General features: G+C 43.0%; 2 protein-coding genes and 1 non-coding gene across 4 annotated transcripts; 1 reads left to right on the top strand and 2 right to left on the bottom strand.

Annotated features, from left to right (window-relative positions):
* On the bottom strand, positions 20,697-25,676 carry RAN (RAN, member RAS oncogene family). The gene is made up of 7 exons (XM_018061420.1): positions 25,552-25,676; positions 24,875-24,920; positions 24,347-24,431; positions 24,142-24,267; positions 22,795-22,982; positions 22,497-22,667; positions 20,697-22,407 (listed from the first exon to the last, which is right to left on the bottom strand). The coding sequence occupies exons 2-7, from the start codon at positions 24,908-24,910 to the stop codon at positions 22,363-22,365; spliced, it is 651 nt and encodes a 216-aa protein (XP_017916909.1). The 5' UTR covers positions 24,911-24,920; positions 25,552-25,676; the 3' UTR covers positions 20,697-22,362.
* On the bottom strand, positions 33,281-33,353 carry TRNAG-UCC. The gene has a single exon. It is a non-coding gene; the product is annotated as a tRNA-Gly (tRNA).
* STX2 (syntaxin 2) lies at positions 52,811-94,163 on the top strand. Of its 2 annotated transcripts, XM_018061418.1 has the most exons (11): positions 52,811-52,971; positions 64,408-64,482; positions 69,582-69,681; positions 79,385-79,459; positions 81,029-81,102; positions 81,787-81,895; positions 83,592-83,665; positions 83,784-83,921; positions 86,740-86,850; positions 88,722-88,845; positions 91,984-92,078. In XM_018061418.1, exons 1-10 carry the CDS (start codon positions 52,942-52,944, stop codon positions 88,800-88,802), a joined length of 867 nt encoding a protein of 288 aa, XP_017916907.1. In that variant the 5' UTR covers positions 52,811-52,941; the 3' UTR covers positions 88,803-88,845; positions 91,984-92,078. The 2 variants fall into 2 exon arrangements, with proteins under 2 accessions (XP_017916907.1, XP_017916908.1); XM_018061419.1 differs by lacking the exon at positions 88,722-88,845 and having other exon boundaries at positions 52,812-52,971; positions 91,984-94,163.

The following is a 144,179-nucleotide window of genomic DNA, read 5'->3' as shown; positions in this document are numbered from 1 at the left end:
AATGGGATGGAAAGAAGGGTATGCGCTGCATGGAACAGAGAATGATGATGTGCCTGGAGCAATGGGGACAGTCAGTGCCGATTAACTGAAGAACCAAGATAAGACTTCACATTTTATTCTCAGAGACATCAGACATCACCAGGAGTAACTAAGTCCCATGGTTTGCCCTCTTTCAAAAATAACTCTATGACCTGATTAAGTAAGACATTCCCTAACTAGGAAATTAACTCTGTATTCCTCATGCCCCTATTACATATGACCTGATATTTAAGGTTGGGTGAATATGAGACTTCGTTTCAGGAACAGAAATCTGCTCCCAAGTTAGAAAATAACTCTCTTAGTTTAAATAAAGCAGAGAGAAAGACCCTCCTTTTCCTAGAATATGTTGCTATTTAATGACCTATGAGACAGAGGCCAAACTTGACCATGGGCTCTTAAAAGATGAGAGTATGTGGACTTGCCTGGGGGCACAGTGGATAAGAATTCGCCTGCCAATGCAGGGGACATGGGTTTGATCCCTGATCCAGGAAGATTCCCCATGCCTCGGAGCAATTAAGCCCGTGGGCCACAACTACTGAGCCCGCGCTCTGGGAGCCCGCATGCCACGACTCCTGAAGCCCCTGTCCACAGCAAGAGAAGCCACCACAATGAGAAGCCCTCACACTGCCACCAAGAGTAGCCCCCACTCGTCACAACTAGAGAAAACCCAAGCAAAGCAGCAAAGACCCAGGGCAACCAAATATAAATAAATAAAAATTTTTTAAAAAAAGATGAGAGAGACAATGTGTGTGTGTCAAACATTCTAGCAGAGAAACAGAATTTCAGAGAGAGTGCAGTCATGCACTGAGCAGATAACACTGCTCCGTTTCTTCTTTCTGTTCATTTCTGAGAAGAGGAAGCTGCCTTATTGCACCACACTCCTAAACTGCAGTATTAAGGGGGGTTTTCTATCTGCATCAAAAAGATCAGGTACCACAAGGACCACCCTGATGGCTTGTCTTCTCTAAAAGCCATTCAGATCTTCCCACATCAGTGCCCTCAACATTTCAAGATCACTTGACATTTTGGGCCTTAAGTACAAGGTCAAAGTCAGTAGACAAAATTCTGGTATAATTCCAGGCTAGAGAAAATAGGAAAGAATTCTCATTTCATTTTAAGAAGACAGCACACACAGGGAGCTGTATTCAATATCCTGTGATAAACCATAATGAAAAAGAATATATATATATCACCAGCTCACTTTGCTATAGAACAGAAATTAATACAACACTGTAAATCAACTATACTTCAATAAAATAAAATTTTTAAATGGTAATTTTGGGAAGCAGTGGAGATGTTAACTAACTGCTCTGGTTATTGTTTTACCATACACACAAGGATCAAATCATCACGTTGCAACCTTAAAATTACACCATGCCATGTATCAATTATATTTCATTAAAGCTGGAAAAAAATGAAAACACTACCATCTGGGAACTGTTTAAAAATACCTCATAAATATTTAGAGTTAACACAAAATAAATTTGCACATTATATAGAAAGTGACAACTTTGAAACAAGAAGCAATGAAAACTAACGAAAGCATGAGACAAAAATATTTAGTCTAACACAGATGCAGAGAACAAATTTATGGGTACCAAGGTGGGGGAGGGGGGCCGAACTGGAAGGTTGGCAATGACATATATATACTATTATGTATAAAATAGATAGCTAATGAGAACCTACTGATTATCACAGGGAACTCTACTCAGTGCTCTAAGATGACCCAAATGGGAAGGAAATCTAAAAAAAAGAGGGGATATATGTATATATATAGCTGATTCATTTTGCTATGTAGCAGAAACTAACACAACATTGTACAGTGGTTATATTTCAGTAAAAATTACTTTAAATAAAAAATCATCTAACATAATTTTTAACTAATGAAAATTAATTTTTAAATGTCTAAGCTGAAGCTGAAGTTAAAGAAATTAGAAAAAGCTTTTAAAAATTCAAGGAAAGAAGAAAGGAATTAATAAAAAAGAAATAAAACTTTAAGAAACATACAAGTGTGAGAGCTATCCTAAAAATCCAACAACTTATGCCTTTTAAATAATCTAAGAAAAATAAAAAGCCTGCTCAAATGTAAAATAAAAAATGATAAAGGAGAATTAACTGCAGAGAAAAAAAATAAAAGAGAACTGGAGGGAATAATTTGTTTAAATCTATGCAAATAAGCTAGAAGAACTAAATGAAAAATTTATTGTTCAAAGAAAATGTAATCCAACAAAACTGCTTTCATAAGAATTGTTATTTTAGCTTAGAAAATGATGGGAAAATACCCTTAAACAACCTCCATTGAATATAGTTCCAGAGGATAAACCAATGCCACAGGGACTCTCTCATTCATTGCTGGTGGAATGCAAAATGGTATAGCACTGTAGAACACAGTCTGACTGTTTCTTACAAAATTAATCATCCTTTTATCATGAAATCCACCACTCACACTCCTTGGTATTTACCCAATTGTGTGTGTGCTCAATTGCTCAGTTGTGTCCAACTCTGCAGCCCCATGGACTATAGCAAGCTAGTTTTCTCTGTCTGTGGGATTATCTCAGGCAAGAATCCTGGAGTGGGTTGCCATTGGTTCAATCCCTGGTCAGGGAACTAAAATCCCACAAGCCAAGAGGCACGTCCAAAATATATTTTTGTTAATTAAAAATGATGTCCTATTTGCCTCCTTAGTACAGTAGGCTACACGTCAGTCTCATAAAAAAAAAGCTGTCCTCCAGTAGGTGGATGGATACTCTGTGGTCCATAGACAGTGGAGTGTTATTCATGGCAAAAAGCAACGAGTTACCCACTCATGAAAAGACACGGAGGAGCCTTAAATGCTTATTACTAACTGAAAAAGCCAATCTGAAAAGACTGCCTCACTGGTAGTAAGAAAACTGCAAATTAAATCCACAAGGAATCACCTTTTTTCACTGATAATGATGGCAAAATTACAAAAGTTGAATAACACACACAGTGTTACTGAAACTATAGGAGAACAAGGACTCAGTTTTGCCAGGGGGAATGTACCCTGGAAGAACCCCTAGAGAAGGCAGGTAAGGAATAGCTATCAGAGTTAATCTGTAACCACAATTCCACTCCTAGGAATTTACCCTGCAGACACATACGCACACACACAAAATAACAAACACACAAGGATATACTTACTGCAGTGTTTGTCATAGTAAAACATCATAAACAACCCAGATATCTTCAACGGGAGACTAGTTAAAGAAATTCTGAGGAGTCTATACAGCTGCAGTGGGATGCAACTATTTAAAGAGACAGAGAGAGAGATCTTGGGATTGCCCTAGATGTCCAGCAGTCAGCACTCCATGCTTCTCTTAAAGAAATTCTGAGGAGTCTATACAGCTGCAGTGGGATGCAACTATTTAAAGAGACAGAGAGAGAGATCTTGGGATTGCCCTAGATGTCCAGCAGTCAGCACTCCATGCTTCTCTTACGGGGGGCAAGCATTCAATCCTTGCTCAGGGGACTAAAATCCCACATGTCACACTATGTGGCCAAGAAAGAGAGGGTGAGAGAGAGATATCCATACACAATGTGAAGAGATCTCCTAGTCATATTTGTAGGCGGAAAAAGGGCAGACACATATTGTGTAAGTAACCGAACTTTTGTGTTTTTCAATAGTAGAAAGATAACAGTACATATTATGTGTTTATGCATAAACAAATTATGGGAGGTTAGATAAGACACCAAAGGGCATGGCAACCCACTCCAGTATTCCTGCCTGGAGAATCCCATGGACAGCAAGCCGGGCATGGAGCGTCAAAGAGTCAGACACGACTGATGTGACTTAGCACAAATCTGTTATCCCTTGGGGTGAGGCAGAAAAGGCCAGGATGGGGAGTTTTCACCAGGATGCCTTTTAATGTGGCTTGATTTTTGGACCAAATAAATGCATTATACTTGCCTTGTTCAAATCATTAAAAGTATTAACAGTTCATTAAGTTTGTATACACCCTGTACGGTATATGGAACATTATCCTACCAGTTTGTCACCATTGGTTTACTGGGTAGGAGGAGGTTGGAAGGAAAAAAATGGTCACCCTGTTTTAAATGCCAGAGAAAACGAACATGCAGTGACATGAACCATGAGGCCAGGAAAAGTGCTTCTCTCAGACCATGTGACTTCAGATGGCATATATGTATATGTACATATATACCGTCTTATTTTTATATAATTAACATCTACTATTGTGTAATCACTTTTCATTTTATAGAAAATGTTCAACAAGTCAAAAATATAATTTCTCAAAAAGAAAAACCAAACAAGATTTTACATCACAGAAAGAAATCTTTAGCCCTTCTTTACAAGAAAAATCTGCATATCAGAAATGCGGATGTTTTCTTTTAAAAAGAGAATTTTTGTTTTCTTATAGAAGACACCTAAACATATTCTAAGGTACAAATAACACACTCCAAATTCAGTTGTATTTATGTCTTATCCTGTACTTTTTTCAGTATCAGTTCAGTTGCTCTTTATGACCCCATGGACTGCAGCATACAAGGCCTCCTTCTCCATCACCAACTCCCGGAGTTCACTCAAACTCATGTCCATTGAGTCGGTGATGCCGTCCAACCATCTCATCCTCTGTTGTCCCCTTCTCCTCCCGCCTTCAATCTTTCCCAGCATCAGGGTCTTTTCAAATGAGTCAGTTCTTTGCATCCGGTGGCCAAAGTATTGGAGTTTCAGCTTCAATATCAATCCTTCCAATGAATAAACAGGACTGATTTCCTTTAGGATGGACTGGTTGGATCTCCTTGCAGTCCAAGGGACTCTCAAGAGTCTTCTCCAACACCACAGTTCAAAAGCATCAATTCTTCAGTGCTCAGCCTTCTTTATAGTCCAACTCTCACATCCATACATGACTACTGGTAAAACATCTAGCCTTGACTAGATGGACCTTTGTTGGCAAAGTAATGTCTCTGCTTTTCAATATGTTTTCTAGGTTGGTCATAAGTTTTCTTCCAAGGAGTAAGCGTCTTTTAATTTCATGGCTGCAGTCACCATCTGCAGTGATTTTAGAGCCCCCCAAAATAAAGTCTCTCACTGTTTCCACTGTTTCCTCATCTATTTCCCATGAAGGATGGGACCGGATGCCATGATCTTAGTTTTCTGAATGTTGAGCTTTAAGCCAACTTTTTCACTCTCCTCTTTCACTTTCATCAAGAGGCTCTTTAGCTTTTCTTCACTTTCTGCCATACGGGTGGTGTCATCTGCATATCTGATGAGTACTTTTTTACTCTCTTAAAAAGAAATCCTCAGGACTAGTATGCTTGACGTTGTTTCAAGGCTTCAGAAACATTACTGAGATAATTATGTGGTCATGAAATAATGTCTACTGTGAAACAATGGTTTATAAATGCACTCATTGATTCTTAAGACTAGATGATGCTTGATAGGGTTCATTAAATGATTTCCTTAACTTTTTTGTATGTTTGGAAATTTTTCCAAAATAGAAAAAGGTTAAAATTTTACAATATAAAATGAGATAGTAGATGTATGGGCTTCTAGGGTGGCTCAGCTGGTAAAGAATCTGCCTGCAATGCAGGAGAACCTAGTTCATGATTCCTGGGTTGGGAAGTTCCCCCGGAGAAGGGACAGGCTACCCTCTCCACTATTCTTGGGCTCCCCTGGTATTCTTGGGCTTCAGACAGTAAAGAACCCCCCTGCAATGCGAGAGACCTGGGTTCGATCCCTGGGTTGGGAAGATCCCCTGGAGGAGGGCATGGCAACCCACTCCAGTATTCTTGCCTGGAGAATCCCCATGGACAGAGGAGCCTGGCGGGCTACAGTCCATGGGGTCGCAAAGAGTCAGACATGACTGAGCAACTAAGAACTGCACAGCACAGTTGATGAAAATGATTCAGGAGTAAAATTGCTGAGATGTATTCCAGCTCTGTGTGATCTGAGAATCACAAGGAAAATTCACTGTGCTCTTCTTACCTCAGCAGTTCTCTTAAAAAGAAAGTAATTTCTCACAGTTTTCCCTGAAGTCTAAGAGACACAATACTTTTGCTCTCTTTCATAAGAATACAATTTTTAATGGATGACAAGTAAGTATATGTTGATTCTTGTCATTGTGGGAACTAAACTGCATTATGAAATGTTCAGGAAAACTCGTACAGTGTGAGGACATGGTGAATTGCAATCTTTCTCTTTGTCAGGCTGGCCGCTCCTACCCTTACCGTAACCATCGCAACCCAGATGATTGGTGAGAATGGAAGAAAGAAATCAATTCTACAGAGGAAAAAATTGGGGTCCACAGTCTTCTTGTGATCTGAGCCTACGTCTCTTTCACTCAAAAGTACTTTCTGTTTTCCACTTCCCCAAATCACTTTCTGTGCAAAATGACTTACAGTAAAGGCCTACGAAATCAGTCAATAATATAAATTGGCAAGGAACAGTGGCAAAGTTGAGAATGTTCATTGTGTATTATGACTCAAAATTAAGCAGACATTGCACAGCAAAGGAAATTGTCAACAAACTGAAAAGACAACCTACAGAATGGAAGAACATATTTGCTAACAATGCAACTGACAAAGGATTAATTTCCAAAATATACAAATAGCTCTAAAATTCATATATTAAAAACAATCTAATCAAAAATGGGCAGAAGACCTAAAAAGACATTTCTCCAAAGGAGAGCTACAGATGGCCAACAGGCATATGAGAAAATGCTCACCATCACTAATAATTAGAGAAATGCACATCGAAACTACAATGAGATATCACCTCACACTGACAGAATGGCCATCATCAAAAGTGTACAAATAGTAAATGTTGGAGAGGGTGTGGAGAAAAGGGAACTCTCCTACACTGTTGGTGGGAGTGTAAATTGGTGAAACCACCTTGGAGAACAGTATGAAGGTTCCTTTAAAAACTAAAACTAGAGTTACCATATGATCCAGCAATCCCACTCCAGGGCATACATCCAGAGAAAACTTCCATTTGAAAAAAGCACATGCACTGCACCCATACAGTGTTCACAGCGGCACCATTTACAATCGCCAAGACATGTAAGCAACCTAAGTGTCCATCCATAGATGAAAGGATAAAGAAAGGCTTCGCAGGTGGCCCAGTGGCAAAGAGTCTGCCTGCTAGTGCAGGAGGTACAAGAAACCTGGGCTCCATCCCTGGGCCGGGAAGATCCCCCAGAAGAGGAAATGGTCACCCACCCCAGTATTCTTGCCTGGAGAATCCCATGGACAGAAGGGGACGATCCCCCAGAAGAGGAAATGGTCACCCACCCCAGTATTCTTGCCTGGAGAATCCCATGGACAGAAGGGGAAGATCCCCCAGAAGAGGAAATGGTCACCCACCCCAGTATTCTTGCCTGGAGAATCCCATGGACAGAAGGGGAAGATCCCCCAGAAGAGGAAATGGTCACCCACCCCAGTATTCTTGCCTAGAGAATCCCATGGACAGAAGGGGACGATCCCCCAGAAGAGGAAATGGTCACCCACCCCAGTATTCTTGCCTGGAGAATCCCATGGACAGAAGGGGACGATCCCCCAGAAGAGGAAATGGTCACCCACCCCAGTATTCTTGCCTGGAGAATCCCATGGACAGAAGGGGACGATCCCCAGAAGAGGAAATGGTCACCCACCCCAGTATTCTTGCCTGGAGAATCCCATGGACAGAAGGGGAAGATCCCCCAGAAGAGGAAATGGTCACCCACCCCAGTATTCTTGCCTGGAGAATCCCATGGACAGAAGGGGAAGATCCCCCAGAAGAGGAAATGGTCACCCACCCCAGTATTCTTGCCTGGAGAATCCCATGGACAGAAGGGGAAGATCCCCCAGAAGAGGAAATGGTCACCCACCCCAGTATTCTTGCCTGGAGAATCCCATGGACAGAAGGGGAAGATCCCCCAGAAGAGGAAATGGTCACCCACCCCAGTATTCTTGCCTGGAGAATCCCATGGACAGAAGGGGAAGATCCCCCAGAAGAGGAAATGGTCACCCACCCCAGTATTCTTGCCTGGAGAATCTCATGGACAGAGGAGCCTGGCGGGCTTACAGTCCACGGGTTCACAAAGATTTGGACACAACTGAACGACTGAGCACACACACACATCCCAGGTGGTTCTGTGGTTAAGAAGCCGCCTGTCAGTGCAGGAGACGCGGGTTCAATACCTGATCCGGGAGGATCCCACACACCAAGGAGCAACTAGGCCTGTGCGCTGTAACTACTGAGCCCACATGCAAAACTACTGAAGCCCGAGCACTCTGGAGCCCGTACTCTGCAGCAAGAGAAGCCACTGCAATGAGAAGCCCGTGCACCGCACCTAGAAAGGGGCTCGTACAGCAAGGAAGGCTCAGCACAGCCAAAAATAAATAAATATTTTTATAATTTAGATATAAAAAAAGAATCTGACAGAATTTGACCTGCTAAAATTACAGAAGAGAAATCAACAGGGGTGATAAGTGCTCCAGAAGGGAATGAAAGACTAATCAAGGTCTTGGATATTTTTACCAAAAAAAAAAATTATGACTATGCTGTGAAAATTAGTGTGAATTGAAGTATGGACTATAACTATCATATAGATTGTATTCCTCCTGAATTAACAATCCATTTTTGGAGAATTTGCACATAATTTCAATTACAAACTCAGTGACATTAAATAGAAAATCTGTCATAATTTTGAAGTTCATTTTTCAATATAAAGTCCTAATCATTTTTCACTCTTCACTCTGAAATGTTGATCCTTGTTTTAAATAGATTTATTTCAAGTGATTACTTTTAATACTTATTATCCTCAGACGATGAGGGCATAAATCAAAGAGCTTTATTAAATTAGAGTATTTTAAGAATTTGATATTACCAAATACTTGGTGACTTAATCATAAAAGGATCACTAACCAGCAAAATCTGCATCTTTCTCCACATCTCAGTGATAATATTGATAACCAAATCACCACTCCAAGTCTGTCCCCTTCAAACTCATATGATATCTCAGTTGTCTGACATAAAAAGCCAGATTTGATTTGGATTTCAAGGTCAGGCCAGGCCCCACGTGCTTAACCTACACAAATACCTTCTCCTCTGTGCTGGCTTCTTGTTAAAATAAAAGATGTAGGGACTTCCCTGGCAGTCTAGCGGTTAAGACTCTGCACTGCCAATGCAGGGGGACATGAGTTCAATCCCTGGGTGGGGAACTATGATCCCACATGCCACACAGTGCAGCCAAAAAGATTTTTAAAAATAAAAGAAAAAGTCCTAAAATAAAGTTGAGAGTCCCACTATTTCAAACTCGTCTCAGTTTCTATAAAATGAAAATAATAAGAAATTTAAAAACCTGAAGATCTACAGATTTCTATGTTGCATGAAGTGAAGTGAAGTGAAGTCACTCAGTCGTGTCCGACTCTTTGCGACCCCGTGGACTGTAGCCCGCCAGGCTTCTCTGTCCATGGGATCCTCCAAGCAAGAATACTGGAGTGGGATGCCATTTCCTTCTCCAGGGGATCTTCCCAACCCAGGGATCAAACCTGGGTCGCCTGCATTGCAGGCAGACACTTCATCCTCTGAGCCACCTATGTTGCATAAACACTGTATAAATTGAGTGAAAAAATACTGAGTCCTCTCCAAACACACATACACACACACTCATACACACAATCACACATACACACAACACACACATTCATATACACTCTCATATGGAAGTACTGCTAAAGCAGATACATTTCCTGTCTCATTCACAGGTAATGATGATTTAAAACCATGAAGTATGACTTACAATAAGAATTCACAAATGCAAACACCTACAAACCCACTCTGGGGCTAGGTGCAAACAAATACGCATAAATTTGTTGGCAGCAGGAGCTGTGACAACCTGCAGAACCCATCCCATCCATGTGGGAATGGGGTGGCTCCAGATCTTTTCAGATCTGAAAGTGAAAATCTAAATTTGCATGCAAAACTTCATAAGATGTATACCTTTTTAACAATGACTGTGGCCAAAACAGAATATATTGCCAGTAGGAACAAAAATGGATTAAGACCCCTAAAGAGAGAAATTTGGCAGTATTTAGCAGAATTGAATGTGCCTTTACCCTTTGACCCCCAAGCCCACTTCTAGTTCCCAGCTGCAAAAGTTCAAGAAATTATATCCTCGCAAGACTTTCTTTCAAAACACTGGAATAACCCTCATGTCCATCAAAAGGGTCTGTGAATGCATCTTGCATTACTATGTAACATAATATATACCTTGTTGTTGTTTAGTCACTAAGTCGTGCCCAGCTGTTTCGTGACCCCATGGACCGTAGCCCTCCAGGCTCCTCTGTCTGTGAGATTCTTGCCTCTTCCCAGGCAAGACTTCTGGAATGAGTTGCCTTTTCCTTCTCCGGGTTATCTTCCCAGATCAGGGCTCAAACTAGAGTCTCCTGCATTGGCAGGCACATTCTTTACCACTGAGCCATGTGGCAAGCCCAGTATATACCTATGCAGCATAAAAATGAATGTGAACATCTACTGCTGTGGAGTGTGTCCAGGATACATTACTTATTTGATTTGATTTTGGCTGCGCTGGGTCTTTGTCACCCCAAGGGCTCTTTGCGGCACATAGAGGCTCCTCTATTGCAGCACAAGGGCTCTAGAGCACATGGGCTCAGTAGTCGCGGTTTGAGGGCGTAGCTTCCCTGCAGCATGTGGGATCTTAGTTCCTGAACCAGGGATCGAACCAGAGTCCCCTGGATTGCAAAGCAGATTTTTAACCACTGGACCATGAGGAAAGTCCCCAGAATATATTACTTCAAGTTCAGAAAAGTATATATAGTATGAAAACTTTTGTGTAAGGAAGGTAAAATATAAATTACATAGAACACACTCAAATACACATACATGGGCTTAATTTATATATATATATATATATATATATATATATATATATATAAATGTGTATTTTTCTTTTCCAAAAGAGACAGTGGAAGGGTAAACCAAAAACAAATAAACTAATTACCTGTGAGGAGGGTGATCAGCAGAAATAAATCTTGACCTCTCCATGTAACTTGGTTGTTGGTTCTAGGTTTAGAACCATAAATGTTTCTTCCTCTTTAAAAAAAAACAAAAGCTTAAAAATCCTTTCCAAAACCTGAAATAAACAAACCTAACTCTGTACCAAGTTGATGGCATAACCAAGAAAAGAAGCATTATTTCAAGTGATTTTGAAACACTGTATTTTGACCCCATACTGTTAGTGGGAGAGAAAACACATACTCAGAAGGAACTTGTAAACTACATTCAGCGTGATTCTCATAAGTAGTGATACTGGCAGTGGTATAAAGGATTAATATAACATAGTTAGAAACCAAGATTTCAGCATAATAAGATGTAACTATAAAATCAAAGAAAAGTACATTCTAAATGTTTACTTGAAAATGAACTGATTTTTTTCCCTTTCAGAAAAGACTTATTTCCTATCTTTGTCAACTGAAAGGCTAGAAACAATGACAAATTAGTAACCACAAACAGTCCTAGCACCCAGATTCTGGGCTCCAAGAATCATCTCTCTAGGACTTCCTGGAGAAATCTCTAAGGTCTGAAGCAGGAAATGAATGGGAGAACCCTGAGATAGCTTGTTTCATCTCAAGCAAAACTGCTATTAAAAGAGAGAAGGGACTTCCCTCGTGGTCCAGTGGTTACGATTCCGCGCTCCCACTGCAGGGGGCAAGGGTTCGACCCCTGTCTGAGAACTAAGGTCCCACATGCCACACGGTGCAGCCACCCCCTCCAAAATAAATGTTTCTAATTCTTAAAAATTAAAATTTTAAAAAAGAGAGAAAAAGGTCCTATCAAAATGACACAGGGACTAACTTAAAATTTTAAAAGAGAGAGAAAAAGGTCCTATCAAAATGACACAGGGACTAACTTGATGGGGTCCCCACTGGACAAAGAGAGTACAGTTTGACCATCAAAAACGAAAATAAGGGGCACTTCCCTGGCAGTCCAGTGGTTAGGGTTCCACACTTTCACTGCAGGGGGCACAGGTTTGATCCCTGATCGGGGAACTAAGATCCTGCTTGCTCTGCAGTCTAAATAAATAAATAAATTGCAAATAAATAAATTCTTTATGGAACTTCTCTGTGGTCCAGTGGTTAAGACTTCTCCTTGCAAGGCAAGGAATGGATGTTCAATACCTGGTCAGGGAACTAAGGTTCCTCATGCCATTAGGTATGGCAAAAAAGAAAAAAGAAAGTTCTACAATCTACTGAAGCACACAATATATATTAAAATATATATGTAGCTAAAAATACTGCAAAGAAAAGAAAATCTCATTGGTTACTTATGTGGGTTGCTAGTGTCAGTCAAATCATTAGTTAGAAAATCGATAGAAGGCAGGACTCAGGTATTTATTCTGTTTGTCCAACATGGGCCATGTTTTAGGACAACCACACAGTAGATGGAGAAGGCAATGGCACCCCACTCCAGTATTCTTGCCTGGAAAATCCCATGGACAGAGGAGCCTGGTGGGCTGCAGTCCATGGGGTCGAGAAGAGTCAGACACGACTGAGCGACTTCCCTTTCACTTTTCACTTTCATGCATTGGAGAAGGAAATGGCAACCCACTCCAGTGTTCTTGCCTGGAGAATCCCAGGGACGGGGGAGCCTGGTGGGCTGCCGTCTATGGGGTTGCACAGAGTCGGACACGACTGAAGCGACTTAGCAGCAGCAGCAGCAGCAGCAGTAGCAGCAAACAGTAGGTGAAGAAAAGATATTCCTGATAAAGAGTCAGCCAACAGATGCAGAAGTGATAGAAAAATGGGAGACTGCCATTTTGCCATCCGAATGAACCAATGAATCCAGAACTCATCAACGACTGCTAAAGCCATCAGATGAGAGACTGAGGCAGAACCCTTATCAATTAGATTTTCATCACGGAAGTTTTCATACCTGTGCCAAGGCAGACTTCCAAAACCATATCACAGCAAAAAAAATTAACCATAATTCCTTCTATTCATCAAATATATAATCGATGATAGAATTTTTTGGATTGTCTACCAAATACATGTTTTTCTAAGAGTTTGTCAAAATCCAGATCCAAACACGGACGACAGATCACTTCCTATTCATGTTGATCTTGAGTGTCTATTAAGCTACAATTTCTCCCCTCTTTTTTTCTAGAAGGAAGTTGTTCTGTTCAGTTTTCCATATTCTGGATTTTGCAGACTTGTTCTGAATAGTGTGATTTTTAAATATTTAGTTAGTTAGTTATTTGGCTGTGCCAGGTCTTAGTTGCAGCATGCAGGATCTAGTTCCCTGACCATGGATCAAACCTGGGCCCCCTGCCTGAAGCATGGAGTTTTAGCCACTGGACCACCAGAGAAGTCCCTGAAGAGTCTGATTTGACATATTTCTCTGATTCCATATTTCTATAAATTGGTGGTTACACTTAAGAGCTTGATTTGACTCTTGAAGCTTATCTTTCGGGCAGCAATATTTCACAGGTGGGACTTTGGATAATAACATTGGCCATAATGGCATACTTTTACTCTGTCTCTCTGCATATAAAAACAGAGAAACTAGGGTAGCAAAACAAAAAATATTACACCATCTCAAAAAAACAAAGAAACAAGAAACCAAGTTGGGGACAAACCACTGGTGTCTGGATGACCCATTTAGTACCAGCACCTCTGACAGAAAAAGGAAAAGAAAAGGCAACAGTGGGACTTCCCTAGTGGTCCAGCGGCTAAGACTCCACACTCCCAGCAGAGGAGGCCAGGTGTGATCCCTGGTCAGGGAACCAGATCCTGCATGCTGCAACTAAAGATCCCACAAGCCACAACTAAGACCTAGAGCAACCAAATAAAGAAAAAAAAAAAAAAAAGGCAGCAGGGCCACTGCAGGGTCTGAAGCAGAATCCCAATGCAGTCAACAAGCTCTTCACCAAGGAGCAGAAAGCTGGCCAGTTTGAGAGCAGCAACTGAGAGGCGTCCTGCACGGTAGAAGGTGGTGCTTCAGGGGCCACCAGAAGCTCGAGCATCTTTATCTCGTGAATACAGGAAATTAACAAGCATCTAAGCTGGACATTCATGCCCTTCAAACTCCATGTGTTGCAACCTAACCCTCAGGGTGGCTGTATTTGGAGAGGGAGCCTACAGGAATGCTTCTGAAAATTCAGGACACTAAACTCCCAAAAAGAAGCGAGAGAAAGAGATTATGGTGGAAACTCATAAAAGACAGTTTCTGAAAGCGAAAGAAGATAAGTAAATAATGTACAATGAAATGATGCCAGAAAAATACCTCCTCTAGAAAAGATTAAAACTATAACCTTAATATTTCAAAATGAGAAAAAAATATGAAAATGTAAGATATTAAATAAATAAATCTAGCCCCCAAAGAGAAGTTTGACATTTCCTTTTTAAAAATTTTTATTTAAGTATGGCTGATTTACAATGTTGTGTTAATTTCTGCTGTACAGCAAAATGATTCAGTTACACACACACACACACACACACACACACATATTTGTTTTCAGATTCTTTTCCATTATGGCTTATCACAGGATATTGAATATAATAGTTCCCTGTGCTACACAGTATATGACCTTGTTGTTTATCAGTCCTGTATATAATAGTTTACATCTGCTAACCCCAAACTCCCAATTCATCCCTCCCTCACTGCCCTCCCCCTTGGTAATCAGTCTGTTGTCTGTTTCATAGATATGTTCATTTGCATCATATTTTAGATTCCATATATGTAATATCATATTTGTCTTTCTCTTTCTGGCTTACTTCACTTAGTACGATAATCCCTAGGTCTATCCAAGTTACTGCAAATGGGACAATGCCTTTTTAAGACACAGTGATTTTCATAAACTGCAACCAGATAACCCCCTGCCCATTTCTTAGGGAAAAAAAGGGTTCAAACCATATATATACAAAAATGTTCATGCAGTTATAAAAAAAAATGTGAATATGTTGGTTCTTAGCAATTATTTGAGAAGTACATAGTCATTTTTAATACAGTGTATGACAGGGTAAATGATCACCCCCAAAGCCATCCCGCACCTCTAACAGAACCCTAGATTTGTTCTGGATCTAAGTCAGTCCCATTTCTTTCCAAGCATCCTCTTTTGTATCTCCCACAGCAGAGCAAAAGGCTCTGAGGGATCCCACCTGTGTGCTCCAAACCCAGGCTCTGAATCAGCAGTGAGTCATAGGGACAGCGTTTCTAATGCCAGGGAGGGTGGGGACAGGAACATTGCTTCTGGAGTCAAGCATCAGGGGCAAAGGGTCTAGATGAAAGCCTAGAGGAAGTGATGGTCAGAGAAAGTGATGACTGAGGTGGGAAACAGAGAAGTTTTTTGGTTTTGTTCTGTTTTTAAGTTTTATTATTTATTTGCAGCTGCGCTTGGTCTTTGTTGCCACACGGGCTTTTCTCGTTTTAGCGAGTGGGCCTTACTCTCTAGTTGCTGTGTGTGGGCTTCTCATTTCAGTGTCTTCTTTTGCTCCTGAGCACAGGCTCTAGGCTCACAGGCTTCAGCAACTGCAGCACGAGCCCAGCAGTTGCAGCTCTAGAGCACAGGCCCGACAGTTGTGGCACACCAGCTTAGTTGCTCCAGCATGTGGGATCTTCCCAGGCGAAGGATCGAACTTGTGTCTCCTGCATGGGCAGGTGGCTTCTTTACCACTGAGCCACCAGCAAAGTCCTGTGTTTTTTTTTGCCGCACTACACAGTGTGTGGGATCTCACTTCCCTGACCAGGGATCGAACCTGTTCCTCCTGCAGTGGAAGCACAGTTTCAATCGTTGGACCACCAGGGAAGTCCCCGGAACTCGAGTTTTAAGTCACCATTTTATGAGTAGTTCTGTGTTATAACAAAATTTACCTGCTAACACGATCCCAGCAGTATAGGGGAAATCATGAAAACTCAGGGAACAAGACTCCTCAAATTTCCTAGCTACTCATTCTTCTTCAGTCTGCTCAGTGGAGAAAGGAACAGGCCACCTCAGCCCCACTATTTAATTACTGGCGATTATTAATAAAAGGTACAAATACACCTGTAATGGCAAAACTACTGGCAAAAGGAAACTAGTGAGCTCCCATCTTTTTTTTTTTTTGCAATTTAAGCTTTCAATTTCCTATCCTCATGGCAGTTTTCTTTGATTTGCTCTACTTTTCTCCTAGATCTTCTCCCTATAAATCCAATCCCATCACCAGTCAATATTTCCTGAGCTCTGATTGGAGCATAACACAATATGAATATTTAAAAAGGAGGTAAAAGAATACATTTCACTTTTGAGTATCTCTGGAATTCAAGTATCTCTAAAAACACAAAATATGAATTCACAGAACATGTGGCAGCAAGGAAACTATTTCATTAAATGTGTTTAATTCAGCAGGGACTATTATATGTGCATCTTGCATCACGTCAGACACTGGGGATACAAAGTTGAGGATAATATGGCAAAACAAATGCAAAATATTCTTAAAATAATTTTTGATTTTCCACCCATCTGCAAAACTTGAAATTTAGAGGGACTTCCCTGGTGGTCCAGTGACTAAGACTCTGCCTTCCCGATGCAGGGGGCCTGGGTTTGACCCCTTGTCAGGGAACTAGATCCCACATGCTTCAACCAAGAAGTTGTATGCCCAAACTAAAGATCCCACATACTACAACTAAGGCCCAGTGCAGACAAATAGACAACTTTTTAAGTTAAAATTTAGAAACACGGAAGTTTTAGTAGTACACAAAGATGAAGACATGTGAGTTCAGTGCATTTGCAAATAAGAGCCAGACTCATTCTGAAAACCACAAGATGAGCAAAGAAACATAATCTGACCAAATGGAATAATGTGTCTGACAATGGGATGGCCTGTCCATGCTGTGGGTTACTAGGTAATTATTTAAAGTGGCGTAAAACCACCTGATGTAGAAAAGCCCCTAGGAGAAAGTGCAAAATGGTCATGAAACATTATTATAGTATATTCCCACTCTTTGAGGAAACATTTGAAGTATCAACAAAATGTTGACAACAGTTACCTCTAAAGAGTAAGTGGAAAATATGGTGGCTGTGTATGTTTTAACTGTTTAAATCCCTAAACTTTTAATACAGAAAGTATGTGACATTTTTCCCTTTGGCGGAAATAAAAAAGCAAATGTTACTCACCCCCGGACTGCCCATCAGTTCACTTTACCAGTGTTGTCTAGAACACTCTTCCTAACAGTTTGGTTTTCCATTTTTCATGCCTGCTGCTGCTGCCGCTAAGTCACTTCAGTTGTGTCCGACTCTGTGTGACCCCATAGATGGCAGCCCACCAGGCTCCCCCGTCCCTGGGATTCTCCAGGCAAGAACACTGAAGTGGGTTGCCATTTCCTTCTCCAATGCATGAAAGTGAAAAGTGAAAGGGAAGTCGCTCAGTCGTGTCTGACTCTTCACGATCCCATGGACTGCAGCCTACCAGGCTCCTCTGTCCATGGGATTTTCCATGCAAGAGTACTGGAGTGGGTGCCATCGCCTTCTCCGTTTACAGCAATCTCTCCTAACCAATAGTTGTGTCTGTAAACTAACTGGCCTTGAATTCAGAACTTCAAATAGGTTCAAGTGTCACCCTTACTGCTTGGGGAAACACCTTAATTTCTCACCCCTTCCTCTTAAAAAGAAAACTTATTTACAAAAGATATGGAATTAACCTGTGTCCACTGACAGATGAATGGATAAGGAAAATGTAGTGTGTACACTATATATACATATATACAATGGAAAATTGTTTAGCCTTAAAAAAAAAAGATGGAAATCCTGTCATTTACAACATGAATGAGCTGCAAGGACATTATGCTCAGTGAAGTAAGCCAAAGACAAAAAGACAAGTAGTACAGGGCAATAGTCCTGTGTGGAAGATGAAAAAAGTTGAACTCAGAAGCGGAGTAGGAAGGTGGTTGCCAGAGTAAGGGAGTGGTGCAGGAGGGGGAGATGGAGAAGTGTTGGTCAAAGGGCACAACGTTTCAGTTATGCTGGATAAATGAGGTCTGGAGACCCAAGGTACAGTATGGTGACTGTACTTATTAATACTGTATTGTTAAGATTGAAATGTGCTAACAGAGTAATCCAAAATGTTCTCACTAGACATAAAAAAATAACTCTAAGGTGATGGACTTGTTGAATAGCTTGACTGTGGTAACCATTTCATATGGTGTATCAAAACATCACAGGGCACACCATAAACACAATTTGTGTCAATTATGTTTCAGTGAAGTTAGGGAAAGAAAATGGTTAACAAAAAATGATGCCTGGAATTCCTTGTGGATATTTATTGTTTTCGCTGAGATGCTTGCTGTTTATGAACATGTAACCATGCCATCATCCTCCATTTTCTGAAATAACTGCAGCAAAAAGTCAAGAGTGGACTTGAGTGGGGCGAGGCTGGATTGTCACTGGGCCTTGGGCACCCACTGCTGCTGCCAATGGAATTTCTAAAAGGCCACTCTGATCCTTCTCCAGTGGCTCTGTGTTGCGTTCTGAGTGTGGACTCTATGAAGGGGCTTGAAAACCCCTATGAGCCTCCAGCCACCCCGCATCCTGGGCCTCCACTGCCCACTCTAGCCACATCCTCTGCCCTGGAGTTTTGCTCCCTTTGCCTCAAGTACTTTTCTCTCAGGATACCTTCAGATCACAGGCCTCCCTTCCAGGTCTCGAAGAGATTCTTGTCATGCTTTCAAGGCATTGTCTAAGCTTCCATTTTAACCCTCACTACAGTCATGACATTTCTGCAGATGCCTGACTGCCCATTTCCCAAAATGAAAGCTGCAAGGCCAGCATTACACCCCAGGGCCTGGAGCCCAGAATCTAGGGAGTGAACTGCCCATGTTAGAAAGATACTGCTTATCTGGAATGGCATCTACTTTGCTTCTTAAAGGCAAGGAACTGAAAACTCAATGCAAGGATCTTCTTCCACCTAGGATCTAACAGACCTATCATCTAACAGAAATGTCCTAATCTAACGACTCATATCTGGCAGTTCCTGATGGACCACTTTCCCCTCCTTTAAGGAAACCACCTGGAATAAATGGATAAAAGGTAATGCAAACTACAAATCCCAAGAGGGAAATACTTCAATACCAGACTGTAATGGCATAAAATCCTCCCTGCCACTTCCCACCCCATTCCCAACAATCCCACCCCTCATCTCCAACCCCTGAATTCCTTTCCTCCTCAGGGATGAGATTTAAGACACACAAGTGAGCAAGATGGGGTTTCCCTAGTGGCTCAGATGGTAAAGAATCCACCTGCAATGCTGGAGACCGGGGTTCAATCCCTGAGTTGGAAAGATCCCCTGGAGGGCATGGCAACAACCCACAGTATTCCTGCCTGGAGAATTCCCATGGACGGAGTAACCTGGAGTGCTACAGTCCCTGGGGTTGCAGAGTTGAACACGACTGAGCAACTAAGCACAGCACAGCAAGAAGACATAATCCTTGCCCTCACAATTAGACTAGTAATGTCAAATGCAAATTTACTGTTCTGACCAGAGCTGAAGCAGCTCAGGGACACGGCCACAGCAGGGACCCTTCTTGCTGTTCACTTGAGTAGGGTCTGACTCTGCAACCCTATCAACTGCAGTACACCAGGCTTCTTTCACTATCACCCACTTTGCTCGAACTCACATCCATTAAGTCAGTGATGCTATCCAACCATCTCATCCTGTCATCCACTTCTCCTGCCCTCAACCTTTCCCAGCATTACAGTCTTTTCCAGTGAGTTGGCTCTTCACATCAGGCGGCCAAAGTGTTCAGTCCTTCCAAAGAATATTCAGGGTTGATTTCCTTTAGGATTGACTGGTTTGATCTTCTTGCAGTCCAAGGGACTCTTTTCAAGAGTCCTCCACAATTCAAATCTGTCAAGAGACACTTGAGCCAATTTAACACCCCATGAGTGAGCTATAAAGGAACTGCAGCACTAATCAAGTATATATACTAATCAAGTATACAAGCAGGTACAGGTTCTGGAAACAAACTAAAGCCTGGAATGACAGGGACCTAGCAGGCAAAGCTGCCAAGGCTAACTCAGAGCCCTAACTAGAGAAAAGATACAAACAGCCAGGGTCTTTTCATCCCCCAAACAACTTTTAAGTTTGCAGGTTAACACAAATAGCATTTTGTTAGCAGTGCTTGCCTGACACATGAGTCCCAAGTTGTTCTACCAAGAAGGATGCCTGCAGCCCCAACGCAAGTGAAGGCATCTTCAGAAGACATGGTCAGTTTCAGATGTACAACTAGCAAGTCATACCGATTTTAACCCACGTGCTCATTACTATTTCTTGAAGTCATTTTTTCTTTGCAAAATACAAATTCTCACTATGAGAATCTGATGCACAAGATCAGCCAGAAAATTGGTCTTTGCAAGTCTAACACATTTTTGGAAATCTCTGCCCTTTCCTAGATACTCTGAGATCAACAGGACCAAAAGGTTTTCTTAAAAATTGGCCAAGACACATCACAAAACTGCTTTCACAAACACTTCGTGTTTACTTTTGCCAGTTTTGTTTTAATAAGCTAGTACCAATTTGGCTTTTAATTGCAGGCTCCTCCCATTACACACCAGATTTGAAATTGAAGGGAAAATTTCCCCATTTGTGTGAACTAGACAGAGAAATGCATTCCCCACAAGGTAATTAACACCAGATGATCCAGAAAATCCAGGCAAAGTAGAAGCAATATATTTTGCAATTTTCTTCCAAGAATGACTCAAATTCTCTCCCACCTCCAAGTAGCTCCCAAAATTTTACTGTTACATTTAGGCTTCAGAGTATTAGTCATACTGGCATTCTACATACGGTTACAAATACATATCCCTCATGTATCTCAATGAAAGATTTCATCTGATCATGGAAACTTTGTATCTGTTAAAGTCTGGTTTTGAACTGAATATAGCATAGTATATACATCAATTCAAATCATAAGTCAATCTATTAATATTTATTCAATATTTTAACAAATTAAAATGTATCCAATTTTATCCTTTAGTCTATTTTTCCATATACTTAAAAGGGATTCTTCCCTACTTTTAGGTAGCAAAGTAATCATTTAAGGATAACTGGACATCTAAAGAACTTTGGTAAACTGAACTATAGTACAGTAGTACTTACAAGAGGAAAATAGCTCGTCTTGATTTCTAATTGCTACAGTATGGTGTCAGTGAGATCAAACTCAGGCAAGACAGACCCAATTCATGTTTACATGTGAAACCATACAACGTTAAGTGGTTAATCTACTCAAAGTCTGGCAGTCTGTTCACATCACTGAGAGGCTTTCCTAAGACCTACTTTTCTGCTGCATCATCCTGAGGTGTTCTTGCACCACCCAGAAAAATTCTTTGGGGAGAGAAAAATCATCAAAGCTGTGATATATCCATTGAAATCCTTAATCTTTGATAACCTTTAAAGCTTGGGAGTACCTAACAGCAGGTAAACATGGAACATCTTCTAGAATGCCAACTTTACATTAAAAATGTAATATCAAAAAACAAAAAAGTAAATGCACAATTACACTCATATTTAACAGATGAGATGTCCCTCAAGTTCCTGCAACCATCTGTACGATTTCACTGGACTTTGACAAGCTCTACATTAGAAAATGGTTACTTCTGCCATAAAATGCAAATATAATTAAAGTATCTGTTTGAAACATCTGAAACAGGTACCACCTTTGACAGGTCACATAAATCTCATCCCTAGGTGACACTACCTAAGCCCAAAGGCAGGTGGGGTAGGTGTTATTTTAGCCTAACTATTGATAGTATTTACACCTCTTATCAAATACAATACTGTTGACTTGTCATTACGTTTGTGAAATGATTCAAGTATACAGAAAATTAGAAGCATTTATCCTAACTGACTTGAAGTTAAGTGGTAATAGCAAAGGCAATTCAAATAGTAACATGGCACAACTTTCCCTGTTAGCGGTTTTAAAATGCTCATTTAAACAAGGGATGAGTTCACTTGCTTAGATATTTGAAATACAACTTTATTCTGATTCTAAACGAAAAGGAATGGGAATGACAGTAACAAACAAGATTCCACCTCTCAATATTGTCATGTGACTATAGCAGTCTTATATTTGAAACTCAAGGAGGAAACAACTGTGTTCCAAAACACCTAAATATGCAGGTCCAAAAAATGAAGGTATTTTTTTTTAAACTGCCACATTCACTCCAAAGCCCATCCATCTCCTTCAGCATCCAAAGATTAAGCACATGTTCTGCTTAGCTATATAATAAAGTGGCAAACACGCTGCACCACTGACATCACAGGACAGTTGCCTATAAAACTAGACTTCTGACGCTGGGCCCCAGCTTCACTTTCTCACAGGTCATCATCTTCATCCGGGAGAGCAGTTGTCTGAGCAACCTAGATAAAGAGATGGGAATGTTACAATGCTCCAGATGAAAAGCACCCGGAATCTAAAAGCACTCATCACTGAGACATAAACACCATACCTCTAAATCGTGCTCGTACTGTGCTGCCAAGGCTGGGTCCATGACCACCTCTGGCGGGGCAAGAGCAGGCATGGCGACAAACTCCAAGTTAGGGTCTCCAATCAGTTTTCTAGCAAGCCAGAGGAAGGGCTTTTCAAAGTTGTAGTTACTTTTGGCAGAAATGTCATAGTACTGTTTAAAAGAATGGTAAGTTAATTTTAAAAACGCACACATCAGAAACATCAACAAATCACTTTAATGGACTAACATCATAATTTTAACTAAAGGATTAAAATTCTATAAGCTATAGAAAACATACCTGAAGATTCTTCTTTCGGTGGAAGACAATTGACTTTGCCTTAACCTTTCTGTCCTTAATATCCACTTTGTTGCCACACAACACAATTGGGATGTTCTCACACACTCGTACCAGATCTCTATGCCAGTTAGGCACATTCTTGTAAGTAACTCTTGATGTTACGTCAAACATTATAATGGCACACTGAGCTGAAAGAAACATTTACAGTGATCAGTACATGCCTACAAATTTACTACATCAAGAAAAATGCTTACCATATTTATCTTTCCATCTGCAATACTTCATAAACTGTCTCAGCCTCAGAATGTATCTAAAATTGATCAATGATAAACCACCATTTCAGAATTCACCTCCCATATTCTCAGTATCTAGAAATCTATCCTTTGAAAAACACAGCCATGATAAAGCTGGTAAGCATAATATATTATGGATTTTTAACTAACGAATTTGAGGCTGGGGAAGGGGAGAAGACCGTTGCATAAATACGTACTCAAGTAAAAGCAAAAGACATGGAAAGATTTCCAACAATTTTCATCAAATGAGCAAGAGTGTTAGATGAGTATTCTGTGCAACTTTTTTGTTCGGTATAACAAGCATGTTTCCTTTGCCTTTTTAAATCTAAAATCAAGCATTTAAAAAGACATACAACTCTGCAAAACCTAGTACAATTAAAGAGAAATCAGCTGGTCTTATAACAGCATTTTACAAGATACAAAGCCTAGCTCCTCTGGCCCAGTATCAAATGGGTCGTTGTTGTCTTAGTCCCTAAGTGATGTCTGACTCTTTTGCAACCCCATGGACTAGCCCACCAGGATCCTCTGTCCATGGGAACTCCCAGGCAAGAAAACTGGACTGGTTTGCCATTTCCTTCCTGACCCAGGGATCGAACTTGTGTCTCCTGCATTGGCAGGAAGTTCTTTACCACTAAGCCACCAAGGGAATGGTTCACTATCTTTTTAATGGAGTGCACAAGAAATAATTATTGACAATCACCAAAACACATGCCCAAACATAAACTCTCAAATACTGAAGCTGTAGCAACAACTGTCTGTTGCTTATTGTCTTCAAGTTAAGAGCCTCAACTTGAACTATATAGTGTATTTCAAAACAGTGCCTATCATGACACAAGCACGCATCAATCAAATGCCACAAGACAACTTTCACAAAATTTTCTTCCCCTCAAATGGTCAACTCCCTGGAGTCAGTACATGCTTTGAATTGAACTGAATCACACATCCAAATCAGTCAGTGTTACCAACGTCTTTACTTGAGTAGATCTATTCCTAAGTAACCTTGGAGACTAAGGTACAAATCCTCTCAAAAACTTGTTACAAATCAGATACCTACCTTGTATATAATAACCATCTCTCAGTCCACCAAATTTCTCCTGACCAGCTGTATCCCATACATTGAACTTAATAGGTCCTCTGTTGGTATGGAACACAAGAGGATGGACCTCAACACCCAAGGTAGCTGGAACATAAGAACTGCAAGTTAGTCAAAGAACTCAAACATTTCACACACATGTCCACAAATGGTTCCCCCCACATACCTACATACTTCTTCTCAAATTCACCAGTCAGATGACGCTTCACGAATGTAGTTTTTCCAGTACCACCATCACCAACCAAAACAAGCTGTCGGAAACCAAATTTTTGAAATAAACACCAAAACATGTAACACTTCAGGACCCCAGGATTATGACGCTGTTAAGATTTTCTGGACAATTTAACTTACACAACAGAAGTTTATGTACTACCTAAGTACATTTACAACAAAGAATCTTAATCAAGCGGCCCTGTCCCATCTAACGAACGACTCGAATCAGCGAAACTTTCTGAGCCCTGCTTCCCTGTCCGCAGGGTGGGGCCAGCACCCCCATCTCGTTATCGGGGGACCGAAGGCACTGCCGCAGCACGAGCACGTTGGCTGACGAAGCAGGCCGTCCGCACGCACTTGCGGTCATAAAGGAGATACGGCAAGTAAGACCGTCTGGAATAGAGTGCCCCCCAAAGCTGCCTCTCCTTCAGAACCCTTCGTGTTCACTGCAGCACACCCCCAACTCACGAGCGTTACCTACTTTGAACTGAACTTGGGGTTCTCCTTGGGCAGCCATCGCGATGTTACTGCGAGGAAAGGAGAAAGAAATAAGGCCCGCTGCACGGCGGCGCGGGCCGGGGGCCGCATGGCCAGACCCGCCCCACGTGCCCAGGCCCACAAAGGCCTCCACCGAGGAGCCCGGCCGCCCGCACCCCACCTCCTACCCCCAGTACACACACATGCGGGTGGGCGGGGGCCGAGAGTGCGATGGCGATGGTGGCATCGCTCTCCGGCCGGACTCCGCGGCCGCCGGACCGTGGCGCGCACCCGCTCGAAGCGGAGACCGGGCGGAGCGGAGGCCCGCTCGGCGTGGAGGCAGACGCACGGAAAGCGCCTGGTCACCGCCAGCGGCCAGGCCGCGCCGTCCTGTCCGCCCCACGGCCCTCCCCACGGCCGCCCTTCGGCCCTCCGCCCGGCCGCATCTCCCTTCCTCCCAAGCGGCCGGTACGCCGGCCACCCCTCCGCACCGACAGTCCGCTCGACCCACCGCGGCTCGCGTCCCGGCGCCCTCACGGCCTCCGCGGCAGGGGAGAGAGGAGAACTCTCTGCCCAGAGGACTCGCTAAACCTCCTCCTCATGGCCGCCTTCCGCCGCTGCCTGGACCCCCCAACACCCGCCCCCGCCCCAGCCCCACGGCCCCCGCCCCGGCCCCGCTACCTTCCAGAAGCGTCTCCGCGCCCGTCTGACTGAGGGCTGGAAAGATGGCGGAAGCGCAATTCAAATGCCCGGAGACGCAGCCGACGCCGGCGCGCGCCGAGAGAGGGCGGGGCAACGGCGCCGCGCTGCTCCCACGTGGCCCGACGCGCGCGCGCACGCAGGCCGCCCAGGCTTCGGCGGCCTCACCCGTCGGCCTGGCGCGTAAGGGAGAGGCTCTCGGCGCACAGGGCGAGGGAGGCAACGCGGTCGCGCGCACGCAAGGCGGCCCACGAGGCCATGTGCGCCAGCCCGGGGGCGGGTTCGCGCGCGCGCATGCGCGGACTGCGACGCGGCGCGCCCTGCTGCCACCGCGGGAACAGAACTGGGAGGAGAGGCCGAGGCCCCCTTGGGCGGGAAACTCGTGGGGTGGCCCACACAAAGGCCCTGCCCCCGCGTACAAACACGGCACGCAGGCCCGGGGCGGGCGCCATGTTGGGGTGCGGGTCGCCCCATCCCCCTTCCCCTCCTGCTCCATCCCGGCGCCCCCGTATCAGGCTGGAACTTACCAGAAGTAGAAAGCCAGTCACCTTTTCTTTAGGACATCTAAGTGGTCAGCAGCTTTTGTGGCCTTAGTCTGCAAAAAGGATGATGAAATTTAGTGTGTCCAACCTTTCAGCTCTTTTCATCTTAGTGACAAACAGGGATGCAATCAATGACTAGGTTCCAGACGCTTACAGGGATAAGGCTATCAAGGGTCCAGACAACTGACCATGCATAAAACTTAACAATTTGCTGGGGCCACCTCTCATCTTCGTCAGAGATAGGAAGTGAGACTACCTCAAGTTCAACAAGTATGGGTTTATTAACATTCCTTTGCATTCAGCAAGATGGCTGAATGCAGTCCTCCAATCTCACAGCGTAAATATAAGGCCAGCTTTTGGCATTTGTCTGGACAGCCACAGATTCTTGTCTTTTTTTTAAAGGATGTGAGGCACAACCTGATGACTATAGTTAATGCTAGAGTTTATTTATTTATTTATTTCATGCTGTAGCCTTCAAAATAAATAACTCTTAGTTCCCACCCAGGGATTGAACCCCTACCGCCTGCATTTGAAGAGCAGAAGCTTAAGCACTGGACCAGCAGGGAAGTCCCAGGCACAGATACGTTTTTTTGAGATATAAAATTTTTTAATTCATTTAGTTTTTAATTGAAGGATAATTGCTTTACAATATTGTGTTGGTTTTTGCCATAATCATCATGAACCAACCATAGATATACATATATTCTGTCCCCCTTCAATCTCCCTCCCACCTCCCATCCCATCCCACCCCACCTTCTAGGTTGTCACGGAGCCAGGGTGTGAGTTCCCTGAGTCATACTGCAAATTCCCACTGGCTATCTGTTTTACATATGGTTGTATATATGTTTCCATGCTGCTCTCTCCATTCGTCCCTGGCTCTCTTCTTCCAACTCCCCCATCCCATGTGGATTAGTCTGTTCTCTATGCCATCTGCAGATTCTTTTTTTATTATTATTAATTTATTTTTTATTGAAGGATAATTGTTTTACAGATTTTTGTTGTTCCGTATCAAACCGGAACATGAATCAGCCGGATTCTTAAACTACCTTGTTGGTTCCCCACCCGCCCCCACCCCCGCTCGTCCCCAACCAAGCATCCATGGCTGACAGTAAGAGCAGGCAGCTAATGGCCCCATCAGGATAGTTAAGTTCCCCAGAAAAGATTCCCCCATGGGGACTCTTCCCAGAGCAAAGAGAACCCAAATGACCAAGGAGATAGCCACGTAGTACTGAGCACGTTTGCTAGCAGGTCTGCTGGGAATCTAAGTGACGCAAATTGGGCACAACACATTTGAGAACCTGCCTGCTGGGAACTCAAATCCAAGTGCCCCCAAGGACCCTCAGAACCTGCTGCTGGTGGGCATGTAGATTGGTTTGGCCACTTGGGAGGATACAAACTGGTAAAACACACATAAATGTCCATGGCTTTATTTCCATTTTTAGGGAGATGTCCTAGACTTCAGTTCCCCCATATGCCCAAAGAAACAAGTATCAGGAGGCTCACTGCAACGTTTTTTATCATTGTTGTTGTCTAGTTGCTCAATCGTGGCTGATTCTTTGAGACCCCATGCACTGCAGCACACCAGGCTTCCCTGTCCTTCACCATGTCCCTGAACTTGCTCATACTCACGTCCAATGAGTTGGTGATGCCATCCAACCATCTCATCCTCTGTCATCCTCTTCTCTTCCTGCCTTCGCTCTTTCCCAGCATCAGGGTCTTTTCCAACGAGTCAGCTTTTCGCATCAGGTGGCCACAGTATTGGAGCTTCAGCTTTAGCATCAGTCCCTCCAATGAATATCCAGGATTGATTTCCTTTAGGATTCACTGATTTGATCTCCTTGCAGTCTAAGGGACTCTCAAGAGTCTTTCTCTCTTATAATAACAAAAGGTGAAACTTAAGTACATGTCCATCAATAGGAAAATTTATAAATAAAATATATCTGTACTATGGGTTTACTGTACAGAAAGTCATTGAATCAACAGGGTTAGGTAGATCTCAAAAAGCTAATGCTAAGAAAAGCAAGTTGAAGGAAGATGTGATGATAGCTTTATAAAGTCTTTATTTAATTTTATAGAGGCTATACATATATATTATAACATTGTTTAGGTAAGTTTTTTACAAACACATAAAAAACCATTAGCTCTTGGACATATGTACATTAGTTTTTTATTTTATTTTTTTAATTGACTGCAAGGATATAGACCGAGTTGCGATGGCTATTGCTTCATAGTGGTAAAAAGGAATATGATGGAATTTGGCCAAAGAGGTCAAAGCAGATTTTAACTTTATTTACAGTGTTCTATTTTTTCTTTCTAAAAAGTGATTGAAACAAGTATAAAAGCCTATTAACCATTATATAATTCTGGGTGGTCAGAACATCATGTTTATACCTTTGGTTATTAAAAAAAAAAATTCTTCTGACAAAAAAGCTAAAGGGAAGTTTGCCAAACCAGGAGTATTAGCTCTTCTTGAACTTGCCACCTAGACAGAGTTCGCAGGTGATTTGCTTGTTTGCATTTTACAGAGGTACTTTCTTGTCTTGGTCACCCAGTGTGGATTGCAAGCCCATGCTTAACCTCCAGTTAATTGTTGTCAATACAAAATTGCTGTCAAATACAAAAAAAAGTTACAAAAACCATACAGGAAATTACAGCATCTATTACCTCTGGTTTCCCCAGATGTTAATATTGTTTAGTTGATCATTTGTCTTTATCATCCTAACCTTCTATCATGTGTATATATATGTACATATAATACATACATGATTTTTCTATAGATTATATATGTGTATATATATATATATATATATATATGATTTTTTTCCACTGCTATGTTTGAGAGTAAATAGCACACAGAACACCCCTCTATGTCTATTGTTTAGAACCTCAGGATGGGACTTCCCTGGTGGTCCAGGATACAACTCTGCACTCCTAATACAGGGGCCCAGGTTCAATTCCTGGTCACGGAACTATAGATTCTGCATGCTGCAGTTAAGACCCAATGCAGTGAAATAAATACATAAATAAATATAAGCAAATAGATAAATATGCCTGCTTTCTCCTCAGAAGGCAGGCTGTAGTTTAAAAAACAAAACTAAAGGACATTCTGTTATATAACAACTGTACACTTAGCAAAATTAGTAAATTCAGATTGTTACAATTCTATTATCTAATGTACAGGACTTAATTGGCACTTGTCTCCCTCCTGCCCTTATCTAGTACAGTACCCTTCAGGATCACACATTATGTTGACCTGTCCAATCTCTTTTTAACTGAAATATAGTTGATTTACAATATTGTGTTAATTTCTGATGTACAACAAAGTGATTCCATATATATATATATGAAAATATTCCTTTCCATTATGATTTATCATAGGATATGGACTATAGTTCTCTGTGCTTACAGTTGGACCTTGTCTTGCACGTGTGTATGTGTTTTGTTTTTGTTTTGGCCATGCCACACGGCTTGCAGGATCTTAGTTTCCTAATCAGGGATTGACGCTGGGCCTTCAGCAGTGAAAGCCCAGAGTCCTAATCACTAGACTGCCAGGGAATTCCCCAGATGGACCTTGTTGTTGATCCATTCCAACCTCCCACTCCATCCATCCCCCAGCCCCCTTCCCCTTGGCTGCCACCAGTCTGTTCTCTATGTGCGGGACTCTGTTTCTATTTCATGGATATGTTCATTTGTGTCCTATTTTAGATTCCACTTGTAAGTGATTTCACATGGTATTTGTCTCTCTTTCTGTCTAGTCTCTTTTAATCTAGGGCAGTACCTTCCTCTTTGTCTCTTGCTGCGTATTTAATAATCCAGTTACTTTGTAGACTCCCTGCATTTGGATGTGTCTCATATTCCCTCAGGACTAAGATTCAGGGTATGCAGTTTGGGTCAGGACACCCTAGCAGTGATGCTATGTTCTTCCCAGTGCATCCTATCAAGAGATACAGAACAATCTTCTGAAAACATCAGACTGTCCTTCTCCCTTCTTAATCTCTGTAACCCTTTCTTATCTGTTATACTCAGATACATGAAGTACATGGCCAGGCCCTATATGACCCAAGTTGTGCCTACCCCTCTAGCCCATCTCAAGCCTCTCATTGTAATCCCACGATAGCCACACAAACCTTTCAGAACCTTACCTTGGCCAAGTTCATTCCTACCACAGGGCCTTTGCACTTACTCATCCTCTGCCTAAAATGCTCTGTCTCCACATCTTTGCCTGACTGGTTCATTCTTACTCTTCAGGTCACAGCTCAAATGTCATCTCCAAGAGGCCCACTCTGATCACCCTTTCAAATGAGGTCCAACAACACCAGCCATTCCCCATCTCAAGCACTGTTCTATTTTCCCCAGAACACTTACCACTACTGAAAATGCTTTGCTTAGTTATTCACATGCTTGCTTTTCTAAAAATCTTCCTTTCCCTTGCTAGAATAAGCTAAGTTCCTCATTTGTCACCATAATCGAGGCATGTTACACAGTGACTGGCACTGAATGGGAACATAGTAAATATTTGTTGAATTATTGAGTGAATTGCTCTGCACTCTGTCTGAATACAGAAAGAGTCATCAGAAACAGCAGCATTATAATGTCATAAAAATAATAGTAACATAAATGTAAAACTTCAGTTCAGTCGCTCGGCTGTATCCGACTCTTTGCGACCCCATGAACTGCAGCATGCCAGGCCTCCCTGTCCATCACCAACTCCTGGAGTTTACCCAAACTCATGTCCATCGAGTCGGTGATGCCATCCAGCCATCTCATCCTCTGTCGTCCTTTTCTCCCGCCCCCAATCCCTTCCAGCATCAGAGTCTTTTCTAATGAGTCAACTCTTCGCATGAGATGGCCAGAGTATTGGAGTTTCAGCTTTAGCCTCATTCCTTCCAAAGAACACCCAGGACTGATCTCCTTTAGAATGGACTGGTTGAATCTCCTCGAAGTCCAAGGGACTCTCAAGAGTCTTCTCCAACACCACACTTCAAAAGCATCAATTCTTTGGCACTCAGCTTTCTTCACAGTCCAACTCTCACATCCATACATGACCACTGGAAAAACCATAGCCTTGACTAGACGGACCTTAGTTGGCAAAGTAATGTCTCTGCTTTTGAATATGCTATCTAGGTTGGTCATAAGTTTTCTTCCAAGGAGTAAGCGTCTTTTAGTTTAATGGCTGCAGTCACCATCTGCAGTGATTTTGGAGCTCCCAAAAATTAAGTCAGCCACTGTTTCCACTGTTTCCCCATCTATTTCCCATGAAGTGATGGGACCAGATGCCATGATCTTCATTTTCTGAATGTTGAGCTTTAAGCCAACTTTTTCACTCTCCTCTTTCACTTTCATCAAGAGGCTTTTGAGTTCTTCACTTTCTTCCATAAGGGTGGTGTCATCTGCATATCTGAGGTTATTGATATTTCTCCCAGCAATCTTGATTCCAGCTTGTGCTTCTTCCAGCCCAGCATTTCTCATGATGTACTCTGCATATAAGTTAAATAAGCAGTTAAATAAGACTCTTTCTGTATTCAGATAGAGTTCAGAGCAATTCACTCAATAATTCAACAAATATTTACCATGTTCCCATTCAGTGCCAGTCACTGTGTAACATGCCTCGAATATGGTGACAAATGAGGAACTTAGCTTATTCTAGTGACAATATACTGCCTTGACGTACTCCTTTTCCTATTTGGAACCAGTGTGTTGTCTCATGTCCAGTTCTAACTGTTGCTTCCTGATCTGCATATAGGTTTCTCAAGAGGCAGGTCAGGTGGTCTGGTATGCCCATTTCTTTCAGAATTTTCCACAGTTTATTGTGATCCACACAGTCAAAGGCTTTGGCATAGTCAATAAAGCAGAAATAGATGTTTTTCTGGAACTCTCTTCCCTTTTCCATGATCCAGCAGATGTTGGCAATTTGATCTCTGGTTCCTTTGCCTTTTCTAAAACCAGCTGGAACATCTGAGAGTTCACGGTTCATGTATTGCTGAAGCCTGGCTTGGAGATTCAGTCCCTGGTCAGGGAACTGAAATTCCAAAATCTGAGTGGTCAAAAAAAAAAAAAAAAAGTGATGGTTTTAAAATAAGTCCACAGTCCTTTGATACTCCTCCTTTCAAAAGCTTAAACTAATTCTCCTTTCCTGGAGTTTGGGCCCGGCTTAGTGACTCACTTCTAGCTGAACTTAGTGACTCACTTCTAAACAATGCAGGGTGTCACAATGGACAGTGTAAGCTGACTTAAGTCACTGAGGCTCTGTGGCTTCCACCTTGCTTTCTGGGGACACTCACTCTGGAGGAAGACAGTTGCCACATCTGGAGACACGCATGACCCTATGGGGGCTTCCCATAGGTGGCTTCTCATGGTGGCTCAGTGGTCAAGAGTCCACCTGCCAATACTGGAGGCACAGGATAGGTGGGTTTGATCCTTGGGTGAAGAAGATCCCCTAGAGAAGGAAATGGCAACCCACTCCAGTTTCTTGCTTTGGAAGTCCCATGAACAGCAGAGCCTGACGGGCTATAGTCCGTGGGGATCACAAAGAGTCAGACACGACTTCGTGACTAAACAATAGCGCTGTGGACAGATACATGTGACAAGGAGTTGAGCGTCCCTGCAAGAGCCAGTCGGAACTTGCTGGCCTGTAAGGGAGCCATCAGGGGAATGGATCTTTCAACCCCAGTCAGGGCTATATCTTACCTGCAATTTCTTGAGCCCTAGATCAGAACCCCTCAGTGAAACCACGCCTGAATTCCTGGAAACTGTGTGAGATAGTACTGTGCATTGTTGCTTCAAGCTATTAACTTCTGGGGTAATTTGCTCTGCCGTGGTAGATAACTAATACAAAATGTGAGGACTGTTCACATATAAATCCAGATAGCTGGTTTCTTTTGAACATCAAGATAGGAAGGCATTGGGCCTGATTTCCTGTATGGCCTCACCAATTGGAGGTAAATACCCCTGCTCTCCACGGATGCAGTGGACGTTGACATTTGTCTCGGATCCTGCCATTCCCCATCATGTCTCAGACTTGAGGCCTGGGGTCACTTGTCTTCTGACACCAAGCCTGCACTACTCACTGAATGATCTGCTTGTGTACCTTGGCATGTTTGAATTAAGAACCTCTCATTTATCACTTTTTTTTTTTTTTTTTTGCCACACTGAGGCATGCAGAATCTTAGTTCCCTGACCAGGGATGGAACCTGCAACCCCTGCAGTGGAAGTGCAGAATCTTAACCACTGGACCACCAGGGAAGTTCCCACAACCTCTCATTCAGTGAGTCTAAGACAGTGATAAGCAAATACCCAGATTCATTCATTCATTCAGCTGATATTTATTGAGCACCACGAGGGATCAGGCACTCCCTGAGGACTGGAGCAGTGAACAATACAGACCCAAATGATCTGGGGTTCATGGAGTTTTCATCCTAGAAGGTAGAAACAGGACATGTGAGAAACTATATGTCAAGTAGTGAGACATGTGATGTGATCATTGCTGGAGTGAAATATAATATCTATCTATTAATGTCTGTCTATCCATCCATCCATCCATTCATCTGTTTCTCTCTATATGTGTATATTATTACATATATATTTTTTTAAGGAAACACAAATTTTGCTTATTTATTTATTTTTGGCTGTGCTGAGTCTTTGTTGCTGTGCCAGTTGTTCTCTGGTTGTAGCAAGCTGTGGCTACTCTTCGTTGCAGGGCACCGGCTTCTCATTGCAGTGGCTTCTCTGGTTGCAGAGCATGGGTTCTACAGCATGAGGGCTTCAGTAGTTCCGGTGCACAGGCTCAGTTGCTCCTTGGCACACGGGATCTTCTTGGATCAGGGACAGAACCCGTGTTTCCTGCATTGACAAGCAGATTCTTTACCACTGAGCCACCAGGATTGCCCAATAGATAGATAGATAGAGAGAGAGAGAGAGAGAGAGAGAGAGAGAGAGACTTAGATCTCTCAGTATGTATATTTAGATCTCTAGGTATTTATATTTACCTCTAGATACATATGAGCAGTTAAAGAAGATATGGATGCCAGAAAAAGGGGGTAGCAGTGAGGCAGGGTGACTGACAGGCCTCCCGTAAGACAGCGACATTTGAGAGGAAGCCGAAGAAGGTAAGGGAAGGAACCACAGAGATGTTTGTGGGAAGAGAATTCCTGGGGAGGGCGTTGAAGGTGGAGGCGCTGAGGTGGAGGCCCACTTAGTGCTGTCAGGGCAGCCAGCAGACAAGAGGCTGGAGGAGACCAGCTCAGAGAGAACGGGAGGGGCTCACCCTTGATGGTATTTCTGTGTAAAGTCAGGGTCTCCACAGGACGGCAAAGGGGCCTCTTGTGCCAGGAATAACGGTGGTTTCTTTCTAGCAAGGAGAACTTTAAAAGCTGCCTTTTGGCAGTCCACAGTAGGACAGAGCCCTGTCTGTGAAGGAGGCTTTTATTTTGTGTCCCATGTCACTTTAGGAGGGTGTAGTCTGAGGAAGGAGGATAGAAAATGCTGAAAGAAAACAGAAGTATATAGAAGGACATAACAGAGCTTCTCAGGAGCTGAGACAGGCCTGGGACATTTTAGGCCTATCTATCTATCTGTCCATTTTATCTATCTGATCTATCTGTCCATCTATTTTATCCATCTATCCATCCATTCACATCCACCTATTTCTCTCTCTCTAGATCTCTAAGTATTTATACCTAGCTCTAGATATAGGCAGATATCTAGTATCTATTATATACAGTTGGCCGTGAACAACACGGGTTTGAGCTGCATAGATACGTCTATACACAATTTTTTTCAATAGTAAAAGCTGCAACCATGTGTTATCACTTATATGTGGAATCTAAAATATGACCCACATGAATTTATCTACGAAACAGAAACAGACTCAGACATAGGGAACAGACTTGGGGTTGCCAAGGGGGAGGGGGTGGGGGGAACAGCTTGGGAGTTTGGGAATTAGCAGATACAAACTATTACATGTAAAATAGATAAACAACAGGGTCCTACTGTATAGCCCTGGGAACTATATTCAATATCCTGTGATAAACCAGAATGGAAGAGAATATGAGAAGGTGTATGGGTATATGTATAACTGGACCACTTTGTTGTACAGCAAACATTAAGCAGTGCTTACATGAATCCACAGATACGGAGGAACCATGGAAATGGAGGATTATGTAAGTTACACTTAGGATTTTCTATTTCATAGAGGGTGGGTGACCCGAATCTCCACTTTGTTCAAGGGTCAATTGTATATATGCATACACACACACACACACATATAGTATTGTATCTATACAGTATCTATATCTATGCACGCGTGCATGCTAAGCTGCTTTAGTCGTGTTGACTCTTTGTGATCCTACAGACCATAGCCTGCCAGGCTCGCCTGTCCATGGGATTCCCCAAGCAGGAATACTGGAGTGGGGTACCATACCCTCCTGCAGGGTATCTTCCTGACCCAGGGATCAAACCTGCATTTCTTGTATCTCCTGCATTGGCAGGCAGGTTCTTTACCACTAGTGCCACCTGGGAAGCCCCATCTATATCTATACATTTACACATGTGGATATATAGGTATATAATTTTTAAAATGCATATGAAAAATTCCAGCATATATTTAACAGTATATATATTTAAAATTTCAGTACTTTTTTTTGGTTTTAAAAATTGTAGTACTTTTTAAAAGTTTTATTTATTTAGTTATTTTTGGCTGTGCTGAGTCTTTGTTGCAGCACGCAGGCTTTCTCTAGTTGCACAGAGCAGGGGCTACCCTTCATTGAGGTGGTCAGGTTTCCCCCTGTGATGACTTCTCTTGTTTTGGAGCGTGAGCTCAGCAGTTGTGGCGCACGGGCTTAGTTGCCCCACAGCATGTGGGATCTTTCTGGGTCAGCGATCGAACCTGTGTCCCCTGCACATTGGCAGGTGGATTCTTAACCACTGGACCACCAGGGAAGCCTGTGGTACATTTTGAGTACTTACTTTGAATAAACTAAGTCTTATAAACTAAATCTTATAAGACTGATTAAAAACTAAGTCTTATAAGACCGAGTAATCACTAATGTAGCATTCCTGTGCTATTTATAAGATAATTACAGAGTGTATGGATTTCCTGAAGCTGCTATAACAAAATATCAACTAGGTGCCTAAAATGAACAGAAATGTAGTTTCTCACGGTTCTGGAAGCCTGAAATCAAGGTGCTGACAGGACTGTGCTCTCTGGAGCTTCCAGGGGAGACTCCATTCCAGGCTCTTGTCTTGGCTACTGGTATTGCTGGCATCTTTGGGGTCCCTCCATTTGCAGATACAGCCCTGGCACCATGTGGCGTAGTCCCTGTGTCCCTGCCTCCCTGTGTGTCTGTGTCCTCATCTCCTCCTCTGATAAGGACCCACCCTAGGCCTCCTCTTGAATACATCTGCAAAATGTCTTGAATACATCTGCAAAAATCCTGTTTCCAAACAAGGTCATATTCGCAGGTACCGGGGTTAGGCATATCTTTCTTGGAGTGGGGCACAATTCAATCCTTAACATAGAGTTTATAAAACATTGTGAATGTGTAGTGTGCTTTGGGGAATAGATCAGTGCAGGGGTTAATAGCTACCTGTAAGTTTAGATTTATTTCCTTTTTTTTAATAGACTGTAATTTTATTTCTCATATCTTTTTTTATTATTAAAAACATAAACCTTATTTTCCTTAAGCAAACATGAACCATCTTGTATATTAGCATTTTATAGATTGGTGAACATAAATATCAGTTTTAATTTTTTTTAAACTTTTTTTTTATATAGGGAACATCTCAGGTGGCACCAAACATATTTATTAGTAGTCCAAAATCTCTAGTTTCTCTGTAAAAGGAAGTTAGTGTTCAGCAATTAATGTTTCAAAACCTTATTTTATTTGGAAATGACCTAGCTATTTAATAAACTTTTATCATCATTTAGTTTAGTACAACCCTAGAAATTTAAGTTACTCCAGTCTTCAGAGATTATTTTGGATAGACATTTCTAAACTATAATTATTTTTAATAGAGTTTATCTAAAAGTTTTCATCTCATTTATATATATTTATATATATAAACTGTTGCTTTCTTTGTTGAGAAATTTAGTTTACCTTAAACCTAGGCATGATAAAAGTATTACACAATGTTGATGACTTAAGACGTGTCTTAAGTAGATTAGCAAACAAACATGTGAAATGAAAAATATTCAAACATTAATGTAGATATTTAATATTTAATATTTTTCATTTCACATGAACCTGAATTTAAAGAGTTCATTTATAAATTAACCTCATATTATCCAAAAAACAAAGACACACACTGAGACACAGATAAATTTAGACAGAGAGAGAGCTCATAGTTTTCCACTTGAAATTTAAAATGTCACTTTGCCCCTTCTTTTTTGTTTCTTGGTTTGAGTTCTACCAATTTGTTCATGGCTGGAGGCCCAGATAGAGTGGGCTGTGTGTCCTAAGGACATGATAAGAGTTAACTTCAGGTTTTTTCCCAGGCCTGTTTTTGTTTCTCAAGCAGAATTGGAGCTCCAAAAAAGCATTTTAACGAGCCAACTTTTTCTTAATTGCGCGTGCAAGAACAGGTTTTGTAATTTCAAAAAAGATTTTATTTTAACTAGTTTTCTCCGGAGTCTAAAGAATATCATGGGCATTCAGTGTCAAAATGTCATCTCTCTTTTTTGTAGTCATAGTTTCATAGTTAAAAATTAAACTAGAGAATGTTCAAATTGGCTCTGATGACAGGGGTAGCCTGGCTGAGGAGATGTTGTCCCAGCAGGGATTGTCTCTCTGGGGAGGTGAGGTCTTCTTTTAAAATAAAGAAAGCCTGTCCTTTAACCTCTATTTTCTCCCAGGCTCTTGTGTAGTGTCACCTCACTTGTTCTGTAGCCTCATCTTCCATAAGGACTTGATCCTGAGTTCTCCCTCAATCTCCACTGTCTATCAGTTGATCTAAAGAAATGGAGATTTGCCTGGCTTGGTCATGAGCCACCATAATCAAATGGGAACCCTCAGGTCGTCCCTGCTCTATTCCCAAGGTAAAAGGAGAATTTACTCCACAATTCAAACAGCTTGCTTAAGTTCCTTTAGTGTTTTGAAGGGGATCTGTTTGTGTACAGCCTCATACACCCCATTAGGATTATTAGGATCTGTCCCAGGAGCTCTCCGTTCATGTATTGTCACTGGAAATGGCATAGTCATAGCCTCCAAGTCCAAGTCGAGTCTGACAAATACCTTTCTGAAGGGTTGACAGAACTGCTGGCTGTCTTAAGGAAGGAGAAGCCTGAGCCGCTCCAGCAGTTAAGACAGGAGAAGGAGGAAAAGGAAGCAGAGGAAATCGTCTTCCCTAAGCAAAGGCACAGAAGGAACTGCAACTTTTACAGCCTCCTGTGTTTTTTTCTACCCCCTCCACCTCTGCATATTCAGGCCCTCCCTTTGATGGGGTTTCAGGTTCATCCTTGTTCCTTTTGAGCTTTCTGGGGTCTGAAGAGGTTCTAAAATGGATTTTATCAGTGCCCAAGTTGACCAGATAGATACAGGCAAGGGCACTCCTTTGCAAAGGAGTTTCTCTGATTCACTATCTACCTTCTCCCATGTTCCTAAATCTAAGTACCAAGAGAAGGGAACCACGAGCAATGTTTCTCGATGGTTTGTAAAAGCTCCAATAGCCGGCCCTCATTTATTTTTGTTCCCCTCGCTTTTAGAACCTGCCTTAAGACCCATATATATGGCCAGTATTGTTCCGAGCTATCTGAATTTCCCATGCTTAACCCCAGTTTCAGTGCCTGAGAGAGTATTACTTACCGCAGAGGGGGATTTTTAGAGGCCTTACCCGACTCATCTTCAGAACCGTGCGCCAATATTTCAGCTTCAGTTTCCCTTGATATTTTAGCTTCCGTTTTGCTTGATATTTCAACCTCAGTTTAGCTCTTGGCGATCCTTCACTTTTGAGCCCCATGTTGGGCACCACTTGCTGTGGCCAGCAGAGCAGGTAGAGATTGAAAGTGGTCGATGCACAGTTTGGGGAAAAGAAACTAGAGACAGAATAAAAGTTTTAAAGATGGGACCGGGAGACTCAAGACTTCTTGGATCAAGAGCCCTGTTCCTCGGAGCCACATCACTTTTATTTAGTGTCTTGGCAAGCAGAAAGTATCTGTTGTGTTACGATGACATCAGCCTTCTGTGCCCTCAGTCACATCTCCCATTTTATTGATTACTTTAAACTATTTTTGTTATTTTCTTCTACAAGGGGTATCACCTAGCTGAAGGTCATAGACCTGCATATGCCTTGGAAAAACATCTTGGTGTGTGCACAAGCAGCGTTCTGAATTTGCACTGACCTGGCGTTCCAAGGTCCACACTATGTTTTTCCTTAGCTTAGCATGGCATGAAGATTGACTGATCAACCTGATATACTTTTATTTGGGTTATGCTGTATTTCTATATTTTGCTTTTATTCTTTTCCCATGGTGATTTTCTCGTGGCTTAGCCAGAGCAACAGGGGGCTATTAACCCCTGCAAATCAGCCTGGGGCACAAGCTCAGGGGTGTGTGATAAGTGTTTTCTTCTATTGATGCTGACAGTGTATGTCAAGACTGGCTGGCTGTATCCTCCTCACCCGGATGGAAGCTGGGGAAGGAGCAGGACTCTGTGTCTTCCTACATCACTCTCTGTCTTACACAATAGTCACGACACGGGTAAACCTCAGATTGTTCAAATCTTCCACTCCTAATAGTCACTTGTTTTTAAGCTTTTTCCCCACTGAAACAATGCTGCAGTTAATATCCTTAGACGTATCTCTTTACATCCTGGGGCTCTTGTTGTTATGGAACTTTTCATTTTATTAAAGATCAATTACTTTTGGTTGTGCTGGGTCTTCACTGCTATGTGGGCTTTTCTCTAGTTGTGGCGAGCGGGGGCTGCTCCCTAGTTGCTCTAATTCTCATTGCAGTGGTTTCTTTGGTCATGGAGTGCAGGTTCTAGGGGTGCACTTCCAGAAGTTGTGGTTCCCAGGCTCTAGGGTGTGGGCTCAGTAATGGTGGCGTGTGGGCTTAGCTGTCCTGCGGCATGTGGGGTCTGGGAGTGGAACCTGCATCCCCTGCACTGACGGGCAGATTCTTTACCACTGAGCTACTAGGGAAGCCCTGTTGTATTTTATGTATTTTGGTTGTGTTTGCAGCTTGCAGGATCTTAGTTCCCCAACCAGGGATTGAAATCAGGCGTTCGGGAGTGAAAGTGTGGAGTCCTAACTGGAGTCCTAGCTGTTGGGCCACCTGTTATAGAACTGGAGAGTCCTCAAGAGGAATTGCTAGGTCAAAGGAATGTGTATTTTCTATTTTCCCCAGAAGTTGGCAAAATAGTGTTGAACTGTAGTTTTCATTTGTTTTTCCTGATTATTAGTGATATGTGTATCTTTTTCACCCTCATGTGCCATTTTAGCCTCATAGTTCAAAGTGTGTCTCCTCAGGAGTAATCTGATCATAGGATTACAAGTTTTGTTTTTTGTTTTTTTTCTCGTGGATATCAATCTAAAATGTTCTGAGTCATGATCTGTGACGTATTTCATCCTATTTCCTTTCCATTCACATAAGCGAATATATTAAATAACTCTTTGAAGTATAAGCCAAGAGTATGCATAGTAGGCAGAATAATGGCCCCAGAGATATCCATGTGCTAATCCCAGGAACCTACTGTGATGATGTTATCTTCCACCACAGATGAAACTTTGCAGGTATGATTGATGATAGGGACCTTGAGATGGAGAGACCATCCAGATGGGCCTCCTCTGATCACAGGAGTCCAACAAAGTGGAGAACTGGCTGAGGTCAGAGTAAAACCTGTGATAGCAGAAGACAGGTCAGAGCGATGTGACATTGCTGGTTTTGAAGACAGAGGAAGGGGCTGTGAACCGAGGAGTGTGGGCGCCTCTAAGAACTGGAAAAAGATTCTCTCTTAGAATTTCCAGAAAACGCTGATTTTAGCCCAGTGAGATGCGTAGCCCCTGTGACCATAAAATAACAAGTCTGTGTTATTTTAAACCACTAATACTGTGGTAATTTGTTAGGGCAGCCGTAGGATTTGAAAACAATATGGGACATCATAAGCCTGTTTCCAGATACTGTATTCAGCTCCATTTTTAAAAGGGTAGCCTGTTTTTAAACTTTACATAATGATAAATTAAACGAGGCTGTTGCAATTCCAAATACCTTAAAAGATTCATCTTCATTTAAATGTACATCCTAAGGACCTCCCTGGTGGTCCAGTGGCTAAGACTCCACACTCCCAATGCAGGGGCACGGGTTTGATCCCTGGTCAGGGAACTAGATCTGGCATGCTGCAACTTAGAATTGGTGCAGCCAAATAGGTAAAAATACATATATAAAAACTGTACATTCTGTATCCAGGTTAGGAGAAGACTAAGTGAATTCTAGCCCAGTCTTTAACTCATAAGCAGATGGTCAAGTGACAGTGATTTTTGAGAGATCCGAACATGAATGGATTTTTTAAATGTCCCCTACTATTTCCTTGTTCTTGTTGTTCAATCGCTAAGTTATGTCTGACTCTTTGCAACCCCATGGATTGCAGCACACCAGGCTTCCCTGTCTCCCAGAGTTTGCTCAAACTCATGTCCATTGAGTCAGTGACGCCATCCAACCATCTCATCCTCTGTCATGCCCTTCTCCTCCTGCCCTCAGTCTTTCCCAGCATCAGGATCTTTTCCAATTTCCTTAAGTCAAATAAAAATAAGTTAACTTAGAATCACAGAATTTTAAAATAGGCAGGAGCCTCACTAAGGTAAAATTCAAACTCTGTTGCTGACCAGAAATTCACTAACCTATAATTTGCCATAAGTTGCCCACTGGAATAATAAAGTTGACTTTTGAATGAATACACGTATTAAGGAAATTTTGCAGCGTAAGTTTTTCGACCAATATTTATTACACACCTCCTATGTGCTGGGCCCTGCTCCAGGTGCTGGAAAGAATTACTGGGCAAAGTGGGCAAAAATCCCTGCCCTCAGTGGAGCAGACATTTTGGAGGAGAAAGACAGAAATAGAACACAAAATAAGTACATTGTATATGACATAGTTGGCCAGAGGGTTGCAGGTGTTAAGAAAGAAAAAAAACAAGGTAAGAGGGTTCAGAGTGAGAGGAAGAGGGTGGTAATTTTTAACAGGGAGAGATACTCCTGAAAAGTGTCACTGGACCAAAGTCTTCTATTATTATTATTATTATTATTTTACTTATTTATTTTTGGCTGCGGTTGGTCTTTGTTGCTGTATGGGCCTTTCTCTAGTTGTATTGAGCTGCGGCTACTCTCTAGTTGCTGTGCATGGGCTTCTCATTGCAGTGGCTTCTTTTGTCGCAGAGCACTGGCTCTAGGGCCCCCGGGGCTCAGTATTTGCGGCATTTGGGCTCAGCAGTTGCGGTTTCCGGGTTCTAGAGAGTAGCCTCAATAGTTGTGGAGCAGGAGCTTAGTTGCTTCTCAGCACGGGGGATCTTCCCAGATCAGGGATCGAGCCCATGTCTCCTGTATTGGCAGGTGCATTCTTTACCACTGAGCCGCTAGGGAAGTTCCCTGAGGTGGAACGTGTCTGGCCCAGGAGTCAGTGGAAGGAAGCATGGAGGGAAATAGGCTCTGGAGGTATTAGAGAATGATCAGTTAGGGCAGGACCTTGCAGGCCACTCTAAGAACTTTGGTTTATATTCCCAGTGAGTAAATAATTTATATAAATTATATTATATACATAATTTATATGTTATATTATATATATAATTTATATTATATATATAATTTATATATAATATATACATAATTTATATGTTATATTATATATACAATTTATATGTTATATATAATTTATATATATTATATTATATAATTTATATATTATATATAATTTATTATATATATTTATAATATAATATATTATATATATAATTTATATATAATATATATAATAAATTATCCCACAAAACTGCACATCATGTTACCAATGTGCTATAACCTCTGGAGTGTGGGCTTAAACTTCAGGATTAAAGAATCAAGGCTACTGCAAGCAACCATTTCTTTTCTTCCATTTAAAAAAAAAATTTATTTGTTTACTTTTGGCTGCACTGGGTCTTCACTGTGGCACATGAGCTTTGTTACTCCATGGCATGTGGGAGCTTACTTCCCCAGCCAGGAATCGAACCCATGTCTCCTGCATTGGAAGGTGGATTCTTAGCCACTGAACTGCCAGGGAAGTCTGAAGCAACCATTTCTGACTGATGTATCAGGTGTGAAAAGTAAAACCAATGGTCTAGATGAGAATCTAGGTTGCATAGGCTTCTATTGTTGACATAACAGAAAAAGATAGGAGGCAATGTGTTGGAGCCTTAACTGGGAGTCTCCAGCCTAAGAATTGCTACATGCTTCCTACAGTGACTTCAGGAGGCATTCAGTTCTGTATTAGCTCTGTATAGGCTCTTCTTAGACATCCTGGAGTGTGAAGTTAAATGAGCCTTACAGGACACATTGCTGCCAATAAAGCTAGTGGAGGTGATGGAATTCCAGCTAAGCTATTTAAAATCCTAAAAGATGATGCTGTTAACATGCTGCAGTCAGTATGTCAGCAAATTTGGAAAACCCAGCAGTGGCCACAGGACTGGAAAAGTCAGCCTTCATCCCAGTTTCAAAGAAGGGTAGTGCTGAAGAATGTTCAAACTACTGGACAACTGTGCTCACTTCCCATGCTAGTGACATTATATTCTAAATCCTTCAAGCTAGGGTTCAGCAGTATTGAATCAAGAACTTCCAGATGTACAAGCTGGATTTAGAAAAGGCAGAGGAACCAGAGATCAAATTGACAACATTTATTGGATAATAGAGAAAGCAAGGGAATTCTAGAAAAACATCTACTTCTGTTTTCTGGACTACGCTAAAGCCTTTGATTGTGTGGATCACAACAAACTATGGAAAATTCTTAAAGAGATAGGAATACCAGACCATCTTACCCGTCTCTCAAGAAATCTGTATGTGGGTCAAGAAGCAACAGTTAGAACCTTATATGGAACAACTGACTAGTTCAAAATTGGGAAAGGAGTATGACAAGGCTGTTGATTGTCACTCTGTTTATTTAACTTAAATGCAGAGTACACCTTGCAAAATGCCAGGCTGGATGAAGCACAAGCTGAAGTTGCCAGGAGAGGATTGCCAGGAGAAACGTTAACAACCTTAGATATTCTGATGATACCACCCTAATGGCAGAAAGTGAAGAGGAACTAAAGAACCTTCCGATGAAGGTTAAAGAGAAGAGTGAAAAAAACAGCTTAAAACTCAGTATTAAAAAAGTAAGATCATAGTATCTGGTCCCATCACTTCATGGCAAATAGAAGGTGAAAAAGTGGAAGCATGGCAGCTTTTCTCTTCTTGCACTCTAAAACCACTGCAGATGGTGACTGCAGCCATGAAATTAGGAGATACTTGATTACCGGAAGGAAGGCTATGACAAATATAGACAGCATATTAAAAAGCAAAGACATCACCTTGCTGACAAAGGTCCATATAGTCAAGGCAATGGTCTTTCCAGTAGTCAAGTATGGATGGAGAGTTGGACCATAAGGAAGGCAGAGCACCAAAGTATTGATGCCTATGGTGCTGGAGAATACTCTTGAGAGTCCCATGGACAACAAGGAGATCAAACCAGTCAGTCCTAAAGGAAATCAATCTTGTATACTCATTGGAAGGACTAATGCTAAAGTTCCAATCATTTGGTCTCTTGATGCAAAGAGTTAACTTATTGGGAAAGACCCTGATACTGAGAAAGACTGAAGGCAAAGGAGAAGAGGGTGACAGAGGATGAGATGGTTGGATGGTATCACTGAGTCAATGGACATGAACCTGGGCAAACTCTGGGAGATAATGAGGGACAGGGAAGCCTGGCATGCTACAGTCCATGAGACTGCAAAAAGTCGGACAAGACTTAGCAACTGAACAGCAATCACAACAGGCTTTTCTACTCTATGGTGACTAAATGTATGATTTATTTGTTCAGTATATGTCAACCCAAAACATAGGTATGTGAGTAGGGAAGACAAATACAAAGATCAATGTGTTATCATCCTTGCCTACTTATTCTTTCATTCATTTACTTGTAACAGTCCTTGAAAAGGGATATATGAAAAATATGCCCTGTCCTCCAGAAGCTAAATTTTTAATTTAATTTAATTTTAAATTAAAGAAAAAATTTAAAATATTTATTTATTTGTCTGTCCCAGTCTTAGTTCCCCCATCCATCCTGGGTGGTTAATACTAAGTAATCAGATTCTCTTTCCTGGGAATATAGGTCTCTTTCAATCTTGAGTAGTAGGTATTTTGAACCCACTACTGTGGCCTAACTGATATTTCAACCCCAGAAACATCCAACAGCATTTGTATGTACGTAATAGGGACAAAAGTGATGAATTATATATTAGTAGTCACACTTTCATTCCTTCCCTGGCAGGATAAGAAAGTCCTGGTTGACAATTCAACATTATCCAGCTGCTCTCTCCATATTATATGTTATGGAATAATCTGTTGTGGGAGGGGGAGGAAAAGGTAAGGTCAATACTTGTATGCATGCTAAGTTGCTTCAGTTGTGTTCGACTCTTTGCAGCCCTATGGACCATAGCCTACCAGACTCCTCTGTCCCTGGGATTCTCCAGTCAAGAATACTGGAGTGGGTTGCCAGGCCTTCCTCCAGTGAATCTTCCTGACTTTGGCCAGTACTTATTGGAGAGAAATTAACAACAATGGTAGATGGAAAGAAAGTGCCCTTGTGGGGAAGTTTAGGGTGTGATGAGCAAGAAAGATGATATTCTGGGAACTTTAAGGTATAAAGGGCTCCCCAGGTGGCTCAGTGGTAGAGAATACCCCTGCCAAAGCAGGAGACATCAGTTCAACCCCTGGGTTGGAAAGATCCACTGGAGGAGGAAATGGCAACCCTACTCCAGTATTCTTGCTTGGAAAATCTTGTGGACAGAGAAGCCTGGCAGGCTATAGTCCATGGGGTCACACAGAGCTGGATACAACGGAGCACACAAGCAGATGCAGGTAGGGTATAAAATATATGGAACACTAGGAAACTGTAGAAAGAGTTTAAAGAGAGATCTTGGGAGTTACAAATGAGACCTCATCTAATATTCTCAGAAATAACTGAATAAAGACTGGAATCGTTTTTAATTGCCTTGACTGTGGGACTCCATTTTTCCAAGTGAAATGCCACAGAGACTGGATGTTTAGATGCCACATTCAGAATCCAGGGAACAATTATGGATAAACATGTTTAATCAAAATTGTCCTGACATCAGTAAGTATTCATTTTAACAAAATGTCTTCCAGAGGGAACTGTGTTAGCGCAATTCAATGCCTCAATTAGTGTTCTACACAGTGCAACTGAAGGATCCCAATGTCTTCCCTTTTCACTTCTTGCTAATGAGTTTATCTTCACTGGAATCGAGTGGGATGGAGTGGATTATTCAGCCACCCAGAAACCTTCATCCTTCTACAGGATTGTTCATCAGACCTCCCTCTGCCAGGGATTTTGTGCCAGGCATTTCTGGTCTCGGGCGGGTCACATGACTGGGTTTGACCTGTCACAGCTGCAAAGTCACCTGACTTGTGATGGGTTGGGAGGTAGGCAAATAAACCCAGCTGAGTGAGAGTTGGACTATAAAGAAAGCTGAGCACTGAAGAATTGATGCTTTTGAACTGTGTTGTTGGAGGAGACTCTTGAGGGTCCCTTGGACTGCAAGGAGATCAAACCAGTCAATCCTAAAGGAAATCAGTCCTAAATATTCATTGCAAGGACTGATGCTGAAGCTGAAACTCCAATACTTTGGCCACCTGATGTGAAGAACTGACTCATTGGAAAAGACCCTGATGCTGGGAAAGATTGAGGGCAGGAGGAGAAGGGGAAGACAGATGATGAGATGGTTGGATAGCATCACTGATTCAATGGACACGAGTTTGAGTAAGCTCCAGGAGTTAGTGAGGCACAGGGAAGCCTGGTGTGCTGCAGTCCATGGGATCGCAAAGAGTCAGACACGACTGAGCTACTGAACTGAACTGATTCAATCAGAGTGAAGTTCTGGAATGAAGCTGCAACCCAGAAAAGGTGCTGTTTCTTTTCCCTGGGACTGAGTCTGGCTCCTGGCTCAGCCAGACACCAGTGCAGAGGAATCACCTGAGAGACGAAAAATGAGCTCTGATGGCTGAGTACCTGTGTCAGACCTGCCTGTCTGAGTCAATACTCCAACCTGACTAAGAAAGATCAGTTCTTTCCTTTGTACTTTTCACTGCCAAGATTTTATTCATTAATCAATAACTCTTTAGTTAGTATAAAACATTACTCTATTACAGCTATTGTCATTGGAAAGTATGGGTGTGTGTGCAGATCAGTTCAGTCAGTTCAGTCGTTCAGGCATGCCTGACTCTTTATGACTCCATGGACTGAAGCATGTCAGGCTTACCTGTCCATCACCAACTCCTGGAGCTTGCTCCAACTCATGTCCATTGAGTTGGTGATGTCATCCAACCAGCTCATCCTCTGTCACTCCCTTCTCCTCCTGCCTTCAATCTTTCCTAGCATCAGGGCCTTTTCTAAGGACTCAGTTCTTCACATCAGGTGGTCAAGTATTGGAGCTTCAGCTTCAGCATCTGTCCTTGCAGTGAATATTTAGGACTGATTTCCTTTCTGTCCAAGAGACTCTCAAGAGTCTTCTCCAATACCACAGTGCAAAAGCATCAATTATTCGGTGCTCAGCCTTCTTTATGGTCCAACTCTCACATCCATACATGACTACTGGAAAAACCATAGCTCTGACTATATGGACTTTTGTTGGCAAAGTAATGTCTCTGCTTTTAATATGCTGTCTAGGTTTGCATAGCTTTGCTTCCAAGGAGCAAGTGTCTTTTAATTTCATGGCTGCAGTCACCATCTGCAGTGATTTTGGAGCGCAAGAAAATAAAGTCTCTCACTGTTTTCATTGTTTCCCCATCTATTTCCCATGAAGTGATGGGACTGGATGCCAGTCTTAGTTTTTTGAATGTTGAGTTTTAAGCCAGCTTTTTCACTCTCCTCTTTTACTTTATTCAAGAGGCTCTTTTTAGTTCCTCTTTGCTTTCTGCTATAAGGGTGGTGTCATCTGCCTATCTGGGCTTCCCTGATAGCTCAGGTGGTAAAGAATCTGCCTGTAATGCAGGAGACCTGGGTTCTGTCCCAGGGTTGGGAAGATCCTCTGGAGAAGGGAAAGGCTACCCACTCCAGTATTCTGGCCTGGAGAATTCCATGGACTGTATAGTCCACGGGGTTGCAAAGAGTTGGACACGACTGAGTGAAAGGACACTTTCACTGTCATCTGTGTATCTGAGGTAACTGATACTTCTCCTGGAAATCTTGATCCCAGCTTGTGCTTCATCTAGCCCAGCATTTCGCATGATGTACTCTGCATAGAAGTTAAATATGCAGGGTGACAATATACAGCCTTATTGTACTCCTTTCCCAATTTGGAACCAGTCCATTGTTCCGTGTCCAGTTCTAAGTGTTGCTTCTTGACCTGTGTACAGATTTCTCAGGAGGCAGGTAAGGCGGTCTGGTATGTCCATCTCTTTAAGAATTTTCCACACTTTGTAGTGATCCACATAGTCAAAGGATTTGGCTTAGTCAATAAAGCAGAAATAGATGTTTTTCTGGAATTCTTTTGCTTTTTCTATGATCCAATGGATGTTAGCAATTTGATCTCTGGTTCCTCTGCCTTTTCTAAAGTGTGTGTAAATAATTTTTACTCGATGCAGTTTCTCCAGGCTGATTTTGCACATCTAAAGTCTGTTAAGATTTGATGCTTTCATCAGTTTTTGAAATAGAGCAAATTTTGCAGTATTCACTTTTAGGAAGTTAATTTTATGTTAATGAGTCTTTTTCCCCCAAACCTAAATTCCTGGGTAATTTTTTTTTTTAGCTGTTACTAACCAGATATAACTTTTCAGTTTTTAAAATTTGTAACAAATCTTACCATGTGTAGTTTAGATTTTTTATTACATGTTAATTATTTCTAAGAGTAATAAGCCTAAGTTGATCAAACACACATCATTCATACTTATTGTTTGCAATTAAGAGGGCCAATGAATAAGGCAAATCAGTTTCTCGAGGCCTAGTGGGGTCAAGATGAGAAAGTCACACACAGCCTTTCAACTTGAAAGCAGCCTTATCACCACTTTACAGGCAGGAAAACTGAGTCTTTGAGAGGTTAGTCTTTTTGTTCTGGAAACCTAAAACAATAAGACCGCCAGTTATTTTACCAGCAAAATGGGTTTATTCCCAAGCAGCAAAGAATTTCTACTTGCAACATGCAAATATGGCAAACTACAAACAAGTCTGGTAAAACAAAAGAAAGAAAATTCTTACAGGGAAGAAGGGGCACCTGGGAGGGGTTTTTGTGAACAAAAAGTCCATGGGAAGAAACTAAGAATTTGAAATACAGTGGCTTTCATTGACTGAAGTGTGCTGGTCTCTCATTGACTGAGTTGTTGCCAGGCCAAGAGAAAAAACTTTCTCTTGCTGGCAGTAGTAATGTCACTTCCCATGGGAGATGCAAGCAAGGTACCATCTCTTCCTTCTGGGATCTGTATTGACAGTGAGTGAGAGCTCCCCCTCTGGCCCCTTGACTCCATTTTAGTGAGGTCTCCCTTTATATATCTTCACAGTCCAAAGTCACACACAGTAAGTAGCAGAACTGGGATTCAAAGCCAGTTCTCGACATTTATTTTTACTATTATTTTACTGAGGTATAGTTTATTTACAATATTGTGTTAATTTCTAACACATAGAAAAGTGGTTCAGTTATACACACACACATTCTTTTTCATATTCTTTTCCATTGTCACAGGATATTGAATATAGTTCCCAGTGCCATACAGTAGATCCCTGTTGTTTATCCATTCTATAGATAATGGTTTGCATCTGCTAACTCCAAATTCCCAAGCCATCCCTCTCTCAACCCCTCCTCCCTTGGCAACCACAAGTTTGTTCTCTACGTGAGTCTGTTCCTGATTTGTAGATAAGTTCGCTTGTGTCACTTTAGATTCCACATATAAGCTATGTCATTTGGTATTTGTCTTTCTCTTTCTGACTTGCTTCACTTAGCATGATAGTCTCCAGGTCCATCCATGTTGCTGCAAATGGCATTATTTCATTCTTTTTTTATGACTGAATAGTATTCCATTGCATACATGTATCACGTCTTCTTTATCCATTCATCTGTTGTTGGACATTTAGGTGGTTTCCATGTCTTCACTACTGTAAATAGTACTGCTATGAACATTGAGGTACATGTGTCTTTTTGAATTATATTTTTTGGACATCTATTATTTTATTTTACAAATTATGTATTGAGTGCCTCCAACTTGCCAGAAATTTTGTAGGGATTGGAGCCACAAGACAATGGTGAATAAGAAAGACTAAAGCCCCTATTCCCTAAGACCTTGTATTTTAAAAGTAACCTAGCTCCTAGCCTGTAATCTATTTTAATTCTCTTAGCAATATATTAGGGCTTTTTTATTCTAAGTGAAGAAACTGAAAAAGATTTCATTGGCTCATGAAAGTTACTGCTTGACAGAAGAGCTCAAATGCTGTGTACAGGACCAAGTGTTTTTTGTCTAGCATCTCTCCGTTTTACTTCCTTTATATTAACCTCATTCTTAGAAAATCTCTGTACAATTGCCCACTCTTCCCCTGCCAACACCTTGTTTTAATTACTTAGTCAAAATGGAAAATTTTTGTTCAATCCATATCCATCAATTTACTGATTTTGATTATGAAAAACATATCAAAGTCATAAATTAAGAAGAGACAGGTTTGCCTCTAGTTCACCCAAGTTTGAAAAGTGAAGTTGCTCAGTCATGTCCAACTCTTTGTGACCCCATAGACTGTAGCCCTTCAGATGCCTCTGTCCATGGAATTTTTCAGGCAAGAATACTGGAGTGAGTTGCCATTTCCTACTCCTGGGATCACCCCACTTCATAAGTACCAGCTAATCTGGAGTCTTAGATCAACCAGGAGGGCAATTAATCAATCAATCAAGCTTGTGCAATGGAGCCCCAGTAAAAACTCAGAATTTGGTGGCCTGGGTGAACTTTCCTTGTTGGCAACTTCATGTATTCTGACACCTATCAGTGTTGTGAAAGTAATGTGTCTGGACTATCCAAGGAGAATACATCAGAAGCTTCACATTTGGTACAACCAGGATGTCCTCCCCTCTGCCCCCTCGCCCCACCACCAAGCATGTCTGCCCTTTGCTGACATTAATCTGTATCCATCCCCTGTGTTAAACCTCAACTGTGAGCATTGCAGTTTTCAGTGAATTCTGTGAGTCCCTCCAGTGAGTTACTGAACTTGTAGTTGGTGTCAGAAGTCAGAGTGGTCTTGGAGACTGTTCCCTCTAACTTTTTTTGGCCTAAACTCTGGTGCCTCCCATGACCACTATCTGATGTAGCCACCTCTCTCTCAGCCCTTCTCCAAGTCTATGCCCCATATTCTTATTTATTTGTCCACTTCTGTATTGTCTGTTTCTCACACTAGAACTGCATCCCAAGACCTGAGTCTCTGCATATTACCACTTCATGCCATTTTAAATTACATTCTTTAAGTTATATTAGTTAATCATTATGGGACTTCAGTTCAGTTCAGTCAGCTCAGTCATGTCCAAAACTCTGCGACCCCATGGACTGCAGCACACCAGGCTTCCCTGTCCATCACCAACTCCCAGAGCTTGCTCAAACTCATGTCCATGGAGTCAGTGATGTCATCCAACCATCTCATCATCTGTCTTCCCCTTCTCCTGCCTTCAGTCTTGCCCAGCATCAGGGTCTTTTCCAATGAGTCACTTCTTCACATCAGGTGGCCAAAGTATTGGAGCTTCAACTTCAGCATCAGTCCTTGGAATGAATATTCAGAACTGATTTCCTTTAGGATTGACTAGGCCTTAGTCACACAAAAAAGGATAAGAATCCATAAAAGTGTGTTAGTCACTCACTCCTGTCCGACTCTTTGCGACCTCATGGACTGTTGCTCCTCAGGCTCCTCTGTCCATGGAATTCCCCAGGCTAGAATACTGGAGTGGGTTGCCATTCCCTCCTCCAGGGGATCTTCCCGACCCAGGGATTGAATGCTCTCCAGCATGGCCGGCAGGGGCCACCAGGGAAGCCCCAAGAATCCTTGAAGAGATGGTCTTTGTTCGGAATATGCATCTGCAAAGCTGCACTTAACCCATCTCCATACACTTGCTAAATTCGTCACCAAATTTTCCACGAATTTTTAAAGTAAATCAAATGAATGTGAAAGCACAAAACCAAAAGCAAACCAAGAAGAGCAAAAGTCATACCTAACCGACCAGGATAAGAGACCGCCCCTTCGCGGCCAGCCCCGCCTCTCCCCAGCAGGCCCCGCCCCTCCCCTTTCAGTCAGGCTCCAATCCTTCCCCCACCAGATCGCGTCTGTTCCTCTGCCGCGCCTTTTGGGCGGGCCCCTCCCCTCCCGGATAGTCCCCGCTTACCCAAACCAGGCCCCGCCCCTCCCCGGCGGACCCCGCCCGTTGGGTCGCGGCATTCCCTCAGGAAGGCTCCCGCTGTCTGCGTGGGTCTGGGCGCGGCGCGGGCCGGGCATGCGCAGAGCAAGAGGGCGCGGTTGCCGTGGCAGCGCCGGAGGGGAGGGCGACAGGCGGGCTGAGGCGGCGGCGGGGACACCGAGAGCCCGCGGCCAGCCGGAGGCGGCGCCGGGCAGGTCTGAGCGGCGGGGCGCGGCGCCCGGCCCGTGGGGATGCGGGACCGGCTGCCGGACCTGACGGCGGTGAGCCGCGGGCGGGCGGGCGAGCTGGAGTGTAGCGGTTCGGGCCCGGAGCCCTGGGGGCGCGGAGATGGGCGGGGCGGGGAGGTGCGGGGCTGGGCTGGGGGCTCAGGGTGCGGGGTCACAGAGTGAGCGGGGAAGGCGAGTCCAGGTCCCGGGGCTCAGGCCGGGCGGGGCGGCCTCTGTGCGGGGTTGGAGGGGGCGCACGGCTTCCCCAGCCCGCAGCACCACCGTCCCACCATTTCCCCAACGCCCCGAAGGCACTCTTCTGCCCTCGCTTCTGCACTGGGCGTTGGGGCAGGGAATAGCTTTTGAGCCGGCGTCTCGGAGCCCGGCCAGGCCTCGAAGCTCCTTTTCTGAGCTGGGCTCTGCTGCTTCTTCAGGTGACTTCCTTCCCTAGAGGCTGTCCATTCCTTCGCCTGGTTTAAATCCTTGCAGAGCACTTATCAGGACCAGAAATTACTTGTTGAATTATGGCCTATTCCATCCTAGTATGCGTCAGCTCCCTGAGAGCAGGGGCTTGTCCCCTTGTTCCCTGTCTTATATCTGGGGTTTTGGGTGGGACCCCGCGTGCAGTAGGGGCTCAGTGGATAGGTGGGAACGGATGCATCTGATGCCACATGCCAGTGGGCGCCTTGCCGGACTGGATGCTGGAAGGGAGCGGTGAGGCAGGTACAGAGGGGCGCCTTTTGTTTCCCCTGTAAATAGTTTGCTTTGTGTTTGTTTACTCTCAGTAAACGCCGCTGGTGGAGTACATAGGTGCTCAGCAAATTACCGATAACTTTAGTAAGAGAACAGTGTTTTGTTCCCTTAGGAATGGGAGTGGTGTTTGATGCATTCCACAGACAATACTGTGAATGAGATGATGACATTGAAACGGTAGTGGTTTATAGAATGTAGAAGAGTTGAAACATTTTAGGTGAACAAAATTAATTCTGACTTTTTTCTTGAGAAATACAAGTACTAAAATAGAGTTGAATGTTTATATTTCGTTTCCCAGTACTCTGAACAGCCTCAGAACAGAGCAAGGCCCACTGCACTAAAGCATCCATTTAATGTAATGAATTAACTCTCTCCTTGGCTTCTAGAATGGATCCAGCCCTGTCCCAGGCTTAGGAAGTAGAATAGTCCCTCAGATTCTGTTGGCCAGATGAGGAATCTTAGTTCAGAGAAGCAATGAATTATTCATTCTTCAGATTATGGAAATTATGCTTTTACACTCTTTCCCAGAAAGTTTCTTCATAGTGATTTTTCTTTCCTTCCCTTTTTATTAATGGTTAGATATTTTGACGTTTGTGTTCACAGGTTAGCAACATGTTAAATGGCAAATTGCTGTTCTGTTATCGCACTCAGAGGAGTATCATTCCTTGTTAGAAGCTCAGATATTTGTTAAGTGAAGAAGTGAAGACTGTATCATGAAAGAATAGACAAATTTAGGAATATTGGAGAACAGTAGAAAATATGTTAGTTGAATATGTGAGAAGCTTTTCTTGACTTGTTTAGCAAAAAAAGCAAAAAACAAAAAGAAGGCGGTTCTTTATCACTCTTAAGTGTATGTGTATTTCAGCTCTTATGGCAACAGTGTTGGTAAGAACATGTTTTAATGTAGAATTCTAGAGGAAGAAGTGATCTTTTCTGATCCAGTACCATGTTGCTGTAGACGAAGATTAAGCAGCTGTAGGGCGAATTAGTGGACGTATCTATGTCTGGAGTTGTTGAATCTTGGGCAGAAAATTTCTGAACCTCTCCAAAACCTCAGTTTTCCTGTATACAAAATGAGGATAATAAGATTTTTGTGTGTGTACTCTTATGGAAGAAGTGCTGAATCATAAAATTATCTCCTGTGTGTGACACTCTGGGAGCGGGTGGGAGAGAGAATAATGCTTTGTAATTACAAGTGCTATTAATATGTATTAGTTTTTAAAATGTTTTCAAGCAGTTATAAAAAGCAACCTTCTCCCTGGCATATTAACTCAAAATTGAATCTGACATACTTAAAGTTTAACTTTTAATATTTATAAACTCATCTGAAAATTATCAGCTATCAAAGCTAATTTTTTTTTTTTTCAGGAAATGTGTCTTTTCCAGGTAGCTCTTGGAGTAGTAAAATGACCTTTCACAACCATGTTTCTAAGTGGCTGGTGTTTTTTCCTAGGCAAACGTGAATATTTAATTTTACTAGTTAAAATGCCTGTGTTGTCCACATTGACAAAATGTTCTTGATGCCTTCTAGAAGTTTCCTTTATTAGCTGTTAGTAATTCCTCGTGAGAAAAAGATTCCCACTGATAACTACTCGGAAAGGACTTAAAAGTTAGTTTGTCCAATACAGTTTGTCAAATACAGGTTTAGCTGCTTCTAAGTAAGAATTCTCTTTTTGAGCAGCCAGTTAGTTCATTTGGGTGCAGAAAGTTTGAATGACTTGCCCAAGGTTTCCTAAACTCTAAATCCAGAAGGATGTTTCTGGTTTTTTAAAAAATAAAAGGACCACCCATTCAGTAGATTCTGAGCACCGGATCTCTGTGAGGTTATGTGCTAAGTGCAGAGGGCACAGAAATGAACTGGGTGTGTGCTATGAATGTGCACAGCCGGGTAAGGAAGAGTGCAGAAGCAGAAGGAAATAACATTTAGGAAGTAAGTCAAAGTGGAATTGCTGTCCTTCGAGATAATAACCCCAAATATATTTTGATTACGTTTTTAAAAATGTTCGTGAATGCAAAAGACTATTTACGATAGTTAAAAACAGAAAAATTGCAAATTTCAGCTGTGGGAATTTGCAGAGTAATGACGTAAACACACATGCTTAGATGGTATTCATTAGTAGACATATGAGAAAGTTACATTTTTTAAGAAAAATTATATTGAAATGTAGTTGATTTACAATGTTCTTTTTCTGCTGGACAACAAAGTGATTCAGTTATATATATATACATATATTGTTTCATAATCTTTTCTATTAGGGTTTTCACAGGGTATTAAATATAGTTCCCAGTCTATACAGTAGGACTTTATTGAGAAAATTATTATTTTTAATACTTGGCTTCATGGTAATGAATTGCACGTAAAATTTTTTAAAGGGCAAGAGAAGCTGCCTGCATATTTTTAAGGTTCTGTTTTGGCAGCTCAGATGGGGACACAGAGTACAGGTTGTTACGTGGTAAAGATTCAGGTTCCAACTTAGAAAGTAAAAACATTTTTTTCTAAGTATGTCACTGAAATTGAAAATACTGAGAATTTCATAATACATGTGTACTTTAATATATGAATTGTCTGTAGTATTGGAATATGTTTATAGTTGAGGATTTCATAATTTACTGAATCCTGTGTCATTGTACAGACGGTTGGGATCCCACAGTTGGGATCTTTGCAACCCAGATCTATAGTTTCTCTGTGTGTAGGCAAGGATCGGTTGGTTGCATTTCCTCCTCCAGGGAATCTTCCCAACCCCAGGGATCGAACCCATGTCTCTTGCATCTCCTGCATTGGCAGGCAGATTCTTGACCACTGCGCCTCCTGAGAAGCCCTTGATATTTCTCTGGGAACCACAATAAATACTGTTTGTATACAAAATAAAAAGGCAAAGTCTCCACATTTCCACAGGTTAATTACTTCTTGTTTTTAGTTTCAAGTCTGTTCATTCTGAATATAAGGGATGGAGCACCCAAGAGAGAACCAGCACCTCACTCTGGCAGGTCCCCTGGTCCAGTCCACTGTTCCCACGTGCCCTCCTCTCTGGGTCCTCATGAGCTACTCACTTTGTATGTCTCTTGCCCCCTCCCCTTTTCTGGCCCCACGTTTTCTTTTGGCCTCAGTGCAAGCACCGCTACCAGGAAGTCTTCCCTCTTGTGTCCCCCGCAATCTCCCGTCCCTGCCCATCTGAACACACGCATGGTGCTGTTTTCTGCACCGTCCCGCAGACTCTGCACCTTTCCAGGTTTGCTCTGGGGGCTCAGGACTCTGCATGGAGCACCTGCTACGTGTGGTTTGAGTGTCTTTGCATCTGAGCACGCCCATGGTTAGTTAGGAAAATGCAGATGACAATGGACTCTGTTGTCTTCAGGCTCTTTGGGTCGCAAGGGACAGAAACCCCTTCGCTAAAACAGAAAAGGGAGATTGATGCAATGGTAGAATGGGGCTTCAGACTCAACAGCGGGATGTGCTGTCAGACCTCTCGGGGGGATGGAACCAGGGGCTAGCGAGCAACCAAGACTGCCTCTGTCCTCCAGTCCTGCCCATTGTGCCGCTTCATGCTGTGTGTGTCTGTGTCTTTGTTTCCTGGTTTCCCTTCCTTCTGTATGCGCTTTCTCTTCTCTCCATCCCCACCTCCATCTCATCTCTCTGCCCTTCATTCATTCCTTTAGCTGGTCTCAACTGAGTGACTGCTACATGCCAGGCACTGTTTCAGGCCTAAGTTGCAACAAGACCCTTGAAGTCCTTGCTCCCCTGAAACGTGTCCTGGGGGGATGGGACAAGGAACGGTTAAGTCAGTGAGCAGTAACTGCTGGGGAGGATATAACACGGTGAGTGGGTATGGGTTGGCTGCTTTGGGCTGGATGATCAGGGGTCTTGATCAGGGAGGTCTCTGAGCTGAGATGTGATGAGAAGAAGGAGCCAGCTGGGTACAAGCTGGGCAGGGGGCATGGCCAGCCAGGGCTCTCCTATGAAGGACAGAAGGATGATGAGTTTGATAGTCAGTGTGAGCGAAAATGAGAGATGAGGAAAAATCTTTAAACATGTCTTTGAGAGGAAAAAATCAGAAGCATTTATGCAGTACAGTGTTATTTATGTAAAGTGTAAGGACCTGTAGTATTTATAATATTAATAATGGAGATAAATATGAAGTGAAAATGTGAAACATGAAACAGTAATATTCTACCTAGGGCATAAAACTATAACTGATTATATAAAAATATGGGAAAGAATTGATACTTACATCTGGCAACATGATTACCAACCGGCCAGCAGTCAGCTTTTACCTATTTTTAATTACAAGTATTCTTTTTTTTTCTTTAACTGAAGTAATTTTGAATAATTACCATATTCTAGCAATAAAGCTATTGCCACCATTGGGCATATTTCAAGATAATTGTTTCTCCACAATTAGCATTTGCATGGAAGGCCCTAGTGTACATGTATATGGAGAATAACATGGAGAAAAATTCAGTATCTTATCCAACTTTGGATCTTTTAGTTTGCGATAATTCAGCTTCTGAATTATCTCAACAGAGAGCATTCCAGTGACAGATAATTCATCTTTGTTAAATAGTTTCTAAACAGGGAAGCTCCTTACTGTCTCTTCCTCACAATACTTTTCACAGAGAGAATTGTATTTTAATATAACGTTCCTTTTAAGGAGAATTCTTTTAAAATTTAACAGAAATGGAATGTTGATATTTGGGTGCTTATCTTGCACTTTGACCCTTTGGAAATCAAGTTGGAGGCTATTTCCACTGCTCTTAGTGAATGCCACGAATCATTTTGTTATTTACGATAAGTACACTGTTATAAACAACAGCTATTGTACAGGGGTTACACCATCTCAGCTGGAAAGATGGAACATGGGCTTCATGGACGTGGTAGGGGGGTGATTGTGTAGCTTAAATAACACTGTTAGGTAGTCATTTTTTGCCTTTTTTTTTTTTTTAAGTGAATGGAAAAGCTAAGATAGTATTACTGGGTCTATTTTCTCATGTCTAATAGTTCTGAGAATTCTAGATAAACCTAAGAAATATAAGTAGGAAATAGGCTTTACTCCAACATAAAATAAAAAGTTAAAAAAGAAAAAATGTCTTCACAACTGATTTTATATGTTTTATCTTTTTGTGACATAAGAATACCATGCCTTAACAAATAGAAATAATTTTAGTAATCTCTAATCTGCAAAAATTGTGTTAAAATTGCACACAGTGTCGTTGTTTTGCTGATTTTTCTCTAAGGCACTGAAACATAATAGTAAAACCGGTAGCGCCCCCCCCCCCCCAAAAAAAAAGGACGGAAAAAAGACGGTAGAGGAGACAGATTCCAGTCATTGGTTCCCTCTTGGTCTGCAGGTAGAGAAATGAGCGATTTACCAGCAAGTGAATGACTGAATAGAGATCACGCATGGTGACAGGTGGGTCTCAGCATCCAGGCAGAGCTGAGTGTTTTGGTGGTTGGTTGTTTATTCACTGCCTCCTGCAAAGAGAGTGGTCCATGTGTAATGTAAAAGGACTGACTTCCCTCAGGGAGAGTGTCGTGTTGGACATCGTCTGTCCTGAGCCAGAAATAACTAAGTTTCTGGAGCGGGTAGAGTAGGGAGCTTTGGTTCTTGGCTGTGTCACACATGGCAGGCAGCCTGTGTGTGGGCTTTGCCATGAGCTGGTGTAGTGCTGCCGGGCTGGGGGCGCGGGGAGCGTGCAGGTGAAGTGAGACAGTCTGTGAACTGACCACTGTGGAACCCATGCAGTGGATTCCTCAAGGGCTCCCTGTATTATTCCTTCTACTTTTGTACGTGTTTTGTCATTTTCCACAACAAAAAGTAAGACTGACCAAACACTGAGGCCTCTGAGAACCTCGAGTAGCTGTCAGAGGGGTGAGATGGGTGCCCTCTGCCCCAGGAAAGCCACGGTAGGGGCAGGTGGGTTGTCATCACTCACCCTCTGGCCACAAGGGAATCCCAGCCCTGCTCAGCCACGTTCAAGTTCATTCTCTACCCTTCCCCCATTCTTATTTGGTGAATTCATGGGGACTTAATTTAGTTCACTTCAGTGTCCCTGGCACCATGAACGTCCCCTGCCTGCATCTGAGAAGTCAGCTATTGGGGGACAGTGACATGCAGGGTCATTCAAAGAGGACATGATTGTGAAGGCCAGGGAGGCTGCCCCGGGAGCTCAGAAGGGAGCCTGGGAGCCAGGCTGTGCCTGGAGGACCTACGTGAAATCCCCTCCTCCAGGAGGAGGTCCCTGGTGTGTGGTCAAGAGCGAGGGCTTCTGGAGTCAGATGGATAAGGTGGTCTCATTTCTGAGTGTCCAGGGCAGCCCCTCATCCCTCCTGCCTTAGCTGCTTCTCGCAGAGTTGGGGGAGCTGGTATGGAAGGCATTTTAAGTTTCCTGTTGCTACTGCCATTGGTGAGTCAACACAGTTGTGGGTCAAACCCTCCTGGTTCTCAGAGAGGCTTGAAGCTGTGAGCACGGTGCTCAGCTGTCCCGGGGTGTTCTGTGTGTGAAACGGGGGCGCTCGCAGGCCTCAGGTGGTGCTGGAGGACCAACACAGCAGCAAGTCCTCCTGCTGCCCCAGTGCCCTGGCCCGTGATGCTCGTTAGCAGCCCTCTTTCACTTCAAATGATGCGGGAGCCTGGAGAAGAGCTCTAAGCCATTGGTGGGTTTGCCTGAACATTAATTTTGTTGCAGTTAGCTGATGCTGATCTGCCTGTAAGTGCTCTTTTACTGGGAATTAAGAGCATGGACCTGAAGTGATTTTAAAAGCCTTTATTGGTGTTTGCACACCCTGTGAAGTCATATGCCTTATGAAGCCCCGAGTGGGCAGTTTTCCTGCAGCCCCACCTTTGGAGGAGGAAACGGATGTCATCTTCACTTTATAGACCAGGAGACAGACTAGGAGAAGTTGGCAGTGCCCAGCTGGTAAGCAGGTTAGAAGCCAGACATGCGACTCCCAAGACAGTATTCTTCCCTCTAGACGAGACTGTCTGCTTGGGTCCAGATCGATGTCTTGGTTAGTTAGCACATTTGGTTAAAGAGAGGATCGGGTCGGCACGCTTCAGTCCTTGGTGTTAGTGTGTCCTTGGGCCCTCGTGACAGAAGACCACAGATGGGGTCACAGATGTGCTATCATGTCTGGCCCTGGAGGCCAGAAGCCTGAAGTCAGGATGTCGCAGGGCCATGCTCCCCTGAACCTGGGGGGCGTCCTGCCTTGCTGCTCACGTCTTCTGGGAGTGGCGGCAGTCCTTGGCTCTCTTTGGCTCATAGACCGTTCACTACCCTCTCTGCCTTGCTTGCCACGTGGCCGCCTCCCCTGTGTCTCTGACACTTATAAGGACAGAGTCGTGTGGAGTTAAGGGCCCATCCTGCTCCAGCATGACCTCATCTTAGCTAATTCCGTCTTCCCAGACCCTTTCTCCAAGTACGGGTCCTGGGGGTTTGCAACATTTATTTTTAGGGGGACAGTTCAACCCATAATACCTGCCCTGTTAGCAGAGCACAAATGCAACATTCTCAGTAGCAGCGCTGCCTAATTGCAGGCATCTTCCTCCACGACTGGAGTCACGTGAGAGCAGGGTGGTGGCTCAAAGTAAGGGCCCTGCTGGGGAAACCACTCCAGGCGGATGCCCTGGGGAGTCAGTATAAACAGAAGCAACGGTGTGGAGAGAGCTCGGCCCACAGCCCTGAGAGGCGCCCGCTGACCCCCTCCTGCAGCTCAGAGAGCTTCTCCCAGAATCCTGTGGAGGTGGGTCTGCTTTTCCCTCAAGACCGCCCCCCGGCTGTCCAGTGTGTGTGTCACCTGGTGATAAAATACTCTACGGCTCTCATAAAAACCCCTTGTCTGAGGGAGCTCGTGCCTCTCTATCTTGGAGAAGCACATTTCTCCTCCCTTTGCCCTCGTAGGTTGTCTTATCTGCACCCAGAAGTGGCCCCAGGGCAAGGGAGGTGCGGAAGCCTTCCATGGGGTGGTGAGAGATTATTGAAGTTTAGGCCAGGTCGATTTGCCTCAGCATGGGCCCTGGAAGCTGTAGAGGGAGGCTGCATCGTGTTTTCTTACCACATTTATTACATTTGGCAGATTTTTCTTAACTAAATGTAGTGGAATTTTGTTTCCACATTATTCCTGGTTGCAGATCAGTAAAGCTACACATAAGACTTTTAGTGCTTAAAGACTCTGATTTTCCTGAGGGTACAGAATTCCTGAAATCTGAGGCTGCCTCAGCTTTCACAGTTAGAGCTGAACTGGCCGCCCAGCGTGCCCTCAGGGAGATGGTTCCAAACAGTTCCCTCCTCTGTACGCTGCCAGGCGCCTTCGCTTTCTCCTCTCGAATGCACAGCTCTCACTGGTAGTTGCTGTGGCCCATGTCCTTGATAAACACTGTGTGACTCGGATGCCAGGTCCCGGGGTCTGACATTGTCTTCTCTCCCCTGTAGCTGTAGACAGAGGTTGCTTTCTTCCCAGTATAGTAAGTTCCCTACATACAAACGAGTTCCGTTCTGAGAGCATGTTCACAAGTCCGGTTTGTTTGTAAGTCCAACAAAGTTGGCTTAGGTACCTAACTAACACAGTCGGCTATATAGTGCTATAGCGTGAAATGAAGTGAAATGAAGTGAAGTGAAAGCCACTTAGTCGGGTCCAACTCTTGGCGACCCCATGGACTATACAGTCCATGGAATTCTCCAGGCCAGAATACTGGAGTGGGTAGCCATTCCTTCTCCAGGGGATCTTCCCAACCTAGGGATCGAACCCAGGTCTCCCGCATTGCAGGCAGATTCTTTACCAACTGAGCCACAAGGGAAGCTCTGCACACAGATAATACATAAAAAACAAACATAGAAAATTAAACATTTAAAATCTTACAGTACCTTGAGAAGTATAGTAGTATAGTAGAACAGCTGGTGAACAGGACTGGCATCAAGTGAACAGGCAAGAAGAGTTACTGACTGGAGTGGGGAGTGGAGGTGGGAGATGGTAGAGCTGAAGGATCGTCAACAATAGGAGACGGAGGGCAAGCTGCAATTTCACTCACACCTGACATTGATGACACTGGTTTCTTGCCGGCTTCAATTCTATCTGCCCTCTCAAAAAAACAGTCCAGTGATGTCTGGGTAATAGTTCTTTTTTTCTCGTCATACCAGTTACCAACTACATCATCGCTGCTTTTGCACTTGCTTCCAGACATCCTGGGCTTGAAATAAAACTGCATTACTATACAGTAAAGTACACAAAAGCCCAACCACTTGTAGGGGATGTACGCACGTGACAACATGTACCAGACTTGCGAACTCATGTGATTGAACATGGGAATGTACACTCACGTCTTTGAAAGCTTGCAACTTGAAGATTCATGTGTAGGGGACTTATTGCAAAGACTTTTCACTGTTTCATTCTTTTGCCTCCCTTGAGGGGTGGGTTAGGGTTACAGTGTGATGAGGTTCTGGATGTTCTAGGGTAGTCTCAAGTCACGGAATGCCCCACTTCGGCCCCACTCAGCCAGAGACCCAGCCCTCCAGGCGGTCCTGATGTCCCTCAAGTGTGAGAACCCCTGGCCTAGAACATCTCTTCGATGTTATTTTAAACTGATGGCACCTGATTTGTAAAGTACAGTGTCATCTTGGCCTTTCCCAGCGGTGGGCTGCTCTCTTCCTCAGTGTTCCTCTGTTGTTCAGTCACTAAATTGTGTCCAACTCTGTAATCCCCTGGACTGCAACACGCCAGGTTTCCCTGTCCTTCACCATCTCTCAGAGTTTACTCAAACTCTGAACATTGAGTCGGTGATGCCATCCAAGCATCTCATCCTTTCTTGCTCCCTTCTCCTCATGCCCTCAATCTTTCCCAGCATCAGGGTCTTTTCCAGTGAGCTGGCCCTTCATATCAGGTGGCCAAAGTATTGGAACTTCAGCTTCAGCATCAGTCCTTCCAAAGAACATTCAGGGTTGCTTTCCTTTAGGATTGACTGGTTTGATCTTGCAGTCCAAGGGACTCTCAAGAGTCTCCTCCAGTTCCACAGTTCACTCAGGTCTTCTTCACTGAGTCTTTCTTTAGTAAAATGTTTATTGATTATACGAATGTGGCTGTAACTTGGAATTACTTACTTAGGGAAAAGTGATAAACACCAGCTAACATATGTGAAAGTTCTTTGAAAATTATTACCTAATCTGGAAAAGTTGGGCACAAAAGTCTGGAAAAGAGGGTTACAGAGGATGAGATGGCTGGAAGATGTCACCGATTCTGTGGACCTGAACTTGGGCAAATTCTGGGAGATGGTAGGGACAGAGAAGCCTGGCGTGCTGCAGTCCATGGGGTCGCAAAGGGTCGGACACGACTGAGCGACTAAACGACAACAACTGGAAAAGTTGACTGGTGGTGTCAGTATTTTTAATCTTTATAGGCAGTGTGCAGTGTAAGCAGATTCACTTGTGGAAGATAAACCTGGCCTCTGTCACATGGACGTACTCAGTGAGAATGAATGATCGATCTTCTGGTGCTCAGTTATCGGAGATCTAGCCGTTGATTCCCCCTGACGTGGCTGCTTCTCCGGGCCGATTGGCTGTGTGCACCTGCCCTGACTGTGGCCTGGTGGATGTCACGGCCTTGGTGGGTGGCGGGCTTCTTACGCTTTGGTGCTTTTAGTGAGCTGAGATCGTGTAGGTACCCAGCTGCTCTTGTCTTTCAATTCGCCGTTGGCGCCTCTGTGAAAACTTTTAAAACCAAATTTTACATTTCGTATTTTTCCATTTCAGTGTAGGAAAAATGATGATGGGGACACAACTGTTGTTGTTGAAAAGGACCATTTTATGGATGATTTCTTCCATCAGGTAAGAGTCATTTCGTGAAAGCCAGTCTGTCATTTTTCTTTAAACATAATTAAATTAATGTAACTGTGCATTTGTCGGGTTTGAAATAATACCAAAACTAAATATTTTGAAAAGTTGGCGTTTGAATGACAAAAAGTGCTGTAGAATTTTTAGTGCTATTAGCACATTTGTTGCTGTTGAGCCCTTCTTCCTGGTGACTTACTTGGGGGCGGGGGGGGGGCAGGGTGGGTGAGAATGGTGACTGTGGGTGCCGAGTGTCTCTGAGGAGACTAAAGCCCATGGGCTGCGGGTGGTCAGCAAGGTGGGCATGCTGCTCACGGGCTCATGCTGGGAGAAGGTACCTCCTCCAAACACAGGGTCCCTCGGGGAGGTCCTGCTGCACCCATGGCCAGCAGGGTCCTCCAGACGAAGGGGGACTGGGTCCTGGGAGTGGAAGGCCTGGTGGCACTGATGTCCCTCAGCTGGCAGTCAGGCGTGCACAGAACACACAGTGAGGGCCCTCTTGCTCTTCTGTAGAACGGCAGTGAGTCCCGTATATCGAAGGGCTCGCTCAGATTGTGCATTTTCTAAAATCTTTGATCAAATTTTAAATTCTTCTCCTGAGAACTTTCCCGTATATCAAAGCATGAGTCTTTAGGTCATATGGGACTTTGCTCACTCCTGAGAGATCTTATCCTTGAGCAAAGATATGATTGTGGCAACTCTGCTCTGCCTTGGTTAGCCTGGCCTTTCTCTGGACTGTCCGTACAGGGGCGAAGCCTCTGGACCCGTGCCCTTGGGTCTTCTCTCGAACCTGTCTGTCTCCCAGACTTCCCCCTAAGGCCTTTCCCTCTCCCTCTCAACTCCCCAGGGTTTTTTGTAGAATTTAAACATGACAGCATGTTTAAATTCTTAACCCTAAGTCATAGTTGATCAAATTTTGCATAATTTCAAATTTTTGAAATTGAGTCTGAGGAACAGATATTTTGACTTTGTTAGGCATTAAGAAAAGAAACATGGTCAGTATATAATTTTTTAACAATGAAAGCTTCATTTTCAAGGACTTGTTTTGGTTATGCTGAATCTAGTCTAAGAGTTTCAGGTGATTCTTAAATCTGTTGGCAGAGTAAACTGGTCTATCATTAACATGGATTTGAAAATATGTAATATGTTAATTAAAAATGTATTACAAATTACCAACTTTCCAGCCAGAATTTATTGAATACGTAGTTCATTGGGTTTCGAATATATTTACGTTCGTTCCTAGTCTTTTCTAATGAAAAAAAACATGAAATTAAATCATTATCTATAGGAGCTTACTTTACTGGAGTTAAGTTACTGGATTTCTGGATTTCACTTTGCAAACAAGACGCTTTTCATCCTGATTAGTTTACCGGCCCACTTTGTAAAATCATTATTTCTCTGATTTTACCCCTTTTACCTAGATGCTTAATTCTTCCATGTCAGTTCTCCAGAAAAACCCATATTTTTAATTTACAGAATCTTTTAGCAGTAAATGTGGTATTTTACAGAAGAATTATGATCACTGTGTCGTTAAGCTGTAGTAACTTAGCACTAATCCATTTTGGCTGCAGGTGTTAGAAGTGCCTACAAAAACGGGTGAGTGGTGTGAGGGAAGTTTGAGAGCCATTGATTCTAACTTAAGTTCCAGTTTCGTTTGTTAAATAGTTGACTTATTTTGCAGTTAACTTCTGTGAAATGACTTTTTCTTTGGCTGTGCCATGCTGCATGTGGGATCTTAGTTCCCCAACCCGGGACTGAACCTGTGTGCACTGCAGTGGAAGCCTGAGGTCTTAACCACTGGATCACCAGGGACATCCTGAAATGACTTCTGAAACAAATAGAGAAGCAAATGATGTTTGTTAATACAAGCTCTTTCTTTAGAAAACGACATTTAGATCTTAAGTATCACATAGAATATTGCAAAAGATAGGAATTTTGCACGTGACCGGTATTGGTTAAAACTAAAATAATGCTGTAATAGGCGGCCAGGAGATCCCCTTTTTGTGAAAGTAGTTTGTGGTTGTCTGAGAGAGCCCATGTGGTGTAATTCATAGGCGTAAACGGGCCTGGCGCCACTGTTAGGATGACACTTCCCTCCTGGTACCGAGTTGGTGGCTCAGCAGTTTCCTTTTCTTTTTGGGCCACACTGGTGCTTCTGCTGCACAGATAATGTTGGTGTGTATACTGTAGAACTTTCCAAGAGGCAAAGGAGTATCTTTTCTACTTTGTGACAGATGCGTTTTACTGACTTTTACTTTGGAAATGGTGCTTTAAAGATGGCTAACTGAAATGTAAATCTGTGCGCTAAAACCACAAAATCATTTGTGCTTAAGCCTGGGTGATAAAGTAGCAAAAATTTTAAAAAGGTTCTGTTGTAATTTTTTGTGTGGTTTTTACCTGATTAATAAAATTAAATTATAAATGTGTGAAGTTCTGTAGAAATCATGTATAGATGGAAATAACACTCAGGACCAATGAAATAGCCACTCACTGCTCTATGAAAGCAGAATTCTGTGTCAGACTGTCGTCTAATATGCCGCTTTTCAAAATGTGCTGTGGGGTTTGGACCCAGTGTCCCTGGGATCCCTGAGACCCTTCCAAGGAGTCCGTGTGGCTGAAGCAATTTTTGTACGAAGATGCTCACCTCTTTGCTCTCCCTCTGTCATGAATGACCATGGGGGTGGGGGCAGCATTCAGAGGCAACATCACAACAGACTGAACACAGAAACAGGCATCAGAATCAAGGTGCCTTCCGTTAAACTAGAAGCTAGATTTGCAGAGAAATGCAAATCACTGCTCTGACTGTCACTGATTTTGAGGGAAAATACTGCTTTTTTCCATAAAAATATGCTATTTATGTTAACATGTAGTTTTCGTTTCCTGCTGCTGCAGTAACAAATTGCAACAAATACAGTAGTTTTAACAGAGCATGCATTTATCGTCTCACAGTTGCAGAGGTCAGAAGTCTGGAACGAGCTGTTTGGGGCACACGTCAGGGTGCTTGCAGGGTTGTATCCTCCTATAGGCTCGAGGGAATAGCTGCGTTCTTGCTGTTCCAGCTTCTGGAGCCTCCTCCATTCTTGGCTCATGGCCCCTTCCTCCATCTAAAGCACATCTCTGCTTGTTTCTAAATTTGATCTCGTTGCTTCCGTTTTATAAGGACTCTTGTGGGTACTTTGGATATTCAGATAATCCAGGATAATTGCCCATCTCGACCCTTAACTAACCACACCTGCCAAGCGCCTTTTGCCCTGTAAGGTCACGTGCAGAGGATTAAGATGTGGCCATCCACCACAGCATATCATGGGTTTGTGATGAGTGTAGTAAGGTGTACATGTTAAAGGTGTATCTCCACTGTGGTACTTAGATCGGAAGGAGCTGCAGCCTACATGAGCCAAAGCAGACATCTCACCTCTCCACAGAGAGGTGCGTCCCCATTGCTCAGAAATCAGGATGATGAGAGAGGACCCACTCCTACGAGAGGCCTCACCCCACCCCCGTCTTCATCTGCTTGTCTTCTCACCTCTCACCTCGAGAGGGGTCCTTTTTAAGTTTCTTTTTGAGACATCGCAGTGTTTCTTCCTATAAATGTTAACATCTGCCCGTTATTCTGTTTGTTTTGGCTTTTTTCATCATTGTTAACACATATATACAGTGTTCTGCAACTCGTAGGTATTTTTTTCCCCTGTGATTTTAACTGGGTAATATATGTAATATATCCTGAGTATCTTTTTATGCCTTTTGTTATAGTTCCATAATGTAACCTAACAAGCCTCCTTTTGCTGGGCTTTAGGATTTTCCTAATCTTTTTCTTTTTTTAAATATGACCATTTTTTAAGTCTTTATTGAATTTGTTACAATATCATTTCTGTTTTATGTTTCGGTGCTTTGGCCGTGAGGCATGTGGGGTCTTAGCTCCCTGACCAGGGATTGAAGCACTTCCTACATTGGAAGGGGGAGTCTTAACCACTGGACTGCCAGGGGAGTCTCCCGGAGGTTTTAAGGGTAGAAAATGTGCTTAGTCTCCTGGGGGCTTGAAACAGCGCAGATTTATCCTCTTTATTTCTGAAGGCAAGACATCCACCCTGGTTCCGCTGGGATGAACCGTGGTGTCAGCAGGATCGCACGCACTCCTGGGAGGCTCCCTGGAGAGCTGGCCTCTCCAGCTCCCGAGCTGCGTCCCCGTCCCCTCCCCCACCCCCCACCACCTTCTTCCAGGCCAGCAGCAAAGCATCTTGCGTCACTGGGTCGCGTGGCCTTCTTCTGTAGCTGCATCTTCCTCTGTTCCCCCTTACAAGTACACTTGAGATGATGTTGGGGGTCCACCTGGAAGATCCAGGATCATCCGTCTCCCCATCCCAGGATACTTTGTTTAGGTCACATCTGCAGTTTCTTTTGCCATATAAGGTAACCAACAGAGGTCACAGGGAGTTAGGGCCTGGACATTTTGGGGGGACAGTATTCATGCTGCCACCCTTGTTAAGAATCCATCTAGACAAATCTTTCTAATGAGTACATTGCATTTTGAAGCAAGTGTTGAATACTTTAGATAATCAGAGGCAAAAAATAATGACTAAGAAGGCTTGGTCTTACCAGCTGTCCATACCTCCCCACATGAGAGTGTTATTGCTGGCCTTGCCTACAGAGGGAGTAGGCACAGAGAACTGGTGCACATAGCAGATGCTTCTATAATAGTTGCCACTGTCTGTGGCAATACTGGGTCCTGATTGTAAAACTTCTTATAGCCGACTAGGTGTTCCTGGGGATTGATACTGCCTTATTTCCCTTTATTCTGAAAGTTTTTAATTTTATATGTTTTACTTTTTAAAATATTTTATCCTATATATATATGTATATATAGGAGCATAGATGATTAACAATGTTGTGCTTGTTGTGCTTGTCCACCTAAGACAGCAAAGGGACTCAGCCATATACATATATATATCCATTTCCCTTGAATTTTTTGAGTGGTGCAAGGTTATTATTTCTTTATGTGGTACTTATTCACTTATTTCCCTCTTTTATCCTTCCCTTTTTAAGTGATGAAAGGCAAATCTGAATTTGCCACAGTGGTGATGACTTTTTCTCTCTCTTAGGTCGAGGAGATCAGAAACAGTATAGCAAAAATAGCTCAGTATGTCGAAGAAGTGAAGAAAAACCACAGCATCATTCTTTCTGCACCAAACCCAGAAGGAAGTAAGTTGTTGGTTTTAAAAAGAAGTGTGCCTATCTATCTGACCTGCCTGTCTTGCTGTCCATAACACAAGCCTCAGCCCGGGAACATGTGAGCTTAAGCTGGAAGCCTGTAAACAGTGCTGGAGGCTGGCTGCCCACCCTGTCTATTCTCGTGTCTGGTCTGGGTAAGCCAAGGCCTCGGGGGGTGTGTGTGTGTGTGTGTGTGTGTGTGTGTGTGTGTTTTTATAGCTTCCATGGGATCTGCTGTTCAGCCTGGGTAAGGACAACTGATGCATGACAGCCATGAGAATACATGGACGTGGCTTTGCAGAACTTTGGGACCACATCAGTGATTGATGGGGCCTTCAGTTCAGTTCAGTTCAGTCGCTCAGTCGTGTGTGACTCTTTGTGACCCCACGAATCACAGCACGCCAGGCCTCTCTGTCCATCACTGACTCCCGGAGTTTACCCAAACTCATGTCTATCGAGTCAGTTATGCCATCCAGCCATCTCATCCTCTGTCATCCCCTTCTCCTCCTGCCGCCAATCCCTCCCAGCATCAGGGTCTTTTCCAGTGAGTCAGCTCTTCCTCATGAGGTAGCCATAGTATTGGAGTTTCAGCTTCAGCATCAGTCCTTCCAGTGAACACCCAGGACTGATCTCCTTCAGAATGGACTGGTTGGATCTCCTTGCAGTCCAAGGGACTCTCGAGAGTCTTCTCCAACACCACAGTTCAAAAGCATCACTTCTTCGGTGCCCAGCTTTCTTCACAGTCCAACTCTCACATCCATACATGACCCTTGGAAAAACATGGCCTTGACTAGACGGACCTTTTTTGGCAAATTAATGTCTCTGCTTTTGAATATGCTATCTAGGATGGTAGTAACTTTCCTTCCAAGGAGTAAGCATCTTTTAATTTCATGGCTGCAGTCACCATCTTCAGTGATTTTGGAGCCCCCCAAACTAAAGTCTGACACTGTTTCCACTGTTTCCCCATCTATTTCCCATGAAGTGATGGGACCAGGTGCCATGATCTTTGTTTTCTGAATGTTGAACTGTAAGCCAACTTTTTTTTTTTTCCTTGTTTTCTTTTTTTTTTTAGATTTTATTTTTTTAATTTTAAAATCTTTAATTCTTACATGCGTTCCCAAACATGAACCCCCCTCCCACCTCCCTCCCCATAACGCCTCTGTGGGTCATCCCCATGCACCAGCCCCAAGCATGCTGTATCCTGCTTCAGACATAGATGTAAGCCAACTTTTTCACTCTCCACTTTCACTTTCATCAAGAGGCTTTTGAGTTCTTCTTCACTTTCTGCCATCAGGGTGGTGTCATCTGCATATCTGAGGTTATTGATATTTCTTCCAGCAATCTTGATTCCAGCTTGTGTTTCTTCCAGCCCAGCGTTTCTCATGATGTACTCTGCATATAAGTTAGATAAGCAGGGTAACAATATACAGCCTTGATGTACTCCTTTTCCTATTTGGAACCAGTCTGTTGTTCCATGTCCAGTTCTAACTGTTGCTTCCTGACCTGCATATAGGTTTCTCAAGAGGCAGGTTAGGTGGTCTGGTATTCCCATCTCTTTCAGACTTTTCCACAGTTTATTGTGATCCACACAGTCAAAGGCTTTGGCATAGTCAATAAAGCAGAAATAGATGCTTTTCTGGAATTCTTTTGCTTTTTTGATGATCCATCGGATGTTGACAATTTGATCTCTGGTTCCTCTGCCTTTTCTAAAACCAGCTTGAACACCTGGAAGTTCATGGTTCACGTATTGCTGAAGCCTGGCTTGGAGAACTTTGAGCATCACTTTCCTAGCGTGTGAGATGAGTAGAGCCGTGCTATGTTCACAGCTAAACAGTAGTGATAGAATTTTGTGTTTAGATGAAAGTTAACGAGAGGTTGATCTGGAAAACAATAGAGCAGGATGGAGCAGTTTTGAAGATGAAGAACAGAGCAAGAGCTGGTTTTACATCTTCAGCAAAGGCTTTTGTGTGGAGTGTACTGTTCTCAGAGTCTGTGGAGGGCAGCATGTGAACAGGTAATTTAAAATGAACTGAACATCACAGTGTTGGCAGCTTTAAGGAAGTATTTCCTTGAGCTGCGGTGATAAATTTTGATAACTTTAAAGGTAAATGGATCTGGATAAGCCAGAAGACTGCTAATTGGAATCCATATGTTGTTTGGGGAATAATTGATACCTTTACCATATTGAGTCTTTTAATGCTTGGAAATGGTTCATCCCTCTGCTTACATCTTCTCTGCTTGCTCCCAGTGATGTATGCAGGGCTCTGTGTAGAGGTCTCACACACCTTTTGTGGCAGTCGATGCTTTTGATCTTAATGTGAATAGTATCTGCTGTAAATTTTGTTTTCTACTTGTTTCCATATATAGAAATACAGTAGGTTTTGTATGTTGAGCTTTTATCCCACTCTCTGGCCCAGTTAATTATTTTTAATAATTTCTCACTGGATCCCTTTGGATTGTCTCTATAGCCAGTCATGTTATCTGTGAATAATGACAGTTGTCCCTCCATTCTCAGGCTTTTTATTTTCAGTTGACTTTTTTTACTGACCTTCTATACAGCATTGAATGGAAGTGGTGATGGGAACATGTTATTCTCAGTCTCAGAGGAAAGTTGAAAGCAACTTTGTTGGAAGGTTATTTGATGTGGCCTCACTTTTAAAAACTAACTTGATTTTAAATTGAAAAAGAACTCATTTACTCATTTTGAAGATTTTGTGTATCTTGTAAAATAATGCTTTGCATGTCTGCAGATGCCCTGTCTAATGGTTTAGAAAAATGTTTCCCAGAAGCTTGACTCTCACTAGCTATTGTATTAAACGGGAGTTCTGCAGCCAGTTACATTTGGGGTCATCTTCACAGCATATCCCCACTTGGATGACTTCAGTGTACTTAGAGCAATAAAGGCCCTGAGAAGTCCTGTGATGAAGAAACCTGTTTAACTTTGCTTAGTGAAGTGTTTCACAAACGCATTTGCCCACAGGACTTTTTATGTAACACCTGTTAACATCTTGCTTAATTCTTGGTGAAGTTGAATTTGAATACGTGTTTGTGTATTTTTTCTTTTTTGAGAAATTTACCTCCAAAATACTCTGCTCCCCAGTAATAGCAGGCACAATTGTTTGAGTAAATTTAGAGCTCTAGTGCTTCACAGTCGTCCTTTTGGGCTCTGAAGAAAACTGTTGCTTTTAGTTTCACGACAGAGTATGGACCAGAGTGCAGGAAGCAGCGTCTCACTGCTTACTTAGCTGGTCTCTGTAAGAAGGATGCGGTGACTCCTGCCCCATGCTGCCGGGCTCTAGGGAGTGCCCCAGGTGCTGCAGAGGGCAGTGGGCTGCCGTCTGCCTGCCCTTTGTCCGTGCAGGGGGCAGGGGAGGGTGCAGATCGGAGCTCCAGCTCCTCAGCGCCTTGGCTGCCCAGGCTCCTGGGTGGACATGCGGAAGGGGTCCAGAGCACGTGGCCACCAGGTGGCACTACCCGCCCATGGCCCTTTAGCTTCTGCTTTGGATGCAGGGTTGGCTGGGTGGCCAGGTCATTTCATTAACCTCAGTAACAAGATCCCAGAGGAAGGTTTGCTACGAAGCTGACAGAGGGCACCTTTAACTTGCACTTGTCTTCACTGATCTTACACTTATGTATTTCTTTTTTTTTTTTTGAAAGAAGGTCATTGAAAATGTGTAAGTTTCAGGCTCTCCAAAATATGGATCCACCTGGCAGAACTCTGAAATAAATAACTTTTTGGTTCCTACTGGTGATAGGATTATGCCTGACATCACCAATCAGAGAAGGGTGGGGATTTTATTCATCAGTGACAGGGCTTGTGGTTCCTTTAATCAGGAGTCATAGTCCCTCTCCTCAGCCCGTGTTTGAGGTGTGGACCTCCTGAAAGGCTGCACCTGTTGCTAACACTTTATCTTCCCTTCTTTTCCATCCCACTGTCTTTCTCCTGGGTTGGCCTCTCTCTGTCTGAGCAGTTGCGCCCTAATTGCATCCCATCTCTCATTCCCCCTCCTCCTGCCCTCTTCTGCTGGAGTGATGCCCTTAGTACGCATTTCAGGCTCTTGAGAACTACGTGGCCATCACTGCTTACCCGCCTCAGTGTAGAAGCCTCTGCTCAGGTGAGCTGTGGGTTTGAACCCCAGTGGCACCATGAATTCACTGTTGGCCTTGGACAGATCACCGACCATCACGTAGAAATGCTAACTGCTGCTGTCCTCGTTGTTTCTTGTCATCTCCTCGTTTCCATCCCATCCCTCCTTCTGTTTCAGAGTGAGAGGCATGTGTCTCCCTTTTAAGGGTAAGCTGTGGTGTGTGACCTTGAACCCTCCTCTGGGTGTTTTTTCCTGCTTCTCGTCAGCCAGAAGCCTGTCCATTTCTCCCCCCTTAGAACCACGCCTTCCCCACAGCCCTGCCTGACCCTCTAGTGGCTGTTTCTTTCTTAAGAGAGTGGTCCTCCCCGCTCACCCCTCATCCTGCTGCAGGCCCCACCCTGGCCCTTATGCTCCCTCCTTGGCCTCCGACCCTGTTGGCCGGCTCCCCTCCCCAACCCCAGCCTCTTCCATCTTTTAAAGTTCACCTGCTTTGTTTTACCAAAGCCAGTATATGCTTATTGTGCTCATTTTGGAAGAAAGCAAGAGGAAAAAAACACTCATAATTTTGTCCATTGGTATATAAATATATGTATATTAATGGTTTGGTATTAATTTTTCTAGCAAAAAGCATGTATTAAAAACAAATAATGTTTAAAAAGTGTAGAATTTGGATCACACAGTGCTTGTTGTCTTACAGCATGCTCTTTTTGCTGATTAGTGTACAGTTACAGGCCCACCTGCCTTTTTTTTTTTTTTTGGCCCTACCGCTTGCAGGATTCCAGCTCCTTAGCCGGGATTTGAACCTGCGCCCCTACATTGGGAGTGTGCAGTGTTAATCACTGGACCTCCAGGCAAGTCCCTACAGGACCCTTTTCTTAGTGGCTCCCTAGCAGTAGCATTTTCACTTTTGGTGTTGATGTGGGAGCGGAGTATTTTGGGACCAAACACCTTGGGTGAGATGGCGGCCCTTCACTGTGGACAGGTGCCTCCCTCGCAGTGTGTGAGGGCCAGTGCAGGGATCTTGCGTCGTTGTGCTGTCACAGTGGTCTATGACCTTAGACCTGCTGCTGTATTGAGCAGCAGGGACTGCTGAGTGCTGGACAGGTGGAGGCTCATTTATGCTTTGAGATGGCCTTGTGCGGCGGGCGCTCTCCTCGGGTGTGTCTCGGAGCTGAGGGTGTTGTGGATTGAGAGGATGGGCAGTTAGTGCGATCTCGAGCACCCAGACCTGTAAGCTGGCTCTCCTGTCCCTGCTGCTGTTCTGAAATGGGGCCACAGGCTCACCAAGCGTCCATTAGGGTGTCATGGTTACACCCCACTTGGCCCGGGCATCCTGACCCAGCTGTGTGTCCCTGAGTACTTGGTAGCTTGTCTCCTGGGCCAGCAGTCCTGAAAACATTATGCTATGTCAAGGGACTCATCCCATGAAACGTTCTTTTCATTAGTCTGACTCTTGAGACCCATATAGTCCATAGAATTCCCTAAGCAAGAATACTGGAGTGGGTAGCCTTTCCCTTCTCCAGGGGATCTTCCCAACCCAGGGATCGAACCCAGGTCTCCTGCATTGCAGGCAGATTCTTTATCAGCTGAGCCACAAGGGAAGCCCATTTTTAGTTTGAAACTTTTCAAATCTATGGGCAAGTTGCAGTTTTGGTGCAGTGAAAACTCATATTTCCTTCACCTAGCTTCACCAGTTATTACCATTTCACCACATTTGCTTTATCTGTGTGTGTGTGTGTATTCGTGTACGTGTGAGTGCATATACATACACACATTGCACATGTGTATACACATACATGTTATTTTTGCCGACTCATTTTAGAGTGAGTTGCACACCTTGTGACCATCTACCCCTAATTACTGCAGCATTTATCTCCTGAGAATAATATTTTCTTATAAACAGACAGTATAATTATCTAATGCTGAGTATTTAATGTGGATAAAATGCTATCGAATCCACAGTCCACATTCTCAAGTCAAGAATTGTCCAGCTGATATCCTTTAGCTTTCTAGGGTCCGTTCTAGACACCGAGGCAGTTAAAGCCCCGGACTCAGATGCCTTTAGGATTGTCCTGTCTCAGTGGCACATTGAGCCTTTTCCCACGTGAAGGGCCCCTCTCTCTTCTCTGGTGATGCTCTGATGCACTTGCCGGATATCAGCCAATGGAGCTTGACCAGTTTCTCTGATGGTGTGTGCATGATGGATATTTGCCCATCATTTCCTTTTTATCTTTCTGTATCCTTATACTTTAGATGTTTCTCTCATCTTTTATATATAAAATATAGTTGGGCTTTGTCTTCTTGGTCCCTTTGATCTTTTTTTTTTTTTTTTTTTTGGTCTGTCATTAACTCTTGTAGTCTATTTGTTTACTGGAATTATTGATACATTGGGGCTAACATTCACGATCTTGTTTGCTTTATATTTTCCTTGCTTGTTCTGTTACTTTTCCTCTGTCTCCATGCTGTCTTTTGGATTGGTTTTTCAGAACTTTATGCTGCCTCGTTAGCTCTCTCCTATATCCTGTTTGCTGTGGTTTTATTTGTTGTCCTGTAGATTGTGGTATGCATCCCTGACTTGTTGAAATCTAATATAAATTTATGTTTTTACTACTTCCAAGTAATAGGAGGGCCTTAGGAGGAACCTTTAACTCTGTCCCTCCTTACTGCTATCATCATCATCATATATATGTATTGTACTAGATAAAAATAATATATATTTTTATTTTATACAATTAATACGGATTTGGAGCTACCCACATGTTTACCTGTACCAGTGCTCCTTGTTATTCTGTATCTTTAAACTTTCATCGGAGATTTTTTTTCTTTCTAAAAACTACTATTCTTTCTTTCACTAGGGTGATGCCATTGTCTGAAATTGTCCTTACTTGATTTTGTTTTTCAAGAATATTTTCAGTGAGCATAGGAGTCTAGTTCGTAAATTGTTTTCTTTCACCACTTTGAAAATTTGGAAATAAATTTTCAACGTCTTTTTTTTGGTCAGCTATCTAATTATAACTTATAAAATATTTGATTTCTAGCCTTTGGATTTATCGATGCTGTGTTCATGTTTCCAGATATGGTTTTCTTTTTATTTATACTGTTTTTATAAGGCTTCTTGGATCTGTGGGTTGATGTTTTCTGGCAGTTTTGAAAAAATATTGGCTATTTTCTCTTCATAAGTCATCTTTCCTCCCTTTTCTGTCATTTCTTGTTTTGAGACTTGAACTATATGAGTATTAGACCTTGTCACTGTATCTCTTATGCCACTTGCCCTCTGTTCTCATCATTTTGCCTTGTGTTTTATTTTGAATCTATCTGATTTGTCTCCTGACCTCTCTTTAGTGATTACCTTTCAGGTTAGGGCTTCTCTCTTAACCCATGGAGAGTTATTTTTGGTTAAAATATTTTTTAGTCCTAGAATTTCACTGGGCTCCTTTTTCTCCTGTCCTGTTTTCCTGACAAAATCCTCAATCTTGTTTTTACCTCTTTGAACATGCTTATTTGAAGGTCTGTGTCTAATAACTCTGTTAAGACAGCTCTGTTGTTTTCCTGGGGTTTATTTTCTCTGGCTTGCTGGTTGTTTTTGGTTGAGCACTGGGCTTTGGATGTGAAGGCTCGGGGTCACAGTGTGAGTCCTAGGATAGTGTCTTCTTTTTTAAGAGATGATTTTTGAACATTTCTGATGGACAGCTGGGAGCGCCAACATTCTGGACCTGGCTCCCCTTTCTCCTGGGGCATGGCCTTGTGTCAGCTCAGCATTTTCCCAGCTGCTCAAAGCCTTGGCTGCCTCAGTGTCAAGTCACTCCATTCGCTGGGCTCACATCTCTGGGTTTCCTTCTCTTGAATCTTCTTCTTTTTCTGCTTTTGTAGGTTTATGATGCCTTTAAGCAGATTTTTAAAAAATGTTTTGTCCAACTCTTCTGATTGTTCTCAGCAGGAGAACTGATCAGAATGACCTAGTCCACTGGATAAGGACGTTTCCCATCTTTGCCTTCTTTTCTGTGTATTGAAATCCTGCCTTTATCAAGTATAACCTCGTGGCCTGCTTCTGTAGCTTGAAGGGCTAAGTACAGTAATGCCTCTTTTATTTCTCTAATTCATGCTTGAGCCCCTGCGTGCCTGTGTTGGCAAGAAGGTCCAGTGATTCCGTCCTGAATGACCCCCCAACCCAGGGGCTTTCTTTTCTAGAGAGGTGAGCCATGCTTTGGAATGCTTGCTTCCTGACTCTGTGTCCTCAGCAGGGCAGACCCTGCACAGACCCTCCTGCTCATGCACTCTTCCTCTTGGACACCTTTCTTGACTTTCCTTCCCCACATGCAGTGGTGGGGCCTCTGGGGTTGTTCCGCCAGTGCAGGAATCCACACTCCCCGCCTGGAGCCTGCTTTGGTTAGGATAGCAGGAAAGAAAGCGAGCACATGGCAGGCTCCCTCCTCCCCACAAGAATATGGTTAAATTTCTGCTTGCTTTTTTCAGGTCTAGGTGTTAACAATGAATTCAGGGCACTGTTTCATCAATTGATTGGTATAAACCAGCTGTCCTCAAACTTAGGTGTGCACCAGCATCACCTGGGGGGCTTAAGTCGCATTCCTGTGCCTGTCCAGTGATGGTTCCTATGGGTAGGTCAGGGGTGGGGCCCAGGAACTTGCATTTCTAATAAGCACTCACCTGATACTGAAGCTGCTGGTCCAGGACTCACCCTCTGAGAACCACTGGTGTGATCAATAGTTTCTCTAAAGAAGAACCCAACAAACTTGAGTATTTACTGAGAATCAGTTCAGTTCAATTCAGTCACTCAGTCGTGTCCGACTCTTTGCGACCCCATGAATCACAGCACGCCAGGCCTCCCTGTCCATCACCAACTCCCAGAGTTCACTCAGACTCACGTCCATCGAGTCGGTGATGCCATCCAGCCATCTCATCCTCTGTCGTCCCCTTTTCCTCCTGCCCCCAATCCCTCCCAGCATCAGAGTCTTTTCCAATGAGTCAACCCTTCACATAAGGTGGCCAAAGTACTGGAGTTTCAGCTTTAGCATCATTCCTTCCAAAGAAATCCCAGAGCTAATCTCCTTCAGAATGGACTGGTTGGATCTCCTTGCAGTCCAAGGGACTCTCAAGAGTCTTCTCCAACACCACACTTCAAAAGCATCACTTCTTCGGCTCTCAGCTTTCTTCACAGTCCAACTCTCACATCCATACATGACCACTGGAAAAACCATAGCCTTGACTAGACGGACCTTTGTTGGCAAAATAATGTCTCTGCTTTTGAATATGCTATCTAGGTTGGTCATAACTTTTCTTCCAAGGAGTAAGCGTCTTTTAATTTCATGGCTGCAGTCACCATCTGCAGTGATTTTGGAGACCAAAAAAATAAAGTCTGACACTGTTTCCACTGTTTCCCCATCTATTTCCCATGGAGTGATGGGACCAGAAGCCATGATCTTTGTTTTCTGAATGTTGAGCTTTAAGCCAGCTTTTTCACTCTCCTCTTTCACTTTCATCAAGAGGCTTTTTAGTTCCTCTTCACTTTCTATTGTTCCATTTACATTTGTTGGACGTTACTGATGTTGGATATTGTAACTCACATGTCTTTTATTTCTAATTTATAGAAATAAAGGAAGAGCTTGAAGATCTGAACAAAGAAATCAAGAAAACTGCTAATAAAATTCGGACTAAGTTGAAGTGTGAGTTAAAGTTTTAATTACGTATAATCATTGATGGTGGGAATGTGGGTATTATTATTTTCTTCTTTATAACTTTTTATTCTTTTACATTTTCAAAAGTTAAGATTGTGACCACTGTAAAATAAATCGTTTGTATGTACTTGGAATAGTGACCCTTGCTTAAGTTCCTCATTATTCTAGAATTATTAAGCTACCAGCTGTAAGGATCACACATGAGGAGCTAGAGTTAAGGGCTATTGCTTAAATTTTGGAGTGAGGCACTCATTCATGTTCCACAGGAGTGAGCACTTGCTTATAAACTGTTTATCTCGTATATTGTTACAACATTTGGGGCTAAATTGTAGATACTTGAGAAGGTAAGTAGCCTTCAACATGAATTGCCAGGTTCTTCTTGAATGGTCTTGTAGCTGGTGAGGTCCTGCGAGCCTTTCCTACAGTTCAGCTTAGCTGATAGTGCCTACAGCCTCCCTGCGGGACTTAAACAGAGGTGGTGGTTCTTGATGTGGTAGAAAGACACAGTGTGCTTAATTTTTACAAAATAACATACAAATCAAGAACATATCTAAAGATCAGAGGGAACCTTTATTGTGGAAAATTTCAGACAAACATGGGGGGAAGGGGTTACCACCACAAGCCTAGGGTCCACACTCATCAGCTCTGCAGGTCTCAGTGGCCCCCACCCCACCCAGCTGGTTTCACAATCAATGGCAGATATCTAGGGCTTCATCAGTATACAGTTTTCAGTGTGTATTTCTAAAACAAGGATCCCCTCCCCCAAGCACAACTGCAATGCTCTTATGTATATCTAAGTCACCTTAGTTATTATCATTTATTATAAACTATCTAGTCAGAATTCACAGTTCCCCAGTGATCTTTTAATTTTTCTTCAACAGTTTATTTAAATTGGCTTTCTTGTTTGGACCAGACTTGGTTTGACTTCCCTGGTGGCTCAGACGGTAAAGCGTCTGTCTATGATGCGGGAGACCCAGGTTCGATCCCTGGGTCGGGAAGATCCCCTGGAGAAGGAAATGGCTATCCACTCCAGTACTATTGCCTGGAAAATACCATGGATGGAGGAGCCTGGTAGGCCACAGTCCACGGGGTCACAAAGAGTCGGACACAACTGAGCGACTCCACTTTCTTGTTTGGACCATACTCTGTGATTGGTTGCTATGTCACTTAAGGCTTTTTTTTCAGGTCAGGTTCTTCCATCTTTCCCACCCCTAGCACGTTTCCCTCTTGGTTGGAGAAACCAGGACATTAGTTCATCAGAAGTTGCCCTGTTGCAGAGTTTCACTGATTTCACCCCTTTAATTTCACTCAACAGGTTCCACTATGCTCTGTGTTTCCTGTGGATGGACAGTTAAGTTCTCCAAAGTGAATCACATTCAGGTTATTCGCTTTGAAATGTGAAGCTGTAACATCTGGTTTTATTTTGTGACATTATGAACAACTGATGCTTACCAAAGCTCACACATTTATTAGGAGTTGAAAAGATAAAATACATTTGAGTTTAGGCCTTTCATTTTTTTTAAGATTAAAATGTAACTTCTTCCTCTTTGCTTCTAGCTATTGAACAGAGTTTTGATCAGGATGAGGGTGGAAACCGAACTTCTGTGGAGCTTCGGATACGAAGAACCCAGGTTTGATGATCAGCCTTTTCCTAGTGTGAAGCAATGTTGAAGACTAAGAAGTCTTTTTACTTCCTTCTTTAAAATTCAGAATAATTACATCCTTACTGTCACATTAATGCTCACAGCATTTCTGCATAAAGACAGTATTTACAGATTCCCTTTCTAGATAATGAAGAAAAAAAGTCTCTTCAGCCCATCAGCAGAAATCTCTTCTGAAGAGCAGAGAATTATCTGAGTCATTTAGTGTTCATGATGAACTCCTCATCTTTTAGAGGCTGATGGTACAGCAAAGTGGAATTTAGTCCACTTAACTCTACTTGACAAATGAAGATTATGGATTCAGACTCTGAGGACACCTTGCTTGAGTGCCAGCCTGACCCCAGTCAGCCTGACACCACTTGCTAATTGACTTCTCGTAATGATGGTTTTCATCCCTTCTGTAGAATGGGGGACAGTAATAGTACAGGAAGGTTACTGTGAAAATCAAATAAGACAACGAATGTAAAGTTCTTAGCATAGATTCTGTTATACAGTATGCAGTAAGCTGCTGCTATTCTTATTTCCCATTTGAAGGAGTAAGCACGTTAGTTTGAATTTATAGAATGTAATGTTTTTGTATGAAGAGAAAAGCCTTCTCTTTTAGTAGAAGAAATGACCATTATATATTGGTCTATTTTTTTTCTATGTTCACAGCATTCAGTGCTATCTCGAAAGTTTGTGGAAGTCATGACAGAATTTAACGAAGCACAGACTCTGTTTCGGGAGCGAAGCAAAGGCCGTATACAGCGTCAGCTAGAGATAAGTGAGTCAGTGAGCATGCCATTTTTGTTAAAAACGTGTTTTTTTCCCTTAAGGTCTGACATGAAAGTATGTACCATCAAAAAAGTAGTTTCATCCCTGTTTTTATCAGTATTGTAAAGCGCAAAGCCCTTTCATAGCTTCCCATTCATTGAATCAACCAACCTATTACTTACTTACATTCTTCAGCAGATTCTGAGTGAGTGGGCTTTAAATTACTTTCTGATGACCGTTACCTGTAAAGTGTTGATCGGATCTGGAAAGCTTCCAGCCGTCACTTCCTCATGTAATTTTTGTGTCCGCACCCCTTCCTGCCCCGTCTCAGGGGACAGTCTCCATGGTTCTCATGATTCTGCATGTCTGGTGAGCAGACACTTCCTGCCCTTGTGCTCCAGACTTTCTTCCTAGGATGTTTGTCTGTGCAGCCTTGGAGGATGGAACTCAGGTTTTCCTCTGGGCAGAAGGCTGTTTGCTTGCTGATCAAAGGTCAGGCAGGCTTGCTTCTCCCTGCTGTGAAAGATCAGGGTCCCTCAGCTGCGACACAGGCCGCGGGTGGGTGCACTGTCCACCGAGACTGCTCTTCATCTCCCGTGGGCTTGGAGAGAAGGGAGCATCTGTGAACTTGAACTGCCTTCTGTGACATTTTGACTTTGTTGACATGTAATTGACATACCATGTGAACAGGTACTCAAAGTGTACAGTCCAGTGGTCTTTAGTATGTAAATTAGCACAATCAGTTTCAGACCATTTTAATCCCTCCAAAAGGAAGCTCGGCACCCATTGTCAGGCACTTCCTGTTTCTCTCCCCAGAGCCCTAGGCACCCACCAGTTTACTCGTCTGTCTATGAATTTGCACATTTGGGCATCCGAGTGAATGGAGTCATATAATATATGTCTTTTGTGACTGGCCCTTTCACTTGGCACAGGGTTTTCAAGGTTCAGCCATACTGCAGCAAACATCAGTATTTCATCTCTTTTTATGGTTGGATCACGTTCCATTGTGTGGATGGACCACGTTAGCATTATGTTTATACATCCATCAGGCGAAGAACATTTGGGTGGTTTCTACTTTTTGATAATTATGAATAATACTGCTGTGAATGTTCACAGTAAATTATATCTTAATTATTATGATGTTTATTCATTTAATTTTGTCTTTTGTGGCACAGTGTGTGAAAATAGGAATTATCAATTGGGTTTTTCTAAAATCCTGTGAACTTGTTCATAGGAAACATTAATACATTTAACTCAAGAAAAAATATTAATAACCAAAATACAGAAAGTATTAGAGCCTCTGATTCTAGTTATACAATCTTTATTATTTCCAGTTAACATATGCTAAGTCTAGCTTATCCTCCTTTCCTATAAGCCAGTTAAACTTTTAGGAAATTGATATGCCAAAAATTTGTATCTATCAATTTCCTTTTTATAGTTGTTTGTCATCCATACTAAACTTGGATTTTTATTAGTCATTCCAGTTACAAGGTCTTTCATGAGTGTTTTCCAGTTCTTCCTGCTTCTTAAGGGCTTATGTTAATTTCTGTTATCATTAACACTTGCCAAAAAATATACTGGAAAAGTTAGAAAAACACTGGTTAAAATGTTGGCAACTCAGATTTTACCTGCTAACTTATGGACGCAAGGGTAATTTAAAAATACTGCTGCATACTGAGTGGAGTTTTCCCTTGTTGATATTTTAGCTGGAAAAACTACCACTGATGATGAGCTGGAAGAGATGCTGGAAAGTGGGAATCCCTCCATCTTCACGTCAGATGTGAGTGCCGGGCGGCTGTGTGGCCTGTGTGTTTGTATTTATACAGTTTTTTTTTTCTTTAACCTCTAGAAAGATCTTAAGTTCGTCAGTATTTCTCCTCTGTTTTTGTTTTTCAAAGATTATATCAGATTCACAAATCACTAGACAGGCTCTGAATGAAATTGAGTCCCGTCATAAAGACATCATGAAGCTGGAGACGAGCATCCGCGAGCTGCACGAGATGTTCATGGACATGGCCATGTTCGTCGAGACGCAGGTAGTCACACGCATCTTTGCTTCTCTGAAACAGAGCTATGGTTTGTAAAATCTGATACTTGACTCCAGTCTATTGGGAAAGCCATTATTCTGGATCCAGTCTTGTAATTCAAAAACTAGTTATACCGTTACTGCCATTTGAGGCTCAAGTGCTCGAAGCACCTTAAATCTTCAACAGTAGGGGACTGATTTAAGATACCATGTGTCCATAGGATAAGCAGCCATAAGTAGACAACCATAGGTAGACAACATAAACTTTGTTCATGGAAGATTTTGAATGAAATATGCAAATGTATCTGTTGGAATTTAAGTTGACATAGAGGGCGATATTAAACCTTATATGTATGTGTGTATATATATATGGGGCTTCCCTGTTGGCTCAGATGGTAAACAGTCTGCCTGCAAGGCAGGAGACTCAGATTTGCTCCCTGGGTCAGGAAGATCTCCTGGAGAAGGGAATGGCTACCCACTCCAGTATTCTTGCCTGGAGAATTCCATGAACAGAGGAGCCTGATGGGCTGCAGTCCATACGGTTGCAAAGAGTCAGACACGACTGAGTAACTAAATACTTCATGTCGCTTCATATGTACATATACACCTCTATGTATAAATGCAAATATATATGCAGCATACACCCTTAAACTCCTATATATAGTGTGTGTGGCATAAAGTCGGCTACATGAAACAGTACTCACAGAAGGAAAGAAATATGCCAAGCAGTATAGCAACAGTGGGACTATGGGAATTTTAGTTTTCTTCTCTAAAGTATATTTTCAAGTTTCCTACAAGGAACAGATATAAGCACTGGAGGGGATAGACTGTGACATAAATAGAAGCCTATACTTACTACAGTGTTCAGTACCACAAGCAGAAGGGGGCAGGTACGAGGAGACCCTTATGAGGGACTGCGGAAGTTAATGCAGTTTTTTAAGAAGATAAAATTTACTCAAGAGGGAGGGGACACACACACACACACACACACACACACACAAACACATATGTATAAAATTATGACTGATGATCACATTGTTGTACGGCAGAAACCAAAGCAACATTGTTAAGCAGTTTTCCTCCAATTAAAAACAGAAAAAAAAGAACACACACACATACACAAAAAAAGCATATAAAATTCAGTGTAAAATAAAGCTGGTGGTTCCAGTTAGGTGTGTGGGGGTGCTTGCCCCTCCTCTTGTGATGGTGAATGATGTCCTCTGAGACGTCTCAAGTGTGTGAGGCTCACACTTGGTCACTCATGGGTCGATGGGCCGTTGAGTCCAGCTGACTGCCCTGTGAAGGCAAAGCCTTTGTACCAGAGCATCTTGGGATTCACATCACAGTCATGTCTTCCCTCCCACGGAGGCTGGATTCAGGATCTGTTGTGGCAGGAATGGTCCTCTGTTGGGCCTGTTTGCTGGTTTCCTGGGTTATGTAAGGAGCACTGGGAAGTCCATCTGGGTACCAGATTCATCCTCCATATCGCCAGCAATCTTTTGAAGATTTAGCTTGAGGAACTTTGCCATAAAAATGTGTGCGGAGCTGAGGTGCTGTGAATTTGCAGATGGGGTGGGGATGGGGCATGTTCATTCCTTTCTGATTTGGGGGTGCCCGTTGCCACTCACGGTGCTGAAAGGGAGTCTGGCTGCTGCAGCTTTTGTTTGCAGGAAGGAAACCAGTGAGACAGCTAGACCACTCTGAGTACTTTTGTCACTGCTGCTGCTGAGTCGCTTCAGTCGTGTCTGACGCTGTGCGACCCCACAGACGGCAGCCCACCAGGCTCCCCGTCCCTGGGATTCTCCAGGCAAGAACACTGGAGTGGGTTGCCATTTCCTTCTCCAATGCATGAAAGTGAAAAATGAAAGGGAAGTCACTGAGTTGTGTCCAACTCTCAGTGACCCCATGGACTGCAGCCTACCGGGCTCCTCCGTCCATGGGATTTTCCAGGCAAGAGTACTGGAGTGGGGCGCCATCGCCTTCTCTGACTTTTGTCATTACTAAAGATTTTAGAGTACCTTGGACTTTTAGTTAGGAGTGTTCTATGCCAGATGTGCTAATCTCTACTAGAAAAATCGATATATCAGTGTATGCTTAGCTTGGTTGCATTGTTTCCTTTCAGAAGTCTGTTAGTATTGCATAGTATCGACTAATCTAACTCAAACTATGTATGGTCAAAACTGACTAGTATGTTGAAATGTGTGAATGAGTAAGTTAACTGCGTCACTTTCCAATGCTTTACTATTCACTGCTGCAGATTATGTCTGCTGGTGGACAGAAAACCAGGTAATGTGCTTTTCTCCCCTGACGCTTCACTGGGTTCACCTCACTTTACATTTTTTTGCTCATTAATCTAGTCGATTTAATGGGAGACATAAACTGTTCCTAGTTTACTGGTATTTTAAAGAAATGACAGATATTGTCTACCCATTAGAAAAGAGGTCATTCTTTAGATGTCGTATGTTTGTGCATAATAGTAAATGTTAGCTTAGCCTAAAGCCAGCTGCCTCTCATTCACTGTGCCCATTTTAAAAGAGTGTTCCTATATTAAAGCATATCTCAAAGCTTACTTGATATGCCTTTAATTGTCAGCACTGTTGCCCATCCCTTTTAGTTTTTTTTTGTAATGTAAATTGGATTTTGATTACTTTTCATATTGGCACATTTATAATGGTCTCATCTTTTTGTAAATGTGAAAAATATTTCAGTGTCCATTCCATGCACATTACATTCCTGTGGAAACTTTGCTGCTGCTCTGTGACTGTCTTAAGAGGCACAATTAAGTCATTTGAAAGTATCCTCTAAGTTTGAAACTTTTCCATTTTAAGGGTGAAATGATCAACAACATAGAAAAAAATGTTACGAATGCCGCAGACTATGTAGAGCATGCTAAAGAAGAAACGAAGAAAGCTATTAAATATCAAAGCAAAGCAAGAAGGGTGAGTTTGGTCTTTCAGAGTTAAAGTACATTTTCCTCTGGATTTGGTTTCACATGGTCATACACTGATGCAAGCCTACTTTAAATGTATTCCAGGAAATAAAAACTTCTTACATTAATCTTGCATTTGAAAACTGAAGGAATTCTTCTTGTTGAAACGTTTGAAGTGTATCAGATAAGTTATGATGATGGTGAACCCTGTCAGTTCTAAGTAACGATAACCCTTACTTAGGGTCAAAGTTGGCCCCACCTCCCTTTCCTCGGTTGAATGGGTTTCAATTCCAGAGTTCTCTGTTTCTTGGGTCATTATTTGGAGGGACATATAAAACTCATGGGACTGGAAATTCTCCTAAAAATCTTTGGTTACACAGTTTATGCAGTGAACACTTTATTCGTTAGGTTATTTGCTAATCCTTTGGATTGGAGGAAAGAGAATTGCTTGAGACCATGGACCTCAGATGTTATGTGGCACTCACTAACGAAGCTTTGTAGAGGAGTTCTAATATCTTCATAGTGAAAGCTTTCTGAGGAAACAGCAAAACTACAGAATTCAGTTGTGATTCAGGGACTGGAAAACTATCTCCTTGTGTGACCCGGCCCACCACTTCTTGGTTTCTTTCTTCCCAGTGTAGGTGAGAGCGCCACAAGGCGCCAAACCCCTGCCTTCAGTGCCTGTCTCCCTGCTCCTGCTGTCAGAGGCCTTTCTTGGTGCCTGGCAGGGGAGATTTCCATGCCATGTCATAAAGGCCTGGTAAAGAGGGAGTTTCAGAATGTTCAGGAAAAATGAAGAGTCAGATTCACCTGTGACAACGGTCCATAGATGTTCTCAAATATGAGGCACATCCGGGCTTTCATGTCAGCCTGTAAAGCATCTCACCCTGCTTTCTCTTGGGAATATCTGTGTATTAATTATCTTTGAGATGTAAGACATGGTTTCTTACATTATTCTCTGTTATCAGATTTTGAAATATTGAGCCTTAAACTAAAGTGAGGTGGTGAGGTCCAGGTGTGAAATGCTCTGGTTCAGGCACAAAATGGACTCACACTTTAAAGCAGTCACTAAAAAAGGACAGGTCCCATCCTTTCTCCATGACCTGAACAGCAGGTCAGACCAGTGAACGTTTCCATGAGATATTCCCATCTCATCGTCATCCGGCAGAGAAAGCCTTGCTCTAGTAGGTGGCTGGGTCAGTGCATTACCTGGAGTGGCCACTGGTCAGAACCTGAGGCTCATTTCGAAATTCATCACAACTTCTCCAACTCAAGGCTTGACATCTGAAACCACCCACAGCTTGTTCATCTCTCTCTCTCTCACTCTGATATTGGGTGTGTGGTCCTTGAGATGCTGGCCGTCTCCTCTCCTGGTGTCCTGGTTCCATTCCCAGGGCAGCTGGGTTAGCCCCTGAGAGACAGGATGACGCTAGTGGAATGATCTGTTTTATTCGGTGTGGCAGTTAAGTGAAGGACTTACCTGCCAATAACAAACAAACAAGAAGAAAAGTGTAGGGGCTTAGGTCACTGATTTCCTCATTCACTGACCTGGCCACTCAGCTCTCTATACATGAAAAAAAAATCAGCTGTATGTCTCAGTTCATCAGAAATTTATCAAAAGAATGTAGTCTTGTGCTTTCTCATTGATAGAACCTAATATTTCAAGTTCTATAATAGTATATCTCCAAATAGTCTGACCTCATTAAATTAAAAATCTCTCTTTTGGACAGCTTTGAAAATTGTCAAACAGTCAATTGATGGCCCATGATTTAGATTTTAAAACACATTCCTATGGATTATTTGATTTTTAAATGAACGATATCTTCTAATACAGCAATGTGGAATTAACCATGATATAATCAGCTTGCTTTTCTTTGACAGAAAAAGTGGATAATTGTGGCTGTGTCACTGGTTCTGTTGGCTGTGATTGCTCTAATTATTGGTTTATCAGTTGGCAAGTGATGATGTGGATAACGGCAGCGTGCATGTCTCTGCCAGCATGGCAGTAAGTAACTAATCAACTAATCTGCTTAGTCACTCGCCCAATTAGCTAATAGTGGTGCTCACCCAATTCAGAAATACTGGAAAGTAACAAAAGCCTGCCAGCGGAGTATCTGCCTGACTTCTGCATTCAGGCCTCTAGTCATGGTGTGCTGAGAGTAAGCACTGGCTGGGTTGCCGTCCATTTCTAAACCAGGGTTGTCTTCCTGCTGTTTTCTGAAACCTCTGGGTTTGTTTAGATGTGATAGTAGGGGTGGCAGCAGCTCCTGACTCTTCAGGCTTTTGTTTTTGATCCAGGAAGACGCTTCCTCCTTATTGAAGCCCTTCATTAGTGGAATAACTTTAGTAATGAGGATTAATTCTCAATGAAGAAACTAACATTTAATAATTTGTCTCATAAGTTTTAATTCTAAGAATAAGTGCAACAACCGAACGTGCTTTGTGAGCTGTATTTATTTGCTCACCATTTTACTGTGGAATTAGAGGGAATGGGACGAAAGCTGTGAAGAACACTCAGTGGAACCAAGAGACTTCGTCTCACTTGTTTCCACTGGCATCATTGAGTTTGTTTTAAATGTGTCCACATTAAAATGAAAACTTGTACTGAGTAGCATGCCTGTTAATTCTCAATTTAAAGGGTTTGGAATACAAAAGATACTCAAAAGATATTCTCAATTTAAAGGGTTTGGAATACAAAAGATACTCAAAAGATTATTTATTTATAGCACCTTTATTTTTATTCACTGTATGAGTGTCACCTTTCACCTAACTTTGGTAGATTTTGTGCTTTTCGTCTCTTTTTATGCATTTGGAATCATCCTTTTTTCAACTCTTAAGCTAGCATGCTGTCTTGGTGTCTCAAAGTTGGGCATACTAGTTGTTTATTTTAAAATGTTTGTTTGGCATAATCATTGGAATTAAAATTGTATCTAGATTGTGACACGTAGTCCTTGATGAATTAATTATTTTATTGTGAAACAACTGCTGTTTTGATAAACACTTAGCACTTTATTAAAGAAGAGGTGTTAGTGGAAGCATCTGTGTGCTGAGCACACAGTTAGCAGGTGAGGATCCTGACATTCACGGAAGCATGGGGTTGCACTCAGAAGCTCCAGGATGTTGAGTTTGTTAGCAAGCCATTTTTTTCAGGAGGCGGGAGGAGCTCTGAGCACTCTTTTCATTAGGCAGGACGTTTATGTATCTCTCCATGCTTTCCTATTACCTCTGCTGAACTAAAGATATATGTGATTTACCTTTACTAATAATAACGTATTTAAAAACTATTTTTAGAATTCTTAATGAACTGTGTATAAACTCTGCATTTTGTTAGCTTTTCCTAGTGGCCATAATGTGGTTAGTTGGATGTGTTTCCACTAAAGATAAACATAATTTAAGATCAAATGCTGTGACGATGCCGTTGAATGAGGGCAGGCTCCTCCCAGTGTGGTTCTGGGGGAGCCCCAGGCTTGCTCTGTGCCCTGGGCCTGGGGGGCTGCTGTACCTTCATGCCTTTAAGCACGTGTGAACTCAAACCACATCAGAGTGCATACCAACAATTTTTTAAAATACAAATGCAGTGGTTGGTGTCTTTAATTATATTTTTGAAAAACTAATTTATTCTTTTAGCAGGTAGTTCAGCACAGCCTTCTCTGGGCCTGTAGGCACCATGTGGAGGGAATCTTGGTCCCTATAACCTTGCAGCAAGGGCCAGATGCCCAGCTTTCTATCCGAGGACATGGCTGAGAGAGCATGTGGCCGTGATTTAGGTGTAGGAGGTGGCAGCTTGACTCGGGGTGTGCATGGGCCACCAAGGAGAAGTCCAGGCATTTGACTGGAGCTGTGAGCAGGATGTTGGACAAGAATGGTCGTTCCATCTGTGGTATTGAGGGTGCAGGAACCCAGTCATGGTGGGATTCAGGAGGCATTTCCAAAAGCCAGATGTGCAAGCACACACCCATGCATGGTACCCAGAGACCTGGCAGATGCCTGGATGGCAGCAAGGTGCAGAGCCGCCTGATGGCTGAGGTTAACGGGCATATGGAGCAGGTTCCGGAGCAGAAGGGTGGTACCGATGGGAAGGAAGGTGTGATAGACCAGAGGGAAAAGGTGTGTCTAGAAAGATGTTGAGAGAGGCTTGCAGGGAGACACACGAGGAGATGCCAGGATGGTTGGGACCAAGGCCTTGTTTTTCAGGAAATGTGCATAAGATTTATAAGTGACATGAAATTTGAGGGTGTGATATCCTGCAGGCAGTGGTCCCTAGGTTCTGAGTAATTAACAGGAAAGTTTCCTGAGGGGCCTGGCCATGCTTGTCTTCATAAATCATGCAGTAATTGATGGCGTTCTCGGCAGCTAATACTGAAGTAGCACTGACCAGTTTCAGCAGGTGTGATTTCTCAGGTGAAAGTTTGCCATGTGTTTGGTAACCGTAATTTAAAATGATGCATCTCTGCAGTTTACCAAGAGAACTCGAAGTCAGACAGTATGATATGCCTCTCATCTTTGTGAATTCCTCACCTTCTCCCAAAGATGGTATTCCTAGAGAGACTGGATTTCTCAAGCCAGAGGTTGTTTAGCTTTTCAAGCATCCTGTGCAAGGATGCTTGTTAACTGCAAGCAAAAAGTTAAATGTTGTATTGCCTTCCTCTGAGCCGAGGATGCAATAGAAGACTGAGTTAATGGTGTGTTGATTTTTTATATGCGTCTTACCTCAATGTAAAAAAAAAAAAAGCATAAATAAGATTTTTTTCAGCAAATGAGAAATAAATCCATTTAAAATTATAAGATGTACAGTGCATCCAAGAAACAATAGTTGAGATTTTACTGTGATCAATAGAAAGTGTTCGTTAAGAACCCACATAGTGCCAAGTAGACATTATGTTTTACCTCCAGGAGTCAATGGTTTTAATAATATGTGTTTTAAATGACTAAATTCATTTAATTTAATGTATATGTGTCTGTAACTTTGTGCTATGCCTCTGGAACTTCCCTTCCCGACTCCTCCCTTTTCTATGACGGTTCTTTCTTGATGATGGAGTTTAAACCATCTCAAATTCCAAGAGAATTTTGTTAGGAAATGACATCAGTGATTTCTTTCCTTTGCTATCTTGCAAATTAATAAATGTTTTTCTTTATCTTACAGAAAATGATGTTCATTATTATCTGTGTAGTTATTTTGCTTGTGATCCTTGGAATTATCCTAGCAACAACATTGTCATAGCAACCGTATCCCAAGAGCCATTTGTCCTTGGAGTCAGACCACATCTGCAGCAAATCAGCATCCTCCCATTTCATGAATGAATCCTAGACATTGTGACATGTGGCATTGAGTGCTGGTATTTTATTAGTGAATTCAAGGAGAGAACACAACAGAATATATTGTTCAGTGGAAAAAACAGAATGAATGTGATGTGTTAACCCAGACATCCTTGGACTCTAAATAACACAGCACAAACATTTAACAATGTGAGACTTGTTTCAATGGCCTTAAAATAAGGAATTTTGAAATTTTCAATTTTTTTTTATATTTCAGTGTTAAAAATATGTATGTGAAGTATAATTAGAAATATCTTGTTATGAAGCTATTAGATTTCAGGTCTGAGACTTTCTTCCCTTTCCCAGCTAACATGCTCATTAAGAGACGTTTTTGTACTATGTTTCACTCATGTCTGTTTATGTTTGCAAAAATTATTTTTATTATCACAGAGCTGTTTTGTAAGATATCTATAAGTTTAAATGTTTATAAATTAATTGTTTAATATATTAACATCTTAATTTACTCCAATTTTGTATATTAACTATTGCCTTTTAAAAGAAATAGGAAAGAGACTTCATGATATCAGAGCCATCTTTGCGCAATTGTTTACACAGTTTGCCATCGGCATAGAAAACATTGGTTGCAAAGTACCCCAAAAAGTGTTTCTAGTTCCTTCTGTTGAAATTGATTTATAAGGTTCAAATCTGCCCAGTACCCTCCAGGAAAAGCTCAATTATTGTGCTCAGCTTCCTTTCTACCTGTTCGATTACCCAAGATAATAAATTAGTTACTGCACTGTAAAGACAATGGTCTCTGCTTTCATTCTTTACAAAATAAATGTTTCCCTGTTGACACTAATAATGTCTGAATTTGAGGTGGTGATAAAATCAAATTTTAAACTCAAAGGGATTATTCCCAGACATTAAGTCATTCTTTTAAACTGTTGTACGGATCACCTGAATGTTTTTGTTACGTACCTACTATTCTGCTGAACTTTAAAAGTTAATTCTCAAAGTTTACAGGAATCCATAATTAACATTTGTATTACTTCTTAATTTTTTTGAATTATAATATGCTTTATATTTAGACTGTAAGATGTACAAAATCTTATTAGCGAATGGGCATCTATATGATAGCAAGTAGTCAAAACTATATGTGAAGGATATTAAAAATATAGTTATCTCTTGTTACTTCTGTATGTGATTGTGTAAGTTCGTGACTACAATTTAACATTGTCTGGTTTGAAAACTAGTGCATAGACACGCCTGATTGCAAGCTCTACGTGTGGATTACAGAATTGTTTAGAAGCTGTGCTCCCTCTTGAATGCCGTTCTGAATCCCACGCGCTCACACTCTATGCATCTGACTGCTGAGCGCAGAGTCAAGCCTGTATGCGTGCATTTTATTTCCTTGCTGGCGTCACTGTGTAGTCAGGATTCCTTCAGGAGTCTTCTGGCTCCAACATGTGTGTTTCTTAAGTCTTCAGCCCGTCAGTGGGACAGGCTCCCTGGTTGGTGCTTATGTTGATGGTCTGACTTGTCCTGAGGGAATTTAATTGTCCAGAGACCATGCTTGTGTCAGTGTGACTTTTGTACATCCGTCATCCATACGATTATGTGCACCCGTGGAGACACTTCCTGCTCCCCGTGTGTCCCACTGTGGCTTCAAGTGAAGTCTTTTTAGCCCCCACTCCTCATAGCAGTTCTTACTGCATCTTTTCAAAACATTCTTCCTGAATTTGAAACACTTTACTGAATCTGTGTTTTATAGTTGAAGTTATGAAACTGCGTTTTGATTTCTACTTAAGATGTTTAAGTCATTCACCAGGTAACCCATTTTGTATGTCTAAGCCTCATGTACCTATTTGACATCCGATTTTTAAAAATAAATATACAGGTTCACTTGTTACTTTTTAAATCATTTCTTGAAATTTCATGTTTACATTAAAAAAAAAAAACTTAAGAGAACCCCAAAAAGAAATATTTTTCTTTCTGCCTTGTTCATTTCTAGAAAGATTTGGGGGGAGATATTTCATCGCATATCCATAAATAAATTGTTAAAATATATTACCTGTGGCTGTTATTATATGTAATGATACAATGTAAGTTAATAATTTTAGGTGTTTTTGGTAAGTTTTTGATTATTTGTTATTACCAACTTCTGTGGTTTGGCTGTCATGTATTAATAAACCCACCTGGCTTCTTGCTGTTGACAACAAATGCTAATTTAGGGAATTTGGCTTTGCATCCTTCTGCCAATTTGACATGTTCGCATTGACAGTTATTAACAGGGCACCCCCCTCCACTTTCTTATTAACTGGAATTTCCCTAATCCATAATCCTTACTGAATTCTAATCACGTTGAAAAGTGGTGTTCAAAATCCGGCATGTAAAAGAAAGAAAAATTAGCTAGTTCTGGAGAACATCAGTTCATGAAGGTTGGACACCTCTCCACCCCAACTCATGTGTTACCTCTAACCTCCTTTTCCTCTCTTTCTTCCCCAGTGACTTTCCTTTCAAGCTGCAGTCTTGACATGCACACTCAGTAATTTAGTGCCTTGGTTTATATTTTTTAAAGACTATGAAGTTTATCACCTGAGTTTTTAAGTTCACACCCTGGGGAGTTTCCCAGGGAGGCTGAGGAGGAGGCAGCCCCCCAACTTCCCTCGGAGGTTTGTCTGGGGTTCTGCAGGGTACGATCACCACCCACCCGCCCGCTGCACCTTTCAGTTGAGAGAGAGGTCTTCCTGAGGTTCAGACACCCACGCCGCTCCAAGGTCTCCACACCTGCTCTGTCAAGGGGCATCCTTGAAATGGCTCCCACAGTGGACATGGGTGTGCTGGGGGGTGGGCAGAGCAGACATCCAAGGACAGGGCTGGGTTGCTGGGCCTCCGATGCCCGGGGGCCACCTTGTGGGTCAGTGAGCAGTCGCGTCCTTTCCAGGACCTCTTCCAACAGTTTTTGTTAATTTCTCCAATAAATCTAAGCTCACATCCTTTCATGAGTTTAAATGGTGGGGCCCCTAGGTCAGGGGGCTTGGGTTGGAAGAGCCTGGGTCACAGGAGGGACCCTGTGGGGCTCGGGTCAGGGTTGCCCAGGGATTTTGTCCCAGTTGTGGGTTGGGGCCTGGTTCAGGGGCTCCAAGGAGGTCAGGGGGGCCTGGGTAAGGGTAGCGGGGAAGGCCAGGAGTCAGTCCGCATCTTCCCATGGCAATGACTTGTGTGCTTGGCAAGGACCCCCTGTGACAGCTGAGGCCTCCCCAGCCATGTGTCCCCTGCCCCCCCTTTCTAGGTTACTATTTCAGTGAACACAGCAGCACACACCCCCATCCACCTCCCCCTCCTCGCCCTCCCCTACATGAAGGAGAGCATCAGTGAGAAGATCGACTCCAGAGGGCAACAAGTCCAGAACCAGCCTCTGGAGGGCAGCTGAGCAAAGCCTGGGGCTTTGCTTGGTTTTAAAGTGTGAAACCGACACGGTGCGCACAGGACACAAGATGCAGTCTTGACCTCATCCAACCCTGGTTCCCGCCTTTGTTAAGATCCAGTGTTCGGTGTGGATGAGACAGCACATTTTGGGGTTTCAGTGCAGCAGGAGCTCTGTAGAGGCGTCCCGTGTCCTAGCCGCAGTCAGGGTGAAGATGTGCCCATGTTTCCAGAGAGAGTGCCTTGTGGACAGTGAGCCATTTTGTTTTCCTTTGAGGCAACATCCAATTGTCATTTTCTGACTCGCATCCCCTGAAGGAGCAGATTCCTAAACCAGAAAGATGGTTACAGGTCTGGTTGTGAGAAAGGGGTGAGTTCCAGAAAAGGTGGCATGATCGAGGGCAGGGCCATGCCTTAGTAGGTTCAGCCTGCAAGCCCGGGACTTATGTCGACTGCAAAAAAAAAAAAAGCACACAGCCTGAAAGTTGAGAATGATGTTTCATTTGGTGGCTTTACCAAGGATGTAAGCTGGGTACAGCCTCTTAGATCACTCTGAGGGACTGCTCCAAAGAGGTCGGGGAGCAGCCAGGATGTATATGAGTTTTCGCTAAAAAACAAACATGTAGTCCAACACTGAAAGGTTAATGCTCATTAGAAAACCAGACATCTCAATGATTTTCGTGATTTTCTAGGGACGGGAAGATGAGAGAGTCAGGGCTCAGTGAAATTATTCCTTTAATATGCACCTTAGCTATCCAGGGCCAGTGTCCTGCTTTTCTCCACCCGAGTCCCCTCAGGCTGAGTGGCTGATGACTTGATTGTGGGCAACATGCATTGTTTACTAGAGTGGCAGGCAATATATATTTTTAATTGAAGCATAGCTGATTTATGATGTTCATTAGTTCTGCTGTACAGTAAAGTGGCTTAGTATATGCACATATATACATTTTTTAAAAATACTCTTTTACATTATGGTTTATCACAGGATATCGACTCTAGTTGCCTGTGCCGTACAGTAGGACCTTGTTGTTTATCCATCTTACATATACTAGTTTGCATCTGCTAACCCCACACTTGCAGTCATCCTTCCCCAGACCCTCCACCTTGGCCACCACAAGTCTATTTGTGAGTCTGTTTCTGTTTTGTAGACTGTTTGTGTCATATTTTAGTTTCCACATATAAGTGATGCCATACGATATTTGTCTGGCTTACTTGCCTTTGTAAGATAATCTCTAGTTGCATCCATATCGCTGCAAATGACAGTATTTCATTCTTTTTAAGGGCTGAGTAATCTTCCATTGCACACGTACCACATCTTTACCCACCCTTCTCTCGATGCATACTTCAGTTATTTCTGCATCTTGGCTATTGCTATGAACATAGGGGTGCATGTATCATTTTGAATTAAAGTTTTCTCTGGATATATGCCCAGGAGTGGGATTGCAGAATCCCATGGATGGAGGAGCCTGGTAGGCTGCAGTCCGTGAGGTTGCGAAGAGTCGGACACAACTGAGCGACTTCACTTTCACTTTTCACTTTCATGCATTGGAGAAGGAAATGGCAACCCACTCCAGCGTTCTTGCCTGGAGAATCCCAGGGACGGGGGAGCCTTGTGGGCTGCCGTCTATGAGGTCACACAGAGTCGGACATGACTGAAGCGACTTAGCAGCAGCAGCGTGGTAATTCCATTTTTAGTGTTTTGAGGAACCTGCATGCTGTTCTCCATAGTGGCTGCACCAACAGTGTAGGAGGGTTCCCTTTTCTCCACACCCCATCCAGCATTTTTCATTTGTAGACTTTAATGATAGCCATTTTGACTGGTTGTGAGGTGATACTTCGCTGTGGTTTTGATTTGCATTTCTCTAATAATTAGTGACATTGAGCATCTTTTCATGGGCCTGTTGGCCATCTGTATGTCTTCCTTGGAGAAATGTCTGTTAGTAGGGATGTTTTTATCAGAAAGCCATGTCTGATATAAACTGGAGATCCCTGGATAAATAAATAAAGTGCTTGCCACAGGACCCAGGAAACTGGGAGTGGCTCTGATGCTTTGGTTGAAGGGCAACTGCTAAGAGGTTTCTGTCCTCAGTGAGGAGACCAGTGTTCCACAGTGAACAGCTTCCTGTGGCCACAGCTGCTTTGTTCAAAATACGGTGACACGCTTCACGCACACCCACTTGACGCTCGTCAGAAGCCCTTACTCCAGTAGTCAGACTGCAAAGCAGAGTAGTGAGCAGAGTATTTTGGGCAACGTCTCAGCAGAAGTAACATCAGCCATGCAGACATCCTCTTTTTGGGGAGAGGTCTCCTGCAGATCTAACCTCAAGGCAGAATCTCCCTGTCCAGTTCCTGGGACCGTGATGTGTGGAATTGGGATGATCCCTCCAACCGAGGGCATCTCCAGGGCTGTTCAGACTGGGCACTTTTCATGAACAGACACAGTCCGCCAAAAAGTGAGTACTTGCAGCAGTCAGACCACCCGCCATGCCACCCACAGGGGAGAATTTGACTCTGCCTGCTTCCTCCACCTCTAAGAGGATGTGCCTTCCTATTGGTTTGTCATCTTTTTCATGATGCAGAACACAGGGCAATGGGTGGAGAGAAGGGAAGAGACAGGAAGAGAGGGGAGTGGCTTGCGTGTTGAGCTGATTCTAGCACATTCCATGGGAGGGAAAACTAGGGTGAAACTCGTGAAGAAACAGGATAGAAAACAGAAAAAGACCCAGGGGCCGCTGCAGTAGTTGAACGGGAGAGTAAACCAAGAAAGAAGGACTCACAATTTCCGGAAGCTGGGTGCTAGGAAGGTTGCCAAAACCTTAATTCCCTGTCCACCGATGCCGAATAGAAATACGGAGGCAGCATTTGGAGGAAATAGAAAAGAGTGGCTTTATTCTTTTTGCCAGGCAAGGAGGAGAACACAGGAGGCTATCACCTCAAGAACTGTGCCTCCTTCTCTGGGGAATAGGGAGAGGTTTTATATCCTCATGAAGGTTTTGCATTTTTTTTTTCTGTTTCAAGATTTCAAAACAACCACAGCTGGCATCGGGCAACTCAGCAGCCAGGTCTGGTATCCCTGAAGTTATCAGCCTGTACTTTCTTTCTGAAATGCAGAATGCTACAAGAGAGGGTAGGGGGAGAAGATGCCAGGTGCAGTGTATAATCTAAATGGAGTCAGGGTAATTAGCTTTATGATGGACAAGTGCAGCTACAAGTGTGTGTTAGTAACAGCTAAGGAATAATCAAGATTGCATAACTCTTCCAAGACTGTTTGGCTGGTATGTGCCAAAGGCTGTTCACTCAGTTCTGTTTTTGCTGTAACAGAAAGGATATTTTCCAGGGGAGGTGGGCTGGGGTAGGGAGTCAGTGAGAGGTGTCTAAGTGTAGAGAATTGGGTTCAGAAGGAAAGAAGATGCTCATAGGAATAGCCACAATGTCTCCAAATCTGAAACTCTTCCAGAATAAATAGTAGATTTAACAAGTAATTCAACAAGATTGTTATGGTTTATGAATGAAATGCCTGAAATCTTTTTCTAGAAGCATGACTAAAGATTGGAATTCCTTTTTATTCTGCCTAGTTCATGAGGAGCATCTTCCACGAGGGCCCTGGCACCCACATAGGTTACACTAGGCTAGGCTAAGTCATTTCAGTCATGTCCAGCTCTTTGTGACCCTATAGACCAAAGCCCGCCAGGCTCCTCTGTCCATGGGGTTCTTCAGGCAAGAATACTGGAGTGGGTTGCCGTGCCCTCCTCCAGGGGATCTTCCTGACCCAGGGATTGAACCTGCATCTCTGACGTCTCCTGCATTGGCAGGTGGGTTCTTTACCACTAGGGCCACCTGGGAAGCCCTAGGTTACACTGCTGCTGCTAAGTCGCTTCAGTCGTGTCTGACTCTGTGCGACCCCAGAGACGGCAGCCCACCAGGCTCCCCCGTCCCTGGGATTCTCCAGGCAAGAACACTGGAGTGGGTTGCCATTGCCTTCTCCGTAGGTTACACTAGGAGCTCTTAATTCTCTGAATTTGCAGAACAGTTAATACATTTCTTTTTCTATGACTTGCCACACTTGACTTTATATTTGCATTGTGGAAGAAAGAATGAACTGATTTAAGGATAAACCCCAAGGCCTAGGGACACATGCAGGGGGACTGGGGAGTGGGGTCGTGGGGTGTACATCCCAGTCTCCTCACTGCAGCACATCCTACTCATCTTTTTACCCACATGATACCTGGGGGAGTTCCCCCAAGGAGTCAGCAGAGCCGTGATAATTACCCATCTCCCAGCTACAGAGGAGATTGATAATCTATTGATAATCTGTGACCATTTCATGTAAGCAAGATTCACCAAGGTCTTTGTGACCCTCCAGGGGATGGTTTATTTATTTGCAAAGAAGAAAGGGGCAATGCGGTGCAGGCAGTGCCTTCTAATCCCACTCCCCTCACCGTGATAGGACCCTCATTTGTTTAAAATCCTGCCTGCTTGCTCTTTTGATGCATCTCTCTTTCTCTCTCTCTCTCTTTTTTTTGCCTTGTTTGTTTATTTGGCTGAACCAGGTCTTAGTTGTGGCATTCGAACTCTTAGTTGTGTCATGTGGGATCTAGTTCCCTGATCAGGGATCAAACCCAGGCCTCCTGCATTGGGAGCTTGGAGTTCTAGCCGCTGGACCAACAGGAAGCCCCTCTTTTGATATATTTCTGATTAATTAAGGTTGATGCATCTGTAGGAAAGGAAGAGTTCAGAGAAATAAACATCAGTGTAACATGTGGTCCTCATTTGAGCAAAATCAAAGGTAAATGTTTTTGAGCTAATCGGATAAATTTGACTATGGAGTGCCTGTGAGATGATTAATTTTGTTGGATGCGACAGACATGGTATTATGTTAATTACAAGTCTGTGTCAGTTTTAGGAAAGCAAATGAACCTATTGACACAGCAGAAACAGATTCGTGGACACAGAGAACAGACTTATGGTTGCTAAGGGATTGGGAGGAGGGAAGGACTGGGTGTTCGGGGCTAGCAGGTGCAAACTGCTATATATAGGATGGATCAACAACAAGGTGCTACTGTATAGTACAGGGAACTATATTCAATGTCTGGGGGTGAACCCTAATGGAAAAGAATATGGAAAAAGTATATATATCAGTTCAGTTCAGTTCAGTTCAGTCGCTCAGTTGTGTCTGACTCTGCGACCCCATGAATCGCAGCACGCCAGGCCTCCCTGTCCATCACCATCTCCTGGAGTTCACTCAGACTCACGTCCATCGAGTCCGTGATGCCATCCAGCCATCTCATCCTCGGTCGTCCCCTTCTCCTCCTGCCCCCAATCCCTCCCAGCATCAGAGTCTTTTCCAGTGAGTCAACTCTTTGCATGAGGTGGCCAAAGTACTGGAGCTTCAGCTTTAGCATCATTCCTTCCAAAGAAATCCCAGGGTTGATCTCCTTCAGAATGGACTGGTTGGATCTCCTTGCAGTCCAAGGGACTCTCAAGAGTCTTCTCCAACACCACAGTTCAAAAGCATCAATTCTTCGGTGCTCAGCCTTCTTCACAGTCCAACTCTCACATCCATACATGACCACAGGGAAAACCATAGCCTTAACTAGACGGACCTTATATATATATACACACACATACATACATACATATATAAATCACTGAATCAGTTTGCTTTAGAGCAGAAATTAACACAACATTGTAAATCAATTATACTTCAATAAAAAAGATAACAAACAAAGAGCACAGGGAACATCCTCTTCTCCGCCTCTTTAAAGGACTGACAGCCTGAGCATCAATGCCTGGGCAGTATCTTGTCTTGCAAGACATCAAGGGAGGAGGGAAACCCTCAGGCTTGTGAAATGAAAATATCTCCTACCACATCAATAAACAAGAAATGTCACAACCATCAGCGATTTCTGGCCTCCAAATGTGAATGGGGGCTACCCAAGCTGTGATCCAGCAGATGCCTCCATCCCTCACAGTGATTGCTGAGGAGCTGGTGAACAAGCAGCCTTGCAAGAAGCAAGGTGAGCAAGGAAACATGATTGGCCCCAGATAGCTGAGGTGCATGGGAAAGGAGTGAATTCAGTGAGCCCAGAGGCTGCCGTCTTCCCATACATAGAATGCTACATTCCTTAACTTGATACCTGATCTTTGATGTTCACTGCCTGCTCCCCTTGTTGCAAACTTGTATATAGCCTCCTGCCTCCTTGAAGCAGTTTTCTCAGAGCTACTGAGATGCTGTCTGCCGGGCTTGGAGTCCTAAACATTCCCACCAAATAAAATAACTCTACTTTCAGGTTGTGAACAGGCCTCTCTTAACCTCTTGCTGTCTTATACTTTCTTTCCCATTGAGTTCTAAAAACCAAAAAAATCCAAGTATGATTGTTCTCAGTTTGGGAGGAATTCCTGGTTTGGGCACACGTAGATATCACAGTCATGCCTGTGAATAGATGGGCTTTCTGAGTAAAATGCATTAATGTGGGCTCAGCTCAGGGAACTGGCCCAGGACACCCTGAATCACAGCATCTGAGTCCATCACTCTCCTCCCCAGTTCCATGAAAGCCCACTCAGGAGGGGTCTGAATTAAGTGTTGGCTCCCCAGGGCTGCATGAGGGGGCACTGGACGGGATTTCCTGTGAGAGAGAAGAGTATCCTTGCCTTTACAACACTGTGTTAGTCTCTGGTGAACCACAAAAGAATTCAGTATACACAGACATGCATGTATATATTATTTTTCATATTCTCTTCCTATTTCCTATTCATATTTAATATTCCTTTTCCTAGTCTATTCCTTTTTCATATTCTTTTCCTGTGTGTTTACTATAACACACAGTTCCCTATACCATACAGTAAGATCCTTGTTTATCTATTTTATATATAGTAGTGTCTATCCGCTAATCCTGAACTCCTAATTTATCCCTCCTGCCAAGCCCCTTTTGGTAACCATAATTCTTATGTCTGTGAATCTGTTTCTTTTTCATAAATAAATAAATTTGTGTCATTTATTTAGATTCTGTATATAAGTGATATCATATTTGTCTTGTCTGAAATACTGTGATCGTTTCTAGGCCCACCCATATTGCTGCATTACTTCATCCTTTTTATGTGAGTAATATTCCATCATATATATATATATACTACATCTTCTTCATCCATTCCTCTTTTGATGGACACTTAGGTGACTTCCATATTGTGAATAGTCCTGCTATGAATATAAGGTTGCATGTATATGTTCTTTCCAAATTAAGAGTTTTCTCTGGATATATGCCCAGGAGTGGGAATACTGGTGAAAACCCAACCTCTTTTCTTTACATATAGTGTATACATATTGCATGTGTATGTGTACATGTAGGTACGCATTTATGTGTATGGTATATGTGTATGTATATGTATACGTGTGTATTTATATGTATGTATATGCATATATATGTTTATATGTATGTATATGCTTATGTGTATGTGTGCATATATATATGTTTTCTTGTTGCAGTAGGAACTGGTTTACAATTTCTTGGTCTCCGAATCTTCCCACGTATTTGTAGCTACACATGACGCCCAACATTTTCCCATCCTGAGTCTTTCTGGAGGCCCCACCTGAGTCTATCTCACCATGATTGGAGGTGTCTGGAAGTGACCTTACCTCCTCCCGGATCTTTCCCAGGCACCTTGAAATTCCCTCACAGTCTCTCTGGGAATCACCTTTCAGAGGCCACGTCTCCTGTCTTCACGCTGGGTTAGGGATACACATGGGCCCTGAAGACCTCGGGACAGAGCTGTAAACCACCGAGGGCAGTGGGGCCCAGTTGAGGCCAGTGGATGGGGCAGCCCCTACTGCGAGGAGTCCGCACACACTCACTCCTGCCTGCAGGGCCACCGTCCTGGCCTTCACGGTGCGAGTCCCTTTTACTCCTCTCTGTGGCCATTGTCATATCGCCAATTCCCATTACCCAGCACCCAGCGCTGTGCCGGGAACAAAACGTGCTGCCTGGCGGCAAAGAGCCCATTGCCCGATGTGCAGCAGTCAAAACATGAGCCCCGAGGTTTGCTCAAAGAAGGGGTTTGTCTGCAAGGCAGCCAAGTGAGGGGACGAGAGAGCAAGTCTCAGGTCCTCCTCCCGGAAGGTGAGGGACTGGAGCACTTAAGGAATGAAGAATACAGCAGCTGGGTGGGACCAGGTGTGGGGAGTGTGGGGAAGGTGATTGAAAAGACGAGCATCATCGTGGCTCTCTGCAGGCAAAGCTAGGTGAGGGTGGAGTCGCTCAGCCGTGTCCGACTCTTCGCAACCCCGTGGACTGTAGCCTACCAGGCTTCTCCATCCATGGGACTCTCCAGGCGAGAATACTGGAGTGGGTTACCATTTCCTTCTCCAGGGGATCTTCCTGACCCAGGGGATCTTCCTGACCCAGGGATCGAACCTGGGTCTCTCGCATTGGAGGCAGACGCTTTAACCTCAAAGCAACATTCAAAAACAGATGCGCCTAGCACCGAGGCTGCCCGGGTGGCTTAGTGGTAAAGGATCAGCTTGACACGCAGGAGACATGGGTTTGATCTTTAGGTTGGGAAGATTCCCTGGAGGAGGAAATGGCAACCCACCACAGTATTCTTGCCTAGAGAATCCCATGGACAGAAGACCCTGGCAGGCTACAGTCCACGGGGTCACAAAGAACTGGACACGACTGAGCAACTGAACAGCATAGCACAATCTGAGGGCAGAGATTTCAGCCCTCGATGTCAAAAGGTCACCAAGCGACACACACATGCCCCGCTGGAGGGTGGTTGGTTCCAGCCAGTCCTAACCAGATTCAGCTCGAAATTGGACACAGCTGACTCCGAATTCCTGAGGCACCATTCAAGGCAGCATCTTCCTGTTCAGGCTGCGTGATGTTTGGAGGAGACGCATGACCTTGATCGGTAAAGGCAAGTAAAGTGGATTTGATGAATCATTGCCCCTGGTTTCAAGCCCAGAGAGAGGAAGGCGGTCAGCAGAGACAATGTGCATCCCCTCCGGGACTGAAATGACCGAGGTGGCTGCTCGCTGGTGGTGCTCAGCCAGCAGTACTTCCAGCCCTGGCTCTGGACGCAGGGCTGTAGCCCAGCCGGGGCGGGGCTGTCTGAGGACATGACTCGCCCCCCTCGGTCATCACAGAGCACCGAGCTGAGCTCCGTGTGCTGCACAGAAGCTTCCCACTCGCTAGCTATTTTACACACGGTGCTGTGTACTCCATCGTTCAGTCGTGTCTGACTCTGTGACCCCATGGAATGTAGCCCGCCAGGCTCCTCTGTCTATGGAATTTCCCATGAAAGAATACTGGAGTGGGTTGCTATTTCCTTCTCCAGGGGATTTTCCTGACCCAGGGATTGAACCTGTGTCTGCTGCCTAGCAGGTGGATCTTTTACCACTGGGAGGCCCCATACATACATTAATATACGATATTTGTTTTTCTCTTTCTGTCTTACTCCATTCTGTATGACAGTGTCTAGGTCCATCCGCATCTCTGCAAATGACCCAGTTTTGTTTTTAATGACTGAGCAATATTCCACTGTATATATGTACCACATCTCTGTCCATTCGTCTGTCTACTAGTTTCTTGCAGCCCACACTGAGTGTTGGCCATGGTAGGGGATGGCAGACGCCCCCAGGCGTGCGTGCAGGTCCTCTGTCCCTTAAGAAGGGAAGGGCAACTTATCATGGCCTCAGGGAAGAGCCTGGGAGCTGAGTCAGTTTGCTGAGGGTCCTGGTTGTTGTCAGTGCCACAGCTTGTCCCACATTTTAGTGACGTCACATAGCCCAGGGGAGTGGCCACTTAGCCCAGGGGAGTGGCCACATAGCCCGGGGGAGTGGTCCCTGCCTGGGGTCTTGGAGGGGATCATGTGCAATTGTCAGGAGTCCTTTTCAAAATGCTAAAAAACCTTTTAGAAATGATATATTTACCTGAGATAAACAGATATGATTCATTTATTTATTCTTTTAATCAAAGGATCGATATTTATGGGGCTCACAATTTATAGGTATGATTGTTCTTTTTCATCTCAATTTTCATTATTGCCCATTTCTAACAGGTTAGTATCTTCAATTTTGACTTTATAACATAGGTATTAAGAGAGGTTTGTTTTTTTTCTTTGAATATGCAAGGGGAGAGGTTTGCTTGTTTAAAGAAAACTGAGTTCTCACAAGGGATGTAAAAGGACTTTTAAATAAATGAAGATAGACATCATAATTCCGGGTGGAAAGACTCAATATTTCAAGAGTTAATTTTCCTCCAATTAGTTTTGAAAATGTTGCCCAGTGTGTCTCGAATTCATCTAGGAAGATTAAAAAGGACATTTCTGCCAAAAAAGAAATATAAGGGAAGGACTTCCCATAAATAATGGTGAAGTGTGTTGTGACAAAGTAATAAAATAGTTACCGTATTGGTGGCAGGATCGATGAGACCCACGGTGGAGAATAGGAAGCTGCTAAGATATCGGTCTGAATGGAACTTTCCAGCAAAGAGTGTTAGCAGAACTTGATAACCTGTTCCTCTCCAACCCCATGCCAGCCCGAGTCCACTAGAGTGGACCTTCCTTAGACTGACCCATCCATGAATCAGAGCTAGTGATATTAATAATCGTCCCTTCCTTGAAGAGTGGGGATTGATTTTGAAAATATGAATCCTTTTGAAGGGTGCAGATAGTAAGCTTCCAACAAGTGTTCTCTTTTCCACTCTATTTTGAGTTCCTCTCCATCTTGCACAAACTTAAAAAGAATAATTTTCTTTATTTTAATTTTTAATTTATTTTTTAAAAATTATTTATTTATTTTTGACTGCATGAGGGTTTTTTTTTCTCTAGTTGTGGTGAGCAGGGCTCACTCTCTAGCTGTGGTGCACGAGTTTCTCATTGCGGCGGCTTCTCTTGTAGAGCTCGGGCTCTAGGGCTCAAGGGCTCAGCAATTGCGGTGTATGGAGTCAGTTGCTCCACAGCCCAGGGATAGAACCTGTGTCCCCTGCATTGGCAGGTGGATTCTTATCCACCTGGTCCAGGGAGGCCCCACATGTTGAGGGGCAGCTAAGCCCTGTGCCACAACTACTGAAGCCTGTGCTCGAGAGCCCGTGCTCTGCCACAAGAGAAGTCACCCCAGTGAGAAGCCTGCACACCGCAAGTAGAGAGTAAGCCCTGCTCACTGCAACTAGAGAAAGCCCATGTACAGTAACAAAAGATCCCGTACAACCAAAAATAAATGGATAAAGTTTTTTTAAAAAGAGAGAAACTCGCAGGAATGCATGCAGTGTCCAGGTCGTGGGTCACTTTCCCATCTCTGTGCCTGCTCAGCTGGCTAGAGAGATGGGATGGTGATGCCACTTGGGTATCCTGGTGCCCAGAGCTGGGGAACCCCCCCCCAAAATGCACAAAAAATGCACACAGCATATTGGGTGTGCCTCCTCCCTCAAATCAGAGTGCCATTAGTAGAAAAGAGAAAATGCATGCTCAGGAGGAAAAATCGGGAGGCCTTCACTAGTGGAAACTCAAAAGCCAGCAGCCTCCTGGGTGAGACTCACATGGTCACTGGAAGCCCCAAACCCAGGAGGCCCTGCACTAGGGGTTCAACATGCCGCAGTCTCTTTGTCCTGGGGCAGCCGTGACAAAGAATTGCAGACTAGGCGGCTGAACTAGCAGGACTGAATCGTCTCACAGTGCAGGTGCTGCAGGGCTGGCTTCTTCCAGGACCATGAAGGAGACTGTCCGGAGCTTCTCTCCTCGGCCTGCATGCAGATGCCATCCCCCGCCCCCCCGCCCGCCGTGTTCCCCATGCCTTCATGTGTCTCCTTCCTGCACCCTGTCTGTGCCTGAATTCCCCCCTTTTCATAAGGACAGCAGTCATGTTGGGTTAGGGGGCTCACCCTACTCCAGACCTCATCTTAACTGATTCCATCCACAAGGACCCTATTTTCAAATAATATCAGATTTTGGGGGGCCTGGGTTTTAGGGCTTTGACGTATGAAATCTAGGGGGACAACCTAGCTCATAACGTCTGCCATCTTATACTTCGTAATCATTTTGTCCTTGAGTGTTGTCTTGTGGGGTCTGATGGGACAATGGAGTGAGTGCCGCGGGCTTGTGTGCCCTCAGGTGGTCCCTCTGCCTCCCTGGATGGGTTCTCAGGTGGCCACGCCTCACCCTCAACACCCTGCATACCTGTGCGTTCAGTCGTGTCCGACTCTTAGCGACCCCGTGGACTGTAGCCCGCCAGGCTCTCCTATCCATGGAATTCTCCAGGCAAGAATGCTGGAGTGGGTAGCCACTCCCTTCTCCAGGTGATCTTCCTGACCCAGGGATCAAAGCCAGGTCTCCTGCACTGCAGGCAGATTCTTTAATGACTGGGCTACCAGGGAAGCGCCTGCACACCTGGCCCCTCCCCACCAACCTCCACTCTGATGCCCAGCCTGCTGCCCTGTGGTCCCCGGGGCTGGGCTCTGCACAGGGTGTCAGGGTCAGGCGCACACACACTGCAGGGCTCAGGGGGGCCTGGCAGTGGCTGGCGGGTGAACCCTCACCTGCCCCCTGTCCAGGCACCAAGTGCACCCCTACATGGAGGATGCCAACATCTAAGGGGGCACTGTCCAGAGTAGGCTGGGTTATTGGGTCCATGGAAAGAGGGACTGAGTTTCCTGGCCAGGTCTAGAGGCTGGTGGAAAGTGGGCTGCGTGCTGAGTCACGGGACAGGACCTCCCAAACCTGTGCAGACCTGTTCTCACCATGAGAGTATTTTCCTGTCCCAGGAAGCATGACATTAAATAGCAAGTAAAGATGCCCTGATCAACAACAAGGTTCTACTGTACAGCACAGAGAACTACATTCAATGTCCGGTGATAAATCATAATGGAAAAGAATAAAAAAGAATGTGTGTATGTTGTATAACTGGATCACCTTGCTGGACAGCAGTAATTAGCACAACAGTGTACAGCAATGTATGTGCTCAGTCGTGTCTGACTGCAACCCCGTGTACTGTAGCCCACTAGGCTCTTCTGTCCATGGAATTTCCCAGGCAAGAATACTGGAGCAGGTTGCCATCTCCTGCTCCAGGGGATCTTCCCCACCCGGGATTGAACTTGCATCTCCTACAGCTCCTGCATTGGCGGGTGGGTTCTTTACCCACTAGTGCCACCTGGGAAGCCCTATATCCTTTACTCGGATTCATTGACTGTTTATATTTTGCCCCCATTTCTTTATCATTTTATCTATCTACCAGGGATCAGACCCATGTCTCCTGCAGCTCCAGCATTGTTAAGCCTTAATTAAAAAATAATAATCATGAATTAAAAGACTAAAAAAATAAGACACCATGACGGGTTGATAGGGATACCACACAGGTGGGGCAGTGTTATAATTTAGTGCCTCTAACAACCCTTTTTCTGTTCCCCACTTCCATTTCACACTTAGCCCCACACTTCATAGAGAAGCCAGAGGGAGGAGCTGAGATGTCCACGTGACAGGTCGTGGGAAGCCACTGAACAGAGAAGCAACACGCAGAAGCTGATGAGGAGCCTGGGTCCTTCTGGGGGAACCACGTTGCCCTCTTCCAGACAATGCCGCTGACCTTCTCAGTGATGGCTCTCCCCTTCGAGTTTTCTGTGTATGATCTGTAAAAGCAGAGACTGGAACCTCTCCTCTGAGGCTGTGGAGGGTCTTGCCAAAGATGAAGGTATGGGCTTGGGAGGAAAGGAGAGATACAGATGTGTTTACAAGGAGGCACTGGGCAGAACCAGGGGACCAGCTGGGTATCAGGGGTGAAGGACCAGGTATCTCCATTGAGCGAGATGCTGGGATGCGGCCCTGGCTATGGTGGAGCTGAAAACCCTCCTGGGGATGTATTTTCATTTGAACAGGGAGTTGCCTGGCTTTCTCTCAAAGAAACAAGTCTTGAACAATACACTTCCAGATGACGTCACCCGCTTCTTTCACTACCTTCTCTGTTGATGAATAAGCTTGATTGAGTTCAGTTGAATGATTAGTTCTCATAAATTCTGAGACGCGTTTCATTCCATCATTGTCACTTCAATGATGGTATCTTTCCTTGACTCTGCTCTCTTCTCTGGACCTTAGTCTCTCCATGGGTAAGAAGGATGTTGGGTTAGCTAGTGCCTGTGGAGTCGGGGAAACTTCTAGGGTGCTGACACTGTACCCATGGAGGACGTGGAGCTGACCCTCTGTGGGGGCGGGGGGTCCATTCCAGGAGGACACGTCACACTCCATATTTGTTGCTTATCCCAAAGCTGAAGGTATTGAAGCTTCATGACAACATCTGCAGATCAACAACTTTTGACCAAAAGTTGCCCTTTTGGGAAACCTGTTCAAACCATCAATGCCCCGGGAGTGGGCCCATCACACTGTCCTGGGAAATAACAAGAGGAACTTCTCTTCCAGGGATGTTGAACAGCCACCGCTCATGTGGTCTTAAAAATGCACTTAGGCAGAGAAAGACTAATATCATAGGATGCTGCTTATATATGGACTTTTAAAAAAATGGCACAAATGAACTAAATTTACCAAACAGAGTCACAGATGTAGAAAACAAAACTTATGGTTACCTGAGGGCAAGAAGGAGGAATAAATTGGAAGATTGGAATCGACATATACGCACTGCTGTTGCTGCTGCTGCTGCTGCTTCTGCTGCTGCTAAGTCGCTTCAGTCGTGTCCGACTCTGTGTGACCCCATAGGCGGCAGCCCACCAGGCTCCCCCGTCCCTGGGATTCTCCAGGCAAGAACACTGGAGTGGGTTGCCATTTCCTTCTCCAATGCATGAAAGTGAAAGTGAAAGTGAAGTCGCTCAGTTGTGTCCGACTCTTCGCGACCCCATGGACTGCAGCCTACCAGGCTCCTCCGTCTATGGGATTTTCCAGGCAAGAGTGCTGGAGTGGGGTGCCATTGCCTTACTATACATAAAATAGATAACTAGTGAGAAACTATTATATAGCACAAGCCTGGGTTTTCGCTGCGATTTGCTCTCATGGTCTGCAGAGCCTTGAATGAGCAGCAGAGGGCGCTCTGTCACAATCCCTGAGTCCAGGCTCTTTGCCCAGCTGTGGAATGTGGCTTCTTTTTCTCCTTGGTAACTGTTTTCTTAAAAACTCTGGGTCAATAGAATCTGTGTCAATCAAATCCCATTTCTCGCTGACCTGTGCGACCCTTTAAGAGCTGTTTATCATCGTTTGTGAAGGCGGGCCCCTTCCGACTTCAGGCCTCCAAAGCTCGCAGTACATGAATAATCCGCAGACAATGGTTACCTGTAGGACGGCACCGTGGAAAACATCCCTGCCGCGACCGCTTTTGTAAACTGGAGCCTATTCAGCCCTGTGAAGGATCCCAAGACAGCAGGGGACTCTTTGGTCAATAGGTGGAATAAAACACTGGGCCAGGGCTTTCATAATCGCAGCCTCCTGAGAAGGCAACGGGAGGGAGTTTCCCACAATGCTTAGTGGCTTCTCCTAATCCTATTGGAAATGGGGAGGGGGGCCATGGGGAAAAGGATACCTAGGTGACCAAAGCAGGAGCCAGTGATTTAGTGATGAGCTTGTCCGCAGGCCCTGAGGGGGTCTGAGCCCCTGTGGAATTCCCAACATTCAAGCCACACAAATAAACCACCTGTGCTCCGGGCTCACTCTGCCCTGGCCGCGTCTTGTTAATAATTCTCCCTCGGGGGAAGCTGAGGTCAGCCAGGTGGTGAAAGAGGGTGACCTGGATTCTTTAGTGATATCATGTCCTGAGAGGGCTTGCAGTGCTGATGTGTGATGGGGTTATGCTATTCTTGTGGACTGGGGGGAAGTGGTCTGGGCAAGCAGCAGCACAGACTATGAGAGCGCTGGGATGCCCCTCAGCCCACGGAAATAAAATAACTCCAGCCCATGAGCTGCAGGAGAGGGTTGGCGTGGGGCTGGATGGGGGAGAATTTGAGGCTCTTTTTAAAAATGTAACTACACTTGATTCACAATATCTTGTTAGTTTCAGGTGTACAGCCAAGTGATTCAGTTATAGGTACATGCCTCGTGGCTCAGCTCGTAAAGAATGCGCCTGCAATGCAGGAGACCTGGGTTCGATCCCTAGGTTGGGAAGTTCCCCTGGAGAAGGGAAAGGCTACCCACTCCAGTCTTCTGGCCTGGAGAATTCCTTGGACTGTATAGTCCATGGGGTCGCAAAGAGTCAGACACAACTGAGTGACTTTCACCTCACTTCACCTACATACATATATGTTTGCGTGCTTGCTAAATTGCTTTGTGTCCGGCTCTTTGCAATCCTATAGACTGTAGACCGCCAGACTCCTGTGTCCATGGGATTTTCCAGGCAGCAGTACTGGAAACTGGGTTGCCGTGGCCCTCCTCCGGGGATCTTCCCAACGCAGGAACCGAAACTGCATCCCTTGCAGTTCCTGCATTGCAGGCGAATTCTTTACCACTGAGACACTGGGGAAGCCCTATACACATGTATATGTTCTTTTTCAGGTTCTTCCCCATCATAGGCTATTACAAGATATTGCGTATGGTTCCTTTGTTGTTTATCTCAGGCTTTGCTAGTGATTCAGACAGTAAAGAATCTGCTTGCAATGCAGGAGACCCGAGTTCAGTCCCTGGATTGGGAAGATCCCCTATTTTATATACGGTAGTGTGTATCTACTAATCCCAAACCCCTAATTTTTCCTCCTCCCCTTTTCCATTCAGTAGCCACAAGTCTGTTCTCTGTGTCCATGAGACTCTTTTAGTTTTATAAATAGGTTGATCTGTATAATTTTTTAGATTCCACATATAAATGATATGATATGATATTTGTCTTTCTCCTTCTGACTGACTTCACTGAATTTGATCATCTCTAGGCCCATCCATGTTCCTGAAAATGGCAGTATTTCGTTTTTTATGACTGAGTAGTATTCCATTATGTGTGTGTGTGTGTGTGTGTGTATACATATATAAAACTTAAGATTCTTGATGGTGATGGTGCCCCTCAGTTTGAATGGTTCAACTTGAATTACCACCCAGGTGTGTGGGGGGAGGGCTATGGACGGCTGTCAGAGTCAGGGTGGCCCTCACTGAAGGAGTGGGTGCTGGAGAGGTGAGGGGAGGTTCCAGGGGAGGAGGGGTGACCGAGCCCCAGAGCCATTAGTCTTGCTTGAGGAACCTAGTGTACAAAGGGGAAGAGTTGCAGGCAAGACCCCATAACGCTAACACTCAGAACTTAGGCAAGAAAGACAGATCAAGATAAAGAGACTCAGAAATCTGCTTGGCCAGAGAGTGAAAAAATGAAATAATGTCAAAAAAGGAGTTCTCCCCATTAACAACTTTTAAAACATTTTTTCAAACGCATAGAAAAGTGAAAAAGTTGTGCCATCAGTATAGGTCTGCCCACCATCTAGATCCTAAAATTAGTATTTTGCTGTATTTGCTTTAACATAATTTTATCCATTATACTATCCATCTATGAATTAATCTTATTATTATTTTAAAATTAGAAGCTTTTCAAACTCCAAAAGACCATACAATTGAAAATTACCCATTCATGTTAGTCTCCTAAAGTCTTTTCTACTCTATTGGATAAAGTGAAAGTGTTAGTAGCTCAATCATGTCTGACTCTTTGGGACCCCATGGACTGTAGCCTGCAAGGCTCCTCTGTTCATGGAATTTCCCAGGCAAGAATACTGGAGTGGGGTGCCATTTCCTTTTCCAGGGGACCTTCCTGACCAGGAATCAAACCTGGATCCCTGCATTGCAGGGGGATTCTTTGCCATCTGAGCTACTAGGGAAACACCCATTTGGGTAAAATGTGGAATGTAGATCAGATCTTCCTAATGGTAAAAGTCATAGCAACCAAAGTTGCTCACAATTAAATAACATTGTTTCAAGAGAGCTGCTATGAGCTCAGGGTAATGAAACTGGGTCCAACTGAACAGACTCCTGAGAGGTGCAACCTTCCCCATCGATATTTACACTGTCCTGTATATAAGCCGCTGTCCTCCGGGCTTTCCATGTATGGGCTCATCCCAAGCTCACACAAGCCAGGAGCTGTACCAGTGTACAATATGATTCTTACCATACAATCAAAGAAATTGAGGCACAGAAAAATTAGGTGACTGGCCCGGGGTCAAACAGCTGGTTTGTGGCTGAGCAGCACTCACTGGCCCCCTACCCTGACCCCAGCAAATTAAAGCAGTGAGTTACCATTGTTTTACACACCATGTTGGCTATGATTTTTAACAAATGATACTGCCAAACATTGGTGAGGATGTAGGGAAAGAGGCGCTGTTCGTGGGAACGCCAGTTGGTACTTCCTAGAAGGCAATTGGGCTTACCCTGGTGCCTCAGACAGTAAATCCTCCTGCAATGCAAGAGACATAAGAGATATGGGTTCGATCCCTGGTTTGGGAAGATCCCCTGGAGAAGGGAATGGCAACCCATTCCAGTATTCTTGCTGCCTGGAGAATCCCATGGACAGAGGAGCCTGGCGGTCTACAGTCCATAGGGTCACAAAAGAGTAGTACAAGACTGAGCGACTAAGCACAACACACACACACACACACACACACACACACACACACACACACACAGAAGGCAGTTAGACAAAGAGAATCCAAAGCCATAAAAAAGCCTACAGTTGGTGGGTCTAGATGTTTTGTTCCCAGGAATAAATTGCTGTGAAAGCATAAAGATGAGCAAGCAGCTTTATATCCAAGAAAATCATGCAGAATTAAGTGAAATATCAAATATTGGGAGGCAGATATTACATAAGTTACAGACTGTTATAACGATGACAATATTGAAACAGAATGGATTAAGGGAAAGTGTGAATTAAATAGAACCAACCAGGTTACAGAATAGAATCTAGGGAAAACAGAATGAAGTAACAGTAATCTTCCCCTAATGTAACATGTATAGAGAAGATACATATGGTAAATATAATATACATGAAATACACATAATAAAATAATATTACAAGATAAACTGGAAAGTTGGTACCAAAAATATGAACAATGGTTATTTCTAAGTGGGACTTTATGGGTGGGAGAGGCTTGTTTATAGTTGGGACTCGTCTTTGGGCTATTTTTGTATTTTCTACAAATGTCAAGCAAAAATGTGTGAAAGTGAAAGTCGCCCAGTCGTGTCCACCTCTTTGCGACCCCATGGACTGCCAGACTCCTCTGTCTGAGGAATTCTCCAGACAAGAATACTGGAGTGGGTCCTGTGCCCTTCGCCAGGGGATCTTCCCAACCCAGGGATCGAACCCATACCTCCTACATTGCAGGCAGATTCTTTACCGTCTGAGCCACCAGGGAAGTCCAACCACAAATGTACCACCTTAGGAATCAGAACGTCATCCCTCCATTCCCACAATCAATATAAAGAGAATGTCACCGGCTCAAAATCTCTTCTTGTTTTTGAGAGCAAGGAAATTCTGGGATGAAGGGGGAAGAGAACCAGTAGGTGGCGCCAGAGGGTAGCTAGTGTCTAGAGCTGCAGCAAGCGCTGGTAGGCACAGCCTGACCCGGGAGTCTCAGGTACTCGGAGAACTCAGGTGCCATCAAGCACTATTTACAATAGCCAAGACATGAAAGCAACCTACATGTCCATCAACAGGTGAATGGGTAAAGAAGTGGTACATATACGTGTACTGGAAGTGCATTTGTTGGTTTTTAAAATCAAACTTCATTATATATGCATATGCATATACTGGGCTTCCCTGGTGGTGCAGCGGTAGAGAATCCTGCCAGTGTAGGAGACACAAGAGACTTGGGTTTGATCCCTAGGTCGGACAGATTCCCTGCAGAAGGGCCTGGCAACCCACTCCATTCTTCTTGCTGGGAAATCCCATGGACAGAGGAGCCTGGTGGGCTACAGTCCATGGGGTTGCAAAGAGTTGGACATGACTTAGCAACTAAAGAACAGAAACAATGCATATATTAATATATAATGTATAACACACATATATGATATAAATAAATCTCTTCTCATTTATGTATTTAAAGAGAAATACACATTTTTGACCCCATAATTCAAAATGACACTTTAAACAAATTGCTAAATGGACAAAGTTTCAACTTTCTCTCAAAATACAAGTGGTAGAGCCTCAAAGTCAAGATATTTGGAAGGGCTTCCTTTTGCCCACCAAAGAGCCATGAATCTCAGATATCCTGGGGGTATGGTGTCCAGAACAACTGTTTGTGACCATTGTATGAATTGTCTTATAGTCAGCAAGTGATGCTGTAAGATTTTTACCTGCTCCCAGGACAGGTTGTTATATATATACACAGGGATTTTACTTTTTTTTTTAGAGCTACACTTATAAAATTGGTTGGAGCATTTGGGTGGATGTGTAACGTGTAATAACTTCTCCAGTTTGAAATAGTAGAAAATAGGATTCGGAAAAGCAATTTCCCACTGAGCTCCTGATTTTTTTCAGTATTGTTGAGACTTTAAGTGAAAAATGCTTGTACAATGGAATGGAGTATATGTTATAGTTGAAAAATTAATCCTTGAGTCCTTGACATCAAATAAAGGAAATAAAATATACACATCTGTGTGTTTTGAAGGTTGTCTGTCTGATTTTATAAAGCAAGGACTAACCAGGACTCTGTGTGGGACTGAGACCCCCCAGGCCCCCTGAGAAAGAACCAAGGCAGGCTGGGGTGTGCACTGATTCGGTTGTGATAAACCAGCTCACAGCACATTATTATGTTAACTTGCATTTGTAGACAAATGTTGTTGATAAACATGGATATTCAAGTCTATGAAAGTATAATGGGATACCCTCTGATGTGAAGCATAAAATCTCTCGAGTTACTGTATAATGATCTTCTTTCTCTCCAAAGGCAGATAGAATTAATAGGCTGCACAAATTGACTGTTGTTCTTGAGCACAAATCGTAGACTTCTCTGTTCCCCTCCACTACGTGGGCAGCCTGTAGGTGGGAGGTAGCAGTCAGCAACTGCTGCGTAACAAACACTCCCAGGTCTCCAAGTCACAGAAGATTGCGAGTGGCTTCTCATATTGGGGCATGCAGGTCAAGTGAAGCCCGGCAGAGTGGACTGGGCATGCGTGGATGGTTCTGCTTCAGGCTCAGAGTTCAGGGGGTGCCCTGCAGGTGTCTCACTCTGGGGTTTGGGCTGAAGGAAAGGATACTGCCAAGGGCATGGTCGTCTTATAATGGAGCAGAGGCTGCACAAGGCGAAGGCCATGTGTAAACATCCTCCATGCATCTGATGCAATTATGCCTCCTGATCCTCCCAGGATTGCTGTCTGTGATGTCTTTCCCCTGGTGTCCCAGGATCTGGTAAAGTGATGTCCATTCCTTTGATGTCCCCAGGATTCCCCCAAGTCATGCCTGTTTCTTGGTATCCTCAAGGTTTTGCTAAGTGATCCCCATCTCCTGGTAGCCCTGGATCCCTTTCAGTGAGACCTGTCCTCCTAATCCATCATCCACCACAAGACCCCCGTGGAGATGCCCATTCCCTGGTGCCACAGGAATCTCTGTGCAATGTTACCTGCTCTATTGGATACACTGGGCTCTTTTTCTACTTTTACTGGGAGCCACCTATTCTGTCCCCCATTCTTCCATGGCCATCTCTGTGCAATCTATGATAAAAGCATTACAAAGCTTCAGGGGCCTCTTGTTCTCTGTAATCTATCTAGAGAAATGTCCAACTATTTGGGTGTTTTGGCATTATAATGTCTTTTTATTTTAATTTTATTGAAATATAGTTGATTTACAATGTTGTGTTGCTTTCAGGTGTACAGCAAAGTGATTTATATGTATGTGTGTGTGTGTACATATATATGTCTGAATCAAGAACATATATTATTTTTTAAATTGAAGTACAGTCTGGGGCTTCCCAGGTGGTGCTAGCGGTAAAGAATCCACCTGCAATGCAGGAGACATAAGAGACATGGCTTTGATCTCTGGATCAAGAAAATCCCCTGGAGGAAGAAATGGCAACCTACTCCAATCTTCTTGCCTGGAAAGTCCCATGGACTGAACAGCCTGGTGGGCTATAGTCCATGGGGTCGCAAAAGAGTTGTACACAACTTAATGACTAGAAAACAACAACAATGATAGTTGATTTACAATGTTGTGCTAATTTTTACTGTATAGCAAGGTGACTCAATTATTCACATGTATACATTTTTATTGTATATTCTTTTCCTTTGCAGTTTATTCCAGGAGGCTGGATATAGTTCCCTGTGCTATACAGTGGGACCTTGTTGTCTATCCATTCTAAATGTAATAATAGTTTGCCTCTACTAACCCCAAACTCCCAGTTTATCCCTCTCCCCACTGCCCTCCTCCTTGGCAATCACAAGTCTTTTCTCTATGTCTGTGCATCTGTTCTGTCCTGTAGATAGGTTCGTTTGTATCATATCTTAACCCAGATGAACACTTTGCAGCTGTATTTGACCTGCAAGAAATTAGCTATTGACTGAGCAACATTCACGTTGATGTTTCATCCTGGTGCTCGCTGTCTCTTTGCTGTTTCTGCTCCCAAAAATCTGTTGGCTTGTCCTATCCCAGCCTATGGAGTCTGGTTGCTAGTGTTTCTGAACAGAGGCTGGACACTCTTCTGTGTCCTGAGTCAGGCTGGGGAAAATCTATTTCCGAACTAGTCTCCCTCTTCGGATCTGTCTTGATAAACGAATCTTCACACATGGCCTCTTGGCTATTGTTTACATTTGCCATTCCCTGTGGAGTCCTGGGCTCATCACTCCTCTGAGCGTGATCCTTATGATGATCCTGTCAGCTGGTTGGACAAACAGGCCAAAGAGCTGCCAGCAAGGCAAGAAGCATGTGGGAGCAGCTCAGCAGTCAGGGGAAGGCAGACTGGGGCAACTCATCCTTTATTTATCAGTGTAATGGAAATCCTTGTTCAAGTTTTAAATATACTTTATGCTGGGGTCGCATCTTAAATATATCTGCAGCATATTAATAATTAAGCAAAAGTGAAAATATTCAGTTTGGAGAAGGAAAGTAGGAATCATCAGCCTTACGCAGAGAACACTCCCCATGGGAGCTTTGTCAGGACTGAAGAATTAAGCCCACAGTTTAACTGAAAATTATTGTGGCAGGGAGAACAGGAAGGGACCCCCAAGAGAACAGAATGCAGTATATTTTATCATAGCTCTTCTCTGGAGCCTAAGATACAAAAAGGAAAATAAGATTTATTTTTATGACAATTAAAAATTGGTTTGAAAAAAGTGATAGAATACAAAACTAACAGTGTTTTAAACAGATAAGGCTTTATTTTTTTCTCACCTGAGAAGTAGACAGTTGTTGGCCATGATTTAATGACTCAAGATTATCAGGACTGTCATTCTGAGTTTCCTGGGGGTTTCCTCATGATTGTAAAATAGCTGCCGCAGCTCCAGCCATCATCTGTATTCAGGACTAGAAATAGGATGAAGGATAACACTGATCTCATCTATCCCCCTTTAAGAGGAAAGCAAATGTTTTTTTCCAGAATTCTTCCCTCCTGACCCCAATCAGCACTGCTTGTTGGCCAGAGCAGTATAACACGGTTACCTTCAACAGACTGTAGGTACATTGCCACCTAAATTAATCAGTATCCTGTTTATATAGAAAAAAAGGGATGAATGGATATTAGAAAGGATTAGCAGCATAAGCCAGACTGGTCAAACCAAAATTTGCACAAAATTCAGCATCTCTCTTCCTTTGTTTTAGAAGAACTGCCATGCTGTGTCTCATCTGGGAAAAGGACAACACACTCTACAAGCCTGCTGTCCACCAACTCCAAAGGTCTTGAATTCCATGGAGAAACTCATTGCCTGTAGCAGGTGCCCAGGGAGGCCATCCTGGGCGGGGACCCAGAAATCAGTAACTGGGGGATGAGAAGGGGGCGCCGGAGGGCACAGCATGGAAACCTCAGGGTAAATCCACTTTGTATTACTGGCCTGAAAATAAATGAACCCAGAGACCCTGAGCTGCCAGGAATGAGTCAAAAATAAGAGCTCTGTCCTTGGGGGTGCTTTGGGGGATTTTTGTTCTGCATTAAAAAAAATTCTTATTTTAACATAATTAACATTTGCAGAAAAGCAGCAAGAATAGCATAAAGAACGCTTTTATATCCTTTACTCAGATTCACCGATTGTTTATGTTTTGCCCCCATTTCTTTATCATTTTATCTATTTCTCCATCTATCTATCTATCGATCATTATCTCTCTTTATCATCTATTAGTCATCTATTTGTGCACACACACACACACACACACACACACACACACACACACACACACACACACCAGGCTCCTCTGTCCATGAGATTCTCCCAGCAAGAATGCTGGAGTAGAGTGCCATTTCCTCCTCCAGGGGATCGTCCCGAACCAGGAATTGAACCTGCATCTCTTAGCATCTCCTGCCTCAGCAGGCAGAGTCTTTACCACTAGCACAATCTGGAAAGCCCCATATCCTTTACTCAGATTCGTCAACTGTTTATGTTTTGCCCCCATTTCTTTATCATTTTATCTACCTATCTGTCCATCTACCTGTCCATCTATCCTCCATCTATCATTATTTCTCTTTCTCTAGCATCTATCCATCATCTGTTTAGACACACACGCACACACACACACACGCACACACACACACACACACACACACACACACACAGTGGGACAGAGAGACAGAGTTCCCCCAGAACCATCTAACTGACAGTAAATTGCAGATATATTGTCTATTTATCCTACACTATTTCAGCTTGTTTTTTCCTAAGAACAAAGACATCCTGTTCCAAGGCCACAGTGCAATGATGTGAAGATTTAACATTGACGAACCACTAGTATCTAATCCACAGCCCCTATGCAGACTTGATCAATTGCCCCCATAATACCTTAAACAGTCACTTTCTTTCCTGGCCCAGCATCCAGTCCAGGATCACATGTAGGTTGCCATTGCATCTTTTGATCTTCCTTTAATGCGGAACAGTCCCCAGGCCCTCCCAGCCTTGCATGACCTTGACAGACAGACCCTGAAGACTCTCCTCGATTCAGGTCTGCTGATGTTTCCTCGAGATTCTATTCAGTTGTTTGTTCTTGGTGTGGTTGTTGCTCACATAATGCTGACGTGGTTTCTTAGGGCATCATCCAGGACACGCGTGGTTTTGACTTGTCCTGCTTTTGATGTTAATTTGGTTGCCTGAATAAGGCAATATCTGTTGGAGATTTTTCACACTAAGGTTACTATTAATATCCTCCCCTTTACAGTTAGTAAATAATTTGTGGAGAGATACTTTGAAGCTGGGCTTCCCAGGTGGCACTGGTGGTAAAGAACCCACCTGCCAATGCAGGAGACAAGAGACATGGTTCTGCTCCTGGGTCAGGAAGATCCCCTGTAGGAGGACATGGCAACCCATTCCAGGACTCTTGCATGAAGAATCCCATGGACAGAGGAGCCTGGCAGGCTGTGGTCCATGGAGTGGCAAAGAGTCAGACATGGCTGAAGCAACTTAGCATACATGCACTTTGAAGCTATATATATATATCCCATAACTCATCCATATAATAGGGCTACATGCTCCATAACTTAAAACAATTTTTTAAAAAATAGTGGTAAAAGTCACCTAAAGCATACTACATTAACCATATGTAACTGTGCAGTTCAGTGGCACTGAGTCCATTCACACTGGTGTGCACTTCTCACCATCATCCCTCTCCCGAATTTTTCACTTTCCTAATCTGAAACTCTGTCCCAATTAAACACTAACTCCCCATTCCCCCTCCCCACCCCCCAGCCCCGGCATCTACCAGTGTACTTTCTGACTCTATGAATTTGACTATTTTTGGTACCTCCTATAAGTGGAATCAAACAGTATGTGTCTGCATCTAATATATATTGGAATGCATTTTTAAGGGTAACTTAAAATATGTTCCACAGACAGATTGTACCTTCTTTCCTCCCCCTACTCCTGTGACAGATCCATAACTTTCTTTTATCAGTAGGGGTATCTGATCAAAAAGTTTAGAAACCTTTCATCAGGGGATGCAGATTTTTTTTCTGTGAAGGGTCAGACAGTAAATATTTTAGGTTCTGCGGACTGTATAGTCTCTGTTGCAATTCCTCACCTTTGCTATTATAGCATGGAAGCAGCCATAGACCTATGTAAGCAAATGAGAGTTCTAATAAAATTTTATTTACAAAAACAATAGGTAGGCCAGATTTATGGGCCTACAGTCTGTTGGTCTGAACTTTATACCACTGCCAATTGATCTACCCCTAAAACCCAGAAATTTTCCCTTCTATGTGATATTCTTACTCGACAGGATCTGACCTAGGAGCTTTGGTATCTGAATTCTTGGTGCATAGATTTTCTGAAGGATGAGTCAGATTATATAGCTGCTGGTCCATAAGCTGAAAGCTGCTGTGATATCAACTGGGGTTTAAAAGGCCAAGTCCCCCTTAGTCCTCTCAAGTTTTTCCCTAGAAACTATCAAGAAGGACTTCAACCAGGGACCATGCATTGTTTGCTTTGCATAGTTTGAAGTTAAATGGAATTATTTTTGGTGGGGCCTGAACACTCTCAATTACCGCTTCTCACTTGGATGGGTTCACTTGACCCTGAAATCATGTTTCTTTTCCTCCCTTTTATGAGGTGTTGACAGTTAGGGAATCACTTTCTAGAATTCCTAGCTCTTGTAGACATAGAATGTGAAATCCCAGATGGAAAATTAACCAAATTGGGATGTTTACATATAACGCCCCCAATTAGCCACATTCCAAAGAAAGAACCTCTGTCGTTGTAAGGCTCACTCCAGGAAACTTGATAGCTCTGGAAGGAGGTAGTTATTCATTTCATTTCTTTAGCTCTGTTTGATTCTGCAGCTTGTGTGATCTGGCCTGAAATGGTCAGGTAAGTTCTGGATCACAGTGTTGTACTGGTAGCTGATTCTGTGTTGTTCAAGAGTCCCAGGTTTCTAGTTCCAGACTGCTTGGGGAGTGGATGAGTGTAAGCCATGTCTTTGGAAAGGAGGCTTGAGTGCTAGCTGGGGACAGTCTGTAGGTTTATTTATCAAAAGGAGGGAAGATTGTGGAATTGATCTAATATATATTAGATTATATACATTCGACTATATACATGTAGGACTAGTCAGAGATTAGCACCCCCCCCCAATGGTGATACCTTTCAGATCCATTCTACTAACAGTGACTTATTTTTAATACCCTTGTCTCTATTAAAAGTTGGAACCTGAATGTCCATTGACAGATGAATGGATAAAGAAGATGTGATAGATCAGGCAGTTCAGTTCAGTTGCTCAGTTGTGTCTGACTCTTTGCAACCCCATGGACTGCACCACGCCAGGCCACCCTGTCCATCACCAATCACCGGAGCTTGCTCAAGCTCATGTCCATCAAGTTGGTGATGCCATCCAACAATCTCATTCTCTGTCATCCACTTCTCCTCCTGCCTTCAATCTTTCCCAGCATCAGAGTCTTCTCTAATAAGTCAGTTCTTCGCAGCAGGTGACCAAAGTACTGGAGCTTCAGCTTCAGCGGCAGTCTTTCCAATAAATATTCAGGACTGATTTCCTTTAGGATTGACTGGTTTGATCTTCTTGCAGTCGAAGGGACTCAAGGTACATATATGTGATGGAATATTACTCAGCCATAAAAAAGAATGGTGGCACATATATACAATGGAATATTACTCAGCCATAAAAGAATGAAATAATGCAATTTGTAGCAATGTGGATGGACCTAGAGGTCATCCCAGTAAGTGAAGTAAGTCAGACAGAGAAGGAGAAATATCATATGAGATCACTCATATGTGGCCTCTAAAATACCACATGAACATATTTACAAAACAGAAACAGACTCACAGACATAAATGACAGACTCACAGACATAGACAGACTTGTGCCAAGGAGACGGGTAGGGAAGGAGTGGGAGTTTGGGATTAGCAGATACAAACTAGTATAAACAATAAGGTCCTACTGTATAGCACAGGGAACTACATTCAACATTCTGTGATAAACAATAATGGAAAAGGACATGAAAAAGAACGTCTACACGTGTAACTGAGTCTCTTTGCTGTGTAGTGAAAGTAGCTCAGTTGTGTCCAACTCTCTGTGACCCCGTGGACTATACAGTCCATGGAATTCTCCAGGCCACAGTACTGGAGCAGGTAGCCTTTCCCTTCTCCAGGGGATCTTCCCAACCCAAAGATCGAACCTAGGTCTCCCACACTGCAGATGGATTCTTTACCAGCTGAGCCACCAGGGAGTCCCAAGAATACTGGAGTGGGTAGCCTACCCCTTCTCCAACAGATCTTCCTGACCCAGGAATCACACAGGGGTCTCCTGCTTTGCAGGTGGATTCTTTAGCAACTGAGCTATCTGGGAAGCCCAAATCAACTATACCTCAATAAAATTTTAAAAAAGTCAGAAGATAAGGATTTGTATTGAGAACATATGTTTCTCACCCTTAGTCAATTTGCTCCCTGTAGGCATCTGACTTTGCAAACTCTGATTTCAATCTCAAGCTGTTATACTAAAGCAATAGCTGAGCAAGATCAGCACATTTTATCTTAGCTTACAGGGTTTCCTGCTTTTCTGGGTAAACTGACACTGGCTTCACTGCTGGGACCCTCTCTGTGCTTGGAAAACACACACACAAAGTTTTGAAATTCCTAATAGGATTTTCCCAACCAACAAAAGACTTAGGGCTTCCCTTGTAGCTCATTTGGTAAAGAATCTGCCTGCAGTGCAGGAGACCTGGGTTTGATTCCCGGGATGGGAAGATTCCCTGGGGAAGAAAATGGCAATCCACTGCAGTATTCTTGCCTGGAGAATCCCATGGCAGAGGAACCTGGCGGGTGATAGTCCATGGGGTCTCAAGAGTCCGACACAACTTAGCGACTAAACCACCACCAGCCAATGAAAACCACAGTCACAAACTCATTCTCTACTCCTTGCCTCTGCTCTTGGGTGGGATATTATCAAATATCTTTTCATGTGACCCTATAAGGAGAAGGTGAAAATGACTCACTGATGCCTAAGACAGCCTGAAACATCCCCAATCCCCATCCCCTTCTGGGTCATCAGTGCTTTGTGTGGTTGGGCATCAGGAAACTTTCTCTATAAACTTTTGGAGCAATTCCAGACACTGGAAAAGACTCTCAACAGAGACTCAAGAAAAACATGCTCTGAGTAGAAGGAAGATAAAACCAATGAAACTGCATCTCTGGGAACTTTGGGTCTAAGCAGACTATCTTAGCGGATGTGAAAACAGGGGCTGAGCCAGGAGACTAACAGACCACTGGGTTCTAGCCGGTGCCTCGATCCTCTGCTGGAGCTTGACAGTGATGCTGGGGAAATGCCAACCTCCTTATCCTTCCCTCTCCCTCCTACCTCGTCACTTCTGACACGGGAGCCCCAGGAACCAAGCCTATTCCTTCCCCAAGTTCCTTCTCTCTACAACAGCTTCTTTCATGGCTGTTATTAAACTCACAGTCAGCAGAGGAGAAGGGGATGTGTGACTTTCCAGGCTGCCGGCACAGCCCTCCCGCCTGAGACTACTAGGGGGACTGTCTGAAAGCAGAGGACGTCAGTTTGTCCTCCAGTGGCTGGAATCTCACTCAGAGAAAAAAAAGAATTCTTGGACATCCCTGGTGGTCCAGTGGTTAAGAGTTTGCCTCCCAAGCCAGGGGGTGCAAGTTCGATCCCTGCTAGGGGACCTAAGATCCCACATGCTGAGTGGCCAGAAAAAACCAACCAAACAAAAGCCTATAAAAACAGAAGCAATAATATAACAAATTCAATAAAGAATTTTAAAATGGTCCACATAAAAAAATCTTAAAAAAAAAGAAGAGTTCTTGCCACTTCTAATAAAAGTGTACACGGCTTGCCTCCTGCCCCTCCCTGGCCCCAGTCCCTTGCCCTTCCAACAGCCCTGAGCTCTGTGAGCCCCCTCCCCCCACCATGCCAGGCCAGGTGTGCTCTCAGCTTCCCACCAGCTGTGCCCCACCTGGGGATGCTCCTGGTCTAGGTTGCTCCCTCCCTGGCCTTAGGTCTCTGCTCCTGTGTCATCTTCTCAGAGAGGACTTCCTGACCCCTGTTCCCCTCTGTCTGTCCACTTACCTGTCTCACGTGTCTCTGTGGCCCCATCACAACCCACGTTCCAGGTTCCTGATCTCTGTATCTGTGTGTGGTCTGCCTCCCTGCCCTGAGGACATAGGCACATGACAGCAGGGACCTGGGTTTCATCTGAGTTGTGTTCTGAGCACCCAGAGCAGTGCAGGGTGATGCACTTTCCAGGGATAGACACAAAGGATTTCTTCAATGGAGTAAATGCCTTGTTAAAGTGTTAGTCACTCAGTCGTATCCTTCTCTTTGCAGACCTCATGGACTGTAGTCAGCCAGGCTATTCTTTCCATGGAATTCTCCAGGCCAGAATACTGTAGTGGGTAGCCTTTCCCTTCTCTAGGGTATCTTCCCAACCCAGGGATCAAACCCTGGTCTCCAGCATTGCAGGCAGATTCTTTACCTGCTGAGCAACCAGGGAAGTGAATTTAAATAGAGACCAGACTGATCCTTAGATACACACAGAGGGCAAGGAAATAGTCTCTCCAGCTGGGAATCCACTCTGCACCTTGGTATAGCCGGTGGTAGGAATAATGTTTATGGGTAGAGTTTGGGGGTGGCACAATTCTCCCTGCATCCAGGAAGGGGGTCCATCTCTCCCCATTCCCTGTCTATCTCTCGGAACTTGTTACTCCAGCAGAAGGGGACTCATGTGTCTGTTGCGTAATCCACAACACTGTTCCCTCAGCGTCTCCACAAATGCACACAGAAGTTCCCGGATAGGCTGCCCTGTGGTCCATGGTCCAGGCACTGAAGGACTCTGGTTTTTCTTACACAGAAAGAGTGGCTATGCCAGAAGCCTGCTGATGGGGAGCAGCTGCTGAGGCTGTCTGAGTCAGGGGCTGCTGTGACTGCAGAGATGACCAGCAGCAATGTCTGCAGGAAGCCCAAGCAAATGTGAGTGCAGCCTTCCCTACAGCACAGGCTGGCCTACCAGGACGGGTGGGAAGGGAGGGGTCTGTTCAGGGTACCAGATACCCAGGGTAAGCTTCAAATCTAACATGGATCTCAACCTTCCATTATTCACATGGGAAGCATTGTTTTGGTGGATTATCAAGGTCATTTTTGTCTTAGCTGCATTTTTGCTTATTTTTCTATTGCAGTAGTTGAATGTGTTTATAGACTTCAGGTTTAAATAGGCTTATGGGGTAAACCTGATGCAAATAATAACAGTTCTGCTTTATCGATTATGCCAAAGCCTTTGACTGTGGATCACAACAATCTGTGGAAAATTCTTAAAGAGATGGGAATGCCAGACCACTTTATTGCTTCCTGAGAAACCTGTATGCAGGTCAAGAAGCAACACTTGGGACTGGACCTGGAACAACAGACTGGTTCCAAATTGGGAAGGGAGTACATCAAGGCTATATACTGTTACCCTGCTTATTTAATTTATATGCAGAGTACATCATGCGAAATGCTGGGCTGGATGAAGCACAAGCTGCAATCAAGATTGCCGGGAGAAATATCAATAACCTCAGCTATGCAGATGATACCACCCTTATGGCAGAAAGTGAAGAGGAACTAAAGAACCTCTCAGTGAAAGTGAAAGAGGAGAGGGAAAAAGTTGGCTTAAAACTCAACATTAAAAAAATGAAGATCATGGCATCTGGTCCCATCACTTCATGGCAAATGGATAGGGAAACAATAGAAATAGTGACATACTTTATTTTCTTGGGCTCCAAAATCACTGCAGATGGTGACTGCAGCCATGACATTAAAAGATGCTTACTCCTTGGAAGGAAAGTTATGACCAACCTAGACAGCATATTCAAAAGCAGAAACATTACTTTGCTGACAAATGTCCGTCTAGTCAAAGCTATGGTTTTTCCAGTAGTCATGTATGGATGTGAGAGTTGGACTATAAAGAAAGCTGAGTGCCAAAGAATTGATTCCTTTGAACTATGGTGTTGGAGAAGACTCTTGAGAGTTCCTTGGACTGCAAGGAGATCCAACCAGTCCATCTTAAAGGAAATCAGTCCTGAATATTCATTGGAAGGACTGATGTTGAAGCTGAAACTCCAATACTTTGGCCACCTGATGCGAAGAACTGACTCATTTGAAAAGACCTGATGCTGGAAAAATTGAAGGTGGGAGGAAAAGGGGATGACGGAGGATGAGATGGTTGGATGGCATCACCGACTCGATGAATATGAGTTTGAGCAAGCTCTGGGAGTTGGTGATGGACAAGGATGCCTGCCATGCTGTAGTCCATGAGGTCACAAAGAGTCGGACACAACTGATCAACTGAATAGAACACATATCAAATCTAGCTAAAAGTATTTTGCAGTGTTGTACTACTTTGCTTTACCTCCATCCCTATTCAATCCAGTAGCTAAAGTAAAGCAAATGTTAAACAATGGGCATTTTTTCCATTATGTCCTGTGTTTATATACATGTACTTAAGTTCTGTGTGTGCATATATGTACACATAAAATATTATTTTACTATATATTATTATGTAATATACACTTAATAATCATGTTTTTTAAATCTACATTTTTAAATTTAAAGACAGTTAAATGTACTCTTTTTAGGTTTACAGTTCAATGAGTTTTAGTAAGTAGTAACACTTGGAGTAAAAAAGGCAAAACAGTATCTGCAGTTGCTGAAAAATTCACACTGCACCAAAGTAAAAGAGAGCTCTCACTCTCAAACCCTTAGTCCCTAAGGCAACCACTCATTGTTGTAAGCTTTCTGAAATAGTCTGTATGTATAGACATTCCATTTTTGTCTGGAGACTGAAGACTGCATACACACTATTTGCCTTTTTCTTTTTTCACTTAACATGTGTTGGAGATTGTATTGTGGCAACAACTCATCATTTTTTTTTTAAATTGGGGGAATGCTGTACTGCAAAGAGTTGACTCATTGGAATGAGTTGACTCTGATGCTGGGAGGGATTTGGGGCAGGAAGAGAAGGGGACGACAGAGGATGAGATGGCCGGATGGCATCACCGACTCGATGGACGTGAATCTGAGTGAACTCCGGGAGTTGGTGATGGACAGGGAGGCCTGGTGTACTGGGATTCACGGGGTCACAAACAGTTGGACATGACTGAGTGACTGAACTGAACTGAACTATACTGTGTATATACACCCTTTGCTAAGTTTTCAATTGAATTGTTGGTCTTATTGATTTGTTAGAGCTCTTTATATATTAAGGAATTTAGTCCCTAGCTCATCAAGAGGCTGATTTACATGAAATCAGTGAAGTCTGAGCTTCAGTCATCCTTAATTGCACAAACCCTTAAAAGACCCTGAAATGATCCTAGCAATGTGTTCATAAAATTTACTCAGCTAAGTTATTTTTTTGCAATCATTTAAAACAGTTATATCTTTTTACTGAGACTTTCTCTCATGATAGTTTTGTCAGACAGGCTGTCAGCATTTTTGACATCTGGTGAAGAGAAAGTTCAGTTAAGATCACATTTAATTTGGATTTAGTGGGATATGTTAAATGGGTTTCTGTTGCTTCTGGGTACAAATTATCACTGGTAATCATGGTACCTGATGTCTTCCTGGAATAATACATCTGAATTATCCTTCATCACCCTGTGTAGCCAAAGATGACATCATAACGTCACCATAGCTTAGGTATGTGGATCTGGAAGCATATGTGGGTGAGAAAAGAGGTTTGAATTGTGTGGAGATGAAAGCTAGTCTGTGCAAAATTCTTCCAGTCCTCAATGCATAACTATAAGCAGAGAAGGTATTTCTCACCAATGCATGACAAACAGGAAGTTCTCCTGTCTGGAATATCCTCAACAATCCAGAAAACACCAATGTAATCCATCATGCATTTATTTTTCTTTTTTGATCAAAGAAAAATAATCCTATTTTTTTTCAAATAAAATAGGATTGTTCAGAATTCCTATGCTTTTCCAGAGGCAAGAGGCTTAAATCCAAAACTTGAGAACACCAGAGAACTCCTGATTCCAGGGAACATTAACAGACAAGAGCTCATCCAAAAGCCTCCATACCTACACTGAAACTGAGCTCCACCCAAGAGCCAACAAGTTCCATAGCAAGACATACCACTCTAATTCTCTAGCAATGTGGGAACACAGACCTGAGCATTAAAAGACAGGCTGCCAAAGCCATGCCAAACCCACTGACACCCCAAAACTCACTACTGGACACTTCATTACACTCCAGAGAAAACAGATCCAGCTCCACCCATCAGAACACAGACACAAACTCCTCTAACCAGGAAACCTTGACAAGCCACTAATCCAACCCCACCCACAGGGAGCAAGCTCCACAATAAAGAAGAACCAGAGGTTAAAGCATCTACCTGCAATGCAGGAGACCTGAGTTCGATCCTTGGGTTGGGAAGATCCCCTGGAGAAGGAAATGGCAACCCACTTGAGTATTCTTGCCTGGAGAATCCTATGGACGGAGGAGCCTGGTGGGCTATAGTCCATGGGGTCGCAAAGAGTTGGACATGACTGAGCGACTTCACTTACATACTTACTCACTCACATACTTCCAGCCTACAGAAAGGCCACCCAAAACACAGCAATCTAAACAAAAGAAAAGGCAGAGAAATATTCAGCAGGTAAAGGAACACGATAAATTCCCACCAAACCAAACAAAAGAGGAGGAGATAGGGAGTCTACCTGAAAAAAAATTCAGAATAATGATAGTAAAAATGATTCAGATCTTGAAAACAAAATGGAGTTACAGATAAACAGACTAGAGACAAGGATTGAGAAGATGTAAGAAATGTTTAACAAGGACCTAGAAAAAATAAAAAAGAATCAATAATGAATAGTGCAATAACTGAGATCAAAAGCACTCTGGAGGGAACCAACAGTAGAATAACTGAGGCAAAAGATAGGATAAGTGAGGTGGAAGATAGAATGGTGGAAATAAACAAAGCAGAGAGGTAAAAGAAAAAAGAATGAAAAGAAATGAGGACAACCTCAGAAACCTCTGGGACAATGTTAAACGCCCAACATTCAGATCATAGGAGCCCCAGAAGAAGAAGACAAAAAGAAAGACCATGAGAAAGTATTTGAGGAGATAATAGTTGAAAACTTCCCTAAAATGCAAAAGGAAATAGCCACCCAAGTCCAAGAAACCCAGAGAGTCCCAAACAGGATAAACCCAAGAAAAACATCCCAAGACATATATTAATCAAATTAATGAAGATCAAACACAAAGAACAAATATTAAAAGCAGCAAGGGAAAAGCAACAAATAACACACAAGGGGATCCCCATAAGGGTAACAGCTGATCTTTCAATAGAAGCTCTTCAGGTGAGAAGGGAATGGCAGGAAGTACTTAAAGTGATGAAAAAGAAAAACCTACAACCCAGATTACTGCACCCAGCAAGGATCTCATTCAAATATGAAAGAGAAATCAAAAGGTTTCAGTTCAGTTCAGTTCAGTCGTTCAGTTGTGTCCACCTCTTTGTGACCCAATGGACTGCAGCACACTAGGCCTCCCTATCCATCACCAACTCCTGGAGTTTACCCAAACTCATGTCCATTGAGTCAGTGATGACATCCAGCCATCTCATCCTCTGTCGTCCCCTTCTCCTCCTGCCTTCAATCTTTCCCAACATCAGGGTCTTTTCAAATGAGTTAGCTTTCCACATCAGGTGGCCAAAATATTGGAGCTTCAGCTTCAACATCAGTCCTTCCAATGAACACCCAGGACTGATTTCCTTTAGGATGGACTGGTTGGATCTCTTTGCAGTCCAAGGAACTCTCAAGAGTCTTCTCCAACACCACCGTTCAAAAACATCAATTCTTCGGCACTCAGCTTTCTTTATAGTTCAACTCTCACATCCATACATGACCACTGGAAAAACCATAGCCTTGACTAGACGGACCTTTGTTGGCAAAGTTATATCTCTGCTTTTTAATATGCTGTCTAGGCTGGTCATAACTTTCCTTCCAAGGAGTAAGTGTCTTTTAATTTCATGGCTGCAATCACCATCTACAGTGATTTTGGAGCCCCCCAAAATAAAGTCAGCTACTGTTTCCACTGTTTCCCCATCCATTTGCCATGAAGTGATGGGACCAGATGCCATGATCTTCATTTTCTGAATGTTGAGCTTTAAGCCAACTTTTTCACTCTCCACTTTCACTTTCATCAAGAGGCTCTTCAGTTCCTCTTCACTGTCTACCATAAGGGTCAGGTCATCTGCATATCTGAGGTTATTTATATTTCTCCTGGCAATCTTGATTCCAGCTTGTGCTTCATCCAGCCCAGCGTTTTGCATAATTTACTCTGCATATAAGTTAAATAAGCAACAAGAACAGTGACCCCACAAGAGACTGACCCAGACTTGCTTGTGAGTGTGCAGGAGTCTCCAGCGGAGGTGTGGGTTGGTGGTGGCCTGCTGCAGGGTTGGGGGCACTGAGTGTAGCAGTACACGCAAGGGATGTTTTGAAGGAGGTCACCATTATCTTCATTACCTCCACCATAGTTTGGCCCCAGGTAAATAGTAGGGAGGGAACACAGCTCCACCCATCAAAAGCTTTACAGACAAGCAAAAGCTGAGAGAAAATCAACACCACCAAACCAGCTCTCCAAAAAATGCTTAAGGATTTTCTTTAGCAGGAAACATAGAAAAGGGTTATAAACTTGAACCCAAAACAGCAAAGTAAATGGCAAGGGGATCATACTTATCAATAATTACCTTAAATGTAAATGGGTTGCATGCCCCAACCAAAAGACAAAGACTGGCTGAATAGAATCAAAAACAAGATCCCTATATATGCTGTCTACAAGAGACTCATCTCAAACCATGGGACACATACAGACTGAAAGTAAAGGGCTGGAAAAAGATATTTCATGCAAATGGAGACCAAAAGAAAGCAGGAGTAGCAATACTCATTTCAGATAAAGTAGACTTTGAAATAAAGGCCATGAAAAGAGACAAAGAAGACATAATGATCAAAGGATCAATCCAAGAAGAAGACAAAACAATTATAAATATATATGCACCCAACAAAGGGGCACCGCAATATGTAAGGCAAATGCCAACAAGTATGAAAGGGGAAATTAACAGGAACACACTAATAGTGGGAGACTTTAATACCCCACTCACACCTATGAATCGATCAACCAAACAGAAAATTATCAAGGAAACACAAACTTTAAATGATACAATGGACCAGTTAGACCTAATATATCTATAGGACATTTCACCCCAAAACAATGAATTTTACCTTTTTCTCAAGTACACATGAAACATTCTCCAGGATAGATCACATCCTGGGCCATAAACCTAGCCTTGGTAAATTTAAAAAAAAAAAAAAAGAAAGAAATCATTTCAAACATCTTTTTTGACCACAGTGTGTTAATATTAGATGTCAACTACAGGAAAAAATTATTAATAATACAAACATATGGAGGCTAAACAACACACTTCTGAATAACCAACAAATCACAGAAGAAATCAAAAGAAAAATCAAAATATGCATAGAAACAAATGAAAATGAAAACAACAACAACCCAAAACTTATGGGATTTGACAAAAGCAGTGCTAAGGGGAAGGTTCAATGCAATACAAGCTTACCTCTAGAAACATAAGAAAAATCAAATAAATAACCCAACTTTACACCTAAAGCAACTAGAAAAAGAAGAAATGAAGAACCCCAGGGTTAGTAAAAGGAAAGAAATAATAAAAATTAGGGCAGAAATGAATGAAGAAGAAACAAAAGAGACTATAGCAAAAATCAATAAAACTAAAAGCTGGTTCTTTGAGATGATAAATAAATCGACAAACCATTAGCCAGACTCATCAAGAAAAAAAGCGAGAAGAATCAGATCAACAAAATTAGAAATGAAAATGGAGAAGTCACAACAGACAACACAGAAATATAAAGGATCATAAGAGACTACTATCAGCAACTATATGCCAATAAAATGGACAACTTGGAAGAAATGGGAAAATTCTTAGAATAGTATAACCTTCCATAACTGAACCAGGAAGAAATAGAAAATCTTAACAGACCCATCACAAGCACGGAAATCAAAACTGCAATCAAAAATCTCCCAACAAACAAGGGCCCAGAACCAGATGGACTCACAGGTGAATTTTACCAAAAGTGTAGACAAGAACTAACACCTATCCTACTCAAAGTCTTTCAGAAAATTGCAGAGGAAGGTAAACTGCCAAACTCATTCTATGAGGCCACCATCACCCTAATACCAAAAGCAGACAAAGATGCCACAAAAAAAGAAAAGTACAGGCCAATATCACTGATGAACATAGATGCAAAAATCTTTAACAAAATTCTAGCAAACAGAATCCAACAACACGTTAAAAAGATCATACATCATGACCAAGTGGGCTTTATCCCAGGGATGCAATATTTGCAAACCAATCAATGTTATACATATTAACGAATTGAAAGATAAAAACCATGTGATTATCTCAATAGATGCAGAGAAAGCCTTTGACAAAATTCAACATTCATTTATGATAAAAACCCTTCAGAAAGCAGGCAAAGAAGGAACACATCTCAACATAATAAAACCACATATGATAAACCCACAGCAAACATTATCCTCAATGGTGAAAAATGGAAAGCATTTCCCCCTAAAGGCAGGAACAAGACAAGGGTGCCCACTCTCACCACTACTATTCAACATAGTTTTGGAAGTGTTAGCCACAGCAATCAGAGAAGAAAAAGAAATAAAAGGAATCCAGATTGGAAAAGAAGAATTAAAACTCACTGTTTGTAGATGACACGATCCTCTACATAGAAAACCCTAAAGACTCCACCAGAAAATTACTAGAGCTAATCAATGAATATAGTAAAGTTGCAGGATATAAAATTAATACACAGAAATCCCTTGCATTCCTATACACTAATAATGAGAAAACAGAGAAATTAAGGAAACAATTCCATTCACCATTGTGACAAAAAGAGTAAAATACTTAGGAATAAATCTACCTAAAGAAACTAAAGACCTATATATAAAAAACTATAAAACACTGATGAAAGAAATCAAAGATGACACAAATACATGGAGAAATATACCACGTTCCTGGATCGGAAGAATCAATATAGTGAAAATGAGTATACTACCCAAAGCAATCTATAAATTCAACACAATCCCTATCAAGGTACCAATGGTATTTTTCAGAGAACTAGAACAAACAATTTCACAATTTGTATGGAAATACAAAAAACCTCGAATAGCCAAAGCAATCTTGAGAAAGAAGAACAGAACTGGAGGAATCAACCTGCCTGACTTCAGACTATACTACAAAGCCACAGTCATCAAGACAGTATGGTACTGGCACAAAGACAGAAATATAGATCAATGGAACAAAATAGAAAGCCCAGAGATAAATCCACGCACCCATGGACACCTTATCTTTGACAAAGGAGGCAAGAATATATAATAGAGAAAAGACTATCTCTTTAACAAGTGGTACTGGGAAAACTGGTCAACCATCTGTAAAAGAATGAAACTAGAACACTTTCTAACACCATACACAAAAATAAACTCAAAATGGATTAAAGATCTAAATGTAAGACCAGAAACTATAAAACTCCTAGAGGAAAACATAGGAAAAACACTCTCTGACATAAACCACAGCAGGATCCTCTATGACCCACCTCCCAAAGTAATGGAAATAAAAGGAAAAGTAAACAAATGTGACCTAATTAAACTTAGAAGCTTTTGCACAGTGAGGGAAACTATAAGCAAGGTGAAAAGACAGCCTTCAGAATGGGAGAAAATTATAGCAAATGAAGCAACTGATAAAGAATTCATCTAAAAAATATACAGGCAGCTTATGCAGCTTCATACCAGAAAAATAACTGACCCAATCAAAAAAATGGGCCAAAGAACTAAACAGACATTTCTCCAAATAAGACATACAGATGGCTAACAAACACATGAAAAGATGCTCAACATCACTCATTATCAGAGAAATGCAAATCAAAACCACAATGAGGTACCATCTCATGCCGGTCAGAATGCTGCTGCCGCTGCTGCTAAGTCACTTCAGCCATGTCCAACTCTTAGCGACCCCATGGACTACAGCCGACCAGGCTCCTCTGTCCATGGGATTTCCCAGACAAGAGTACTGGAGTGGGGTGCCATTGCTTTCTTTGGTCAGTCAGGATGGCTGCTATCAAAAAGTCTACAAACAATAAATACTGGAGAGGGTGTGGAGAAAAGGGAACCCTCTTACACTGTTGGTGGGAATGCAAACTGGTACAGCCACTATGGAGAAGAGTGAGGAGATTCCTTAAAAAACTGGAAATAGAACTGTCATATGACCCAGCAATCCCACTGCTGGGCATACACACCAAGGAAACCAGAAATGAAAGAGACACGTGTACCCCAATGTACATCACAACACTGTTTACGATAACTAGGACATGCAAGCAACCAAGATGTCCATCAGCAGATGAATGGATAAGAAAGCTGTGGTACATATACACAATGGAATATTACTCAGCTATTAAAAACAATACATTTGAATCAGTTCTAATGAGGTGGATGAAACTGGAGCCTATTATACATGTGAACTAAATCAGAAAGAAAAACACCAATACAGTATATTAATGCATATATATGTAATTTAGAAAGATGGTAACGATGACCTTATATACGAGACAGCAAAAGAGACAGATATAAAGAACAGACTTTTGGATTCTGCGGGAGAAGGTGAGGGTGGGATGATTTGACAGAACAGCATTGAAACATGTATGAAATACATGTGTGAAATAGATCACCAGTCCAAGTTCAATGCATGAAATGGGGCACTCAAAGCCAGTGCACTGGGACTGGGGAGGGAGGTGGGAGGGGGTTCAGGATGGGGGACACAGGTACACTCATGATGGATTCATGTCAGTGTATGGGAAAAACCACTACAATATTGTAAAGTAATTAGTCTCCAATTAAAATAAAGCCTTTGACTGTGTGGATCACAATAAACTGGAAAATTCTGAAAGAGATGGGAATACCAGACCACCTAACCTGCCTCTTGAGAAACCTATATGCAGATCAGGAAGCAACAGTTAGAACTGGACATGGAACAACAGACTGGCTCCAAATAGGAAAAGGAGTATGTCAAGGCTGTATATTGTCACCCTGCTTATTTAAATTATATGCAGAGTACATCATGAGAAATGCTGGGCTGGAAGAAGCACAAGCTGGAATCAAGATTGCCAGGAGAAATATCAATAACCTCAGATATGCAGATGACATCACCCTTATGGCAGAAAGTGAAGAGGAACTAAAAAGCCTCTTGATGAAAGTGAAAGTGGAGAGTGAAAAAGTTGGCTTAAAGCTCAACATTCAGACAACAAAGATCATGGCATCTGGTCCCATCACTTCATGGGAAATAGATGGGGAAACAGCGGAAATAGTGTCAGATTTTGGGGGGGGGGGCTCCAAAATCACTGCAGATGGTGACTGCAGACGTGAAATTAAAAGACGCTTACTCCTTAGAAGAAAAGTTATGACCAACCTAGATAACATATTTAAAAGCAGAGACATTACTTTGCCAACAAAGGTCCATCTAGTCAAGGCTATGGTTTTTCCAGTGGTCATGTATGGATGTGAGAGTTGGACTATAAAGAAAGCTGAATGCTGAAGAATTGATGCTTTTAAACTGTGGTGTTGGAGAAGACTCCTGAGAGCCCCTTGGACTGCAAGGAGATCCAACCAGTCCATTCTGAAGGAGATAAGCCCTGGGATTTCTTTGGTGGGAATGATGCTGAAGCTGAAACTCCAGTACTTTTGGCCACCTCATGAGAAGAGTTGACTCATTGGAAAAGACTCTGATGCTGGGAGGGATTGGGGGCAGGAGGAGAAGGGGACGACAGAGGATGAGATGGCTGGATGTCATCACTGACTCGATGGACGTGAGTCTGAGTGAACTCTGGGAGTTGGTGATGGACAGGAAGGCCTGGCATGCTGCCATTCACGGGGTCGCAAAGAGTTGGACATGACTGAGCAACTGAACTGAACTGACTGAAAATAAATAACTTAAAAAAAAAAAAAGAATTTCTATGCTTTTTGAACACACCTTGGAATAGAAGTTCAGGAGCTACTGTAACAGTAGCTATACATGGAATAAATTTGGTAAAGAAAATTTTTTTAAACTTTAGACATTTTATTTATTTTTTAAATTGAAGAATATTTGTTTTGCAATCTTGTGTTAATTTCTGTTGTACAACAAAGTGCCTCATGTATACCTATGCAGACCTTCTTTTCAATATTCAATAGTTATGCTATACAGTAGGACCCTATTATTTATATAAACAACTATATATAATCGTTTGCATCTGCTAACCCCAAACTTCTAGTACATCCCTTCCCCACCCCTTCCCCTTGGCTACTACAAGTCTGTTATTTATGTCTGTGAGTGTGTTATGTAAAACAAGTTCATTTGTGTCATATTTTAGATTCCACATATGAGTGATATCATATGATATTTGTCTTTGTCTGACTTACTTCATTTGCATCCATGTTGCTGCAAACAGCATTATTGCATTCTTTTTGATGAGTTAGCAATATTCCATTGTGTATATATGTGTATGTATATATATGTATATAAAATACACATAAAACATACACCACATCTTCCTTATCCATTTATCTGTTGATGGACATTTAGGTTGTTTCCATGTACTGGCTATTGTAAATAGCACTGCTATAAGGATAGTAGTGCATGTATCTTTTTGAATTATAGTTTTGTCTGGATATATATCCAGGAGTGGGATTGTTGGATCATATGAAGAAAACTTTTAAACTGTCAAAAATAACTTTAACCACCCCCCCATTTGATTAAATATGTTAGGGAAAGAATTTATCCTTTATTCTCTCAAAATAGAATTATGCCTCAAAATCATTGTCATTTGGAGAGGTCATCAAAGATCATGCAGCCACAATAATGTAACAAAAGAATTGCAGAGGTCTGTCAGGCAGTTAATTAAACAAATACAATGTTATTTTTCTAAATTTTGTGATATTTGTGGGGTTTGTTAGCTTTTTAGAGTCTGGGATTTGATTTATTTTCTCATTCATTAGACATAATCATATCTATACCATTTTGTATTGGTGGGTTTCTTTTCTGTTTTTATTCTTTTAAAACAGGGTCCCCAAGTTGAACAAACCCCAGGTCTCATAAAACCTGGGCCCATACCTGAGTTTGAAACTTGTGTTGCCAATATTTTATCCTGGTTTATAACTTATCTTTTGGCCTATTTATGGCATTTTTTTCACTGTGAAAAGTTTTAAATTTCCTTGTTGTCATATTTAATCAGCTTTTCCTGTCATCATCTCTGATTTCCTGTCTTGGTTAAAGTCCTCCTTCATTTAAAAATAATGAAAAAAATTAATGATTTCTTCAAAAATGTCTAATTTTTCTTCTATGTGTTTAAATGCTTGATTCATCTGGAATTAATTTTTGAGTAAGAATTTTTAAAAAGATATCCAGCTTTATTAATGTCATTTATTGATTAATCAGTCTTCTTATTGATTAGAAGTAATACTTTTTTATATAGTAAATGCTGATATGTGATAGAACTTATTTGCCCAAATCTATTCTATTGATTTACCTATTCTTGCACCATTACCATCAATTTAACAAATATATTTATATTTTAATGTCTGGTAATGGTAGTATCCTTTCATTATTCTTCTTTATCCTAAAAAATTTTTCCAGGTTATACTTTTGTGCTTATATTTTCATACAAAGTTTAGAATCAGCTTCCATAGATCTGAGGGTATCTGTCTGTATATCTTTTGTAATCATATTAAATTTTAAGATTGATTTAGGGAAAATGTCATAGAATCTAAGCATCCCTTTCAAGCATAGTGTATGCTTTTCTCTTTATTCAATTTTCATATTTTCTTCTTCAGTTTTCTTCACATATATCTTGTGTATTTCTGGTTCAAATCATTCATAGACACAATCATATCTATACCATTTTGTATTGGTGTGTTTTTTGTTTGATATGCTACCAGAAATGGGATTGTTTCCCAACTGATTGTTCTTCCTATATAGAAAAGCTATTGATTTGTACATATTATTAAATGCAATAATACCCTTTTTTAATTTGATTGGCAGCAAAAATAATACATGACTGTATTCTATTAAGGAATATATGCAGAATTCTTCTATTTGGTCCTATTCTACTCTGTTCCATTCCATTCTATTCTTATTTGTAACAGTTTTTTGGTTCACAGACCATCATAACATCTCCTAAAATGACTTGAAAAGTGCCTAGGTACCACACCTCACCACTGGCCTTGGGACACACCTAATAGAGAGCCTGCTGTGCTTTGTAGCAGCTCTGAGCCTGCTGAGATCTTGATGTTCAGGACCTATTCTTAGCTCCATGACCACCATAGATTCTGCTGCTTTAATGCTGAACCCTCAGAACCACGTTGCAATCGACACCTGGCATTTCCTCAGAGAGAGCTAGTCCAAATGGAAACAGCCCAGCTGTGGTTTCTCCATATGTGTGACTGGAAGGCTCTGGATGGCAGTTATGCAACTTTGCATCTGGTGCTTCTCTGTCAGTCTTGCAAACACTCTTTGCATTCAGGATCAGATAAATCATTCTCTCTGTGCTCAGTCGCTCAATCATGTCCGATTCTTTGAGACCCCATGGACTGTAGCCCACCAGGCTCCTCTGTCCATGGGATTTTCCAAGCAAGAATACTGGAGTGGGTTGCCATTCCTTCTCCAGGGGATCCCGACCCCAGGATGGAACTCATGTCTCTTGTGTCTCCTGCATTGACAGGCAGATTCTTTACCACTAGTGGTACCTACATGGTGAGTTATCTATAGCAGCTCTTAATAGTCGAACAGGGATTTCTCTGTAGGGTCTGTTTTTTGAGTGGCCTCCAACTAGTGTTGAAGCAATGAGCTTCGCTGATTTCTTCAAGCAAGCCGGGCTGGGTCCTGGCAGCCCATTTTCCAGAACTGAGTGGTTCCTTCCTGCTGTGTCTTCTCACCTTGTTCTTCTGCATCATGAGTTACCCAAGATCTTGTCTATGAAATTCTCTGCTCTGTTACATTTTCTGGTGGCTAAAGCACAGAATTCACCTGCTTTTTTGTGAAGTTAGAACACAGTACTCACAGGTGGAAACACTGAATTCCTTTTCTTTTTTAAATTTATTGAAAACTATTAAATAGAGTGGATGAACAACAAGGTCCTACTTTACAGCATAAGGAACTATATTCAATGTTCTGTGATAAACCAAAATGGAAAAGAATATAAAAAAGAATGAATGTATATATATATATATAAATATAATGTATAACAAAATCACTTTGCGCTACAGCAGAAATTAACACAGCCTTCTCTCTATATATAATAGTTTTCATCTGTTAATCCCAAACTCCCACTCCATCCCTCCCCCCTCCGTTGCTAAACACAAGTCTGTTCGCTATGTCTTCGAGTCTGTGTCTGTTTCTTGAATAGGTTCATTTGTGCCATTATTTAGATTCCACATATTAAGTGATCTCATATGGTATTTGTCTTTTCTGACTTACTTCACGTAAGTATGATAATCTCTGGGTCCATCCGTGTTGTTGCAAATGGCATTACTTCATTCTTTTTTGTGGCCAAGTAGTAGTTCATTGTATATGTACACCACATCCTCTTCATCCATTCCTCTGTTGAAAGACACTTAGGTTGCTTCGGTGCGAGCGTGCTAAGTCCCTTCAGTCGTGTCTGACTCTTTGTGACCCCATGGACTGTAGCCCACCAGGCTCTTCTGTCCATGGGATTCTCCAGGCCAGAATACTGGAGTGGGTTAGTATGCCCTTCTCCAAGGTTGCCATCTCCTTCTCCAGGGGATCTTCTGACCCAGGAATCTCCATGAACACAGGGACTTCCCAGGTGGCGCAGTGGTGAAGAATCCTCCTGCCAATTCAGGAGACGCAAGAAATGTGGGTTCGATTCCTGGTCAGAAGATCCCCTGGAGAAGGGGATGGCAACCATTCCAGTATTCTTGCCTGGAGAATCCCATGGATAAAGGAGCTTGGTGGACTCAAGTCCATGAGGCTGCAAAGAATCGGACATGATTCAGCACACACACACGAACGTAGGGGTGCATGTATCTTTTTGAATTATAATTTTGTCCAGATATATGCAGAGTGAGACTTCAGGATAATATGGCAAATCTATATTTAGTTTTCCAGCACCCTTCCTACTGCTCTCCATAGTGGCTGCACCAATTTACACTCCCACCTGCCTTCCTTTTCTGATTGGACGGGGACAGTGTCCTTTCCCATTCTCAGCTTGCCAGGTCCTCTAAGTGGGTGAAATGGAGACCCTTAGGCAAGCAACTCCCATTGACATGAAACACCGTGGGAATGATTCTGGAGTCTTAACACGGCTAGCTCAAGTGGCTGTGGCCCAGCCTGGGAAGGACTTTGTAGATGATTGTTTCAGAACCTGTGCCTTTAGCCCTGTCTGACCTATGGATTGTTTCGAAACAATCTGCTGAGGAAAGAGGGGGAGAAGGCCATATTCGTACCATTGAACGTCCTTCTCAAAGAATGAGTTCTTTCTCAGGGGGAGGAGCTTGATTTTCTTCTGTCAATCAAGTTCTGATTCCCATGATAACCCCAGGAGGTGGATGCTCTCTTTGAAGCAGATAGGATACTTTTGTAGCCAGGGGAACAGACCAACCTGCTCAAGGTCACAAACAGTTAGGATTAAGACCTTGGCCAGACTGACTTCCAATTCATGTGCTTTTCCCATAGTCCTTTTAGAAAATTGAGATGAGCTTCATATAACATAAAAGTGAGAAATTCAGTGGCATTTAGTGCCTTTGCAATGTTGTACAACCACCACCTAATTCCAAAATGTTTTCATCACCCCTAAAGCAGATCCTGTGCTCATCAGCAGCCCCTTCCCCCTCCCCACTTCCCCCGGGCCGGTCCTGGCCACCATCCTATTCATCTCTTTTCTGTCTCTATGGCTTTGCCTATTCTGGACATTTCATCCACATGAAATCACATGACATGTTTTCTTTTGTGTCTGGCTTCTTTCCTCTACCAGTATGTTTTCAAGTCCATTCTTGCTGTAGTCTGTGTCTGTGCTTCTGTCCTTGTTGTGGCTGCATAGCATTCCACTGCCTGGATAGACCACCACCTCCTGTGGATCCACCTGCCATCAGTGAGCATTGGGTTGTCTCCACCCACTGGCTGTTGTGACTAGAGCTGCCTAGTCAGCCTGTACACAGTGTGTTTGCCTGTTCTCTTCCCTGGTCTTGGATATGGGGATCCGACAGCTCTGCCTGCAGAATGAAAAGGGAAATGGTGGGTGGTCTGCACCCTACTCCTGAGAGGGGCACAGAACTCTTGGTTCCATGGAAAGAGGCTGGGACTAGCAACCCCAGGGCTGGAGGAAGCCTTCTGTCTTGTAGGCAAACTCAGATCCTCTCCATCTTTGGGAAGCAAAAGTGGGTTCTGCTTAGGAAAATGTCTCCTCCACCCTTGTACCACCATGATGCAGAAGTTGTCTGGAAAAGGAGTGTCCTTCTGGCCAGTTAGCTTTTTATTTTTCATACCATGTTTTTTTTTGTTTGTTTTTGTTTTTTTTTTAAGAAAATTAAAAAAAAATTGGCTACATCCTGTGGGATCTCAGTTCACTGACCAGGGATCGAACCCATGCCCTCAGCAGTTTAAGCTTGAAGTCCTAACCACTGGACCCAACAGGAAATTTCCGTTAGTTTTTTAGATCATGATGGTTTGGGTAAGGCAAGTGACTCAACCACAGTGGTCGAGGGTGTCTTAGATTTTCCTGATGAGCCCGTTTTGTAAGCCTGTTAATTGGAAAAGCAACAGAAACCATCTCCAGAGACTCTTGCCTTTTTGTAAAAAGGACCTGTCGCTGGTGCCTGGTCCCTGCCTAGGTAGGTGGCACTGGGACCCCTCAGAGTTGCAGCTGAGGTCTGTGGGGCCTAACATGGGGCTTTCTTCCCAGCAGCTAAATTACTTAGCATCTTTAAATCACACACGATGGGTTTTCATCTCAGGGAACAAACTGTTTCCCCGCACACGTGTGTGTGCATCTGTGTGCATGTGTCCAGTCCACACACATTTTCCTAGACTGTCACTCTGCCGCGTTGCTAGGTAGCTGGTAGTCTGCGGAAGAGTCTGAACTTCTTGGGGGACGAGGACACATTTGTTATTTTCTTTGGATTCTGGAGGTTGGGGCGGGCGGGGGCGCCAGACCAGAGGGTAAAGACCCGAACAGCTTGGGTGGTTCACATAATCGCTTAATTCCCGGCTGCACTTGAGTTTCTTAGCTTTGTGGGGCGCGCGAGGGCAGGTTTTCCGCGGCCGGTAGGTTGCAGGAGGCCCCTGGAAGCCAAGAGGGGAGAGCTTGCGTTGTTATTCCCCAGACGGAGCATCACCCACTGAACCCCAAGCCCTGCGTGGCTAAGAGAGCTGTGTGGCCTCCATTTCTGTCCCCGCTTTTGGCCACAACTCGGTGGAAAAGACGCTGGCAGGGAGGGGAGAGCCATCTTGGTGTGTGTGTGTATGTGTGTGTGTGTGTGTGTGTTTAAAACACTGACGTTTCCTGGGCTCTGGGTACCGCTGC

Source organism: Capra hircus, chromosome 17 (genome assembly GCF_001704415.2).
Source record: "Capra hircus breed San Clemente chromosome 17, ASM170441v1, whole genome shotgun sequence".
NCBI classification, from domain to species: domain Eukaryota; kingdom Metazoa; phylum Chordata; class Mammalia; order Artiodactyla; family Bovidae; genus Capra; species Capra hircus.
Note: the sequence above shows the minus strand (reverse complement) of the source record. Positions and strands in the feature narration are given on the sequence as shown.

Bases quoted from the DNA above. Each gene is read 5' to 3' on its own strand.
- RAN (XM_018061420.1), bottom strand. From the start codon at position 24,910: ATGGCTGCCCAAGGAGAACCCCAAGTTCAGTTCAAA. The intron at 24,268-24,346 runs GTATGTGGGGGG...CTTATGTTCCAG, and splicing joins ATTTGAGAAGAAGTATGTAG to CTACCTTGGGTGTTGAGGTC. The intron at 22,668-22,794 runs GTATGTTTTCTA...TCTTTTAAACAG, and splicing joins ACCGAAAGAAGAATCTTCAG to TACTATGACATTTCTGCCAA.
- STX2 (XM_018061418.1), top strand. From the start codon at position 52,942: ATGCGGGACCGGCTGCCGGACCTGACGGCG. The intron at 83,666-83,783 runs GTGAGTGCCGGG...TGTTTTTCAAAG, and splicing joins CCTCCATCTTCACGTCAGAT to ATTATATCAGATTCACAAAT. The intron at 83,922-86,739 runs GTAGTCACACGC...TTCCATTTTAAG, and splicing joins CCATGTTCGTCGAGACGCAG to GGTGAAATGATCAACAACAT.